General features: G+C 47.1%; 4 protein-coding genes and 1 non-coding gene across 22 annotated transcripts; 4 read left to right on the plus strand and 1 right to left on the minus strand.

The window, feature by feature from the left end:
• Positions 1 to 21,267: 21,267 nt before the first annotated feature.
• Positions 21,268 to 95,254, plus strand: NLRP1 (NLR family pyrin domain containing 1). Of its 11 annotated transcripts, XR_004430863.1 has the most exons (19): positions 21,275 to 21,501; positions 21,691 to 22,108; positions 22,932 to 23,108; positions 23,716 to 23,919; positions 30,706 to 32,410; positions 37,185 to 37,355; positions 50,990 to 51,160; positions 53,415 to 53,585; positions 56,086 to 56,175; positions 59,096 to 59,187; positions 59,684 to 59,775; positions 60,096 to 60,256; positions 62,960 to 63,183; positions 71,887 to 72,149; positions 72,616 to 72,747; positions 75,714 to 75,855; positions 76,435 to 76,744; positions 78,094 to 78,141; positions 78,541 to 78,602. XR_004430863.1 is itself a non-coding variant. In XM_033184891.1 (18 exons), the coding sequence occupies exons 2-17, from the start codon at positions 21,838 to 21,840 to the stop codon at positions 90,905 to 90,907; spliced, it is 4,182 nt and encodes a 1,393-aa protein (XP_033040782.1). In that variant the 5' UTR covers positions 21,275 to 21,501; positions 21,691 to 21,837; the 3' UTR covers positions 90,908 to 90,921; positions 94,755 to 95,254. The 11 variants fall into 11 exon arrangements, 8 of the variants coding, with proteins under 8 accessions (XP_033040785.1, XP_033040784.1, XP_033040787.1 ...); XR_004430862.1 differs by lacking the exons at positions 76,435 to 76,744; positions 78,094 to 78,141; positions 78,541 to 78,602 and adding exons at positions 90,792 to 92,011; positions 94,636 to 95,254; XM_033184891.1 differs by lacking the exons at positions 76,435 to 76,744; positions 78,094 to 78,141; positions 78,541 to 78,602 and adding exons at positions 90,792 to 90,921; positions 94,755 to 95,254.
• Positions 79,334 to 79,394, plus strand: LOC117068071. Its single transcript, XR_004430940.1, has one exon. It is a non-coding gene; the product is annotated as a U7 small nuclear RNA (small nuclear RNA).
• Positions 95,255 to 95,387: 133 nt separating the features above from the next.
• Positions 95,388 to 97,177, plus strand: LOC117067840. 2 transcript variants are annotated; one of them, XM_033184898.1, is made up of 2 exons: positions 95,388 to 96,586; positions 96,667 to 97,177. In XM_033184898.1, exon 1 carries the CDS (start codon positions 95,664 to 95,666, stop codon positions 96,021 to 96,023), a length of 360 nt encoding a protein of 119 aa, XP_033040789.1. In that variant the 5' UTR covers positions 95,388 to 95,663; the 3' UTR covers positions 96,024 to 96,586; positions 96,667 to 97,177. The 2 variants fall into 2 exon arrangements, with proteins under 2 accessions (XP_033040789.1, XP_033040788.1); XM_033184897.1 differs by having other exon boundaries at positions 95,620 to 96,586.
• A 6,394-nt stretch (positions 97,178 to 103,571) lies between these two features.
• Positions 103,572 to 108,280, minus strand: MIS12 (MIS12 kinetochore complex component). Of its 3 annotated transcripts, none has more exons than XM_033184907.1 (2): positions 108,130 to 108,280; positions 103,572 to 105,521 (listed from the first exon to the last, which is right to left on the minus strand). In XM_033184907.1, exon 2 carries the CDS (start codon positions 105,479 to 105,481, stop codon positions 104,864 to 104,866), a length of 618 nt encoding a protein of 205 aa, XP_033040798.1. In that variant the 5' UTR covers positions 105,482 to 105,521; positions 108,130 to 108,280; the 3' UTR covers positions 103,572 to 104,863. The 3 variants fall into 3 exon arrangements, with proteins under 3 accessions (XP_033040798.1, XP_033040796.1, XP_033040797.1); XM_033184905.1 differs by having other exon boundaries at positions 107,866 to 108,179; XM_033184906.1 differs by lacking the exon at positions 108,130 to 108,280 and adding an exon at positions 105,751 to 105,969.
• Positions 108,281 to 108,339: 59 nt separating this feature from the next.
• Positions 108,340 to 121,320, plus strand: DERL2 (derlin 2). Of its 5 annotated transcripts, none has more exons than XM_033184902.1 (7): positions 108,340 to 108,495; positions 109,347 to 109,412; positions 112,286 to 112,335; positions 113,913 to 114,006; positions 115,080 to 115,275; positions 115,518 to 115,608; positions 120,819 to 121,320. In XM_033184902.1, exons 1-7 carry the CDS (start codon positions 108,403 to 108,405, stop codon positions 120,922 to 120,924), a joined length of 696 nt encoding a protein of 231 aa, XP_033040793.1. In that variant the 5' UTR covers positions 108,340 to 108,402; the 3' UTR covers positions 120,925 to 121,320. The 5 variants fall into 5 exon arrangements, with proteins under 5 accessions (XP_033040793.1, XP_033040791.1, XP_033040795.1 ...); XM_033184900.1 differs by lacking the exon at positions 112,286 to 112,335 and adding an exon at positions 112,418 to 112,491; XM_033184903.1 differs by having other exon boundaries at positions 108,354 to 108,495; positions 109,350 to 109,412.
• Positions 121,321 to 121,896: the final 576 nt, after the last annotated feature.

Raw genomic sequence — 121,896 nt, forward strand, 5'->3', positions numbered from 1 at the left:
ATAGTATATCTCGACAAATAAAATTCTACACAACCATTTAAAAGGTACCATATGCACAGACTTGGAAAGAAGTCTATAACATATTGTAAAGTGAAAAAGGAAGTTACCACACAATCTGTAGAGTGTTAATACTCATTTTGGATTTTAAAGCCATGTTTAATAAAAATCACTAATGATTTATTAAATGCTTATTCTTTGCCAGTTATTTAAATGTTTTACCCTTACAGCAACCCCTTGAGATAAATACCGTTATCCCGTTTTGTAGACAAAGAAACTGAGGCACTGAGAAGTTAAGTAATTTTTCCAGAGTTGTGGCGTTAGCAAGTAGTGGAGCCCAGAATCGAACTGGCCCATCTGGCCCCTGACCCCCCCGCCAATTCCACATGTCAGAAGCAAAGAAAAAGGTCTCAAACTGGAATGGGAAGGACAGTCCTCCTCCGCCTCCTTTATCCACTTTTGTGTTGTTTGGATTTGTTACAATGAGTATGTAATTGAAAAATAAAAATTTTATAAAAGCACCCAAGCATGTGGAATCCTTGCCTGGGATAGAAGCCAAGAGCGGGCGGAGGGACCACAGACACTTTTCCAAGCCGGATTAAGCTCAAACCTGACGTCCGCAGATCCCCAATATACACCTTCCCCATCGGCAAGGAGAGGTGTGTGGGGAAAGGCACCAGTTTGGGCCTAAGACAGTCTGAGTGCAATTCCACCTTCACCACCTACCAGCTGGGTGGGCTTTCACGAATGTCTTAACCTCTCTGAGCCCCCACTTCTCAGCTGCAAAAGACTAATGCCACCATTACAGGCTTGCTGTGAGGATTAGAGAGAATGACTGACGCACAGCGGGTGATCAGGAAGAGGAACTTGTTGTGGCTACCTGGTCCCATCCTCTCTGCAGCCATGGCTCCTGGGAACTTAGCATCACGTGAATAAAGACAAAGTCCGCTGGCGGACGTCATCTGGGAAAATTTTCTTGTCACATAGCGTTCATAACAAACTCTCAAGTCCAAGCTCAATTCAGAGAAAGAGGATTTCACAATTATAAATTCAAAAGCCCAATAACTTCCCAAATCTCCCCCTAGCTTCAAGGCTCCTCCCATTCCAAGGAACAAAAGGGATGGAAAGAGGGATTTCTGTTCCCACTTGACCCAGTGATCTAGTCTCAGCCCTTGGTGTTCCAAATCTGGTGGGGCGTTTGGAAGAAATAATTTGCCTCGAGTTTCTCTGTCAGTGGGTCTGGGGACCACCTGGACAATCGGATGCAAAGCTACAACACGGAAAGAACAAAGCTTTTAGACTTGGGTCCTGGCTGTAGAAACCTGAACTTGAGGGTGCTCAGCACACGGGGGACAGAGAAGGGCTAGGAGGTGTTTTGACCCCTTTAAAGTTTCTATTTCAATTTTAAAATGACTTTAATATTCTAATATTCTCCCTCCCAATATTATGCAGCATTGCCTGTATTGATTGGATTATCCAGATAATTACTGGAGTCTCCACTCCCCCTACTCCCAGCCCCTAACTGGATACTGACCTCAGTGTGAAAGCATTCTCCCTCTGAAGGTCCTTGTGAAGTCTGTGTGATGCTGTGTAATCTCCAAGCAGCTTCGTTTATCGCTATGGTGCGTTCCTACAGATTCTTAGTTTAATGACACCCTTTCTGAAGCAGCAGCGATGGTGCCAAATGGCACTTGCATTTCCAGGAAAGCAGCCAAACTCATTACGTTAATAAAGGAATTTAGCTGTATAGAGATGCCTCCTTCACATACATTCCCGAAAAATCCTCACTCTCACAACTCAGCAGCAGCAGCAGCCATTAAATCTCTGCCTCCACCTGCAAAGCCCTGGCCCCACGGAGTCAAACCGCATCGGCCCTGCAGTCAGCTGCCGAAGACAGGGCACATCTCAGAGCCTGGCTAGCTGACTTCTCTGCCACTTCTGCTCCCAAAGCAGCTGCCCAAGGTCCCTCTCTCTGTGCCAGAGTGAGCCCCATTAGGGTCCACAGATCCTGGTCAGGGATGGGACAGGCTCCGTCTGTCTGCCCAGTGGTTATAGCTGGCCTGTCTGGAGTCACAGCATAGCCTGGGCCGGCAGGAAGCAGTCGTCACATGAATCATCACAACAGCCACCTGTGTGGTCTCCCTGCCTCGGTCTTACCGCTCTCTGATCACATTTCCCCGTTGCAGCCAGGGTAATCTTTCTGGACTATAAATCTCACTGTATCACTCCTCCACCATGTTGTTTCGGCAGCTCCACATGACTCGCAGGAGGCCAGTCCAAGCTCCTAGTAGCATCAGGCCTCCCAGGGTACCTCCACCACCACTTGCCTCTCCAGCCCCTCCTCACATCATCACCCATCCAGCTCCCAGAACACACCCAGCAATCCCTCACTCCAGGCCTTTGGGTACCACTCTCCAGATGCTGCGATGCCTTCACCAGCCCCTCTGCTTCCTCTTCCTGCATAACTACAGTTTGTCCTTTAAGACTCCATGCAGAAATCTCTTCCTCCTGGAAGCTTTACCTGACCTGCCAAGTTTGCTTAACTTAGGTGCTCCTCTTTTAAACCCCACGGCAACTGGTGTGCCCATACACCGAGCACGTACCACACTGAATTGTGGTCATCTCCTTTACTCTCAGTCTCCACAACGACAGTGTGAGCACCCAAAGAGCAGGCACTGTCTTTTTCACCTCTGCATTCCCACGTACCCGGTACACAGAATAAATGAGGCCACAGGGTCCTGTCTTGTGGAATTCCTGTCTTTCCTGCCCTCCTGTCTCCTCAATGACCTTTACAGAAGTGTCCACCCTTGGCTGGGCACAGCGGCTCGTGCCTGTAATCCCAGCACTTTGGGAGGTCAAGGCAGGCAGATCACAAGGTCAGGAGTTTGAGACCAGCCTGGCCAACATGGTGAAACCTCATCTCTACTAAAAATACAAAATTAGCCTGGCGTGGTGGCGCATGCCTGTAATCCCAGCTACTCAGGAGGCTGAGGCAGGAGAATGGCTTGAACCTGGGAGACGGAGGTTGCAGTGAGCCGAGATCACGCCACTGCACTCCAGCCTGGATGACAGAGTGAGCTCTATCTCAAAAAAAAAAAAAAAGAAAGAAAGGTGCACCCTTTTTCTAGTGCCCAGATCTCTCTGTCTTGCCCTCTCTTGTCTTTTCTCTTCTCCTCTGTCATATGTACTTGTCAAACTGAAGCTTTAAGTATTTTCGTCTCCTCGGGAAAGGTTCCACCTGATCCATCTGCTGTCGTGGAGTGACCAGTCCATCTCCTCTCCAGCCCTGGGTCCCTCACCTCGGTTCCTGTGCCTTTAACTCCACCAGGGGTTGGGGAGTCCCTTCACCCTTCTGTCATCCTGCAAAGGGATGTGAGAGCCACCAGGGGGATCAGCCTCTGGTCCACTTGGCCCCGGTTCTGGCTCCAACCAGGTCCCCTAAAACACATTATCACTGCTCCATAGTGGGGGGTGACTGCAAGACAGACTCATTTCCCTTAATCATCCTACACTGATCAATTGTTGAGTTCAGCCAAGCCTCTCAGGAAGGGTTTATATTTCCTATTGGCACCAGCTCTTGGCAAAATGAATTGCTGGAGTTTACTAGCATCTGAATGTGTTTCGAACACTCTTCTTCCAAGTGTCAAGGCACAGAAGGTAATTAGCATCCTGGAAGTAGTGGCTACATGTGAGTTGTGGTCTCGCACCAAGCCTCCTACCCCACTCCACCAGGATTCAGAATGCTGCTTCATGAGAACCAATGGAAGCATTGATTCAGCCAAGGATCCAGATCACCAAAATCCCCGAAAGGGAATCATACGGCAAATGGCTGCAGGAGGCAACACTGGTGCTTATAAGGGCCACCAATGGCTGGCTTGCAGGGACACTGTGGCCAAGACAAGAGACCCTTGTGAGTAGAACCCAGGGCAGAGGCTGGTCCAGGCACCCCAGGACTGAACCTTCAGCTGATTTATGAAAAGACTGTGATGATCAAGATCTAGTCAGGAAAACCAAAACCACTCTAGTTTTCCATCACAGGGAATTTCATAGGGAGGATGGGCCACAGTGAGGATAAAAAGACTAAGAAGCCACGCAGGGATGGTAAAGCCACCCAAATATGAGCAGCAGCAGGGGCTAGTTTCCCCTCCAGCAGCTGCAGGACACGGGGATGACGACATTACCAAAACCCAGGAGCCAGGGCCACCCAGCCCGAGCTAGAACCATAGCAGAGGTTGCCAGGAAAAGCTGAGACCGTGGTGTGAGGGGCTGTCCAGCTGGGACCTGAAGCAGCTGTCCAGATGCAGCCATGGCCAGAAAATGCCCTCCCCCACCCAAAGCAGAGAGAAAAGGAGAAATGGCCTGACCTCTCCCTTCCTCTCATACTCCAATCTCCTGCCAAACCTAGACAAACACCCATGGCAAGGATACCTGGGAAACACAGCTTGCAGGAGAAAGTCAGGGGATGGATCTAAAAGCCAGGGACAATGACCAACTGAGGGACCACTGGAAAAACGGACACCCATAGTTCACGTGCCCCTCTCTGTTCTCCTTAGCATTTTATAGCATTCGGTTTTGTCCTTTTTCAGCTTCCGTCCTTCTAGACTGAAGAGTTCGTCCCCACGAGGCCATCTTCTGTGTCCATCCTATAGGCTCAATTAATTTTACAATTCTCCAAATACTTATTATGCATCAAATCTGTGCCAGGCACTCTGCTGGGCAATGGGAGGAAAGGGATGCTGAAAGAAATAAGCTATCACTCTTGCTCTCAAAGCTTGAGATATCCTCGTGGTCCGGGGAACAGGGGTAACAGATAGTGCACAGCTCTCTGTAACAAGAAGTAAATAATTTATGTGTGGCCAATGAAGGAACTGTACCTGGGGACTTGGGAGAAAGCTTTCTGCAAGAGATGACATCTGAACTGGAGTAGAGGAGGATGAGTTTTATCAAGTCGGAGAAAGCCTCCCAGATAGAGGGAGCAGTCTCCCCAAAGGCACCCAGTGGGTGGCAGAATGTAATGGTTCTGCAGACGCCAAGAAGGCAAAGCAGACACGGAGACCATGTGGGGAGAAAGATACAGACAAGGCCTGAAGCTTGGACCAGGGCTAAAGGACCTGGAGCACCACACAGCAGTGGGGAGTCATGAAACGGGTTTTTCGAAGGGTGTGATACGATGAGATGCAAGTTCCAGAAAGGTCTCTCTGACTACCTACGTGGAGGATGTGTTGGAAGGGGTGGGATCAGAGGCAGGGATAAGAGTTTGAGAGGCAATTACAGAGTAATACATGGAAGAAATGACGATGAGCAGAGGGGATGGAGAGGAGGACCAGGGGCAGGAAATGAGCTGTCTTAGGGTCAGAGAACTGTGAGGGAGGATGAGGGAGTCAGGTGCCTGATACACAGCCTGGCCGTTGAGCTTTGCGGTCTCTGTGCATTTCCAAGGTGGTGCTGAGATCAGAGCTGAGCCCAGAGCCCTGAGGATGTGCCTGATGGTGCCAGACCTTGGGGACTCTTTTTGCTGCAGTTGTAGGTTGGGCACTGACATCAGAGTTCCCTGAATCATACCAGAGCAAAGTTTGAGTCATTTTCCCAAATCACTCCCTGTATCCACCTCTTGGTTCATCTGTTTTGATGGCTCTGAAATTTTATCTCTTTGCCAACTGATTTCTGAATTGGGGAGCAGAAACTTATGTTCCCCAGAGCCTGTTTGAGAGACTGAAATCTTGCTCTTAGATTCACTCCCCTAGTTTCTCTTTTTTTCCCCCAGTTCTTCCCTCCCTCTTCCCTTAGTCTTGTATTATATAATAGTCTGAGATACTAAGAAACAACATAGAAGAATCAAGAACTGGTATTTTTAGCCAATCCAGATGTGAGTAAACAAATACAAAGAAGAAATAAATGTAAATAGCAATCCTTCATCTCCTACTCCTCAGAAAATATCAACTGAGACATTTCATGGGGGTGAGTTTAGAGCCAGGTCCACATTTGCCATATCCTTGCACAGTCCTGCATGATGAGAAATTGTGCACCTTTTATTGAGAGCTGACTTTGTGCCTGGAATTGTGCAGGACACTGAGCACTCAGAGGTGGATAAGGCGCACTCCCTGCCCCATAAATTCACACCCTAAGCCCCTTCAGTCTGGCCCCAGCTCGTCCCTCCAGCAACCTCTCATGCCACTTCCCACCACACATCCTTCAACAGTAGTGACATGGAAGGGACTGGGGTTGAGAACTAAAAACTCCATAGACACAGATGAAGAATGAGGCATTTAACCCAAGTGGTTCTGTGCAGAGAAAACTATTCTTTTGGACCTAGGTCAGCAGGCTGTTTGGGGGCCACCATGGACACAGTAAGACTGTCAAGGAAGTACACAATTCAGTGAATACATACTACGAATAGGTTTTGTGTAGTGTTGCAGCAAAGCCCTGGGAGAAAGGCAAGAAAGTAAAAGACTAATCCATCACAGGAAGTCAGGGACTGGTAAGAACCCTGGACAGCTCCATGAAGGCCAGCTCTTGTCCTAACCTTCATTCATTCTTTTGTTCAACACGTAGTGAACTTCTGCTTTACATATAACTAATCCACTGCATTAGGTGGCGGTTGTATTGTGGTGTGCAAAATGGACGTAATCCCTGCCCTCAGAAAAGTTATAGTGTAGTAAATAGGCAAGAGCACATCAAGAATCAGTGGCCTCTCCCCTGCAGCCAGAGAGCTCCCTAGTCTAGGGGAAACTCTGCAGATGGGCTTTGGTCTGATTGTTCCAGTCCGCACCTCCTTGAAAAGGGGGACTTGGGGCTGGGCACGGTGGCTCACACCTGTAATCCTAGCAGTTTGGGAGGCCGAGGTGGGCCAATCAAGAAGTCAGGAGATTGGGACCAGCCTGGCTAACATGGTGAAACCCTGTCTCTACTAAAAATACAAAAAAATTAGCCGGGAATGGTGGTGGGCACCTGTAGTCCCAGCTACTCGGGAGCCTGAGGCAGGAGAATGGCGTGAACCCGGGAGGCAGAGCTTGCAGTGAGCTGAGATCGCGCCACTGCACTCCAGCCTGGGCAACAGAGCGAGACTCCATCTCAAAAAAAAAAAAATCAAGACCATCCTGGCCAACATGGTGAAACTCTGTTTCCACTAAAAATACAAAAATTAGCCAGGCATGGTGGCGGGCACCTGTAGTCCCAGCTACTCGGGAGGCTGAGGCAGGAGAATCGCTTGAACCCAGGAGGCAGAGGTTGCAGTGAGCCAAGATCACACCACTACACTACAGCCTGGCAACAGAGCAAGACTCTGTCTCAAAAAAAAATCAAAAAACAAAACAAAACAAAAAACACATCTGCCCAAGATCCATTGGACAGCAGAGCCTTGTCCTCCAGTCTAAGGGAAAATTATCACAGGGCTGGGCACAGTGGCTCACACCTGTAATCCCAACACTTTCGGGAAACTAAGGTGGGAGAATTGCTTGAGCCTAGGAGTTCAAGACCAGCCTAGGCAACATAATGAGATCCTGTCTCTACAAAAAAGTAAAAAAAAAACAAAAAACCAAATGCCAGGTGCGGTGGCTCGCATCTGTAGTCCTTGGAGGGCTGAGGTGAGAGGGTCACTTGAGCCTATGGGGTCAAGGCTGCAGTAAGCCATTATCACACCACTGCACTCCAGCCTGGATGACAGAGTAAGACCATGGCTCAAAAAAAAAGTGACCACGGTGGGAGCCTAGGAGATCCTTAAGAGTCAGGAGAGGCATCCCATTAGTGGATCTGCTCATTGCACCTCAATCAGCACTGGATTCACAGAAAGATTCCTCCTCTTGCTCCCAGAAGCAACCTTCCAGACTGCTTTTAAAGCATTCCCTCATGGTTGGGAGAAGCCCTGTTGAATTAGCTGTTTAATTATCGCCACCTACTGGTCTAAATTAAATTTTGTCACGAAAAGAGAGCCTGGAGTAATGGAGTTTAACGACCAATTGACATCATGGATTTGTAGTTTTCCAGGGAGGCTAAGCAGGGCTGTCACAAGGGGCCTCATTAATTCTCCACAGTAAGCCCCAGACGGTTGAAAATTTAGCTTGTTCTTAAAGGCTTCTAGAAGGGAATTCCATGCTAACCTCCCCTATCTCATTCCTACAACTTAACATCCCTCACTGGGCTGGCAGAAGTCCTACCCCAGAGTTAATCCCAGTTTCTCTTGCTGCACTTAAAGCCCCTTTGCTTTGATTGTCACCCATGGAGCTGGATGTACTCAGCGGCCATCATCTGACCTCTGTATTTTCTAACTCAGAAACCTCCATAGGGAGGGGTAGGTGACAGTCCACTTGAGGCAAATGGACACAGATATGTTCCAAGAGAGGCTCGGGCTTCCCCCATGTGAGGGCCAAAGCCAGTGCGGAGTAAGCTGAAAGCAGCCTCGGGAGTGAGAGGAGGACAAGCCTGTTGGAGAGGGATATGCCGGCCCGGGAGAGCACGCCGCTCAGCACATTAGTGCCATTGTGATGCATGGGAAGGAGGAGGCTTTGGAATCTTAGCGATCTGGTTCTCATCTGCAAAATAGGGACGATAATTTTAATCTTAAAAAATAGTTGTAAGGATTAAATGAGCTGGCTTTACAAAGGGCCTGGTATGAAACAGGCCCCACTCAATAGACGTGTCATCTGCTCATCTCCCCACTCCCAGGACTGTCATTAAGAAAACTCGATTCAGGCCAGGTGCGGTGGCTCATGCCTGTAAACCCAGCACTTGGGGAGGCCGAGGTGGGTGGATCACCTGAGGTCAAGAGTTCGAGACCAGCCTGGCCAATATAGTGAAACCCTGACTCTACTAAAAGTTTTTTAAAAAATTAAAAAATAACCTGGGTGTGGTGGCGCCTGCCTGTAATCCCAGCTACTTGGAAGGCTGAGGCACGAGAATCGCTTGAACCCAGGAGGGGTTCAAGATCGTGCCACTGCACTCCAGCCTGGGGGATAGGGTGAGACTCTGTCTCAAAAAAAGAAAGAAAGGAAGAAGGAAAGAAGAAGAGAAAGAAGAGAGAGAGAGGGAAGGAAGGAGGGAGGGAAGGGAAGGGAAGGGAGGAAAGGAAAGAAGGAGCTCAATTCAACCGTTTTGTGTACTCACAGCACATATTGTTCTGGAGTGATTCAGTGGACAAATTTAGATACATATACAGATACATGATAAAATTAAAAATTTATTACCTTAGTATATACAGCAAGCAAAATTAAAACAAGAGTAGGGAGAAAATAAGATGAAACTAGGAGTTAACATTGTAGACATATCATGTGCTTTAAGATTGAACTTTGCATGTACATTTTTAAGAGATGGGCCAAACCTGTGACTTGAAAACCTCCCAGAAGGCAAATCAAACATGCATGTGTCTAGTTGCTTGATGCCGTGGTCAAAAGACAAAATAATGAGCTCTCAAGAGAAGCACATTTCTTTTTCTTTCTTTTTTTTTTTTTTTTTTTTTTTTTTGAGACAGATTCTAACTCTGTCGCCCAGGCTGGAGTGCAGTGACGCGATCTCGGCTCACTGCAACCTCCACCTCCCGGGTTCACGCCATTCTCGTGCCTCAACCTCCCTAGTAGCTGGGACTACAGGCGCCCACCAGCACGCCTGGCTAATTTCTTTTTGTATTTTTAGTAGAGATGGGGTTTCATCATGTTAGCCAGGATGGTCTCGATCTCCTGACCTCGTGATCTGCCCGCCTCAGCCTCCCAAAGCACTGGGATTACAGGTGGGAAGCATATTTCTGAACCCAAATTTTTACATGTGTGATTTCTTCAACCCAGAAATTCCTTTTCTAGGACTCTGTGCCTTGGAGGTACTCACATGTGTGTGACAAGATACACGTGTGTACAACGTTGGTTATCACCGCGTGGCTGGTAACAGGAAAATGCAAATGAAAGCCAGCTAGATTTCCATCAAATTTGACTAATCTAATAAATTATACTAGATCCAAGCTATGAAAAACTCAACAATTACAAAAAAGAAGAAAGAACGACTTAGATCCATATGTACTAACATGAAGGGATCTGCAAAATATTTTTGAGGAAATTTTGAGGAAATAAAAGAGGAAAAAAATTCACTCCTAAAAAACTTAGGTCCTATATATTTGACACGTAGAAAAGTAACTGTGTTCATGTAAAACTGTGTTTTGTTTTCACGGAACTGAAACATTCATGTAACATTGGTTATTCCTGGGAAGTAGATATGATGGTGCAGAAAGTCAAAAGAACATTTTTACTTTCCCCCTATATATTTCTGTATTGTATTTTTATAATCCTAATAATATAAAGAACAAGTTGAAAATGTCATTTTAAAAGTTTCATGTAACTGGGCAGTAGTATTGCATCAATGTTTTGAACTTCCTCAATTTTATCATTGTACAGTGGCATATACGAAAACATCCTGATTCTTAGTGGATATTGCCAAAGTCCTTAGGAGTAAATGTTGTGGGCCAGGTGTAGTGGCTCACGCCTGTACTCCCAGCAGTTTGAGAGGCCGAGGCGGGCGCATCACCTGAGGTCAGGAGTTCGAGACCAGCCTGGCCAACATGGCAAAACCCTGTCTCTACTAAAAATACAAAAATTAGCCAGGCTTGGTGGCAGACACCTGTAATCCTGGCTACTAGGGAGGCTGAGGCAGGAGAATTGCTTGAACTCAGGAGGCAGAGGTTGCAGTGAGCTGACATCACGACATTGCTCTCCAGCCTGGGCAACAGAGCAAGACTCCATCTCAGAAAAAAAAAAAAAAAAAAAGTAAATGTTATATCTGCAACTTACTCCCAATAATCAGCAAACATAAAATATAAAACAATAGTAAATGTTAATAATTGGTGAATCTAGGTTAAGGTTATGGGAGTTCACTGTACAACTCTTGACATTTTCCTATAAGTTTGAAATGTTTTCAAAGTAAAAAGGTATCCAAAAAAGTTATGCATGACTTCCTCCTTTTAGCATAGAGACTTGGGTGTGCCTTGCCCGGTTTCTAAGAGGACCTTATTGGTGGGTATTTTAGTCCTATAAAGCAGGAACAAGTCATTGTTCTTTACTGAGATTTAAATGCAGTTAAGAAGGTCAAATGAGAAAACTCAGAGTGAGAGATGCGTTCTGTTGTAACTGATGTAAATTGACTGTGACCTTTGGCTAACGTGTGTTCTTGGAAGATGGTAATGCAGGTGTGTGCATTCCTGTCCAGGTTCACAGGACATTAAAGCAGACTATGATAGGGAGAACACCGAGTCCCAATATTTCCTTCACTTCACACTGGAGGAAAGACGAAAAGGAGGAGGAGGAGTAACAAGGAGAGGAGGAGGGCTGGATGAACTAGACTGTATTTTTTAACAAAAGATTTCACCTGTTAATGTTGAAAGCACCGTTTTATCTAAGCCTGAAACACACCAACTTGGGGGAAATGAATTGTCAAATTACTGAGACGATCCTGTTGGGTCCATAATACTGTTGGATACAGTGAGTTCCTTTTCAAAGGTTCAATTCCCTCATTCTTTGTCTTCTATTTTCAAAACCTAACTTTTCTGCCTCCTTGCCCCTAGTAACAGTAAAAAACCTTCCAGCCGTTCCCAATCTGTAACACACATCCATTACCAATCTGTACCTCACATGCATTCCCAATCTATAACTCACATCCATTCCCAATCTATAATTCACATTTACTCCCAATCTGTAACCACATCCATTCCCAATCTATAACCCACATGCCTTCCCAATCTGTAACGCACATCCATTCCCAATCTATAACTCACATTTACGCCCAATCTGTAACTCACATCTATTCCCAATCTATAACCCACATGCCTTCCCAATCTGTAACCCACATCCATTCCCAATCTGTAACTCACATCCATTCCAAATCTGTAACCCACATCCATTCCCAATCTGTAACAACTCACATTCATTCCCAGTCTGTAAAGACTCACATCCATTCCCAATCTGTAACTCACATCCATTCCCAATCTGTAACAACCCACATCCATTCCCAATCTGTAACAACGCACATCCATTCCCAATCTGTAACCCACATCCATTCCCAATCTGTAACCCACATCCAATCCCAATCTGTAACAACCCACATCCATTCCCAATCTGTAATCCACATCCATTCCCATTCTGTAACCCACATCCATTCCCAATCTATAACCCACATGCCTTCCCAATCTGTAACTCACATCCATTCCCAATCTATAACTCACATTTACTCCCAATCTGTAACCGACATCCATTCCCAATCTATAACCCACATGCCTTTCCAATCTGTAACTCACATCCATTCCCAATCTATAACTCACATTTACTCCCAATCTGTAACTCACATCTATTCCCAATCTATAACCCACATGCCTTCCCAATCTGTAACCCACATCCATTCCCAATCTGTAACTCACATCCATTCCCAATCTGTAACTCACATCCATTCCAAATCTGTAACCCACATCCATTCCCAATCTGTAACAACTCACATCCATTCCCAATCTGTAACCCACATCCATTCCCCATCTGTAAGAACTCAAATCCATTCCCAATCTGTAAAGACTCACATACATTCCAACGCTGTAACTCACATCCATTCCCAATCTGTAACAACTCACATCCATTCCAAATCTGTAACCCACATCCATTCCCAATCTGCAACAACTCACATCCATTCCCAATCTGTAACCCACATCCATTCCCAATCTATAACAACTCACATCCAATCGCAATCTGTAACAACCCACATCCATTCCCAATCTGTAATCCACATCCATTCCCATTCTGTAACCACATCCATTCCCAATCTGTAACAACTCAACTCCATTCCCACTCTGTAAAAACTAACATCCATTCCCAATCTGTAACTCACATCCATTCCGAATCTGTAACTAACATCGATTCCCAATCTGTAACCCACATCCATTCCCAATCTGTAACTCACATCCATTCCCAATCTGTAACTCACATCCATTCCCAATCTATAACAACTCACATCCATTCCCAATCTGTAACAACTCACATCGATTCCCAATCTGTAACAACTCACATCCATTCCCAATCTGTAACTCACATGCATTCCCAATTTATAACAACTCACGTCCATTCCCAGTCTGTAACAACTCACATCCATTCCCAATCTGTAACCCACATCCATTCCCAATCTGTAACTCACACCATTCCCAATCTGTAACAACTCACATCCATTCCCAGTCTGTAACAAGCCACATCCATTCCCATTCTGGAACTCACATCCATTCCCAATCTGTAACCCACATCCATTCTCAATCTGTAACAACTCACATCCATTCCCAATCTGTAACAACTCACATACATTCCCAAGCTGTAACAACTCACTTCCATTCCCAAGCTGTAACAACCCACAACCATTCCCAATCTGTAATCAACATCCATTCCCAATCTGTAACCCACACCCATTCCCAGTCTGTAACAACTCACATCCATTCCCAATCTGTAACTCACATCCATTCCCAGTGTGTAACCCACATCCATTCGCAATCTATAACAACTCACATCCATTCCCAATCTGTTATCCACATCCATTCCCAATCTGTAACTCACATCCATTCCCAATCTGTAACCCACATCCAATCCCAATCTGTAACAACTCACATCCATTCCCAATCTGTAACAACTCACGTCCATTCCCAATCTGTAATCCACATCCATTCCCATTCTGTAACCCACATCCATTCCCAATCTGTAACAACTCAAATCCATACCCACTCTGTAAAAACTCACATCCATTCCCAATCTGTAACTCACATCCATTGCCAGTCTGTAACTCGCCTCCATTCCCAATCTGTAACTCACATCGATTACCAATCTGTAACCCACATCCATTCCCAATCTGTAACTCACATCCATTCCCAATCTGTAACAACTCCGATCCATTCCCAATCTGTAACAACTCACATCCATTCCCAATCTGTAATTCACATCCATTCCCAATCTGTAACCCACATCCATTCCCAATTTGTAACAACTCACATCCATTCCCAGTCTGTAACTCACATCCATTCCCAATCTGTAACCCACATCGAATCCCAATCTGTAACAACCCACATCCATTCCCAATCTGTAACTCACATCCATTCCCAATCTGTAACTAACATACATTGCCAATCTGTAACCCACATCATTCCCATCGGTAACACCTGACATCCATTCCCAATCTGTAACAACCCACGTCCATTCCCAATCTGTAATCTACATCCATTCCCATTCTGTAACCCACATCCATTCCCAATCACACAACTCAAATCCATTCCCACTCTGTAAAAACTCACATCCCTTCCCAATCTGTAACCCACATCCATTCCCAGTCTGTAACCCACATTCATTCCCAATCTGTAACAAACCACATCCATTCCCAATCTGTAATCCCATTCCTTCTCAATCTGTAACTCACATCCATTCCCAGTCTGTAAAAACTCACATCCATTCCCAATCTGTATCTCATATCCATTCCCAATCTATAACCCACATCCATTCCCAGTCTGTAACAACTCAACTCCATTCCCAATCTGTAACAAACCACATCCATTCCCAATCTGTAATCCCATTCTTTCACAATCTGTAACTCACATCCATTCCCAATCTGTAACCCACATCCATTCCCAATCTGTAACAACTCACATCCATTCCCAATCTGTAACTCACATCCATTCCCAATCTGTAACTCACATCCATTCCCAATCTGTAACAACCCACATCCATTCCCAATCTTTAACTCACATCCATTCCCAGTCTGTAACCCATATGCATTACCAATCTGTACCAATCCACAACCATTCCCAATCTGTAACAACTCACATCCATTCCCAATCTGTAACCCACATCCATTCCCAATCTGTAACTCACATCCATTCCCAATCTGTAACAACTCACATCCATTCCCAATCTGTAACTCACATCCATTCCCAATCTGTAACTCACATCCATTCCCAATCTGTAACTCACATCCATTCCCAATATGTAACCCACATCCACTCCCAATATGTAACCCACATCCATTCCCAGTCTGTAACAACCCACATCCATTCCCAATCTGTAACTCACATCCATTCCCAGTCTGTAACTCACATACATTCCCAATCTGTAACAACCCACATCCATTCCCAATCTGTAACAACCCACATCCATTCCCAATCTGTAACCCACATCCATTCCCAATCTGTAACTCACATCCTTTACCAATCTGTAACCCACATCCATTCTCAATCTCTAACAACTCACATCCATTCCCAATCTGTAACTCACATCCATTCCCAATCTGTAACTCACATCCTTTACCGATCTGTAACCTACATCCATTCCCATTCTGTAACTCACATCCATTCCCAATCTGTAACAACCCACATCCATTCCCAGTCTGTAACAACTCACATCCATTCCCAATCTGTAACCCACATCCATTCCTAATCTGTAACTCACATCCATTCCCAATCTGTAACAACTCACATCCATTCCCCATCTGTAACCCACATCCATTCCCAATCTGTAACACGCACATCCATTCCCAATCTGTAACAACCCACATCCATTCCCATCTGTAATCCATCGCTTCCCAATCTGTAACCACATCCATTCCCAATCTATAACACATATCCATTCCCATTCTGTAACAACTCACATCCATTCCCAATCTGTAACAACTCATCCATTCCAATCTGTAACCCACATCCTTTCCCAATCTGTAACCCACATCCATTCCCAATCTATAACCCACATCCATTCCCAATCTGTAACAACCCACATCCATTCCCAGTCTGTAACAACTCACATCCATTCCCAATCTGTAACCCACATCCATTCCTAATCTGTAACTCACATCCATTCCCAATCTGTAACAACTCACATCCATTCCCCATCTGTAACCCACATCCATTCCCAATCTGTAACAACGCACATCCATTCCCAATCTGTAACAACCCACATCCATTCCCAATCTGTAATCCACATCTCTTCCCAATCTGTAACCCACATCCATTCCCAATCTATAACACATATCCATTCCCATTCTGTAACCCACATCCATTCCCAATCTGTAACAACTCACATCCATTCCCAATCTGTAACAACTCACATCCATTCCCAATCTGTAACCCACATCCTTTCCCAATCTGTAACAACCCACATCCATTCCCAATCTATAACCCACATCCATTCCCAATCTGTAACTCACATCCATTCCCAATCTGTAACAACTCACATCCATTCCCAATCTGTAACCGACATCCATTCCCAATCTGTAACAACTCACATCCATTCCCCATCTGTAACAACTCACATCCATTCCCAATCTGTAACTCACATCCATTCCCATCTGTAACCCACATCCATTCCCAATCTGTAACCACATCCATCCATTCCCATCTGTAACTCACATCCATTCCCAATCTGTAACTCTCCTCTCATCCCTTCCCAATCTGTAACTCACATCCATTCCCAATCTGTAACTCACATCCATTCTTAATCTGTAACAACCCACATCCATTCCCCATCTGTAACAACTCACATCCATTCCCAATCTGTAACTCACATCCATTCCCAATCTGTAACAACTCACATCTATTCCCAATGTGTAACCCACATCCATTCCCAATCTGTAACAACTCACATCCATTCCCAATCTGTATCTCACATCCATTCCCAATCTGTAACCCACATCCTTTCCCAATCTGTAACTCACATCCTTTCCCAATCTGTATCTCACATCCATTCCCAGTCTGTAACCCACATCCATCCCAATCTGTAACTCACATCCATTCCCAATCTGTAACTCACATCCATTCCCAATCTGTAACTCACATCCATTCCCAATCTGTAACTCACATCCATTCTTAATCTGTAACAACCCACATCCATTCCCAGTCTGTAACCCACATCCATTCCCAATCTGTAACTCACATCCGTTCCCAATATTTAACAAACCACATCTGTACTTTATTTGGCCAAAACTGCTCTTTCCACTGCTGTAGTCCCCACCCCTGCCCCATTGGAAGTAGCCAATCAGGATCAGCTTAGACTGTGCCGTCCAACTCCAGCCAATGGGGACCGGACACGGTATCAGGGACTGACTGTGTTAGGGATAAAAACCACTTCCCTCCTTTGTTCAGTGTGCTCTTGCAGTGGCCGGAAGGGCAAGTGGTACCATTCTCCAGAAGTAAATTTGCTTTGCTGAGAAATCCTTTATTTGAGTGCTCATTTTCTTTGTGACTCCAAGCTCTTATTTCCAGCAATACCAAGCACACATCTGAAGGGACTAGATATTTCTATGTCAGTCATCCTGGAAGGAGGATAATCCTGGGGCCTGTGCTAGGAGTGATGTGAATGTAGGACAACTTGTTCTCTTTCTAAGTATTAGAGCCAGACAGACCTGGCCTCCAAAGGGCAGAGGAGGCTGGAGAATCTTGAGGCTGGGCAATGACCTGCCCATGTATAATGGAAACCACCAGAGCTGCAGAGAGCTCCAGCTGGAAAAGGGACAGCAGGGATGATCCTGGACCAGAGGGCTCTGAGGACAGTGTAAGCCACAGCTATGGAGAGTGATGCCCTGATGTCTTTACCGTCCTTCATCCCTGATCCTTGGGGAAGGTCTTGCTCAAAATCGTATCCTCATATCATGGTCTCAGCTGTGCTGTGAATTGGGAAAACCCCATCCCACATTTCAGGAATGGGCCAGAAAAGAGCCATGCCCTAAAATGGCTGTGACAGAGAGGACACGTGGACCCAGCAACTTCAGGAGGATAGAAACGGGGTCTGAGACCAAGGGGACGACAGCAAGGTAGTCAAGACCAGTAGTCAGTCAGAGGGGAACCGAGGACTGCCTTCAGAACCCCAAGAGGTAATGTCTGGGACATGCTTAGAAATAGGTGGGAGGAGGGGAATTTCAAGGAGGCTGATTTCCAGAAGTTATCCAGATCTGGATTCAAGTCATGGTAATTTGGATGTAAAGAGAAAGCCTCACTGTACTCTGCTGGAGTATTGGCCATACAGATGTTCCTCATGAGTTAAGTTTTAATTGAAAATAGTATGACTTGAATAAAAGTGAGCCTTAATATGTTCCTAAAATGCCTCAAAGAAAGGAAACAAAGACCCAAAGCACCAGAAACAGAGATAACTTTAAAAATTCAGGCTCAGAGAGGGCCAGTGGGTCGTCTCCACCAAACCCATGAGGCTGCCCCAATGCACAGAAAGTACTTGAGTGCCATCTAGTGGCCAGAGTGAGTAGCTGTTTAGAAGGATAAAAAGGAAAGGGTTCAAAAGACATTCCATGTCTGTGGCATTGATTGTGCTGACATTGTGGGCCAGGCTGTGATTTAGGCATAGCAGATACAACAGCGAACAAAACAAGCCAAGTCCTGTCTCCAGGAACCTAACATTCTATCGGCAGGAGGGGGTGACAGAAGGTAAATAAGTGTTACATCAGGCAGTAATAAGTGTCGTGCAGAAAAATGAAGCAGGGAGTGGAGGAATACTACTTAGCAGGCGGTTGGACACCTCTCAATATCTGGGGAAACCATTCCAAGACAATGGAAAGACTAGTGCAAAGGCCCTAGAGTGAGAGTATTCTTGGCGTATTCAAGGAACAGGCAAGAGATTACGAGGACCCAGAGCAGAGTGAGGGAGGGGGATAGTGTAGGAGATAATGCCGGAGAGATGTCAGGGGCTAGATTATGCAGCCCCCGGGAGCCACTGGGAGGACTTTGGGGGATTTGGGAAGTTTTTGTTGTTTGGTTTTTTGTTTTGTTTTGTTTTGTTTGAGACGGAGTTTCACTCTTGTCGCCCAGACTGGAGTGCAGTGGCATGATCTTGGCTCACTGCAATCTCTGCCTCCTGGATTCAAGCGATTCTCCTGTCTCAGCTTCCTTAAGGATTACAGCGTGCACCACCACACCAGGATAATTTTTTTTTTTTTTTATTTTTTTGTATTATCAGAGATGGGATTTCACCATGTTGGCCAGGCTGGTCTTGAACTCCTGACCTCAGGTGATCTGCCCACTTCAGCCTCCCAAAGTGCTGGGATTACAGGCATGAGCCACTATGCCTGGCCGGATTTGGGAAGTTTTTTAATATTATTTTATAGGGACAGGGTCTTGCCATGTTTCCCAGACTGGTCTTGAACTGCTGGCCTCAAGTGATCTTCCCACCTCAGCCTTCCAAAGTGCTGGGATTACAGGCATGAGTCACCGCACCTTTGGTTGGACTTTGGTTTTACTCAGAGTGAGATGGGGAGTATGGGAAAGTTTTGAGCTGAGAAGCGACCTGACCTAATTTATGCTTTAAGTGGATAATTCTGGCTGCTAGACAGAGCGTAGACAGTAAAGGGGCAGCGTCAGCATGGGTGGGAAACATGTGGACGGCTAGCACAATGATCCCAGTAAGAGACGACTGAGGGCTGGACCAGCGGCCCCAGTGGGCATAGTGGGATGGGCCAGGTTTCTGATCTGTTTAACAGGTTGAGTGGATCTCCAGTGGCCAGTGATTTAATCAATTATGCCTATGAGGTGAAACCTCCAAGAAAACGCCACAGTTTTGTTTGTTTGGGGTTTGGAGAGCTTCCAGGTTAGTGAAGCAGGAAGGGGCAGGGAGAATGGGGTGCCCAGGGAGGCAAGGAAGCGCTGTGCCCCCTCCCCCACCCACACCTTGACCTTGGCATCTCTTCCATTTGGCTATTCCTGAGCTGTATCTTTCATCATGAACCGATAGTAGTAAAGTGCTTTTCTCAGTCCTGTGAGTCATTTCAGTAAATTATTGAACCTGCCAGAGGCTGTGGAAACCCTTGCATTTGTCACCAAGTCAGACAGAGATGCCAGTGGTCTGGGCACCCCATTTGCAACTGGCATCTGATATGAGGCCAGCCCTTCACCGAGCCCCTAAACCTGTGGGGTTTGATGCCGACTCCAGGCAGTTAGTGTCAGAATTGCACTGTAGGACACAAGTTGGTGTCAGAACTGGCTGGTGTTGAGGAGGAAAAAGAACCCACACAGCCCTCCCCCAGGCCATTCCTCCCACCATATGGAGTCTTAGGGTCCTTCACGGAGTGCTCAGAGCCTCCCGATCATCCCACTTTTAGCACAGCGCTTTTCCACTTCTGGTCAGTCTGATGTTAGAATGCCCTACAATGTGCTTATTAGCCATTTTTAAAAACTAACATTTATAAAATTTATTTAGGCCAGGCACGGAGGCTCACACCTGTAATCCCAACACTTTGGGAGGCCAAGGTGGGCGGATCACCTTGGATCAGGAGTTCGACACCAGCCTGGCTAACATGGTGAAACCCCATCTCTACTAAAAATAGAAAAAAATTAGCCGGGTGTGATGGTGCGCACCTGTAATCCCAGCTGCCCAGGAGGCTGAGGCAGGAGAATCGCTGGAACCCGGGAGGTGGACGGAGGTTGTGGTAAGCCGAGATCTTGCCACTGCACTCCAGCCTGGGCGATAGAAAGAGACTCTAAGACCTTTAGCTGAATTGAAGCCTCTTGGTAAACCTATGATGTCTCATTTAATAGATGGGCAAACTGAGGCTCCAAGAAATAAATCAGGCACATAAGGAGTCCTTGTCCAAGCAAGCCATGGGTTGAAGCCTGGGCTCTGCCAGTCCAAGTGAAACCAAAGCATCTCCAGAAATTCCTGGTGGTGTGTTACATCAGCAAATGAGTTGGGTAATGTCATTCCTCAACCTGGAGTCAGCGGTATCTTGCAGATTCCACCAGAGAGCAAGTCTGCACCTAGCTCCCCGAGGCCTGCTTGCAAGAATGAGGAAGGAGCGGTTCTGCTTTCAGGTGGAAGTGTTCACCAGTTAAGTGCTGGGCTGTCCACAAGGCAAACAGCCTCCTGGGCCTGGGACACATGCTTCAGTGCCCCTGGTAGCATGGCAGGACATGCAGTGCAACTCAACAAGCTCCCAAAACCGTGAGAGGCTGGGAAAAATGCTCCCTGGCCCAGTTCTAATGTTTCCCAATAAGGAGCTGCCCGGCCAGACACAGGGGGCCCCACCCATCCTGAGAGGCTGGTCCTGGATTGTAGACACAACTGCTTGGAGAATCTCTGCATCCTGGCTCCGCACACAGGCTCTAGGTGACGGGCTGGCGGAGTGCCCGTGTGGAGTATGGGCCTATACCTGCTGCAGCATCAGCTAGTCTGGGCCTGTGCCCCGGGTCTGCCTATAGATGTCATGTGGCCCATCTGAATATGTGACTCTGAGTCTAGTCTACCCAGGCCTGGTTTGTGCCTACCCCTTGGCCACGCCCCTTGTGAGTTTCCTCTGGGTGACATTTCCTTCCTACTTTTGTTGACGGGCTGTTCTTGCTGGTCGGTGCCCCAGGGCCAGGAGAGGTCTGAAGAGACCTGGGAGCCGGTAGCCCTGGGCTCCGCTCTGGGTTCTGAAAGCCCATTCCTTGCTCTGCGGCTCCTCCCACCCCACCTCTTCTCAGCCTTGCAGCTCAACGGTTGATCTCAGGAGTCCAGGACCCCAGAGAGGGAAGAATCTGAGGAACACAGAACAGTGAGCGTTGCCCACACCCCATCCCCCGTCACCACATCTCCCCTCCCCCTCCCCCTCCCTGCCTGGTCCTGGGCCCCATCCCAGCACCTCCCTGTCAGCTGACTTCTTCCAGGGTCTCGCAGGCCCCTCTGGGCTCCTCCCTCCCCTGGCTTTTCCTACCACTCCCCCTCTATCGGCATCTATCTGCAGGTGGCCTGGGATTTATAAAACTGGGTTCTGAATGCTGAATAGGAGACGGTAAGAGCCAAGGCAAAGGACAGCACTGTTCTCTGCCTGCCTGATACCCTCACCACCGGTGAACCATCCCCCAGACGCCCCCTTAACTCCGGGACAGAGATGGCTGGCGGAGCCTGGGGCCGCCTGGCCTGTTACTTGGAGCTCCTGAAGAAGGAGGAGCTGAAGGAGTTCCAGCTTCTGTTCGCCAGTAAAGCGCACTCCAGCGGCTCTTCGGGCGAGACACCCGCTCAGCTGCAGAAGACGAGTGGCATGGAGGTGGCATCATACCTGGTGGCTCAGTATGGGGAGCAGCGGGCCTGGGACCTAGCCCTCCGTACCTGGGAGCAGATGGGGCTGAGGTCACTGTGCACCCAAGCCCGGGAAGGGGCAGGTGAGTAGCCAAAGGACCCCTCTGCCCGCTGAACATCCCCTGGCCCCTACCCCTGCCCTGCCCTGCCCTCTTGGAACCGCCCCCACCACTGAGCCCTCCCTGCCAGGCCTTCCTCTGGGCAGTGACATGGAACTGCCCTGTCAAAGGCAGACCCAGGCCCCAGACTACACTTGAGCTGGGAGGCTTGCTGGGGGGCCCTTGCTGCACCTCAGAGCCCCACCCTCTTCTATTCAAGTGCATTCCCGGTACTTGCCTGGCATTGTAGTTAGGAGCACAGACTTGGGAGTCAGTCTCTATCCCCCGTCCTGGCACTATCACCCTGGGCCAATCACTTCACTGCTCTCTGCCTGTGTCTCTGCAAAATGGGAGAGTGAGAGCCCGCCCCCCTGGGCTATGTGAGGGTTAAAAGAGATCATCCAGGTGAAACATTTAGCACAGAGTCTGATATACAGTAAGTGCTCAATAAATAAGATCCCTGCTGTTGCTGCCGCTGCTGTTATTACTATTAGCTGCCCTAGGTGGCAGGTGCCGTCGGCCCAATGAAGCACAGCTGAGGCTCGGGAGTAGTAGTGATTTACGCAGGGAGGTAGTCAGGACCAAGACAGATATGCAGATTTCCTGATCCCAGACCAGGACTTTTTGCCCAGCAGTATCTGTAAGAGCATCATTCTTCAGACAAGCCTCTAGAGGAGGTTGTAGAGGGCTGCAGCGGGTTCGCTGGTATATCCTGACCTCTTGGTTGAGACAGGAGACCAGCTCAGTTCCCTGGCACCTGCCCCTGCCCCTCTAATGTGTCTCCAACCTCTTTATCTCTTTCCTGTAGACTACTCTCCCTCATTCCCCTACAGCCCGAGTGAACCCCACCTGGGGTCTCCCAACCAACCCACCTCCACCGCAGTGCTGAGGCCCTGGAACCATGAATTGCCAGCGGAGTGCACCCAGGGCTCAGAGAGAAGGGTTTTGAGACAGCTGCCTGACACATCTGGACACCGCTGGAGAGGTGAGGCTTGCTGAGTCCGGCCGACAGCCCTGGGTGGAGCTGCGAATCCGCTGGTGGGCCCCACCCAGATGATCATGTCTGTCCATGGGGACCTGACGTGGGGGACCGCAGAGGAAGGACAGGGGAGCCAGGGTGGGCTGTGAGAGGTAGGCCTGGAAGTGACCTTTCAGGGACCCCTCAGGGGAGAGATTGCACCCCTCCCCATTCGACAGATGGAGAAGCTGAGACCCATATGAGTCAGGCAATGAGTCTTACCCAGCTGGGTGTCATGGTGACATGGTCCTTGCCCGAGGAGAACTCGGCTCATAATATTGGTGGGCTGTGAAGATCCTGAGGGTCAGGGTGGTCCAGAAGTTCTGAGGAGGACTCTGTTTTCCAGACAGACCCCAAGAAGAGGCTAGGCTTAGTCCTCGGCCCAAGCCAGCTCCCTCACATGACTTCTCTCTTCACTACTAAGAGAATAAAATTGTCCCTCTACTTTGACATGGTTTTTAAAATAATATTATTAAGACTCATCTCTCAGGACTGTTGTGAGAGTTTAAAATATATGCACCTAAAAGAAAGTAAATGTTCAGTAAATGGTCATTTTTCTTTTAATTCCCCCCAGAAATCTCTTCCTCACTCCTCTACCAGGCTCTTCCAAGCTCCCCAGACTTTGAGTCTCCAAGCCAGGAGTCGCCCAATGCCCCCACATCCACAGCAGTGCTGGCGAGCTGGGGATCCCCACCTCAGCCCAGCCTAGCACCCAGAGAGCAGGAGGCTTCTGGGATCCAGTGGCCTCTGGATGAAACGTCAGGAAATTACTACACAGGTGAGACCTTACTGAGCTCCTGGCGGGGTGGTGAGGTGGGAGAGGCAAATGCATGGACAGAGTCCCCTGGGTTGGCAGGCTGAGCAGAGGTTAAACATCTGAAATTTCCCTCAGGAAATCCCACCCTTGGAGCCTCTCCACTGGTCCAAGGCACTGTTTCCAGGAGGCCCCTGGGCATCAAAATACAGATGTGTTAGCACATCAGGGGGACCACAGAGCAAGGATGGCGGAGGCTGGATGGGGTTACACATCACCTGGTTTACTGGACAGGGCACAGGCCTGGGGTCAGGAGAGATGGGTTCAATTTCCACTGAGCTCCTCATCCCACAAGTGGCCTACAGCTAGTCCCATGCCCATCAGTGCTCACTGGACACTCTCTGGCTTAGACCATGTCCAGGGCTTTACGTGTACATTGGCCTTAAATTTTACAACCACTCCATGAGATAAATATTGCTATTATCATACCATGGAGATGAGAAAACCAAGGATCAGAAAGATAGTCTCACAGTTAGTACTAGCAAAGATGGAATTCAGCCTTCACTCTCATCCAGCAATCCACACATTTAACTCTTACATACGGGGTGCCCTCATCTGGGCAATGAGGACAGTCATGCCAAAGCCACAGGTACAGAGGCTCCTGATGCCACAGGCTCCTTAACCACTAACTACACTGCCTCTCAATGCCAGGGGATGCCTCCTTTGAAGTCTGGGAGATGTTAAGTTAAAAGGATTTCTTCTGCACCCAGCTAGGAGTAAACTTGTAGACTTCGTGGTCCTATATGGCCTAGGCTCAAAGTATATCAGTTTACTTAATTATTCACACCATTTTTCCATTCAAAAAAAAGAAGAAGAAGAAGCCATGCAACAAACCTGCACATATACCGCCTGAGTCTAAAATAAAAAATAAATAAACCCCTATTTTTAAAATCTTGATAGGGTATATAAGGAAAGATCAACATTCAAGTTAAACTAAGGAAAACAGAATCTGCAACAAAGTCAAGAAAGGAAGATTCTAACACTTGACTCAAAGTTGCTTCTTTCTGTATCTGAGAATCACAAAGATAACTTTTTCTCAGAATGATTTTGTGGATTAGAAAACCCAAATAAACAGTAAAGATCATTAAAACTGAAAAACAGAAAAGAAGGAAGAAAGGAAGAATATAAAGACATCAGAGCCATCTATAGAAGCATAAAAATGCAGTAACTTTAAAAGTGAAAAAAAACAAGTATGAAAACCACAAAGACTAACTCATTGCTATAAATAAAGGTTCCATGGGTTGTGGACATTCTAGCAACACTGGCAAAAGGGGAAATGTAATGGGTTACACAATACCTGTTAATAGAAAAGACCAATGCAAGGGAAATACATTTTTCCCTGATTCGAAATTCCAAGGGAATTCTTCAAATAGGGAACTTTAAAAAAAAAAAACACTTGAAACACATGTGCAGGTTTGTTACATAGGTAAATTATGTGTCACAAGTGTTTGCTGTACAAATTATCTTGTCGCCCTGGTAATAAGCATGGTACCTTTTAGGTAGTTTTTGTTTTTGCTTTTTTGTTTTGTTTGTTTGTTTTGAGACGGAGTCTCGCTCTGTCGCCCAGGCTGGAGTGCAGTGGCACGATCACCACTCACTGCAAGCTCCGCCTCCCAAGTTCACGCCATTCTCCTGCCTCAGCCTCCCGAGTAGCTGGGACTACAGGCGCCCACCACCACGCCCAGTAATTTTTTGTCTTTTTAGTAGAGACAGGGTTTCACCGTGTTAGCCAGGATGGTCTCAATCTCCTGACCTCAGGATCTGCCCGCCTCAGCTTCCCAAAGTGTTGGGATTACAGGCGTGAGCCACCGCGCCCGGCTCAGCAGTTTTTTAATCCTTACCCTCCTCCCACTCTTCACCCTCAAAAGGTCACAGTATCTATTGTTCCTTTTTTGTGTCCATGTGTACTCCATGTTTAGCCCTAACTTATGAATGAGAACATGCAGTATTTGGTTTTCTGTTCCTGTGTTAGTTTGCTTATAATGCTCTCCAGCTCCATCCAACTTGCTGCAAAGGCATGATCTCATTCTTTTTTATGGCTGTGTAGTATTCCATATGCAAATGTACCACATTTTCTTTAACCAGTCTATGGTTGATTCCATACTGGTGCTATTGTGACTAGTGCTGCGATGAAAATACATGTGCATGCATCTTTATGGTAGAATGATTTACATTCCTTTGGGTGTATACCCAATAATGGGATTGCTAGATTGAATGATAGTTCAGAGTTCTTTGGGAAATCGCCAAGTTGCTTTCCACAGTGGCTGAACTAATTTACATTCTTACCAGCAGTGTATAAGCGTTCCTGTTTCTCTGCAATCTCACCAACATCTGTTATTTTTTGACTTCTTAGTTATAGCCATTCTGACTGGTATCAATAGTATCTCATTGTGGATTTGATTTGCATTTTTCTAATAATAAGTGATGTTGAGCATTTTTTCATATGCTGTTGGTTATGTGTATGTCTTCTTTTGAAGTATCTATCAGCGTCCTTTGTCCACTTTTTTTTTTTTTTAGACAGTCTCACACTGTCATCCAAGCTGGAGTGCAGTGGTGCGATATCTGCTCACTGCAACCTCCCCCCTCCCAGGCTCAAGGGATTCTCCTGCCTCAGCCTTCCAGGTAGCTGGGATTACAGGTGTGCACCATCATGCCCGGCTAATTTTTGTATTTTTTAGTAGAGATGGCCTGTTGGCCAGGCTGGTCTCGAATTCCTGACCTCAAGTGATCTGCCCGCCTCAGTCCCCAAAGTGCTGGGATTACAGGCATGAGCCACCACGCCCAGCCGTTTGTCCACTTTTTAATGGGATTGTTTTTGACTTGTTTATGTGTTTAAGTTCCTTATAGATTCTGGATATTCCAACTTTGTCAGATGGGTAGTTTGCAAATATTTTCTCCCATTCTGTGGGTTGTCTGTTGACTTTGTGGGTAGTTTCTTTTGCTGTGCAGAAGTTCTTTAGTTTAATTAGGTCCCATTTGTCAATTTTTGTTTTCATTGCAATTGCTTTTGGCATCTTCCTCATGAAATTTTTGCCAGGACCTATGTTCAGAATGGTATTTCCTAGGTTTTCTTCAGGGTTTTTAAAGTTCTAGGTTTTATATTTAAGCCTTTCATCCATCTTCCATTGATCTTTGTATATGGTATAAGGAAGGGGTCCAGTTTCAATCTTTTGCATATGGCTAGCCAGTTATCTCAGCATCATTTATTGAATAGAGAATCCTTTCCCCCTTGCTTGTTTTTGTCAACATTATCAAAGATCAGATGGTTGTAGGTATGCAGCTTTATTTTTGGGCATTTTATTCTATTCCATTGGTCTGTGTGTCTACTTTTATACCAGTAGCATGCTGTTTTGATTACTGTAGCCTTGTAGTATAGTTTAAAAATAGGTAATGTGATGCCTCCAGATTTGTTATTTTTTACTTAGAATTGCTTTGGCTATTTGGGCTCTCTTTTGGTTCCATATTAATTTTAGAATTCTTTTTCTAATTATGTGAAGAATGTCATTGGTTGTTTGATAGGAATAGCATTGAGTCTGTAAATTGCTTGGAGTAGTATGGCCATTTTAACAATATTGATTATTCCTGTTCATGAGCATGGAATGTTTTCCATTTGTGTGTGTGTGTCATCTCTGATTTCTTTCAGCAGTGTTTTGTAGTTCTTGCTATAGAGATCTTTCACAATCCTGGTTAGATGTATTCCTAGGTATTTTTTCATGGCTGTTGTGAATGGGATTGCATTCTTGATTTGGCACTCAGCTTGGATATTGTTGGTTTATGGAAATGCACCAACATTGCACAATGTTACATAATACTTATTACCCAATAGAAGAAATTGATGTTGCATCCTGAAACTTTGCTGAAGTTGTTTATCAGATCTAGCAGATGTGGGGCAGAGACTAGGAGGTTTTCTAGGTATAAAATCATAACATCTGCAAACAGAGATACTTTGACTTCCTCTCTTCCCATTTGGATGTCTTTTACTTCTTTCTCTTACCTGATTGCTCTGGATAGGACTTCTAGTACTATGTTGAATAGATGGTGAGAAATGAGCATCCTTGTCTTGTTCTGGTTCTCAAGGTGAATACTTCCAGCTTTTGCCCATTCAGTATGATGTTGGCTGTGGTTTTGTCATAAATGGCCCTTATTATTTTGAGGTATGCTCCTTCAATGTCTAGTTTGTTGAGAGTTTTAACGTTAAAGGATGTTGAATTTTATCAAATGCCTTGTCTGCATCTATTGAGATGATCGTGTGGGGGCTTTTTTACTTCTGTTTATGTGATGGATCACATTTACTGATTTACATATGTTGAATCAAACATGCATCCCAGAGATAAAACCTATCTGGTTGTGGTGAATTTCGCTTTTTGATGTGCTGCTGGATTCAGTTTGCTAGTATTTTGCTGAAGATTTTTGCACCTATGTTCAAAAGGTGTCCCCTCCTCCTCAATTTTTTTGGAATAATTTCAGTAGAAATTGTACCAGCTCTTCTTTATATGTCTGGTAGAATTCAGCTGTGAATCTCTCTGGTCCTGGCCTTTTCTGGTTGTTAGAATTTTTGTTACTGATTCCATCTTAGAACTCATTATTGCTCTGTTCAGAGTTTTAATTTCTTCCTAGTTCAGTCTTAGGAATTTATTTCTTGTAGGTTTTTCTAATTTCTGTGTATAGAGGTGTTCATAACAGTCTCTGAAGGTTTTCTATATTTCTGTGGGGTCGGTGGTAATGTCCTCTTCATCATTTCTTGTTGTGTTTATTTGGATCTTCTATCTTTTTTTTTTCTTTATTAGTCTAGCTAGTGGTCTATCGATCTTATTTATTCTTCCAAAGAATGAACTTTTGGTTTTGTTGATCTTTTGTATGGTTTTTTCTATCTCAATTTCATTCAGTTCAGCTCTGATTTTGGTTATTTCTTGTCTTCTGCTAGCTTTGGGACTGATTTGCTCTTGTTTTTCTAATTCTTCTATTTGTGATGTTAGGTTGCTAATTGGAGATTTTTCTAACTTTTTGATATGGGCATTTACTGCTATAAACTTTCCTCTTAACATCGTTTTATCTGTGTCCCAAAGATTTGGTATATTGTATCTTTGTTCTCACTGGTTTCAAAGAATTTTTTTATCTCTGCCTTAATTTCATTATTTACCCAAACACCACTCAGGAGCAGGTTGTTTAATTTCCATGAATTGTATGGTTTTGAGCTATCTTCTTTGTATTGATTTTTTTTAATTGTGCAGTGGTCCAAGGGTGTGGCTGATATGATTTGTGTTTTTTTTTAATTGCTGAGAACTTTTTATGGCAGATTGTGTGGTTGATTTTACAGTATATGCCATGCGCAAATGAGAAGAATATATATTCTGTTGTTTGAGGTGGAGAGTTCTGTAGATGTCTGTTAGGCCCATTTGGTTGTGTCAAATTTAGGTCCCAAATATCTTTGTTAGTATTCTGCCTTGATGATCTGTTCAATACTGTCAGTGAGTGTTGAAGTCTCCCATTAGTACTATATGGTTGTCTAAGTCTCTTCATCAGTCTCTACAAACTTGTCTTATGAATCTGGGTGCTCCTGTATTAGGTGCATATATATTCATAATAAGTTGGCTGGGTGTGATGGCTCACGCCTGTAATCCCAGCACTTTGGGAGGCGGAGACAGGCGGATCATGAGGTCAGGAGATCGAGACCATCCTGGCTAACACAGTGAAACCCCGACTCTACTAAAAACATAAAAAATTAGCCGGGCGAGGTGGCGGGCGCCTGTAGTCCCAGCTACTCGGGAGGCTGAGGCAGGAGAATGGCGTGAACCCGGGAGGCAGAGCTTGCAGCGAGCCAAGATCGCACCACTGCACTGGCCTGGGCGACAGAGCGAGACTCCGTCTCAAGAAAAGAAAAAAAAAAGTCTTCTTGGTGAATTGAACCCTTTATTATTATGTAATGCCTTTCTTTGTCTTTGTTGAATGTTGTTGATTTGAAGTTTGGTCTGAGATTAGAATGGCAATCCATGCTTTTGTTTGTTTTCCATTTGCTTGGTGGATTTTTCCCCATCCCTTTACTTGGAGCCTGTGAATGTCATCGCATCCGCAGGCTCCATGCTGCTGCGGATGTCTGGGAGATGGTGAGAACACGCCTGAGTGTTACCTGCACTGGGGGCAAGGGACCCCCATCTGTCATCGACTAAGGGCACCTCCTGGACTGGAGAACTATCCCCCAGTATTTCTGGCCTGCCTGGCTTACAGGCAGAGAAAGAGCCCTCAGACAGATGACCACAGCTGTTGCCGAGGGACACGGTTGGCAGGTACCGCAACAGCAGGTGCTCAGGGGATGCTGTCAGCCTCTGCTACACACTCTGGTATCTCCTCCACAACTCCATGACCTCCTATAACCCCCAGCTTACGGATGAGAAAGCTGAGGCTTACAGGGGCTGATGGCCAGCATCACGTGCTTCGTGAGGACAGAAAGTTGTGTCTGTTTTGTTCACTCTTTATCCCCAGCCCCTGTAGCGGCACCTGGCACATAGTAAGCCCTTGATAAATATTCAGTGAAGGAAAGTCATTCAGGGAGTGTGACTTGGCTGAGTCAAGACTTGAACTGGGATCTTCTACCCCAAAGCACATGTCCCTTCTGCCGCATGGCAAGAACATACCAGTGTCTGCAGCCAGCGCAGTGTGTGGCTTGGAGTAGGTGCCTCAAACAGTTGTTTAATTAATTATGCATTCTTCTATTCTCTACCTTTATGTTCCTTCTTTCCCTCCCTTACTTAGGAATCAGAGAAAGAGAGAGAGAGGAATCAGAGAAAGGCAGGACTCCATGGGAGGCAGCAGTAGGAACGCCCCCACAGGTGCACGCCAGCGTACAGCCCCACCGCCACCCATGGGAGCCTTCTGCGAGAGAGAGCCTCTGTTCCACATGGTCCTGGAAAAATGACGATTTGAACCAAAATTTCACACAGCTGCTACTTCTACAAAGACCTCACCCCAGAAGCCATAAGCCGCTGGTCAAGGGAAGCTGGCCTCATGATGTGGAGGAGGATCGAGGACGTTTAATTGAGATCAGAGACTTATTTGGCCCAGGCCTGGATACCCAAGAACCTCGCATAGTCATACTGCAGGGGGCTGCTGGAACTGGGAAGTCAACACTGGCCAGGCAGGTGAGGGCAGCCTGGGGGAGAGGCCAGCTGTATGGGGACCGCTTCCAGCACGTCTTCTACTTCAGCTGCAGAGAGCTGGCCCGGTGCAAGGTGGTGAGTCTCGCTGAACTCATCGGAAAAGACTGGACAGCCGCGCAGGCTCCCATTAGACAGATCCTGTCTAGGCCAGAGCGGCTGCTCTTCATCCTCGACGGTGTGGATGAGCCAAGATGGGTCTTGCAGGAGCCGAGTTCCGAGCTCTGTCTGCACTGGAGCCAGCCGCAGCCGGCGGATGCACTGCTGGGCAGTTTGCTGGGGAAAACCGTACTTCCCGAGGCATCCTTCCTGATCACGGCTCGGACCACAGCTCTGCAGAACCTCATTCCTTCTTTGGAGCAGGCACGCTGGGTAGAGGTCCTGGGGTTCTCTGAGTCCAGCAGGAGGGAATATTTCTACAAATATTTCACAGATGAAAGGCAAGCAGTTAGAGCCTTGGGGTTGATCCAATCAAACAAAGAGCTCTGGGCCCTGTGTCTCGTGCCCTGGGTGTCCTGGCTGGCCTGCACCTGCCTGATGGAGCAGATGAAGCGGAAGGAGGAACTCACACTGACCTCCAAGACCACCACGACCCTCTGTCTGCATTACCTTTCCCAGGCTCTCCAAGCTCAGCCGCTGGGGCCCCAGCTCGGGGACGTCTGCTCTCTGGCTGCTGAGGGCATCTGGCAAAAAAAGACCCTTTTCAGTCAAGATGACCTCAGGAAGCATGAGTTAGATGGGGCCATCGTCTCCACCCTCTTAAAGATGGGTATTCTTCAAGGGCACCCCATCCCTCTGAGCTACAGCTTCATTCACCTCTGTTTCCAGGAGTTCTTTGCAGCAATGTCCTATGCCCTGGAGGATAAGAAGGGGAGAGGTAAACATTCTAATTGCATCATAGATTTGGAAAAGTTGCTAGCAGCATATGGAACACATGGCCTGTTTGGGGCACCAACCACACGTTTCCTATTGGGCCTGTTAAGTGATGAGGGGGAGAGAGCGATGGAGAACATCTTTAACTGCCGGCTGTCTCAGGGGAGGAACCTGAAGCAGTGGGTCCCGTCCCTGCAGCCCCTGCTGCAGCCACACTCTCTGGAGTTCCTCCACTGTTTGTACGAGACTCAGAACAAAACGTTCCTGACACAAATGATGGCCGATTTCCAAGAAATGGGCATGTGTGTGGAAACAGACATGGAGCTCCTGGTGTGCACTTTCTGCATTACATTTTGCCACCACGTGAAGAAGCTTCAACTGATTGAGGGCAGGCAGCACAGACCAGCATGGAGCCCCACCGGGACAGTCCTGTGAGTACCCAAAATACCCATGTCTCCAGCTCTTCTGTCGGTCCATAAGCCCGAGTGACCTGAGCACCAGGGGCATGCTCACTGAGCCTGGCCAGGGGCGGGGGTGGCTAAAGGATCAGGGTCGCCAGTGACTTCTAACTACCCAATCTGACCACCATGCTCTGTCCACCTAGGCCCCTCTGCAGTGCCCGGCTGTGGGGCAAGCCTTGCTTGCTTCTGGAGAGGCCACTGGGCCCTGCCATGTCTGCCACCTCTCCTTCTACCCTTAGAATGACCGTCCACCTTCTCTCCTGGACGTGCTCCCACCTTCCTGCTGACCTTAGCTACCCCCACACTCCCCAAGGATCAGGCAGCCCCCCTACCCCTGCTCCTCTCTCTGGGCATTCATTCTCTCGGAGAAATTGCTCCTCCAGCTGCTTCAGGAACCCTCTCAATGACAACGACATTGGCCCTGAGATCTTCCCCAGCAGCTCGCAGAAAGAGTTTCCTATTTTTCCCTGCAAAACTGACTTCGTAATTATTTGTGACCGTGGTGCCACCATTGCCCCAGGCACTCAACCTGAAACCCACCCTCTGGTTGTATAAGAGCAGCCTCCTCTAACCATTCTCCAGCCCGGCAACCCTGAGAACTTCCCCATCCCGGTTCCCCGACCTCTGTCGCAGTATCAATTTGGTATGTGTCTATGTCCCGCTTTAGATTATTCATTCCGTAAGTATTTATTCAGCACTGATTCTATGCCAGGCCCTACAGATCACAGATTAAAAAGCACAATACCTGCCTTAAGGAGCTCAAAAAATAGGGGAGAAGACAAACATTCATTTAATGACAACAGAGTGTGATGCCTACAACAGTAGAGGTATGGACAAGGTACTGTGGTGGCCCAAGGAAGGGAGTGATCACACGAGTGGACAATAAAGATTCTCAGAGGAAGAAATGTTTGATGTGGGTCTTCATATTCAAATTTTTAAAACTTTTTCTCACAATAAAATTCATGTTCATTATAGGAAAAAAAAAAAAAAGATACATAGGCTGGGTGAAGTGCCTCCACCTGTAATTCCAGCACTTTGGGAGGCCGAAGCAGGTGGATCACTTGAGGCCAGGAGTTCGAGACCAGCCTGGCCAACATGGCAAAACCCTATCTCTACTAAAAAATACAAAAATTATCTGCCCATGGTGGCACATGCCTGTAATCCCAGCTATTAGGGAGGCTGAGGCATGAGAATCACTTGAATCTGGGAGACAGAGTTTCCAGTGAGCCGAGATCGCAATACTGAACTCCAGCCTGGGCAACAGAGCCAGACTCTGTCTCAAAAAAAAAAAAAAAAAGAAAGGATATGTAGATAAGCAAAAAGATGAAAAGTAGTAGCAACCAGAATTCCATCACTCTGAAATGAAATGACCATCATTAAAAATTGGCCGGGCATGGTGGCTCACACCTGTAATCCCAGCACTTTGGGAGGCTGAGGCAGGTGGATCACCTGAGATCAGGAGTTCGACACCAGCCTGGCCAACATGGTGAAACCCCGTTTCTACTAAAAATACAGAAATTAGCCGAGCGTGGTGTCAGGCACCTGTAATCCCAGCTGCTCGGGAGGCTGAGGCAGGAGAATCGCTTGACCATTCAGGGGCAGACGTTGCAGTGAGCTGAGATTGTGCCACTTCACTCCAGCCTGGGCAACAGAGCAAAACTCAGTCTCAAAAAAAAAAAAAAAGAAATAGTGGTCAATTGTAAGAACCCCAGTCTTTTTTCTATGCACATTTCTGTGGCGAAATCAAACCATATTGTACTTTTTATTTTATAGTTTTAGTTTCTTCATATATCAAGGCTGTCTTCTTGTGTGTGGGTGTGGTGGGTGTGGGTTTTTTTGTTTTTTGTTTTTTGTTTTTTTTTTTTTGGTTTGTTGTTGTCTGAGACAGAGTCTCGCTCTGTCACCGAGGCTGGAGTGCAGTGGTGCAATCACAGCTCACTGTAGCCTGGACCACCCAGGCTTAAGGGATCCTCTTACCTCAGCCTCCCTAGAAGCTGAGACTATAGGAGCATGCCAACATGCAATGATAATTTTTGTAAATTTTTTGTATAGAGATGGGGTTTCGCTATGTTAACCAAGCTGGTCTCAAACTCCTGGGCTCAAGCAGTCTGCTCACCTGGACATCCCAAAGTGCTGGGATCACAGGCATGAGCCACCATGCCCAGCCCTTCAATACGTGTGTGTGTGTGTAGAGAGAGAGAGATACAGAGAGAGAGACAGACACTCTTGCTCTGTCACTAGGCTGGAGTGCAGTGGCACGATCTGGGCTCACTGCAACCTCTGCCTCACAAGTTCAAGCAATTCTTGTGCCTCAGCCTCCAGAGTAGCTGGGATTACAGGCACGTGCCACCATACGCAGCTAATGTTTTTGTCTTTTTAGTAGAAACGGGGTTTCACCATGTTGGCCAGGCTGGTCTCGAACTCCTGACCTCAAATGATCCTCCTGCCTCGGCCTTCCAAAGTGCTGGGGTCACAGGCATGAGCCACCATGCCCAGCCCTTCATATATTTTTAAGTAGTCTGATACAACACCATTTTGAATGACCACATGCTATTCCATAGGGAAAGTGCCATGGCTGATTTGACTATTCTCCTGTTCTTGGCCATTTTAAGCTGTTTCTAGTTGTTCATAGTTCTAAATGTGAGGTAGGTGTTAAAGGACCTGGATACAGGTACTGCAAGTAGCAGTGGACAGATGGGAAACCTTCGAAGAGTTCCAAGCAGCTACAGACAGAGGCCAGATGGTGGCTGGCTGGGGGATGGGGACTGGGATGGATGGGCAAAGGGAACCAAGAACACCAGGCCAGAGAAGAGAGTTTGGGATGGGCGGGAGCAAGTGGAGCCTCTGACATGGGAAAGTCAGAGGCTTCAGCCGCAAGTGGGAGGAGGAATTTTCAAGGAACTGAATCGGCTAGTCTAGGCAGACGGAAGAATAAGGCATTTACTATAAACAAACAAGAAAGTTCAGGAAGAAAGGGTGGAGGTTGGCCAAGGGCTGTGGGAAGGAAGAGGAGAACCAACCAGAGACATTAAAGAAATGAAGATGGCAGGATGGGAGGTCCCAGGTATTTGGTGTGTGATTACGCATTGTGCATTTTCAAATATAAATTTTTAATGTTTTTCCAGTCACCTTGATGATTAAGGATGGCGAATGCTGACGGAAATAAAAAATTTATATGTATTTTTCAAGTTTCACAAAACTAAGTAAATGTAAAAGAAATTCAAATAAACTTTCATTTATGGCTTTTTCGTGTGTGTGTGTGTGTGTGCGCGTGTGTGTGTATGTGTCTGTGTGAGTGTGTGTCTGAGATGAGATCTTGCTGTGTCTCCCAGGAATAGTGCAGTGGCACGACCATACCTCACTGCAACCTCCGCCTCCCAGGTTCAAGCCATTCTCCTGCCTCAGCCTCCTGAGTAGCTGGGACTACAGGTGCACACCACCACGTCGGCTAATTTTTTTAATTTTCTGTAGAAACAGGATCTTACTATGTTGCCCAGACTGGTCTCAAACTCCTGGGCTCAATCGATCTTCCTGCCTCTACCTCCTAAAGTACTGGGATTACAGGCAAGAGCCACTGCATTCAGCTGGCTTTTTCTGTATGTTTGTAGTACTTGTACTTCCACAGTTATTACAACTTAAAACTGCTCTAGGACTTTTGGGATACTCTGTCGTAGCTTTTAATTCTCACATACCCCTCTGCAGCAGGTGCTATTGCTATCCTCTTGTAGCAGCTGAGGAGATGGAGTGAGGCACAGAGGAGCAGAGCCCACGTGCAGGCAGCTCCTTGCCTCTGCTTCTTTCCCCCACGTGGCTCTGCAGACTTACGGAGAAAGATGAATTAAGGTTGGGGACTTGTTGGGACAAATTAGATCAAAGAATTACTGGGATGTCGATGTGGGGATATCCGGCCAGAAAATAGGAAACTCAGCTGAAACCTGGAATAGAGCTTTGAGTAGTCGAAGCCTTGGAGGTAGATGAGGTCACCAAAGTAGCGTGTGAAAACACATCGATTAAATTAAATCGCATGAGTCAGAGTCCACTCTAACACTCTCAGACAAAGTCCATCATCCCCTCCCCTCAGGCTGCAAATATTCCCTCCTAGGGCACTCCCCACAGCCATCTCTCTCCTGCAGACTCTATGATCTTGTTATCCTGGGAAGGGGATCGGGTCCCCTGTGAGCCAACCTGGACAGTAGTGCATATGATCATACACAGTCTTCCATGACAACACTTTCCTCAGGCCATCTCTCCCAGGCTCTGCTCCTGCCTCCCGTCTTCTTTCCCGGGCACTGGGACTCCAGAATGTCTGTGCCAAAGGAGCACAGGTGTGTCTGCATCAAAGGGAGGAAGGCTGTCAAATTTTTTTAATGAAAATTTGTTTTGTTATCTGCAGTGCCCAGCACAGAAGCCAGGCCCTATGCTGAGCAGTGCAGATAAAAAATTAAAAAATAAAAGATCTGTCCCTGCCCTCAAGGAACTCCCAGACTGAGGCGGAAACAGACATACAAATGAACACTTGAGTGTGCTATGGTAAGGGCTGTAGAATGAGGAGCCACATGGAGGAGAGGGAGCTAGTCCTGGGTGACAGGTGCAGACAGGCAGGGAGCCTGGTCAGTCCTGGAGATGGCACTACCCGCTGTGGCCTGGTGCTCAGGAGGACAAAGCCCAATTGTGTTGTGCAGGGCTGGGCACCTCAAACCTCTGCCAGACACATCACATCTCTCCTGTCCTCTCTCTCCCTCAGGTTCAGGTGGGTCCCAGTCACAGATGCCTACTGGGAGATTCTCTTCTCCATCCTCAAGGTCACCAGAAACCTGAAGGAGCTGGACCTAAGTGGAAACTCGCTGAGCCACTCTGCAGTGAAGAGTCTTTGTAAGACCCTGAGACGCCCTCGCTGCCTCCTGGAGACCCTGCGGTAAGTCTGACCTGGGTTCTGTTCTGAAGCAGGGATGGGGAACAGATCCAAGGCAGAAGCTGAGTCTGGGCTGAGGGATTTGTCTTTGTATTTATCAAATATTTGTTGAGGCCCTCTCTGGCCAGGGTGACTTTAGTAAACACAGATAGGATTTTTGGCTCATAAAAAAAAAAAAAAAAATTCCTTCATAAAGTGAGGTTTGAGGGAGGTCTGAAGAATACAGAGGATTTAACTAAGCGAAGCAGGAAGGGAAAATTCCAGGAAAAGAGAATAGCATGTACAAAGGCTCTGTGTAGAAGGCAGGATGAGGCAGTCAAGGAATTGAAAGCAGGCCAGTGTGGCTGGAGGGCAGATAGCAAAGGAATGAGATAAGGCTACAGATACCAGTAGGAACCAGACTATGCAAGGTTTGTGCGCCATGTTGGATTTGGGGTCTTTTCCTGATGTTGTGGAATTTTAAGCAGAAGGTTGACAAGATCAGTACATTTTCAAAATAGAAACTGGCTGCAACATGAAAAATGGATTGGAAGAATGCAAAAGTAGAGGTTGGGAAACCAATTAGTAAGAAAATTGCAGTAGTCCCTGCAAAGATGGTGATAGCTTGGACTAAGTAAAATTATAGTATTTTTGTAACAAACAGTCATAGCTTGGACTATGGCATTGGCAATGGATATGGAACAAAGTGGCTAGATGTAAGAGAGCTGCAAAAGTAAAATCAGCTGGGCTCAGTGATGGATTGAATTTAGGGAAAAAAGGAAGAGGAAGATATCAAGGATGATTTTAGGTTTCTGACCAAAGCAGCTCATGGGATAGTGGCATCTTCATTAAATGGGGAATACTAAAAGAAAAGTGATTTGGGGGTGGAGCATCATGAGTGTGATCTCGTGCTTGCTGGTTTCAAGATTCTTTCAAGGTATCCAACTGGACTTGCCAAATAGGTATCAAATAAAGCTCTATCCAAAGATAAGATTGCCCCATAAAACAAATCTCAACAAATTTGCAAGGACTGAAATCATACAAAGTATATCCCCTGACCATGATAAAATGAAATTAGAAATCAACAATAGAAGGAAAGTTAAGGAGTTCATAAATACACTGAAATTAAAACCACACTCCTAAATAACCAAGGGCCAAAGAAGAAATCACAAAGGAAATTAGAAAATACTTCGAGAGGGATGAAAACAAAATCACAACATGCCAAAATGTACTGGATGCAGCTAATGCAGTGCTTAAAGGGAAATGTATAGTTATAAATGCCTCTATTTAAAAAAAAAAAAAAAAAAAAAAAAAGGAAAGATAGAGCCAGACATGATGGCCCATGCCTATAATCCCAAAGCTTTGGAAGGCCACGGCGGGACGATTACCTTAGGCCAGGAGTCTGAGACCAGCCTAGGCAACAGAGAGAGACCCTGTTTCTACAAAAACATAAAATAAAAAATTAGTTGAGAACGATGATGTGTGCCTGTTGTCATAACTACTTGGGAGGCTGAGACGCGAGGATCATTTGAGCCCAGGAATTCAGCACTGCAGTGAGCTGTGATGATGCCACTGCACTTCAAGCTGGGCAACAGAGACAGATCTTACCTCTACAAAAATTTTTTTAATTAATGAAAACAATGAAGATACCACTACACACGTATCAGAATGGCCAAAATCCCAAACACTGACAATACCAAATGCTGGCGAGGATGTGGAACAACAGGAACTCTCATTCGTTGCTGGTGGGAATGTAAAATGAGACAGCCCCTTGGAATACAGTCTAGCAGTTTTCTACAAAACAAATATACTTTTACCATAGGATCTGGCAATCACACTCCTTGATATTTACCAAAATGAGTTGAATACCTCTGTCCACACAAAAACCTGCACGTGAATGTTGATGGCAGCTTTGTTCATCATTGCTAAAACTTGGAAGCAAGCTGTCCTTCAGAAAGTGAATGGACTCACTCGCCATCAGAGAAATGCAAATCAAAACCACAATGAGATACCATCTCACACCAGTTAGAACGGCAATCATTAAAAAGTCAGGAAACAACAGGTGCTGGAGAGGATGTGGAGAACTAGGAACACTTTTACACTGTTGGTGGGATTGTAAACTAGTTCAACCATTATGGAAAACAGGATGGCGATTCCTCAAGGATCTAGAACTAGATGTACCATATGACCCAGCCATCCCATTACTGGGTATATACCCAAAGGATTATAAATCATGCTGCTATAAAGACACATGCACATGTATGTTTATTGCGGCACTATTCACAATAGCAAAGACTTGGAATCAACCCAAATGTCCATCTGTGACAGACTGGATTAAGAAAATGTGGCACATATACACCATGGAATACTATGCAGCCATAAAAAAGGATGAGTTTGCATCCTTTGTAGGGACATGGATGCAGCTGGAAACCATCATTCTTAGCAAACTATCACAAGAACAGAAAACCAAACACCGCATGTTCTCACTCATAGGTGGGAACTGAACAATGAGATCACTTGGACTCGGGAAGGGGAACATCACACACGGGGCCTATCATGGGGAGGGGGGAGGGGGGAGGGATTGCATTGGGAGTTATACCTGATATAAATGACGAATTGATGGGTGCTGACGAGTTGATGTGTGCAGCACACCAACATGGCACAAGTATACATATGTAACAAACCTGCACGTTATGCACATGTACCCTAGAACTTAAAGTATAATAATAATAATAATAATAATAAATAAATAAAATACTTTTTAAAAAATTGTGGTACAGACAGTGGACTATTATTCAGTGCTAAAAAGAAATAAGCTATCAAGCTACAAAAAGATATGGAGAAACTTTAAATGCATGTTACTAAAAGAAGCCAATCCGAAAAGGCTACATGCTGTATGATTCCAACTGTATGACATTCTGGAAGAGACAAAAACAAGGAGATAGTAAAAAGATTAGGGGTTTCCAGGGCTTGGGGGAAGGGAGGAATTAATAGAGCACAGAAGAGTTTTAGGGCAGTGAAACTATTCTATATACTATAATCGTGCATACGTATTACTTTACAGCAATCAAAATCCATAGAATGGGCACCACCAAAAGTGACCCCTAATGTAAACTATGCACTTCGGGTGATGATGTGTCCCTGTCAGTCTATCAATGGTAACAAATGTCACCGCAATGTACTAGTGTGGTACAGCATGTCAATAGTGGGAAAGACTGTATGAGGGATGCGGGGACAGGGAGTATATGGGAACTCTCTGTACTTTTTGCTCAGTTTTACTGTGAACCTAAAACTACTCTAAAAAATAAAATCTATTGAAGAAGGAAGAGAAGAAGAAGTGGAGAAATCTCAAATCAGTAACCTAAACTTACACTTTAAGAGTTTGTTTTCCTTGGGTCTTTCATGTTAGTAAAGAAATTTTTTAAAAAAGCAAATAAAACCAAAAGCAAGCAGGGGGAAAGAAATAATAAAGACTAGAGATAAATGAGACAGAGAATAGAAAACAATACAGAAAACCAATGAAACTAAACGTTAGTTCTTTAAAAATACCAACAAAATTTGACCCCTTTTAGCTAGACTAAAATTAAAAGTAAGAAGATTCAGATTACTAAAATCAGAAATAAAAGATGGAGTATCACAACTGAACTTACAGAAATAAAAGGTTTATAAGTGAAAATTATGAAATATTGTAAGCCGACAAATTAGATAACCCAGATGGAATGGGCCAACTTCCAGAAAGACACAAATACCTAAACTGACTTAAGAAGAAATACAAAATCTTAATAGACTTGTAACAAACACAGATATTGATTAGTAAGTTAAAAACTTTCTATGAAACAAAATCCAGGCCCAGATGGCTTTACTGGTGAATTCTACTAAATATTTAAGGAAGAATTAACACTTATCTTTTCAAACTCTTCCAAAAATAGCAGAAAAGAGAACACATGCCAATTTGTTCTATGAGACCAATATTACCCTGATACCAAAATTAGACTAAGATAACCAAAAGCATCACAAGAGAAAAAAAATCTACAAGCCAACATCGTTTATGGATATATATGCAAAATTACATAACAAAATACTGACAACATATAAAAAGGATTGTAGACCATGACCAAATGGGATTTATCCCAAGAATGCAAATTGAGTTTAACCTAGGAAAATTGATCAATGTAATGCAAGATGTTAATAGAACAAAGAACACAAACCAATGGTTATCTCAAAGACAAAAAAAAGCGTCTGACAAAATCCAACACCTTTTCATATTGAAAACACTCAACAAACTAGAAATAAAAGGGAACTTTATCAACCTGATAAAGTTGTTACCAGTGAAAAACCCACAGCTAACATTATACTTAATGGTGGATGATTGAGTGCTTTCCCCCTAAGATTAGGAATAAGACAAAGATGTCTGTTCTTGCCATTTCTATTCAACATTGTACTCAAGGTTCCATCCAGAGCAATTAAGCAAGAAAATGAAATTAACGGCTTCCAGATTGAAAAGAAAGTAAACTGGGCCGGGCGCGGTGGCTCAAGCCTGTAATCCCAGCACTTTGGGAGGCCAAGATGGGCGGATCACAAGGTCAGGAGATCGAGACCATCCTGGCTAACATGGTGAAACCCCATCTCTACTAAAAATACAAAAAACTAGCCAGGCGAGGTGGTGGCGCCTGTAGTCCCAGCTACTCAGGAGGCTGAGGCAGGAGAATGGCATGAACCCAGGAGGCGGAGCTTGCAGTGAGCTGAGATCTAGCCACTGCACTCCAGCCTGGGCGACAGAGCGAGACTCCGTCTCAAAAAAAAAAGAAAAGAAAAGAAAGTAAACTGTTATTTGCAGGTGACATGATGTTGTATGTAGAAAATCCTAAGGAATCTACAGATATTCAAATTAGGGCCAGGCGTGGTGTCTCATGCCCTGTAATCTCAGCACTTTGGGAGGCTGAGGTGGGTGGATCGCTTGAGTTCCGGAGTTCAAGATTAGCCTGGGTAACGTGGCAAAACCCTGTCTCTACCAAAACTACAAAAAATTAGCCGGGCGTGGTGGCACACTCCTATAGTCCCAGCTACTCAGGAGGCTGAGGTGTGGGAGAATTGCTTCAGCCTGGTAGGCAGAGGTAGCAGTGAGCTGAGATTGTGCCACTGCCCTCCAACCTGGGTGACAAAGGGAGACCCTGTTGAAAAAGAAAGAAAAAAAAAAAAAAAAAAAACTACGATTTCCGCAAGGTTTCAGGAAACAAGATCAATATACAAAAGTTCGTTGTACTGCTATACACTAGCAGTGAACAATCCACAAATTAAATTGAGAAAACAATAACTTTAACAAAAGAAAGCTTGTACACAGGGAACTACAAAAAATGGTTGAAAGAAATCGTGTAAGACCTAAACAAATAAAAAGATGTCCCGTGTTCATAGATGGAAGACTTGATACTTTTTTTTTTTTTTTTTTTTTTGAGACTGTCGCCCGGGCTGGAGTGCAGTGGCCGGATCTCAACTCACTGCAAGCTCCGCCTCCCGGGTTTATGCCATTCTCCTGCCTCAGCCTCCCGAGTAGCTGGGACTACAGGCGCCCGCCACCTCGCCCGGCTAGTTTTTTGTATTTTTTAGTAGAGACGGGGTTTCACCATGTTAGCCAGGATGGTCTCGATCTCCTGACCTCGTGATCCGCCCGTCTCGGCCTCCCAAAGTGCTGGGATTACAGGCTTGAGCCACCGCGCCCGGCCAGAAGACTTGATACTATTAAAATGACAGTACCCCCGAAACTGATGTACAGGTTCAACACAATCCCTGTCAGAATCCCAGCTGCCATTTTTGCAGAAATGGACAAGCGGATTCTAAAATTCACAGGCAAAAATAAGATTGCATGTCAAGCCTGGGGAACACCCCCACCCCAGTATTTAATGGCCAAAGAAGAGCCAACAAACAAGCCTGAGAAGGAGGGGCTACATAGATGAAACGGACACCAGGAAAGAGAGGTGTCGTGGAACCCAGCAGAGGAGAGGGTCTCAAGGAGGTCAGCAGGGGCTACTGATGCTGGGAGGTCATGTAAGATAAGTACTGAAATTTGTCCATAGGATTAGTGATAGGAAAGTCATGAATAACCTCAGCAGAAGTAGCTTACGTGGCATGAAGAGGCCAGAATGCAGACTGGAGTGGATTAAAGAGGGAGAAAGAGGTTAAAAAATGAGACTACAAATACACTTTTTTTCAAAGACTTTGATAGTGAAAAGGAGGAAAGCACTGAAGCAGAGGGGATGGTGGGCTGAGTAAATGTGTGTGTCTGTCCATCTGCTTACTTGCATTTAAGAAGGAAAAGATCTCAGTTTGAGAATCAGTGGAGGAGGAGTGATAAAAGACACAAGATGGATAAGGAATCATTGATGACTCTCTATCCTCAGAGGGAGGAGGGAAGAGAAAGATTGGCCTTGGAAGAGGGAGGAAATGTCTCCTCTACTGTAACAGGAGGGGAGATGAGGACAGGGAAGAAAGAGGTAGGAACATAGGATTCACTCTGAGAAGCTGAGAGGTTCCCATCTGATGGCTTCATTTTTGTCTGAGAAATAGGAATTGAGTTGTCTGCTAGGAGTGAGTGTGAGGGTTGAGGTGCTGGATGTTTGGAAAAGGCAAGATCTTCAAATGGCCATAATAGAGTGTGAGATTTCTGCCTGTCAGGCATTGCTGTGGCCCATGTGAGGGTCATGGTCATGATTCCAGATGGCAGCCACATACCCTGTTGCACAGGTGGGAGTTGGGGTGGAGAGTGGGAAGATAGCAGAAGTCAGGGTTAGCCAGAGGAATGTGATGGAAGGTCAGAGGGTAAGAAATTCAGGGATACTGCCAATGAAGGATCATGGAATCTAAGCTACATTCTAAGGAAATTGAAGAAAAGAAAGTGATAAGAGATTGAGAGAAGGGAGATTGCAAAAAAGGAAAGCAATCAAGAGATTGCTCATTGAAAAGGAGTTACAGTGGGAGAAGTTGAGCAGGCAGAGTAAGGAGGCAAGCCCAGCCTCGTGCTGTGACTTGCTGTATCCATGAGGCTGCTCTATCCACTCCTAAGACCTATCCAAGGAGAACCACCAGAGTCCAGTAACAATGCTTTTGAGTAGGACTAAGGAATCCTGGTTCTACCTCAAACTTCACACCCCAGTAGGAAGACACCAATCTTCAATGTACTCTTTTTACATTGGCATAGAATTTCACTATCTCAAACCCAAAGACCTCCATATCCATTAATTCCTTGGGCCTTCCAAAAAACACCCTGCAAAAATGGCAGAGCAGGGACAATTATTTCCATTTTCCATATATAAAGAATGGACTGGGGAAGGACATTCCCTGGAGCCAGACACACACAGGTTCCAATATTGCCTCTAACAGTTACAGATTGAAAACTATGGGTAGGTTTCTTTAGCAAGTTTCAGTTTACTCATTAATAACATGGATTTACTATGTCTATTGCACAAGGTGGCTACAAAGTCAAAGGAGATCATGTGTGCTATGTACTTAGGGTCTTTTATGCTATATACTTAGGACATGTATGCTGTGTACTTAGGATCATATATGCTATGTACTTAGGACATGTATGCTGTGTACTTAGGACATGTGTGCTATGTATGTAGGGTCACATATGCTATGTACTTAGGGTCATGTGTGCTATGTACTTAGGGTCACTATGCTATGTACTTACGGTCACGTGTGCTATGTACTTATGGTCACATATGCTATGTACTTAGGGTCACGTATGCTATGTACTTAGGACATGTATGCTGTGTACTTAGGATCATATATGCTATGTACTTAGGGTTACCTATGCTGTGTACTTAGGACATGTATGCTGTGTACTTAGGGTCACGTATGCTGTGTACTTAGGGTCACGTGTGCTGTGTACTTAGGGTCACGTGTGCTGTGTACTTAGGTCACGTGTGCTATGCACTTAGGGTCACGTGTGCTGTGTACTTAGGGTCACATATGCTATGTACTTAGGGTCACGTGTGCTGTGTACTTAGGGTCACATATGCTGTGTACTTACGGTCACGTGTGCTACGTACTTAGGGTCACGTGTGCTACGTACTTAGAGTCACGTGTGCTATGTACTTAGGGTCATGTATGCTATGTATTAGGACATGTATGCTATATACTTAGGATCACATATGCTATGTACTTAGGGTCACGTATGCTATGTACTTAGGGTCATGTATGCTATGTACTTAGGACATGTATGCTATATACTTACGATCACATATGCTATGTACTTAGTGCCTAAGTTGTCCTAAGAGGCTCAGAGAAATTAACAACTTTCCCAATTCACATAGTTAGCAGTGGGAGAGCTGGACACAACTCAGTGAGGGCATGACCAGCACCAACACCTGCCTCCTCTGTATCAGGTAAGCTGGGGCCTGATTAATTCTGGCTCACTGGGGGTAGCACCATAAAAAGAAAGAAAAGTGGCCTAAGATTACCAAATCTGGATCAGGCAAATGTGAATATTTCCCACAATAAAAACGTCTCTGCATGGAAGAACACACAGCCTTACACATGCTTGGATGCCAGACTACCCAAGACCCACAAGCAAAGTCCTAACAATTATTTCTATTTTTTTTATTTACCTGCATCTCCCCATTTCCTCCCCCACCTCGCCCCTGGTAACCACCATTTATTCTTTCTTTGTATGTATTTTACTTTTTTAATATTTCACCCACAAGTGAGACCATGTAGTGTTTTTCTTTCTATGTCTGGCTTATTTCACTTTTGGATTTATCTTGAAATACATTGAGTAAGCTGGTGTCAAGTATTCTGGGGTTTTTTCACTAATGGCATGTAAAATTGAGCACATTACACAGACAAAGGAGAAATTGGTGGGAGTGGGGTTGGAGAGCTCAAAAAAGGAATGCTGGAAAGAGCAAGGTCAGGGGAGAGACCAGACAGAGGGTGTGGAATCAAAGACACATGAAGGTGGACCCTTGGCCTCCTCTGGGACAGAAGAGAAAGGACTATGTGATGACACAGGCAGCTGAGGACGGAGAGGTGGAGGGACATTGAGGGTTTTGGTTTCCACAGCAGCAGCATCCTTTAAGCACCAACCTTTTGCTAGGGGCTTCCCTAAGAACGTGGCATACATGATCTCCTTGGATCTTTGCAGCCAGCTGGTACAATAGACGTGGCAGATCCATGATATTGATGAGTGAACTGAAACTTGATAAAGACGTCTGCCATGGTCTTCAACTTGTGACTGACAGAGGCAAGATTTGAACCCGTCTCTCTCTAGCTCCAAAGCCTGTGCCCTTCACCTGCCCACTGGGGTCACTACTGCCCAGGGTCAGATGGCCTCAGCCTCCTCACAGAGTTCCAATACCGACGGTCTTCACTGGGGCTTGGGAGTGGGTAGGACTGGAGGAGGGAAGTCCACACAGCGCAGCTTGTAATGGTAAGTTGTTCAAAAATGAATAAAGCCCCAAGAGAGATGCATTTGTTTATGCTGAGATGAGTCCTGGGGGCAGGAACATGCCCAGTGAAAATGAGCTTGTCAACAAGCAGGAAACCAGATAAGCCAGGTAGGTAAAACTGACCACCCAGGGAGAGAGTGAGCTGGCAGGAGACAGCCATCTGGGAAGAAGGCCCTCAGCTGTGAGATGCTAGCCATAGGCGGTGAGCACAGAGCCACATCTGCCAGCTGTGTCTGGACTTTCTTGAGCCACACTCTGCAGCTCAGGGTTGGGAGCAGAGAAGGAAGACAGCGATTGTCCAAGGAGACATTACCAAGGGCCTGGTGCACTCTGAAATGCCAAGTGCTCTACAATGCCACATACTGAGTCATGTCGTGTGTGTCTGTATGTGTGTCTGTGTGTCTGTTATATGTTTCTGTTGTGTGTGTGTGTGTCTGTTATGTGTGTCTGTTGTGTGTGTCTGTATATGTGTGTCTGTGTGTGTGTATGTGTGTGTTTGTGTGTCTGTGTGTCTGTATATGTGTCTGTGTGTCTGTGTGTGTGTGTCTGTGTCTGTGTGTGTGTGTCTGTGTGTATGTGTCTGTGTGTCTGTGTGTGTGTCTGTGTGTGTGCCTGTGTGTGCCTGTGTGTGTGTGCCTGTGTGCCTGTGTGTGCCTGTGTGCCTGTGTGTGTCTGTGTGTGTCTGTATCTGTGTCTGTGTGTGTGTGTCTGTGTGTAAGAGAGACAGGGGGAATTGGGGTTTCGCTCCGTCACCCAAGCCGGAGTGCAGTGGTGTGATCATGACTCAATGCAGCCTCAAACTCCTGGACACAAGCCATCCTCCTGCCTTTGCCTCCAAAAGTGCTGGGATTACAGGCAGGAGTCACCGCACCTTGCCAGGATGTGGTTTAATACAGCTGACCTTAGATTCCTGGTTGGATAGGAAGGTCCAGAAGGAAGTCAGAGAAAAACAAAGGGGAAAAGTAGGTCTTGTGAGAGCAAGGAGAGACAGGGATGTTTGGAGGCGATGTCCCAGAGTCTCCTGAAACTCAGCATATTCTTACCTAGACTCTCCTCCCTAACTGAAAACAAACTGCGCCTCCTCTCAGAACCAACTGCTTCATTTTCAGGACCCAGTACAAAATGCAAATGCAGTGTCCTAGCTCAAAAGTCAGGACGAAAGTGCTGTTAAAGGTACTAAGATACAGAGCTTTTTCTTTCTTCCATAGTTTCTCTCTCAACCTATCCCAGTGTCTTTTATTTGCTATTTAACGATGCATTCCCTTGGGCACTGGGACACTAGCAGTGTCTGTCCAGACCCTCAAAGATGCCTGGAGGCCTCTCCACAGCTAAGCATGTGCACATGGCCCACCAGATGCAGGCTGCCTCTCCCATAAGTCACCAGACCCAGGCAACATGCCCCAGAGTGGGTAAAATGTCAAGCCAGATGTCTGTCCTTCCCATGGGCCACCACCTCAGCCTAAAGCAGATGGGAGACCCTCCAGGGCGTTGCCAGGATGCATTAGCTGTCCAGATCAGTGGTGGGGGAGACTGGCCCCCACCAAATCACCAAATGTGCCATGATGCTGCCAGCCCACATCGAGAAAGGCTGCCACCTGCCCTACCCCAGGATGCCCCACCTCAACCTACCCATGCCTGATCCAGGCCCCCACCAGAGATAAAGGGTGGCAGTAATCACTGGGCTGAGGGGCAGGTTGAGTGGGGATCCCACAACACTCAAATGCAGTATGGCCAAGAACTGTCTCACCCCAAGCAAAGGAGGGAGGTGGCAGGAGGTGGCTGAGGCCCCATGGTCCCATCAGACTTCACCTACAAGACACAAATTTAAGGACAAAATTGGCCTTAAGAAATTTTGATGGCCACCACAGAGCATTAACTCCCTAATCTAGAAGGGTCCTCCTCACACCCCTGCCAGTTCCGGGTCCTTCTGAGCACGGGGCCCTGTGCAACTACCCTGGTCATACACCGATGAAACTGACATTGTTCTCACATCTACCTTCTCAGTAAGTGACAGCAGCTTCTACTCTGAATCCAACCTAGAGGCCTCCCTGAACTCCACTGAGTGCCACAGGGTCTACTCGAGGCATCTCCCGAGGTCACTGCTCTGACCCCATTGCTCATCCTCCCCGCAAGACCCCTTGCCTCCCGCCTTTCCCCACCCAGCCACCTCCACTCCCTCAGAGATCTTGCTTTTTTTTTTTTTTTTTGAGACGGAGTCCCGCTCTGTCACCCAGGCTGGAGTGCAGTGGCGCAATCTCAGCTTACTACAATCTCTGTCAGGGATGGTTCTAAAGCAATGTAGAGACCAGGTCACTGCTGTCCTCAAGAACTTCCAAGGGTTCATCACTGCCACAGGAAAATAGGTTTAAACATCTTATAATGACATCCGAGACCTACCACTGTCTTGATATTTTCCAGCTTTACCCTCAAACTTTCTCTCTACCTGGGTAGTCTTTATGCCAACATCACTATACGAACCGCCTGCTGTGATTTCACATCTGCCCTACCAGCCACACGTGCCCCTGCCTCCGCCCTCACCTCAGTGAACCCCTCATTTAAGGCTCACCTTTTCCTGCCTGCCTTGGCAATCACTCATTCGTCTGCCTTCAGCTGTACCTGACGTGCCCCTCTTTTGATGCTATTTTGTTCATTTATTTACTACATACTTACTAAGCACCTACTATATGCCAGACCCTGCTCTGGGCACTGGGATATGACTAGCAATGAAAATGGGGCTGGGCACAGTGGCTCATGCCTGTAATCCTAACACTTTGGGAGGCTGAGGTGGGTGGATCACCTGAGATCAGGAGTTCAAGACCAGTCTGGCCAACATGGCGAAACCCCGTCTCTACTAAAAATACAAAAATTAGCCAGGCATGGTGGCTGGCACCTGTAGTCCCAGCTACTCAGGAGGCTGAGGCAGGAGAATCCCTTGAACCCAGGGGAGGGAGGTTGCAGTGAGCCAAGATCATGCCAGTGCACTCCAGCCTGGGTGACAGAGCAAGACTGCATTTCACACGAAGGAAGGAAGGGAGGGAGGGAGGGAAAGAAAGAGGAAGAGCGAGGGAGGAAGGTAAGGAGGGAGGGAAGGAAGGAAGGAGAGAAAAAACAAAGAGAAAGGAAGGAAGGAAGGGAGAGAGAGAGGAAGGAAGGAAGGAAGGAGAGAGAAACAGGGAGAGAGAGAGGAAGGAAGGAAGGAAGGAGAGAGAAACAGGAAGAGAGGAAGGAAGGAAGTGGGCAAAATTCCTTCCTCAAGGAGCTCACATTCTAGTTGGGAGGGAGAACAAGAAGCCAAATAAGAAAGTAAAATATATTGTGAGTGACATGAGCTGTAGAGAAAAGTAAAGCAGAAAAGAGCAGGGAGTTTGGGGGCAGGTGTTCAATTTTAAGTGGAGAGATGAGGCAACATGTCAACAAAGCGACTTCCTTTTGAGCAAAGACCTGACGCAAGTGGAGGAGCAAACCATGAGATATCAGTGCCAGAAGATTGTTCCGGGCAGAAGCGCAGCAGAAGCAGCAGGTGCAGAGGCCTTAGGTGGAACTGTCCCTGGGGTGTGGAAGGAATAGAGAGAAAGGCAGTGAGGATGGAGCTAAAAGAGATTAGAGGCGAGGGCCGGGCGCGGTGGCTCACGCCTGTAATCCCAGCACTTTGGGAGGCTGAGGTGGATGAATCACAAGGTCAGGAGATCGAGACCATCCTGGCTAATACGGTGAAACCCCGTCTCTACTAAAAATACAAAACATTAGCCAGGTGTTGTGGCGGGTGCCTGTAGTCCCAGCTACTCAGGAGGCTGAGGCAGGAGAATGGCGTGAACCCGGGAGGCGGAGCTTGCAGTGAGCCGAGATCGCGCCACTGCACTCCAGCCTGGGCGACAGAGTGAGACTCTGTCTCAAAAAAAAAAAAAAAAAAAAACCGTGAGGACAGAGATTATGAGGATCCAAGTCCTCAGGGCCCTGTAGACCAGGAAAAGGACCTTGAATTGTACTCTGAGTAATGTGGGGAAATTGGAGGGTTTTAATCAAAAAGGATCAAAAAACTATGATGTGTTTCTATGTCTATCCCCAAGTACCCTGTGCATTTCTGGGGCCTGGGAGGGTTTTCTAAACCTCTACCTGGCCCACAGGCCTGGCGCATAGTAGTGATCAATGGGTGCTTATGGATGTTTGTTGAATCAACAGATAAGTAACCTCAAGACCGTGGGTGTGTGTCTTCCACAGGTTGGCCAGCTGTGGCCTCACAGCTGAGGACTGCAAGGACCTGGCCTCTGGGCTGAGAGTCAACCAGAACCTGACCGTGCTGGACCTGAGCTTCAATGTGCTCACGGATGCTGGAGCCAGATACCTTTGCCGGAGACTGAGTTGGCCGTTCTGCACGCTACAGCGACTGCAGTAATTGTTCTTGGTGGGCAGGGGGAGGTGGAGGGAACCACCTGCCACCATGAGGCAATTGGAGGGTAAGGGCAGAGAGAAGGTGAGACCTGCTTTGTGGGAGTGGGAGGAGCCTGCAGGATCTCAGCCAGGGAGTAGAGGCTCAGGAGGAAGCTCATCCACCCTTGGACAGAGGGGAGCGGGCCTCCAGGCTCCAAATACAGCAAGAGAAGCCAAGTTGAGTCAAGGGGCATGAATGCAAGGTGGGGACAGGGGGCAGAATTTGTGGCCATTTTCACAGACTGCCACAGAGGAGGATGATAATAGTGCCCACTGCATAGAGCTATGAGGATTGCAGCAGTGTTTTTCTATCCCTCTCCTGTTCCTACCAGCTGTGATCTGCCCAGTAACAGGTCCTCTTACTTGGCATGGGGTTCTGCCATGGAGAGCTGAAATCACTGGTGTCCACTGAATTCGATTTTCTATCTCATCCGAGGGAACAGAGCCATCCCCGCTACCATGTAGAAACAAGTCCGGGTGCAGTGGCTCACGCCTGTCATCCCAGCACTTTGGGAGGTCGAGGCAGGCGGATCACTTGAGGTCAGGAGTTTGAGACCAGCCTGGCCAACATGGTGAAACCTTCTCTCTACTAAAAATACAAAATGTAGCCAGGCGTGATGGTGGGAACCTGTAATCCCAGCTACTCAGGGAGGCTGAGGCAGGAGAATCACTTGAACACAGAAGGTGGGCATTGCAGTGAGCTGAAATCACATCATTACACTCCAGCCTGGGCGACAGAGCGAGACTTCTTCTCAAAAATGAAAAGAAAAAAGAAACGAGTGAATAGTTCCCTCTCCTGGTCCTGCTGGGCCTCCTCCATCCATGCACAAAGTTACACATCCCCCTCTGTACACCCACCCGCTCAGGGGGCTGCCTTCCGGGTCTTCTTTTGTTTCTGCCCAAACCCTGAAAGATCCTTGTTTACACCTTGCGAGATCCTTGTTCACACATCACACGTCCCTTCCTTCTTCCCAAGGCCAAACCTCTCCCTTTCCCAGGGCCACTGCCTGCTTCCCCACTCAGTAACCCTGATCAGAGTTGTTGGGAAGGGGAGCATGGGAAGGGGAGACAACGCAGATCCCATCCTAACATCAGGGGTCGGCGATCCCTGGTCAGCTGGGAACTCGGTGACACTTGTAAGATTGAATCCTCGCCACATCTACAGAAGACGAGATTGGGTCTTGGAGAGGTTCATTATTTTCCCAAGGCCACATAGCCAGGAAGTAGCTGCACCAGGATTTGAAGCCAGATCTGACATCAAAGCCTGGTTCTCCGTTTTCCCAGTCCCCTCTCTTAGCGAAGGCCCTGTAACGCTTTGTGACATTTACAAGCTTGGACTGCAGCTGGGTCTGAGCAGACCCAGCTGGGGCAGCCAACAGTTCTAGAAGCAGGGCTGAGACCCCAATAGCAGAGGATCCCCAGACAGGGGATCCCCCAGAGACAGCCTACATATATACAACATACAGGAGATACATAGCCCTTTTCTGGCATAAATGCTAGCACAGCACAAACTCTGCCCTGCACTTTGCTTTATCAGTTAAAATATATGCTGGAGACAGTCCCACATCAGTACATACAAAGTCACATCGTTCTTTTTAATCACAGCGTGGAATTTCACTACATGGACGTACCATCATTTTTATCCATCGCCTGTTATGAGCAGCCAGATTGTCTCCAGTGTTCGCTGTAAACAGTGCAGCAGTTACCATCCCCCCATGCGTCCTGAGACCCAGTATATTATCTGTAGCTTACATTTCAAAAAATAGAACTGCTGGGAAAAGGGCATGTTGCTAATTTTGCCCTCTAAAAAGGCCCTACTGGCCGGGTGTGGTGGCTCACACCTGTAATCCCAGCACTTCGGGAGGCCTGGGACACAGAGCGAGACCTCATCTCAAAAAAAAAGAAAAAGGAGAGAGAAAACAGACCCAGGTGTACAAGTGGGACGTTGAGTAAGTTACTCATCAGTGTGGACAGAGTGAGGGGACAGGATCAGGTGAACCACACAGGATTGAGAAAGGGTGGGTGCCGGCATCTTGAGGGGTTCCATGGCTGCAAAAGGAAAGTGAAAATCTCTCAGGTTAGTTTGTATCTTCTCTGCATATCACCCCAGACCCTCAAAAGGCCACAGATGCTAGGAAGGAAGATCAGACCCTAGTTACCCTGAAGAGCAAACCCTCAGGACAATGACCTGGGCTGCTGTGTATCTTTCCTGCAGGCTGGTCAGCTGTGGCCTCACGTCTGGTTGCTGCCAGGACCTGGCCTCTGTGCTCAGCACCAGCCCCCTCCTGATGGAGCTAGACCTGCAGCAGAACGACCTGGGCGACACTGGTGTGCAGTTGCTGTGTGAGGGGCTCAGGCATCCTGCCTGCCAACTCACACGCCTGGGGTAAGGTCCTGGAGGTCCCTTCTGGGCAGAGGGCAGGGAAGAGGGTTGGGGGGGTGTTGGACAGGGGAAGGAAAAAGGACTAATAAATGCATAGTCAACCCAAGTTTCTTACCAGCTCCACAACTTATACCGGGTGACTTAGACAAGTCACCAAATTCTCTGGAACTCTGTTTCTTCATCTGTGGAATGGGAGTATCATACCCACCTCATGGATTGCAATGAAATAAAATGTATATAAAAACAAGGACAGGCGGGGCGTGGTGGCTCACACCTGTAATCCCAGCACTTTGGGAGGCCAAGGTGGGTGAATCACTTGAGGTCAGGAGTTTGAGACCAGCCTGGCCAACATGGTGAAACCCCATCTCTACTAAAAATATAAAAATTAACTGGGCATGGTGGTGTGCGCCTGTAACCCCCAGCTACTCCGGGGACTGAGGCAGGAGAATCACTTGAACCCGGGAGGCGGAGGTTGCAGTGAGCTTAGATCACAGCACTGCACTCTAGTCTGGGCAACAGAGTGAGACTCAGTCTCAAAATTTAATTAATTAATTAATCAAATAAAAACAAGGTCAGTGCTGGGAAGAGAGTCAGGCATGATCAAATGATAACTGTTACTGAGGCTGCATGCTGTAAGGGACTCCCAGGTTCCCCTCACTCCAGGGCAGTGCTTCATTCATTCATTTACTCATTCATTCATTCACTGAGTGCCTCCCATGTGTAAGCACCAGGCCAGGCCCTGGGGTACAATAGTGAGCAAACAGACATGAGCCCTGCCCTCCTGAAGCTTCCACTCTAGTGGGGAGGAGATGGACATTGGTCACCTGTAAATGCACAAGTCTGTATTTATGAGCTCTGTGGAGTGCTAAGAAAGGAAAGTACAGGGTATTATGAGAATGTAATATTGAGGGAGGATGGGATTTGATCAAAATCCCATTCTCAGGGAAGGCCAGGGAGGACTTCCCTGAGAAAGCGACGTCAGGCTGAGGTCTGAAGGAGGAATAGGTAGCCAGGCCAAGTTGGGGAGAGTAGTCCAGGCCAAGGGATGATGTGGGGAAAGACCTGGAACAAAGAGGCGCTTGAACCTCGGAGAGCTGAAGGACCCTGAGCGGCCAGAGTGGAGTGAGCCCCCAGCCCTCATTTCCCATCCCGTAGGCCCCAGAGATTCTCGCCCTTCCCCGAGGAGCCACCCCCACACTATCTCTGGGCCACTTCCGCTCCCCTCCACCTCCTGAGAGCAAGCCCACCGGTGGCTTCTGTCTTGACACTTACCTATGGGTCCTGCCAGGGGCCCTGCCATGTGCTCAGGGAGCAGACAGGGGCTCCAAACCCCCACATCCAGAGCCTTCTCAGAGGGGGTCCGGGAAGCCTGGGCCTCGGGCCTTCCTCAGCCAGGCCTCCCAAACCTAAAGAAGTGGTCACGGCAGAATAACGGAAATAGTGTACATTCGGGTTCTCCTGTAGCTGACACGGGCCATTTACAACCATGGGAACTCCATCCGAGGACGCAGCACCTTTGCACCCCAGTCTGCTGCTCCCCACTGAGTATTTTTGGCTATCGCTACCTCCCTTATGCCGAAGAGCCTCTCTCCAGAGCTTGGCCAGGGCAGGCAGATGTGGCTTCAGGCCCCAGCTCAACACTTACCTGTCAAACCTGGGCTGCTTCCAAGGGGGTTTGCCCTCTAGAGTCCCGAGTAGGTGTCCACCTCCTTCCCTCCTGGAGCCGGGAGTTAGCTGAGAAGAATAACCTTCTACTTCAAGGGCTGCGCTCCTCCCCAGGGGCAGAACAGCTCTAACAGCAGTAGGGGAACGCATGCAGAGCCCTCGCAGGAGGGAGAGTCTTTTCACCTCCTCCTCCTCTGGGCCTCAGAACAGGCAGGGCAGGATTGATGCATCCTACGTGAGAGATAGAGGACAGAGACCCAGAGAAGACAATCAGCATCCCACATCTGGCAGAAACCCCAGACCACAAGGCCTGGGAGGACGGCGGAACCAGAACTCTCTCTTCCCAGCAAAACTTCCGACCACTGGGAAGAAAAGCCCAGGACCCAGGCCTGGGATTTTGAGGCCATGGGGAAATCCCTGGCAGCCGGCTACAGGGACAGCTTCTGCCAGTGACAGCCACCTCATCCAAGGCCACGTCTCCTTCCTGGGGAGGCCCACGTCCGATGACTGGCCAGTGTTGCAGTAGAAAGGCCCAGCCCCTCAACCCAACTCCTTTAAACAGCTCTAAAGGATCATCTCCCAGAGTCGGCTGAGGCCTCCATGGAGACTGCCTCGCAGCCCACGTCTCCCCGATTCCCTCCCTTCCCTTGCCCTGGCATTGACCCAAGAACGCACCACAGCGAATCTCCTCACGGTACCCTCCTCTGAGCCCGGCTCCCAGGGAACGCACCCTGTGGCCGCTCCTCCAGAAGGTGGCAGGTCCCGGGATTCTGGGACCTGGGGACCTGGGGACAACATGGGAGATCCCAGGAGGACCCGTCTCCCTTTGTGCTTTCAGGCTGGACCAGACGACTCTGAGTGATGAGATGAGGCAGGAGCTGAGGGCCCTGGAGCAGAAGAAACCTCAGCTGCTCATCTTCAGCACATGGTAAGGGGTGGCCCCAGAACTCCCTCTGGCTGATCCAGGCCCAGGGCTGAGCAGGAGACAGGGAAAGAGCCTTGGGGTGAGAGACCAACACAGCCAGGGAGAAACCGAGAAACTGCAGCAGCCAGAATGAGGTGCGCTTGTCAGTGCAAATAGAATCAAATCCCCCGCTGCTTAAACTCTTATGTTAGACAAACAAGGAGAGGAAAACATGAAAAAGTAAGTGGACTAAAAAATCAGCCAGGCGTGGTGGCGGGTGCCTGTGGTCCCAGCTACTCAGGAGGCTGAGGTATGAGAATCGCTTGAACCCGGGAGATGGAGGCTGCAGTGAGCCGAGATCGCGCCACTGCACTCCAGTCTGGGCGACAGAGCGAGACTGCATCTCAAAAAAAAAAAAAAAAAAGCCGGGCATGGTGGCTCACACCTGTAATCCTAGCACTTTGGGAGGCCAAGGCAGGCAGATCACGAGGTCAGGAAATCAAGACCAGCCTGACCAACATGGTGAAACCCTGTCTCTACTAAAAATACAAAAATTAGCCGGGCGTGGTGGCGGGCGCCTGTAATCCCAGCTGCTCAGGAGGCTGAGGCAGGAGAATCACTTGAACTCGGGAGGCAGAGGTTGCAGTGAGCCGAGATCACACCACTGCAGTCCAGCCTTGGCGACAGAGCGAGACAACATCTCAAAAAGAGAAAAAAAAGAACAAGAAAAAGTCAGTGGGTGGGTGAGCCAGCGAATCCCCTGGACCCAGCACAGCATGATACCAAATGGCCTCTAGTCCAGGAATCCTTCCTTGAAGAACAGAGAAGGTTTGGAACAATGAAAGCAATGACCACAAGAGGGAGACAAAGACAGAGAGAGAGCCTGTGCCCTGGGAGAAAGCCCACCCTCGCCATCACCATCACCCACCGCCCTCACCACCACCACACACACCCCTGACTTGGGGGGCAAGCCCCAGGACCAGGAAAGTCCATCTTCCCTTCCCCAAGGAATCTGCTGCAGCTCCCGCATTCTCCCAGGTGGGTGCATTTCTACCTGACCATGAAGGACATCTGTCCCCAGGTTCCTGGCTGCTGTGGCTCATCTGAAATGGAAGAAAAAGAGCTCCTAGGTTTAAGAGGAGTCATTCATTCATAGAACAAACATTCCCTGCAGACTCACTATGTGTCAGGTACTATTTTGGGATCTGAGGAGGACACAGCAGTGAACAAGACAGACACGGCCCAACCTCCAGGAACTTAGTCCAGCAGGGAGATAGGCATGGGTTATCCCACAAGTATCTGCGCAAATGCACCTGGGGTCAGTGCGTGTACCAGTGGGCCTATTTGACCTGGTCAAGAGGAGCTGGGCTGAGCTCTGAAAGACAGGACAGGTTGGCTGGGCCTAGGAAGGGATGGAGTCCCGGCAGAAGTAGAGGCTCTGAGAGAGAAAAGAGTGTAGCCCCCTGGAGGAATGGGAGGCCAGGCATCAGGAGCAGCTACTCAAAGTGTGGTCCATGGACCAGCAGCGTCGGCATTACTCTCACCAGGAGCTCGATAGAACTGCAAATTCTCAGGCCCCACCCCAGACCCGCTGAACCAGAATCTCCGGGGTGGGGCCCAGGAATCTGTGTGGTATTTGAGACAGAGTCTCACTCTATCACCCAGGCTGGAGTGCAATGGCATGATCTCGGCTCACTGCAACCTCTGCCTCCCAAGTTCAAGCCATTCTTCTGCCTCAGCCTCCAGAGTAGCTGGGACTAGAGGCGCCCGCCACCATACCCAGCTAATTTTTGTATTTTTAGTAGATACGGGGTTTCACCATGTTGGCCAGGCTGGTCTCAAGCTCCTGACCTTGTGATGTGCCCGCCTCAGCCTCCCAAAGTGCTGGGATTACAGGCGTGAGCCACCACGCCCGGCCGAATCTGTGTCTTAACAAGCCCTCCAGATGATCGTTAAGCACAAAGAGTTTGAGAACCAATGGACTAGAGGTCAGTGAGCAAGGAAAAAGTGGCCCAGGTGACATTAGAGGGTGACAGAGGCCCCAGCAAGCCCTTTTGGACCATGTTAAAAACTTTCTATTTTCCCCCTGAAGCAATGAAGAGACATTACAGGGCTGCAGCAGCCAAGTGATGGGGCAGGTTCCTATTTTAAGATTGGCTGCTATGTAGACAATGGGCGGCAGAGGGACCCCCGCAGAAGCAGGGAGACCTTTCAGAGTGATTTGTCCACCTCAGCCTCCCAAAGTCCTGGGATTACAGTCGTGAGCCACCGCGTTTCAGCCACTACTGTTTCCGAGGATGCTGCAGTGGTGCAGGCCACGGAGGCCAGGGCCTGGGACTCGGGTGGAGGTCATGGAGGTGGAGAGAAGAGAATAGAAAGAAGAGCTATTTGGGAGGTGTTGTCAAGGTGATCGGCTCTTAGGGTGGGCGTGGAGGGAGTTGGGATGACACCCCCCCGTCCAGCCTGGGTGCATGGGTGGATGGAGGCTGCTCACAGGCAGGGACCACAGAAGAACCACAGGATTTAGTTCAAATCCAGGTGGAGTTTTTGTGTTTGTTTTGTCTGAGACAGGTTCTGGATCTGTCACCCAGACTGGAGTGCAGTGGCACAGTCTCAGCTCACTGCAACCTCTGTCTCCTGAGCTCAAGTGATCTTCCCACTTCAGCCTTCCAAGGAGCTGGGATACAGGTGCATGCCACCATGCCCAGCTAATTTTTGTATTTTTGGCAGAGATGAGGTGGGGAGGTCTCACTATGTTACCTAGGCTGGTCTCGAACTCCTGAGCTCAAGCTATCCACCCATCCCGGCCTCCCCAAGTGCTAGGATTACAGGCGTGAGCCACTGCACCTGGCCCAAGGAGGAGTTGAATTTTTAGTGGGAATGTCATGCAGGCAGCCCTTGCTTCCTCCAAGATCTCAGGCAGAATGAACAATTCTTTGTCCAGGAAACCAACTGAGATGATCCCTAATGAGGGCCTGGGTACAGGAGAGACGAGTAATAGCACGTCCTCACTCAAGCGGCAGAGACTCGGATCAGGTAGTTTGAAGGGGCGAGGCTGTGGCATCATGACGGGTTGGGGGAGGTCAACTGTGGGAGGTCGTTCCCTCCATCCTTCTGCCCCTGATGTGGGACGGGGCAGGTTTCCTACCTAAGAAGGTGCTACCCTGACGAGAGAGCTCCCACTTCTAGGAACTGGCCGGATTTCTGTTTCCCCCTCTCCTACACCCACCAGTGGGTGCTGCCCCTCTCCAGAACGTCTATGGCATGTATCAAACCCTGAACCGGGGTCCAGTCTCCCATTCTTGACTGCCAAGGCCTGGGAATCACATCTCCATCTTGGCCCTGCCATCTTAAAAAAAAAAAAACAGGGTCTCACTCTGTTGCTCAGGCTGGAGTGCAGTGGCATGTTCACGGCTCACTGCAGCCTCAACCTCCTGACCTCAAACAACACTCCCACGTCAGCCTCCTGAGTAGAACTGGGACTGCAGACGCTCACCACAGTGCCTGGCTGATATTTTTCTTCTTTCTATAGAAACCGAGTCTTCCCACGTTGCTCAGGCTGATCTCAAACCCCTGGACTGGAGCAATCTTCCTGCCAAGGCCTCCCAAAGTGCTGGGATTACAGGCAAGAGCCACGGTGCCTGGCCCCTTTCATCTTTTGAACCATGTTCCTCTCTCAACCTGCCCCCCTAGGCATGCTGGGAAGAGTGGCACTTCTGTTCCAGTGGGGAAGGGGAGATGGGCGGAGGCTGGGCTGGAGGCACTGGAGTGGGGCTCCCCAGACAGCAGGCAGGCAGCCAGGGAGCAGGAGCAGAAGCAGCAGACACGCTCCCTGCCATGGTCCAGGCAGGCCGGCCTTGGGAAGGGCCCCTTACAGTGCGGCCATAGGGGCTGGGGGAGGCCAGGCGAGAGAATCTGGAGCTGACCGCTGCCTTGCTGTTTCCGAGGGAAGCTCCCCAGAGGTGGAACAGGTGGAACCCTTGTGCCTGCCTTCACCTGCCTCTCTAGGGGACCAGGATACGCCTTTGGGGACTGACGACGACTTCTGGGGCCCCATGGGGCCTGTGGCTACTGAGGTAGTTGACAAAGAAAGGAGCCTGTACCGGTGAGTGAGGGGGCTCTGCTGGTCCCAGGCTGGCTTCCCCCACCCCACTGCCCATCCTGCGTCCCCACAGTCAGTCAGTTCCCCCCAACCCACACTTGCCACTGGGTCCCCTCCTCTTACCCAGACAACAGGCAGAGACAGGGCTGAAACACCGGGTGTGTGCTTTTCATGATGGAAAAAGTTTTCTTATGAAACTTAAAATTTTCTAACATACACAAAAATAGAGAGTACAAGGAGCTTCCATGTACCCATCACCCAGCTTCAGCCACTGTTTTGCCAAATTCATTTCAGCTGTTCACTTTCCCCCTCTTTGTTATTGTTACAATATTTTAAATCCAAGATGTCAGGTGATTTTACCCTTAAATATTTTATTACACATCTCAAAAAACAAAAATAAAAACCCTTTCTTCCATAACATAACTACCATGCCAATATCACATCTCACAAAGCTGACAATAAATCTTTCATTTCATGTAATCCCCAATCCATATTCAAATTGCTCAATTGTCTAAAACGTGTTCTTAAAGTTGATGTTTTGGTTTGGTTTGGTTTGGTTTTGAGATGGAGTCTCGCTCTGTCGCCCAGGCTGGAGTGCAATGGCACAATCTTGGCTCACTACAACCTCCACCTCCCAGGTTCAAGCGATTCTCCAGCCTCAGCCTCTCTAGTAGCTGGGACTACAGTCACACACCACCACGTGTGAAAAATAAAAATTTTTGTATTTTTAGTAGAGACAGGGTTTCACCATATTGGACAGGTTGATCTCGAACTCCTGACCTCAGACAATCCACCCTCCTCAGCCTCCCAAAGTGCTGGGATTACAGGTGTGAGCCACTGCACCTGGCCAGTTGGTGTGTTCTTATCAGGATCCAAACAAGGTCCACTCATTGTATTTTGTTTGTTATATTTCTTAAATCTCACTAACTGTATGCTCCTGTTTTATTAACAGCTGCTAATGAGCTAAGGACTGTACTAGTAACTGGGAACCCTAAGATGAATATGGCAGCCCTGCCCTCCCAGGGCTTACAGTCGCACTAGTAGTAATTGTCTATAGTCATACTCATTATCTCTTATATAACATGTTACCACTTACCAAACACTGCCACAGACATCATCTCAACCAGGAGACAGCATCACTCCCAACTCACACCTACAGAAGCTGGGGCATCCCAGGACCCACTATTAACCCACATGAGGAGCCTTGGGAAAATCACTTCTGATCTCTATAAACGTGTTATTTTCAATTCTAAGGGTTTAGCATTAATATTAGCACATATGGCCAGGCACACTGGCTCATGCCTATAATCCCAACACTTTAAGAGACCGAGGCAGGAGGATCACGAGTCCAGGAGTTCAAGGCCAGCCTGGACAACATGGCAAAACCTTGTGTCTACAGAAATGACCAAAAAAATTAGCTGGGCATGGTAACTTGTGCCTGTAGTCCTAGCTACTCAGGGAGCTGAGGTGGGAGAGTCGCCTAAGCCAGGGATTTCCAGGCTGCAGTGAGCCAAGATCAGGCCACTGTGCTCCAGCCTGGGCAACAGAGTGAGACCATATTTCCAAAGAGAGAGAGAGAGATATATAGATAGATCGAGATAGACAGATAGAGATAGACAGATAGATAGATGAAGATAGAGATATAAATTAGATAGATAGATATAGAGATAGATAGAGATAGACAGAGATAGAGATAGATATAGATAGAGGTAGAGAGAGAGAGATATAGATAGAGATAGATATAGATAGGTAGAGATAGATGATAGAGATAGATATAGACAGATAGAAATAGATAGATTAGATAGATAGATAGATAATAGAGATAGAAAGAAATCTTAGCACATATATTGTTATTAATTATTGGTAAATAGGCCCTTTACATATACAAACACTTGTTATTTCATCATCACCATCATTGCCATCATCAACATAGTAGAAACAGTTCACTGCTCCCAGGCGTGTACTAAGCTGTGAGCATGCATTGAGTCACTTATTCTCACAACTAGGAGATGGGAGCTACAATTACTCCTACTGACAGATGAGGAAACCAAAAACAGGAAGGTTAAATGACTTGCTCAGGGACCCACAAGCAGAAGAGATAGAGACAGATAGATAGAGATAGATAGATAGATCTAGAGATAGATAGAGATAGATAGGTAGGTAGGTAGATAGCTAGATAGATAGATAGATAGAGATAGATAGATAGGTAGAGATAGATGATAGATAGAGATAGAGATGATATAGATAGATATAGACAGATAGAGATAGATAGATAGATAGATAGAAATCTTAGCACATATATTGTTATTAATTGTTGGTAAATAGGCCCTTTACATATATGAACACTTGTTATTTCATCATCACCATCATTGCCATCATCAACATAGTAGAAACAGTTCACTGCTCCCAGGCGTGTACTAAGCTGTGAGCATGCATTGAGTCACTTTTTCTCACAACTAGGAGGTGGGAGCTACAATTACTCTTACTGACAGATGACGAAACCAAAAACAGGAAGGTTAAATGACTTGCTCAGGGATCCACAGTCAAGAGCAGAAGAGCCAGGACTAAAATGCAAGTCCATCTGATTCTGAAGTCTGGGCTTGAAGCCCCTGTACCATATCCGCAATCCCCTGCATGGGGTCTGGCATCCAGCAGGTGCTCAGTGAGTTCGTGCAGTAAGTGTCTGCTTCTCCCTCTTCTTCCCAGAGTTCACTTCCCTGTAGCTGGCTCCTACCACTGGCCCAACACGGGTCTCTGCTTTGTGGTGAGAGAAGCGGTGACCACTGAGATTGAATTCTGTGTGTGGGACCAGTTCCTGGGTGAGATCAACCCACAGCACAGCTGGATGGTGGCAGGGCCTCTGTTGGACATCAAGGCTGAGCCCGGAGCCGTGGAAGCTGTGCACCTCCCTCACTTTGTGGCTCTCCAAGGTAAACAAGAGGGAAGGATAGGGAGGAAGGTGGTGGTAATTATGGGCCTGAAAGGGAGTATAGAATGATGATCTCCTGGGAGAGGGTGTTGTGGCTTCCTTTGAGGGGCCGAGGAGGGGCTATGGAGATGGGGAGCAAGATTTTCCTGCATTCCACTCTTCTCTGGACATATCTTTTTGAAACACATCTCCCAGCCTCATAATTATATCTGCCTAAACTTACTTGAAAGTCTGTATTAAGTGTTATTTATATAGACTTATATCACTGAAGGTCCCAGCAGGAAAGAGACAATATGCTCAGTTGAGATTTTTGAAGAAGCTTTTCAAAGACAGGACCATTTACAAAGTAGGCTAAAGTGAACGAACAAAGAATGTTGGGACACCAGGGACTAGTAACAATAGGAAGCCATCAGGCAGGGGGAAGAAACAGGGTCATCAGACTCCATCTGAGAGCTGGAGCCATGAAAGAGGTGCTTCCCTTTAGAAGATAGTCATTATAAAGTGTCCTGACCTCTGTCACCTCCCAAGACTTCCCACAGATAGAGTTCCAAGAAATATCAGCCAACAGTCAAAAATCTCACAAAGGGGAAACAAGGCACCAGAAGTAAGAGCCAGCGGAAACAACAGATACCAGAATCAGTCCCTTAAATCCTTCAGCTGCTGAAATTATCAGAAAAAGAACATAAAACAAGTGTGTATAATATGACCAAAATAATAACCTTAAAACTATCAGCAAAAAGCCATGAACCACTGAAAATGACAAATCAAAGCTGGAAACTAAATTGACTTAAAAAAATGAAAAAACAATCAAGTCACTTGTAGGATACCACAACAAGTCCTAATGTGTATCTAAATGGAATTCCAGAAAGATATGATAGAGCAAAGGGGAAAAAATGGAATATTCAGCAAGACAATTGCAAATAAATTTCTAGAAGTATTGAGATATATGAGACTTCTCAGAATGAGAAATCCCAAAAATGCAATGCAGGAAAGACAGACAGAAGGGAGAGAAAAAATCAAGATTAGTCTTATTATTGTGAAACTACAGAATAACAAAGTATGAGGGAAAGTCTTGATAGCAGCCAGAAAGAAAGGATGATAGGTGTGAGCCACTATGCCCAGCCAATGTCCATCAGTTTAGTGAGCAAGTTAGAAGACTCTGATGTGTCCCCAGGACAAATCATGACTCCAATAGAAGCTGCATTTAATTGCTGATAAAATGATTTGATAATTTATGTTACAGCTTACATCAGTTATAAACACTTTCATGATTTGTACAGTTTAGCTAGATAGTAAATGGGTTTTTAATGTTTTTTTCTTTTCTTAATTTCTTTATTTCCCAGGAATAGAGGTAAATGAGAATTTATGTTTAATTTCTGACCTATGTTAGTTGATACATTAATTTCTAGTATCATCCCACTAGTTCAATGTATTTTTAGTATCACCTCGAAATAAAGGTATTAACTTTACAGTATGCATATATTAAGGTAATCAAGGCATATATAAGAAAAATTATTTAGAAGCTAGTAGAAAGAGAAAAATGAAATGAGAAAAATGAAAAGCAAGGAACTGCTCAGTACCCAGGACCAGGAATGTCTTGTTTGCTGAGGACACCAAAGTTCAGTAAACAATTCAAGCTGCACACCAGGAGGAGAGCATGGGGCAGGAGAAATAGAGCCGTGGGGGCCTCAGGATCCCTGGGGCACCTGGTTTAACGTTAGGGTCATATGGGCTTTCCCTAGGGAAGGTCCCAGAGTAAAACAGAGTAGAGGGATGAGGTGCAAGACAGCTCTGGGGTTGTGGAGGTCCGTTTAGAAAGGAGGAGATTGAGGAGAGGAAACTGATGGCTGAAACAAGAAGCTGGGACAAGTTACTTGTTCCCACCTGGCCATCTACAGAGTAATGAACATAGCCACTGCCACAACCAGCCTGCCTCTTCCACAAGTGAGACTGTGGCCAGGGGTCCCCAGGTACTCTGTCAAGAAGAGAGGGGCCTGGCTAATAGAGTCAGTGGGCTCAGCTCTGTCGTAGCTCTGCCCATGACCAGCAGCAAAAGAACTTGGCTTGCCTCAACCTGGGATGCTCAGGGCTGCACCACCACTCCCTGCTCTAACCAGAGTATTCCAGGAGAAACTTCATGCAGCTAAGGTCTGGAGCCAGAATGTACCAGCAGGGCCGGAGGGGACAAAGTCTGCCCTTCAGCTCCTGCTTCCAGGCGCCCCCTCATTCCCCACTCTCAGAGGTGGATGAGCGGGCCCTCCCCATTGTGAGGACTCCCAAGCCATGCCCTGCTCAGTCTCCTACATCCATCAAGTGGGCCTGGGAAACGGGATTTGTCCAAAGAATTGGGTGACCCTCTGAGTGCACAAGCATCTAGCTGAAGCCTGCCAGGCTGACAGCCAAATCAGAATAGGAATGAATTCACTGTGCTTGTGGCACTGCCCTTTGTGGCACTGCCCTGTTGGCACTGTCCTTTGTGGCACTGGAACTTGGCCATTAAGAACTGTGAACAATAACTGAGCATCCTGTGCCAGGAACCATGCAAGGTAGTTCCATATATATAAGTGGCATCTCTGTTTTCATAATGAACCAGGAAATTAGGCACTACGGTTTTCTCTTGGTGTACCAGTGAGGAAACTGAAGCCGAGAGAGGTGAAGACCCTCTTCCAGATTTGGGATTCTATCCCAAGTCCTATTGATCCCAGACTAAGAGCTACACCCCTACCCCTCCCCAGTCCTGCCCAAGACCATGTCCCACCAGCCTTCCCTAGACCAAATTCTGAGCCTCACCTTGTGGCCAGATAGGACTTAACTCCCTTTGGACTCTGTACACCAAGCTTGTGCAACCTGCGGCCTGTGGGCCACACGCAGCCCAGGATGGCTGTCGATGCAGCCCAACATGAATTTGTAAACTTTCTGAAAACATGATCAGGCTTTCTTGCTCATGTTTTAAAGCTCACCAGCTATCACTAGTGTTAGTATATTTTATATGTGTGGCCCAAGACAATTCTTCTTTTTCCAATGTGACCCAGGGAAGCCAAAAGATTGGACGCCCCTGCCACAGAACAAGAGGCAAAACGCACAGAGGTTGCTTTTAGCTGGCCATGCCCAGCCAGGAAACCAATCCCTGGGACCGGGCAGGGCCCCTTCCAGAAATGCTTGCTGCCTGCTGTCTGGGCTGCAGCTGTTCATTGCCCTGGAAACGATGACCTCACTGCCTGATACAGGGTCTGATTTAGGACTTGAGCACTGGTGCTTCATCACTGTCGTCGCTGAACGGGTGACGAGTCATTAACTTTCCATGGTGACTTTTCTACCACTATAGCTAGAGCTTGGGGCTTTCAGCCTCTCGGCTTCATCACCGCAGGCATTCTCACCCTCCCGCAGGACCAGCTCCAGCAGTCGTAGGGCCCAGCACAAAACGAAAGCACGGGGCTCTTCGTTCAAAAATGATTAAGAATGTCAAGAACCACCACACATGAAACCAAGCGCCAGGCCCTGCTGAGCTTGGGGCTCTGTGTGACTGCACAGGCCAAACACCCATGAAGCTGGCCTTGTCCTTCGGGTCCTTCGTTCCCCCACCCACCCATCTCCTTCAGCACACACAGACCTCTGCTCTCCACACAACCCTCCCTCCAAGAGGAAGTAAGTTCCCTCATTTTTGTCACACTTGCTCCTCTCTGTGCTGCCCGTGGGAACAAGAACACTTCACACAGCCACCTGAATGGGGTCTCTCCCCATTCTCACCCCCTCCCCCTGCCCACCCACTCAGGAGTTCAACCAGATGAGATGGCTGAAAACCACAGTGATATCCCTCAGGCCTCAAAATTGTTGGCTTCCTGGAACCAACACTTACTGAATTGTGTAATGATACAGAGTCCCAAAACTCAGATTCAGCAAAATGGATATTCAAAACACCTTAGTGGCCAGGTGCAGTGGCTCACACCTGTAATCCCAACACTTTGGGAAGCAGAAGCAGGAGGATGACTTGAGCCCAGGAGTCTGAGACCAGCCTGGGCAACATAGTAAGACCCCATCTCTAAAAAAAAAAAAAAAAAAAAATTAAAGAATTAGCCAGGCATGGTGGTGTGCACCTGTAGTTCCAGCTACTCAGGAGGCTGGGGTGGGAGGAGCACTTGAGCCTGGAAGGTCAAGGCTACAGTGAGTCATGATCATGCACTGCACTCCAGCCTGGGTGACAGAGCAAGACTCTGTCTGAAAAAAAAAAAAAAAAAAAGAGACTGCATCTCAAAAAAAAAAAAGCCGGCATGGTGGCTCACACCTGTAATCCTAGCACTTTGGGAGGCCAAGGCGGGCAGATCACAAGGTCAAGAGATTGAGACCATCCTATCTAACACGGTGAAACCCCGTCTCTACTAAAAATACAAAAAGCCGGGCGAGGTGGCAGGCGCCTGTAGTCCCAGCTACTCAGGAGGCTGAGGCAGGAGAATGGTGTGAACCCAGGAGGCGGAGCTTGCAGTGAGCTGAGATCGCACCACTGCACTCCAGCCTGGGCGACAGAGCAAGACTCTGTCTCAAAAAAACAAAAGAAAAATTAGTAGCTTTTTCTTCCCAGACCCCAAGAGTTACCAAGAGAACTGGGTCAAGTTGTTTGAGGAAGAAACAGAAAGAACCACCACAGCCAGGTGGATAGATTTGGTCAAGCTGCATTTTATCTGTAATACGAGCACGCGGCCCTTATTATCCCAGGGCTTTATAGACACAAACCCAGTCAATCTGCACAGTGACACCGAGAAGGGGATGCTGTTATCAGCCCTACTTTACAGATGATGCACAGGAGGGCAAGTAATCTGCTCAGAGTCCCACAGTCAGTAAGAGCCCTTGCTGGGAGTCAAAGCCAGGCAGTCCGTATCATTTAGCTGCTCTGCTAGACAACCCTCGAGTGTCCCACCTTCATGTGATGTGGGTCCCACTGTCCCTGCTTGAGCAGGAGAGCCACCGTGCCCCTCACCTGAGCCTGGACGGTGCTGACCACACACTTAGCAGGGAGGGCATGGCTAGACATCAGGTTACAGGCCCAAGGGCAGCATCTAAAGGAGGGAGAGTCCCCAGGCTCCTGGACAGCAGGAGCAGCAATGTCCCAAGGCAAACACCGGGCATGCGGCTGGGAAAGGAGGAAGGAGCTGACGGGCTGCCATTGGCGGAGCACTTGTGATGCTTTGGTCCACTGTTCTATTTGCTGCCTGTATTCCCCATTGGGCCACAAGCTCTGGAAGTGCAGTCCCCATGTCTTTCCTGTTCACAGCCACATCCACAGGGCCTGGCACATTGTCCGTACTCAGTCAGCTTTTGTGTAATGAGCAGATGCAAAGCCCTGGACCCCAGACCCACAGAAACATGCCTCCCTCATGATAGCGTTTTCTAGATTGTTCTAGTGCAACCAGCCAAAGGCAGCTCCAGGTAGGTCTTTCTGCCAGTGAGACTTGCCCCAGTCAACACTCAACCTTCATCTCCTTCAGACCACAGTCTTCCCCATTGCTTCCCTTCTCTCTCCAATCTATCAGCACAAACATACTGTCAGGTTGGGATGAGGTGACTACCACAATCTATGACAAGAAGGGGGGTGACCAGCTCATCTTAACACTGACAGTCCTGCACCCCCAGGAGCCCTCTCAGTCCTGGGCAAGCATGGACAGTTGGTCACCCTAGCAAGAAGGTAAGTTGGAGACACCCAGCACCTTCTGGAATTCAGCGAAAATTCAAGTGGCACTGAGCATCTGTTAGTGCCACAGACTATGGTCAGAGTCCATGGCCGGTTGTGTGACCCTGGAAAAAGCAGTTTCCTCCCAGGATTTCAGTTCCCTCAGCTGACATGTGAGGACATTCCAGTGCTTTGGAGGTCAGGGTGAGACCATCCATTTAGTGCCAGTGATGGCAATGCAGACCAGCATCACCTCTTGGAGAAGCAACTGCGGGCTGAAGGAGGTCCTACCGCCTCACACGCTTTCCTCATCCCTTGGTACTGATTGATTTCAAGGCAATAACACAAGGGAAATAGCAGCTTTCTGCAGAATATGCGCATTGCAGTGCTATTTAGCATAGTGAAAAGTTGGAAGCAAACTCAACACTGAAATGAGAAACAGGCTGAATCACAGGGTGGTGCATCCACTAGCAGGGATCATAGGCTGTGGTAATTAAAAGGTCCAACGTCCTTGCAACAAGTTAAACTGCCACGGGGAACAAGAGACAAAATGTCATGGACTATGATAAAAATAGGAAAAGGTGTTGCTGCAGAGAAAGACTGGGATGCAGGTGTCCTATGCTAAGAATAGTTACACTGTGGCCGGGCGCAGTGGCTCACGCCTGTGATCCCAGCACTTTGGGAGGCCGAGGCAGGCGGATCACCTAAGGTCAGGAGTTCAAGACCAGCCTGGCCAACATGGTGAAACCCCGTCTCTACTAAAAAGCCAGGCGCAGTGGTGCATGCCTGTAGTCCCAGCTACTGGGGAGGCTGAGGCACGAGAATCACTTGAACCCGGGAGATGGAGGCTGTCGTGAGCCAAGATCACACTACCGCACTCCGGCCTGGGTGACAGAGCTAGACTCTGTCTCAAAAAAAAAAAAAAAAGAAAAAAAGAACAGTTGTATTGTTTGATTGGTAAGATTCATAGGTGAATTCTTCCTCATTTTTTTCAGATGATAGATAGCACTGTGACTTTCTTTTCATCCCCAAAATGCGGTTAAATGAGAAAACTTAAGGAACGGTCTTCATGGCCCCTTCTGGGATTGACATCTGACTAAGGGCCTTGTCCAGCTTGCTGGATGCCTTGTTGTCCAGAAACCACTTGCATTGCAGCAGTTACCAGGCAATGCAGGGATGGAGCTGGGACTCCTGATCCCTAGGCCAGTGTCTCTCCCATTACCAGTGTTCATCCCTCAAGCTCTCTGGTAACTTCGACGTCCTGGCGCTGGTCAGAGGCTACAATCAAAGATACCAATTCTGGTTGATTTAAGCGAAAAGGGATACACTGAAAGGTTATTGACTCAATCATAGACTTAGCAACAAATCTAAGCGGGGGAGAGGAAGTAGTGACCCAGTGACTCAGAAAAACCAAGGGCAGAGCCAAGGTCACATCAAGAAAATATGGAGACAGGCTGTAGACACAGCTACTGTAGGACCCTCCTGCCCAGGAGCCACTGGGCAATTTTTCTTTCTTTTTTCCTTTTTTTTTTTTTTTGAGACAGGGTCTCACTCTGTCACCCAGGCTAGAATGCGGCAGCACAATCTTAGCTGACTGCAACCTTGAACTCCTGGGTTCCAATGATCCACCCACCTCAGCCTCCTAAGTAGCTGGAATTATGAGGGTGCACCACCACACCTGCCTCCCACTGGACTCTTCACCCAACTGCTACTGCCAAAATTCTCTCTCTCTGCATCTGTGTTTCACCCCTCTGGACTCGAGGTCCCAGTTAGGGACAACCACTTAGTCAAGTATTGGTCACACACCTGTGTCCTTGCTGCCAGGGAGTAGCAGGTTCCTGAGTGGGGGGCTCGGCTTGCCTCCTGCCAAGACCCACGCAGTGGGGAGGAGGAGGCTCTTCCTAAAAAGAAGAGTTTGAATGGTGAGTGGCCAAACACCTTGGTCACTCCATTTTCCCAATGCCCCTTCCTCCTCCTCGTTCTCTACCTGCCCAGTCAAACCTGCCACCATCACTCAATGGTCTCTCATAGAGAATCCACACCAGCACGGGCAACTAAAGGTTCTATATCTTTCCCAGCTCCCGGGCCAGGGGCTGGGTTTGTGTATAAGTTTGGCTCAAGGGTGATCTTTGAGCTCCCACTTAGGAGTTCAGCAATCCTAAGTGCTCCCGCCTGGTGGCACAATTTCCCACAGCCTCTGAAGACCCCAGGCGTAGAAATGCCCTCTTCCCCATGCTGGATGTCTTAGCCTGTTCAGGCTGCTATAACAAAATACCATAAACGAGGTAGCTTATAAATAACAGAAATTTGTTTCTCACAGTTCTGGAGCCTGGTAAGTCCAAGGTCAAGGAGCCAGCAGATTTGGTGTGTTGGTGAGAGCCCTCTTCCTCATAGATGGAGCCTTCTAGCTGTGTCCTCACAGGGTGGAAGGGGCAAGGAAGCGCCCTTGAGTCTCTTATATAAGGGCACTAATCCCATTCATGAGAATTCCACCGCCATGACCTGATCACCTCCCAAAAAAGCTTCACCTCTTAATACCATCACCTTGGGGGTTAGAATTTCAGCATATGAATTGTAGGGGGACACACATATTCAAGACCATAGCACTGGGCTCCCCCAAGAAGGTACCTGAGCCTAAGCCCTGGGATCCTATGGTACCGGCAAATCCTGACTCAGTAACAACACTAAATCTGTGCCTCTTAGGCTGGACACGGTGGCTCACGCCTGTAACCCCAGCACTTTGGGAGGCCGAGGCAGGCGGATCACCTGAGGTCAGGAGTTCAAGACCAGCCTCGGCAACATAGTGAAACCCCCGTGTCTACTAAAAATACAAAAATTAGCCAGGTGTGGTGGCGCATGTCTCTAATCCCAGCTACTCGGGAGGCTGAGGCAGGAGAATCGCTTGAACCCAGGAGGCAGAGGTTGCAGTGACCTGAGATTGCTCCATTGCACTGCAGCCTAGGCGACAAGAGGGAAACTCTGTCTCAACAAAATAAATAAATAAAAAATAAACCTGTGCCTCTTGAATCCATTTTTTGACAGGGGGCCATGTGGACACGTCCCTGTTCCAAGTGGCCCACTTTAAAGAGGAGGGGATGCTCCTGGAGAAGCCAGCCAGGGTGGAGCTGCATCACATAGTTCTGGAAAACCCCAGCTTCTCCCCCTTGGGAGTCCTCCTGAAAGTGATCCATAGTACCCTGCGCTTCTTTCCCATCAACTCCCTGGTGTTGCTTTACCACCGCCTCCATCCTGAGGAAGTCACCTTCCACCTCTACCTGATCCCAAGTGACTGCTCCATTCGGAAGGTGACACTAAGAGCCAGAAAGCCTGGGCCATGGTGGGTTGACGGTAAACACAAAATGCAGCCAGAGAGCCCCCTAGAGGGCCTTCAACTGGGACTAAGGATGGGCCTCTTGTACAGGAGAACCTTGAAGTGGGTGAACAATTCGTCCCTTCTCAGTCATGGACTCGTCTCCCATCTTTGGACAGTTTCTTGCAGCCCCTGTCCAGGAATCAAAGGATTGGAGGCTCCCATGCCTAAAACTGTAGCCTTTCCCCATTCTGACTTCTCTAACAATAACCCTATTCCCATCCTGAAAATAACAAAGACCAAGTGAGGGCTGTCTGTGTAGCAGTGCATGCGGGGAGGGAGGCAGGGGTGATACAGTCCCACTCTGTCCACGCAAACACACAGATGCACCATCCCCCCTATTCAGACCACATTCCACGGGGCAGAAGCCTCCCTTAATCATTGTTCCCTATGTTCCGTAGGCCATAGATGATGAAGAAACGAAATTCCAGTTTGTGCGAATCCACAAGCCACCCCCGCTGACCCCACTTTATATGGGCTGTCGTTACACCGTGTCTGGGTCTGGTTCAGGGATGCTGGAGATACTCCCCAAGGTGAGCAGCTCAGTGTCAGCCTCTTTACTGCGAACAGAAGTCCTACCTGGGAATGCCTGTGGGGCAGGTCTCAGGGCTTTCCCAGGGACAGGATAAATCGAGGTGGAACAGAAAGTGAGTGCGATTTAGGGAAAGTGGGAATGCTTCCAAGACTGGGAGAAAGAAAGTTCAGGGAAGGGAGGATCACATGCAGGAGGAGAAGGATGATGGGGTTTGACTTGGGGACACTGGGAAGTGTTTGAGCTATAGGTCATCAATGTCCTCTAATCCAGACCACCAGGAACAAACCTGTAGTCGAACACACTGGGTTGATTACTCATTGCAGTGGCAGAACACATATTATGGGGAACCACGGGGTGTCTCAGTAAAGGGTGTTAGAAAGAATCTGCTGTATTATTTGGACCTTGGTTACATTTGAGGAAGATCTAAGGAAACAAAGATTTTCTTTAGTTTGGGCATTGGTTCAGGCCACACAGAGATTTGTGGAAGAACATTTCAGGCAGAAGGAATGTGTGCAGAGGCGTAGAGGTGGGAGCAAGCTTGACACCTCCAGATGACGAGAAAGAGGTCAGTATAGCAAGAGACGAGTCAGATGAGAGGCACAGTCTTCCAGGCCTCATCTGCCCTATTGGCCCTGGTGTGCAGTTTGCACTTTGTTCTAAGTGCAATGGCAAGCTCTTGAGGGTCATAAACATGCTAATACAAGACCTGATTTGCAGCCGGGTGCAGTGGCTCACACCTGTAATCCCAGCACCTTGGGTACCGAGGCGGGCGGATCACTTGAGGTCAGGAGTTCGAGACCAGCCTGGCCAACATGGTGAAACCCTGTCTCTATTAAAAATACAAAAATTAGCCAGGTGTGGTGGTGTATGCCTGTAATGCCAGCTATTCAGGGGGCTGAGGCAGGAGAATCACTTGAACCCAGGAAGCAGAGGTTGCAGTGAGCCAAGACTGCACCACTGCACTCCAGCCTAGGTGACAGAGCAAGACTGTCTCAAAAAAAAAACAAGACCTGATTTACTTTCATAAAGATGCCCCAGCTGCTGGGTGAGAATGAATGATAAGCAGGCAAGAGTGAAAGCAGACAGACAAGTCAAACGGCCGTTATGGGCCAGGTGCCGTAGCTCAGTGGCTCACACCTGTAATCTCAGCACTTTGGGAGGCTGAGATGGGTGGATCATGAAGTCAGGAGATCAAGGCCATCCTGGCTAACACAGCAAAACCCTATCTACTAAAAATACATAAAAGTAGCAGGGCATGGTAACAGGCGCCTATAATCCCAGCTACTTGGGAGGGTGAGGCAGGAGAATTGCTTGAACCCAGGAAGCAGAGGTTGCAGTGAGCCAACATCGCCCAGCTGCACTCCAACGTGGGCTACGAGAGCGAAACTCTGTCAAAAAAAAAAAAAGGGCCAGGCGTGGTGGCTCATGCCTGTAATCCCAGCACTATGGGAGGCTGAGGTGGGCAGATCACCTGAGATCAGGAGTTCCAGACCAGCCTAGCCAAGATGACAAAACCCAGTCTCCACTAAAAATATAAAAATTAGGCCGGGCGCGGTGGTTCAAGCCTGTAATCACAGCACTTTGGGAGGCCGAGACGGGCGGATCACGAGGTCAGGAGATCGAGACCATCCTGGCTAACATGGTGAAACCCCGTCTCTACTAAAAATACAAAAACTAGCCGGGTGAGGTGGCGGGCGCCTGTAGTCCCAGCTACTCGGGAGGCTGAGGCAGGAGAATGGCGTAATCCCGGGAGGCGGAGCTTGCAGTGAGCTGAGATCCGGCCACTGCACTCCAGTCCGGGCGACAGAGCGAGACTCCGCCTCAAAAAAAAAAAAAAAAAATTAGCCAGGTGTGGTGGTGGGCACATGTAAACCCTGCTACTTGGGAAGCTGAGGCAGGAGAATTGCTTGAATCCGGGAGGCGGAGGTTGCAGTGAGCTGAGATCGTGCCACTGCACTCCAGCCTGGTCGACAGTGCAAGACCCTGTCTCAAAAAAAAAAAAAAAAAATGCTGTTGTGGTTAGGTATAGTGACTCATGCCTATAATTCCAACACTTTGAGAGGCTATGGTGGGAGAATCGCTTGAGTCCAAGGGCTCAAGATCAGCCTGGGCCATGTAGGGAGACCTCATCTCTATGAAAAATGAAAAAATAAGATGGGTATGGTAGCGCACGCGTGTAGTCCCAGCTACTCAGGGGGCTGAGGCACTTGAGCCCAGGAGTTCAAGTCCAGCCTGGGCAACATGGAAAAACCCCATCTCTCTTAAAAAAAAAAAAAAAAGAAAAGAAAAAAAGAGAAAACAAAAAAGAAAAAGGCTGCTGCAATACTGCAAGGTACAGTTGAAGGTCACTTGACGAGGAAGGTAGCAAGGGAGATGGAGAAAAGTGTATGAATTCAGGGTTGATTTTGAAGGTAAAGCCAACAGGACCTGCTGGATTGCCTGTGTAGGGAAGGAGTTAAGCATGATTCCGAGTTTGAAGCCTGCATGCTCAGTGGATGGTCCTATCTTTTATTGAGTTTGGGGAAACTGGAAAGGGAACACGTTTGGAAGACAGTGGGGAATCAAGAGTTCTGTCTTAGCTGGGATTTAGGAAAGGGGATGGATATAAATTTTTGTCAATTGAAAGTGGGTGGAGTTTGGGATCCACTGGAAAGACAGGCTTTGGGCTGGAGAAATGAGGGTTTGAATTCAAGATGGGGGAGGTGAAGGAAGAAGGATCTGGCTTAGGATTATGAGCACTATGTTTAAGGACAAGCCCTGACTTACCCTTGAGGGGCTCAGTTGTGTCGTCATCCTTCTGTGGAAAATTGGGAAAAGATCAGTTTCTGAAGGTGGTAGCTGATTTCAGTACAGGGATCATCGGAGTGTCCCTATGGAGCCAAGCAGGGTCAAGAAGGTGTCAGGTGGGGAAAAACCTTCCATGCAAGATGAACAGGGTGGCAACTCAACTCTTTGCCTCTTCAGGAACTGGAGCTCTGCTATCGAAGCCCTGGAGAAGCCCAGCTGTTCTCGGAGTTCTACGTTGGCCACTTGGGATCAGGGATCAGGCTGCAAATGAAAGACAAGAAAGATGAGACTCTGGTGTGGGAGGCCTTGGTGAAACCAGGTAAAACCAGGACAAGTCCAGAGAACTCAGAGGTGGGAGGAGAAAGAAAATCAACGAAGTAGCTGGGCACGGTGGCTCACGCCTGTAATCCCAGAATTTTGGGAGGTTGAGGTGGGCAGATCACAAGGTCAGGAGTTCAAGAGCAGCCTGGCCAATATGGTGAAACCCTGTCTCTACCAAAAATACAAAAATTAGCTGGATGTGGTAGCATGTGCCTGTAGTCCCAGCTACTCAGGAGGCTGAGGCAGAACAATCGCTTGAACCCGGGAGGCGGAGGTTGCAGTGAGCCGAGATCGCACCACTGCACTCCAACCTGGACAAAAATGCGAGACTCCGTTCCAAAAAAAAAGAAGAAGAAAGTCAATGATAGAAAGTCTGTGTGTGTGTGGCGGGGGGTGGGGGTGGGGGAGGACGCGTGCATTATCACAATTTACTGATGAGAAGAAATAGCCCACAGGAGGTAGGAGGTAGGTGGCTTTCTCAAGTTACATAACAGTTGTTATGACCGTAATTTAAACCGGAGTCAATCTGACCCTCTAAAATTTATGCTCTTCCCCATGTACAACGGTGTCTTCACAGTGCCCTTGAATTAACAGATGTCGACATCCACAAAGCTTTTCGCTAAGTTTCTCACGATAGTTTGGATGTGAGGTGGAAGAATAAGACCTAGATAGTCATATGGTTGTATGGGTTAAGCCGATTTGGCAATTTCAGATACTCTCCCCTGTATCGCTCAGTGTTTTTGAGGTAGACAAGAGGAAATCAAATAATACATTTTCTGGGATAGAGAAAACGTATGGACTCTTAGTCTAGTACCAACACTCGAAGAACCCAAACCCTCCAAACAGTCCTTCGAAGACAACCATCCCTAGTCAGCTGTCAAAAAATGGTGAGTCTACCTCCTGACCTGCAACAAGCTGGCTTCACAGTGTAGTGGAAAGAGGATGGGCTGTACTGAGTCCTGGCTTGGGTGCAAACACAGATGGAGAACTAACCAGCCCCAGCTTCAGACCTGGATTCAAATCCCACTCCAGCACTTACTTGCTGAGTGACCTTGGGAAAATTGCTTAATTCATTTGAGTCCCTCGTCTGTAAAAAGAGGATCATAATGACTAATTTGTAGGAATGTTGAAAAGATTAAATAAAGCAATGTCTATACATTCCTCATGCAGTAATCCTTAACAAATCATAGCAATATTATCTTTTGCCTCATGTTAAGCCAATCTCTGCCTCTTATCAGTCTTAATTCTGTCCCTTGGAACTCATAGAAAAAGTGTATCTCCTTCCCCATGAGAAAGCTGTTTAGATTCTGGAAGACTGTGGTCGTAGCCTTCCTGATGACTCTTGTCATACAAGTTAGACATCTCAGCTCCTTCCATCGTTCCTCTGCTATTTTGGTTTGTAAATTCTTTGCCATCCAGTCACCTCCCTCAGCAGATGCTCCAGTGTGGGAATGAGTCAGAATTGACCCCTGGACTGTCCAGTCAGCAGAGAGGATGTGAAACACCCTCCTTTCTCCACTCACATGGATCCTGTGCTCCTGGTACCACAGCCTGAACTCCCTCCCCTGTGCCCACCTCCCTGAACTGTGAGATCACAGTTGGAGTCTGCTCAGACTCTCAGGCCTTGTACATATGAGCTGCTGTGAACTTCCCCTTTCTCTCCTTTGCAAAGCAATTTTTAAGTCCCTTCATTTTTGTTGTTGTCTGTCTTTTCTGTTAAAATTCATTTGTTATTCCCATGTCCTAAGATTGCTTGATCTTGATTCTAGATTCTGACATCCAATTCCAGAACATACACCTTTGGTTGGTGCCAGTGTAGAAGGCTAAACAAGAACAAGGAAGTAGATTTCTGCTCAGAACAAGGAGGTGCTAAATAGTTCAAGCTACCTAGCAAGGGGTTTGGTTAGTTCACCAGGGATACAGTTCAGGCCAACACGGGATTAAAACCAAGTCTGGGATGTTGTAGGAGAAATTGCTATTGCTCATTTGGATGCCTTCTCTCTATTACTGTATGATCACAGCTTCTGGGCCTCAGTTTCCCCATATGTGTAAGGAAGGAATTCACCTAGATAACCTCTAAGGACCTTTCCAGCTCTTACTCCAGATTCTACCAGAATTTGTCTGTGACTTTTTTCTAAACCAAAGAATCTCAGAAGTGAGTGGGAGCCTGGAGGTGTATTGTGTGTGTTAATAACAGCACTGTTTCAGATGCATCTTCATCTCTGTTTTCCTCCAGGAGATCTCGCATCTGCAACTACTCTGGTCCCTCCAGCCCCCTCCATAGGTCAGTAACAACTCTCAGAGACCACAGGAGGCAGTGGCAGTTCTGGGGTACTGTCTGGTTCTTGGGGGAAGGGAAGAGAGAAAGGAAGGGACTCATCATTGCAGACCTCACAAGGGGTCAGGCCCTGGAGAGCGGTGCATGGTTCCTCCCCATACCCTTTCGTCCTATCACAGAGACCCTAAAACTTCTTATCTGACAGCCTCCAATGCACCCAGCAGAAACCCCACTCCCGATCCCCACTCTGGCAGAATGCCAGGCTAGATGCTGGCATGAGGGAGAGCAGAAGTGCATTTCTGGAGGCAGAAGGAAGGGAGGGATGCAGAGAGGAGAGAGGAAAGGACTGAAGGTGGGGATTGGAGATGGAGGCTGTGGTTGGAGCCCTTCTTTGTTCGTTGCCAGCCTTACCTTCACCTCTGGATGCCCCAGGGTTGCTGCACTTTGTGGACCAGTATCGAGAGCAGCTGATAGCCCGAGTGACATCGGTGGAGGCTGTCTTGGACAAACTGCATGGACAGGTGCTGAGCCAGGAGCAGTATGAGAGGGTGCTGGCTGAGGACACCAGGCCCAGCCAGATGCGGAAGCTGTTCAGCTCGAGCCAGTCCTGGGACCGGAGGTGCAAAGATAGATTCTACCAAGCCCTGAAGGAGACCCATCCTCACCTCATTATGGAACTCTGGGAGAAGGGCAGCAAAAAGGGCCTCCTGCCACTCCGCAGCTGAAGTATGAACACCACCCCCTGAGTCCTGGCTTTGCCTGACCCTTCTTTGGGTCTCAGTTTCTTTCTCTGCAAACAAGTTGCCATCTGATTTGCCTTCCAGCACTAAAGTAATGGAACTCTGATGATGCCTTTGCTGGGCATTATGTGTCTATGCCAGGGATGCCACAGGGGGCCCCCGTCCAGGTGGCCTAACAGCATCTCAGGGAATGTCCATCTGGAGCTGGCAAGACCCCCGCCGACCTCATAGAGCCTCGTCTGGTGGCCACAGCAGCCAAGCCTAGAGCCCTCTGGATCCCATCCAGATGCAAGGAGGAATAGGAGGGACATGGAACCGTCTGCCTCTGACCGTGTCACAGGGTGAGCCCCAAAACTGGGGTTCAGCGTGGGAGGCCACGCGGATTCTTGGCTTTGTACAGGAAGATCTACAAGAGCAAGCCGACACAGTAAAGTAGAGGGAAGTTTATTCAGCAAATACAGTATTACAGCTCTTTGAGAATTTGCCTAGCAGGCTTTCCATTTTCACCAGAAAACCCGTATACATTAAAATGTTTTTACTTCTATTTTTAAATTTAAGAATTAAAAAATATATAAAAAAGAAAAAGTGAAAATACAGGAATAAAAAGTTGCATACTCCATTTAGTTTTCAGCTGTTATTCTGTCCAGCCAGCCCAGAAGCAGCCTCAGGGGAATTCCTGCAAAGGACTACTTCAAATGATACCAACATGGGCCTGGCTGGGATTCCAAAAAAAGCAGCGCTAAATTCAGAGCAATCCGTCCAAAGCACTTAATAGGGACACTGACACAGAGAGTGGGGTGCAGTGTATCTTTGAGACTAACAGCAAGAGAAAAGGGATTCTACCTACATATTCCTGCAGCAAGAGGGTCAGGTATGGAGTTTATGGGAGGGTTTAAGGAATCGCTCAGGGCTGCAACCAGTTTCCTTCAGTGTTTTTGACAGCAACTGAGATACCTTTTTCAGCGCCTCAGAATGTTCAAGGCCTCGGTTTGGGTTCCAGCCTGCTGGGAAAAACCTGCAGCTGGGTGGGTCACAGAGCAGTCAAGTCACTCTGTGATTTTCAGCCAGGTCACAGAAAGAAAGCATAGGTGAAGGGACGTGGGGGATCCGATCTATCTTCTGGACAGATTGACTTGCTTGTATCACATTGCAAACATGTTCAACAAATGTGGCTGACTGTGAGAATCTTCCTCTGGAGATGACACTGTTCCTGAACTTTTGTATCCCAGCTCTTGTAATGGAAGTGGAGTCTAGCAGGACACCCACACTTTGAGAAAAATGTTCTTTACCTAAGATCCAGGGGCTGTTCTCTGGTCTCAGGTAGGATAAGCCTATGGAGGAAGCATAAACAAGGCTGGGAACAGTGGCTCACGCCTGTAATCCCAACACTGTGGGAGGCCAAGGCAGGTGGATCACCTGAGATCAGGAGATTGAGACCATCCTGGCTAACATGGTGAAACCCCATCTCTACTAAAAATAAAAAAAAAAATTAGCCAGGCGTGGTAGTGGGCACCTGGAGTCCCAGCTACTCGGGAGGCTGAGGCAGGAGAATGGCATGAACCTGGGAGGTGGAGCTTGCAGTGAGCCGAGATCGTGCCACTGCACTCCAGCCTGGGCGACAGAGCAAGACTCCATCGGAAGGAAGGAAGGAAGGGAGGGAGGGAGGGAGGGAGGGAGGGAGGGAGGGAGGGAAAGAAGGAAGGGAGGGAGGAAGGAAAGGAAGGAAGGAAGGAAGGAACCTAGTTTACACCAAGACTCTGGCTTTCCACTTCCAAAAGCAAGGAAGCTATGCATAATGAACTTGCTGATTTGAACGAATTTCAGATCAGCTAGCTGCCTGGGTCAGCAGTTTTCTGCTAAATGTGGCAGGTGTGTACAACTTGCATCTGAATTTGATGTCCTCAACTCTCTTAAGAGAGAAAAAAAATGCCCTATTTGTTTTAGACCTTCTTTCTTCTCCAAATAGCCAAGGCCCCTCATAGGAGTCCCTCAGAAGCCTGGGGTGGGGGGGTTATCTTAGGACTAAACTATTTGCTTCTTTGGCCTTGCACTGCGCATCACATTGCACAGCATAGTGCAATTAATCCATTCTCAAGATAAAACACTGGATCTCTCTAGAGGAAGCTCTGGTCCTCTTCTCTGATCAGAAGGTTACAGGTGGAGTCTGGTAGCTCAGGGCCTTCCCAAGGGACCATCCCAGAAGTGTTAGCTCCCAGCTGGAGTGCAATAATTGTTATTGAGCAAGGGAGTCCCCACTTTCCACGCTCCCCAATCCGACTACCCACCTATCAAAGGAGCTACAGAGGGTGAGGTTACCCCCCAAGGACTCCAGAATAACTCCTCCTGAAAGGCTAGTCCCACCTCAAACATCTTGTTCCAGGCGGACCGAAAAAACACATTGCGTGATCCAGGAACATGTCAACTACAGAAAAAAAAAATCAAGCTTTTAAATAATTAAAGCTAGTTTATTCAGAAGTCTTGCTGAAGACTATAAACTGAGGCCTTAAAGCCCAGGAGTGGTTGTCAGTTGCTCCAAAGCAGTGTTTCAGCCCACTAATCATATGCAAGTGGTGGGGTTTAGTACCTGCAAAATCACATCAGAGTGACCAGGGTGTGGGTGTACAGTACATCAGCGATCACCAAAGTACATGTGGTTATCGACTGCGGAAGTGAGGCAGGAATTTTCTCTGTCATGTTGCCCGCCAACCTCCTACTCTCCAAAGCCTCCCACCCCCACCTTCCCACCTAGGCCTTGCTGGGCCAGGATACCTGCCACTGGTGGTATCCCACCCATTCAGCCTGCCCAGGCTGAGTCTGGCTTGCATACTGGCTCAGCCCACTGCTGGGCAGGCAGAGCCCACCCCAGCCCACCTGTATTACAGCTTGTACCTGAGTTTGGCGGTTCCAGAACTCTTGTCTTGCATCCAAGAAGAATATGCTGACAGTTGAAGGGTGAGAATGGATGGAGAAGAACTTTATTGACTGATGAAACAGCTCTTGGCGGAGAAGGGATGCAGGGTACGGTGGGGTGGTGTTTTCTTCTCTCAGTGTGGCTGGGTCCGGGGCTTTTTATGGACTCAGAATGGGGAGTGCCTGCTGATTGGTTTGTGAGTGTGCAAAAAAGGTTCAAGTGAAGACATCACTGAAAGGTGGGCAGGACAGTGTAGAAAACCAATTAGGAAAGGTGAAGGGTAAAACAGGTGAAGGGTGGGGATTAATCAGAGGAAAGATTCTCAATCTGGTCTGAGAATTTAACCTGCAGCTTCATTTTCAGGCTTTAAACTCTCTTCTGCTTGGAGGTGGGGTTTCACCAGGGACCCACCCCTATCTGCCTAGGCATTTGACTGCCTCATGTCACTATCAGAAGCATAATCACTAACCCTGCCAGATGTTATTTTTATTTATTGAGACAAGGTCTTACTCTGTCACCCAGGATGGAGTGCAATAGGAGAATCCCAGCTCACTGCAGCCTCAACCTCCTGGGCTCAGGTGATCTGCTTGCCTCAGACTCCTAAATGGCTGGTAATAGCAGCAGGAGGCAGTAAAATGCCTAGACAGATAGGGACGGGTCCCCAGTGAAACCCCACCTTTAAGCCAAAGACAGTTTAAAGCCTAGCAACAAGTCCCAGGTAAATCCCTGGACTGGATTGAGAACCTCCCCTCCTGTTTGGGATGCCTTCCTCTGACTGATCCTCACCCTTCACCTATTTTACATACACCTACCCTTCCTTAATTGGTTTTTTACACTATCATGCCCACCTTTGAGTGGTGGTTTCGTTTTAGCCTTTATTGCTTACTCACAAACCAATCAGAGTGCACTCCCCATTCTGAGCCCATAAAAGCCCTGGACCCAACCACATTAAGAAAGAGACCACCCAGCTTCAGGTGGGGGACCACCCTCACATTATCTTCAGCTGAGAGCTGTTTTGTCACTCAATAAAATTCTCTGCCGTCCTCACCCTTCGATTGTCACCATAACCACATTCTTCTTGGAGGTGGGACAATAACTATAACCCACCAAACAGCAGGGGCAAAAGGAGCTATAAGCTGTAGCCCTCCAGTCCTCCACCAACACCAGACGGCCATCCCATGCAACGGGAAGTGGCGGTGGGGATGGGCCAGCCTGGGAGGCATGGGCTGGAGTGGGATGATGGGAACAAACAAGCACAGACCCCACCATTCACAGAAATTTCCAGCTGGCAAAGCAGGGTTGAGAAAAATCTTGCATCACAGGGACTACAGGTACACGCCACCACACCCAGTTAGTTCTTGCATTTTTAGTAGAGATGGGCTTTCACCATGTTGCCCAGGCTGGTCTGAGCCGAGCTCAGCCTCCCAAAGTGCTAGGATCACAGGCATGAGCCACTGAACTTGGCCTAGATGTTATTTTATATGTAGAAAAAGAGAAGGTTGGGAGCATTTATCTTTCAAGGAATACAGGCAAGAGTCAGGCAAGAGTCTTGCCCCAACCACAAGGTTGGGGGCCCTGTGCTCTATCCTGTTTCATTATCAAAGCATCTTTCTGGAGAGCAGCAGATGTCACAGAGTCAGGGACTTTGTGAAATTATTCTGGCAAACAGAAATGAGCAAGCATGGCTTCTCATGTTTGCTACTTTGTCTCACAGACATCTGCCCAAATGACAAAACACTTGAGTGCACAAAATAGGATGCAGCAACAGCCCCCAAATAAAGTTAAGAAAAATATCCCCGTGCAAACTGCACCTTATGCTGGTGATGGCAGCTGTCAGTCATTGATTCTTCTTTTCCCTTGGGAAAACAGACAACAAAAGACAGAGAGGTACAGAAACAGAGACCTAAATGGACTAGAGAGTGTTTTCTCAAATCACCAGATGACAAAGTAGTGAACGCCCCCAAACCCAAACCAGGGAAGTCCAGTGCCTCACCTATTTTCATTCCCACCCACCCATCCAGCCCTCTTGACCCTCCTAGAGGCCTTGGTGAGCTGAAAGTTTGAGTTCAAGAACACATCAGAGGCTGGTCATAGTGGCTCATGCCTGTAATCCCAGCACTGTGGGAGGCCAAGGCGGGTGGATCACTTCAGGTCAGGAGTTCAAGACCAGCCTGGCCAACATGGCGAAACCCTGTCTCTACTAAAAATGCAAAACCCAGCCAAGTCTTGTGGCACAGGCCTGTAATCTCAGCTATTCAGGAGGCTGAGGCAGGAGAATCACTTGGGAAGTGGAGGCTGCAATAAGCGGAGATTGCACCATTGCACTCCAGTCTGGGCAACAGAGACTCAGTCTCAAAAAAAAAAAAAAAAAGAAAAGAAAAAAGGAAGGCATCAGATGGCCCTGTGGAGCAACTCACGCCTGTAATCCCAGCACTTTGGGAAGCTAAGGCGGAGGATCGCCTCAGCCCAGGAGTTCAAGACCAGCCTGGGCAACATACCAAGACCCTATCTTTATAAGACCTTAAATTTTTTTATTTACAAAATAAAAAAAAAAATTTAAACAGCATCAGGTGAAAAGGGAGAGGACAGCTAGGGGCTGGGTGGCCCACGCGTCGCAGGATAGGTCCAGGCCGCCTGGGCCTCCCACGCCCTCTCACAGCAGCTCCAGCCGCGACCTTATGCGGCCCCGCAGGGCACTTAGCCCCGGTGGCGCCACCTGTGAAGCTTTCTCGCCCGTGACGCAGGCGGCCAACTCGCGACCTTCGCGAACTAAGCCCGGGGTAGTCGGGGCAGACGCCTTGGCACGAGTGTGGGGGCGCAGGATGGGCTCAGCGGACCCGCGTGCGCGCAGCGTGCGGGGCACAAGGGGGCGCGCAGGGACGGAGAGACCCAGGGCACCGACGCGAGGAGGGGCTCCGCCACCCGCTAAGCCGCGCAAGCCCCGCGTGTCCCGCCGCCTTCTGCAGAGCTCCCCCTTCCTCATCCCAGCAGGTCCTCACGTTAGTTGCCGGAAGCCTAGGAAATGTATTCCTAAATCCGGAGCCGTCTCCATGGCAGCGAGCCCCGAAGTGGAGCGGGTCTTGGAGTAGGAGAAAGGCCAGACACAAACAAGTGCGTAGGGGTGGGGGAGACACAGATGACAGATGCATGTCCGCTTTGGATCCAGATTCTTTTTTTTTTTTTTTTTGAGACGGAGTCTCGCTCTGTCGCCCAGGCTGGAAGGCTGGAGTGCAGTGGCGCAATCTCGGCTCACAGCAACCTCCGCCTCCCAGGTTCAAGCGATTCTCCTGCCTCAGCCTCCCGAGTAGATAGGATTACAGGCACCCACCACCACTCCCGGCTAAATTTTTGTATTTTTAATAGAGACAGGGTTTCACCATGTTGGCCAGGCTGGTCTCGAACTCCTGGCCTCAAGTGATCCGCCCGCCTTGGCCTCCTAAGGTGCTGGGACTACAAGCGTGAGCCACCGGGCCCGGCCTGGATCCGGATTCTAATAGCAATAGCTAGAATTCAAGAGACAGGCAGTGAGCTGGGAATCAAATTATTGACTCTACCACCCATTAAATGTGTGATCGTGAAACAGGTTTTCAGATGTGTAAGAAGGGAATAGCAAAGCTGGCGTCAAACGGTTGTTTGATTAGGTGTGCTCATGAGTGGGAAGTTGTTCTGGGCGAGCTGGTACACAACACTAGGCAGGCAATAAATCTTAGCTTCTTTAGGCCTGAGGCTGTTGTAGCTGCCAGTGATAACAGAAGCCACAGAGTATCTGCTTTCAAGCGATTTATATTCTAGTGGCAAGGAGATACGAAATATGCACCCACGTCTATAATCCCAGCTCTTTGGGAGGCGAAGATCTGAAGATTGATTAAGACCAGGAGTTCAGGACCAGCCTGGGCAAGATAGCAAGACCCTGTCTCAAAAAAAAAAAAAAAAGATTTTTCACGCCTGTGATTCCAGCACTTTGGAAGGTCGAAGCGGATGGATCACCTGAGGTTAAGAGTTCAAGACCAGCCCGGCCAACATGGTGAATTCCATCTCTACAAAAATACAAAAATTAGCCGGGCATGATGGTGGGTGCCTGTAATCCCAGCTACTCGGGAGGCTGAGGCAGAAGAATCGCTTGTACACGAGAGGCAGAGGTTGCAGTGAGCCAAGATCGTGCCATTGCCCTCCAGCCTGGGCAACAGAGCGAGACTCCATCCAAAAAAAAAAAGTTTTTTTAATTAGCTGGGCGTTGTGGCACATGCCTGTATTCTCAGATACTCTGGAGGCTGAGGCAGGAGGATCCCTTGAGCCCCAGCTCCAGTGAGCCATACTCATGCCACTGCATTCCAGCCATGGTGACAGAGCAAGATCCTGTCTCTAAATAAAAATAATTGGGTGCTTGCTTATAATCCTAGCACTTTGGGAGACTGAGGCCAGTGAATTGCATGAGTCCAGGAGTTTGAGACCAGCCTGGGCAACATAGTGAGACCCTGTCTCTGTTTAAAAAAAGAAGAATAGAAGAAAGATATTTTTGAATAGAGACACATGGTGACTCCCTGAGAATGGACATGATGGTCGAACAACACATGGAGATGATGGGAATGAGAAGTGCAGGGCAGCGGGGATCATTCTCAACAATGGTGGAAAATTGGAGTCTTCCAGGATCATTGTGTTCAGACTAATCCATCCTACATGAGGTTTTCTTTCTCTTTAAAGTGGGCCACTTGGAACAGGGAGATGTCCACATGACCCCTGTCAAAGAAGGCATTCAAGAATCATGGATTTGGCTGGGCGAGGGGGCTCACGCCTGTAATCTCAACACTTTGGGAGGCTGAGGCGGATGGATCACCTAAAGTCAGGAGTTTGAGACCCGCCTGATCAACATGACAAAACCCTGTCTCTACTAAAAATACAAACAAAATTAGCTGGGCATGGTGGCTCATGCAGTGAGCCGAGATTGCACCACTGTTCTCCAGCGTAGGCAACAAGAGTGAGACTCCATCTCAAAAAAAAAAAAAAAAAAGAATCATGGAATGCTTCCACCAGGCACTCGGATGGATGGTGGGAGCCTTGGGCTGAGCTCAATGCCTTTCCTGAAGGAATCACTCTCCGGAGGAGTAGAATTTGCCAGGTGCTAGAACCTGATGGAGGCCATGAGCAATACTTGTCTCAATGGTGGGATGACTACAGATTTAAACTTTGAGCCATGCACACACGCTGGTCCAAGCCCCAGTCCTGGAGCAAGAAGGAAGCAGGGGAAGCAGGGGAAGGAAAATGGTCCTCTGGAACCTGTGATCACCTGTGTTGTGTCAGGCTGTATGATTGCGGGGACCCTGGTGACTGCTACTTGCAGGTTAGCCCCAGGCAGGTAGGAATGAGAAGGAGGAGAACAGGAGGAGAAGAGGAATGGCCAGACAGGAGCCTGACTGCTGGAGAGAACTTGAAGGGAAGGCTGGCAGTAGTATGGATGCTGTGCTATTGGTCAGGAGTCCTGCCGTGTTCTTGGTTTCCTAGCAACTGCTGTTAAGCAAGTAGTTGCTAGGCAATGTGGGGCCATCCCGGCGGTTAGGTAAGGACCTTTGTCTGCGTGGGCACCAATCAGACCATCACAGAGTATTGTTAATCCTGAAAATGGCCACTGGGTCCATTACTTAGATTTTTTTTCATCTGTTAATTGCCTTCGTTGCACAGAAACTAATATAACCATGGTGCATAAGTTCTGGTCAAATGAGAAAGAAGTCACCCCATGATCTCATTATTGCAAACAATACAAAAATTCTCTTTCCTTTTTCCATTCCAGTCTTTCTCTGCAGGAACACTTTTTCATCTTGTTGTCATCCTAGTACATGGGGTTTTAAATCTTGTTTTTTGTTTTTTGTTTTTTGTTTTTTGTTTTTACTTTGATTTAGATCATCGCAAGCATCCCTCAAGCTATTTAAGAGTTTTCAGGATAATCTTCCCCTGATGCCTGCATGACTCCTTGCAGTAGATATATCATTTAATTAACTGTTCTCCTCTTGTTCTGACATTGAGTTTGCTTCCAATTTTTTGCCACGATAAGCAGTACTGCACTACACGTCTTTCTAAAGAGAGCTTTTCTTTATCCTTTAGATCGCTGTCTTGAAGTCAGTACTAAAGGATAGGATGATTGTATCAAAGGATGTCAATAGTCTCATGACTTTCTATATTTTGCAATAGCTTCTCTCATGCTGGATGCAGTGGCTCAAGCCTGTAATTCTCACACTTTAAGAGGCCAAGAAGGAGGATCACTTGAGGCCAGGAGTTCAAGGCCACTCTAGGCAACATAGCAAGACTCTGTCTCTACAAAACAAATTTATTTTATTTTTTATTTTTCTTTTGAGACAGGGTCTTGCTCAGTCACCCAGGCTGGAGTGCAGTGGTGCAATCTCAGCTCACTGCAACCTCTGCCTCCTAGGTTCAAGTGATTCTCCTGCCTCAGCCATCTGAGTAGCTGGGATTACAGATGCACACTACCATACCCAGCTAATTTTATTTTATTTTTTTTCTGAGACCGAGTCTCACTCTGTCCCCCAGGCTGGAGTGCAATGGCACAATGTCAGCTCATCACAACCTCTGCCTCCATAGTTCAAGCAATTCTCCTGCCTCAGCCTCCTGAGTAGCTAGGATTACAGGCGTGCGCCACCATGCCCAGCTAATTTTTGGATTTTTAGTAGAGATGGGGTGTCAATCTTTTCAGCCAGGCTGGTCTCGAACTCTTGACCTTGTGATCTGCTCACCTCAGCCTCCCAAAGTGCTGAGATTACAGACGTGAGCCACTGTGCCTGCCCGCTGGCTAATTTTTTTCTTTTTCTTTTTTTTTTTTTGAGACAGAGTCTCACTTTGTCGCCCAGGCTGGAGTGCAGTGCAATCTCAATTCACTGCGACTTCTGCCCCCCAGGTTCAAGCAATTCTCCTGCCTCAGCTCCTGAGTAGCTAGGATTACAGGCGTGCGCCACCATGCCCAGCTAATTTTTGGATTTTTAGTAGAGATGGGGTGTCAATCTTTTCAGCAGGCTGGTCTCGAACTCTTGACTTGTGATCTGCTCACCTCAGCCTCCCAAAGTGCTGAGATTACAGACGTGAGCCACTGTGCCTGCCCGCTGGCTAATTTTTTTCTTTTTCTTTTTTTTTTTTTGAGACAGAGTCTCACTTTGTCGCCCAGGCTGGAGTGCAGTGCAATCTCAATTCACTGCGACTTCTGCCCCCCAGGTTCAAGCAATTCTCCTGCCTCAGCCTCCTGAGTTTCCAGTAGCTGGGACTACAGGCACGTGCCACCATGCCTGGCTAATTTTTTGTATCTTTAATACAGATGGGGTTTCACCATGTTAGCCAGGATGATCTCGATCTCCTGACCTTGTGATCCACTGACCTCAGCCTCCCAATGGGATTATAGGCGTGAGCCACCACGCCCAGCCAATTTTTGTATTTTTAGTAGAGACGGGGTTTCACCATGTTTCCCAGGCTCGTCTGGAACTCCTAGACTCAAGCAGTCTGCCCGCCTCGGCCTCCCAAAGTGTTGGGGTTACAAGCGTGAGCCACCACGCCTGGCTGAGTTTTGTGATTCTTTAATGGCTGGTTTTTGTTTTGATTTTAGAAGGCCTTAATTTGAAGACCTTTAATTTAATTTAATTATTTAATTTAATTTAATTTATTTGAAGGCAGTTTGAGGGAGAACAAAAATGTCCTCATGGTTATTTTTCCTTACTTTAGTTGAGTATATCTATAATATAATTTATGATTATAACCATTTTTAAGTGTAAGCACATTCACCTTGATGTGCAACAATCACCACTGTCCATCTCCAGAACTTTTTCATCTTCCTTACTTGAAACTCTGTACCCATTAAATAATAATTCCCCATTCCTGCCTCCTTTCAGCCCCTGGGAACCACTATTCTACTTTCTGTCTCTTTAAATTTGACTGCTCTAGAAACCTTATATAAGTAGAATCATACAATCATTGTCTTTTTGTGCTTGCTGCTTTCACTTACCACAAAGTGTTCAAGGTTCATCCATGGTATTGCATGTGTCAGAATTTCCTTTTTATTTATTTATTTATTTATTTATTTATTTATTTTGAGATGGAGTTTCACTCTTGTTGCCCAGTCTGGAGTGCAGTGATGCAGTCTCAGCTCACTGCAAACTCCATCACCTGGGTTCAAGCCATTCTCCTGCCTCAGCCTCCCAAGTAGCTGGGATTATAGGTGTCCACTATCATGCCCAGCTAATTTTTTTTTTGTATTTTTAGTAGAGACAGGGTTTCACCATGTTGGCCAGGCTGGTCTCAAACTCCTGACCTCAGGTGATCTCTCGCCTCGGCTTTCCAAAGTGCTGGGATTACAGGCATGAGCCACTGCACCTGACCAGAATTTCCTTCCTTTTAAGGTAGGAAAACATCCCATTGTGTGTCTATGCCACATTTTGTTTATCTATTCATCTGTTGATGGACACGTGTGTTGCGTCCACGTTTTGGCTATTGTGAATAATGCTGCCATGAACGTAGGGGTACAGATGTCTCTTTGAAACCTTGTTTTCAACTCTTTTGGGTATACACCCAGCAGGGGAACTGCTGGATTATCCTCGCAGTTCTTAACCATGTAGTGTGGGTCAGCTTCTGGGTGGATAGAGGAATGGGAGGAGGAGAAGAATGATGTTGCTGAATTGGCTGTTGACAATTTTTTTTTTTTTTTTTGAGACAGAGTTTTGTTCTTTTTGCCCAGACTGGAGTGCAATGGTGCAATCTTGGCTCACTGCAACCTCCACCTCTTAAATTCCAGCAATTCTCCTGCCTTAGCCTCCCAGGTAACTGGGATTACAGGCAGCCACTCCCATGCCCCGGCTAATTTTGTATTTTTAGTCGAGACGGAGTTTCACCATGTTGGTCGGGCTGGTCTCGAACTCCTGACCTCAGGCAATCCACCCGCATCAGCCTCCCAAAGTGCTGGGATTACAGGTGTGAGCCACCACGCCTGACCCTGTTTGATGATTCTTGTTCTATAGGGACGGCACAAAGAGAAGAGGACAGAGCACAAGTAACCAAATCTATTCTCTCTGAGGAAGATCATATGCAGAGAGCAGAGGTCTGTGTGTGTGAAAGAAAACGGGGAAGAGGATGAAAATGTCCAGAGTGGTGAGTTCCGCTGGGCCCTGGATTGAAGCTGAGATGCTGGAAGCGCTAAGTTCTCTCTAGTGGGAGAAAAAACACCATGGAAAGGTAAACATTTGATGCAGAACCACAGCACTGAGCAGGAAGAAGACATCAGTGCCCAGCTAGGCTAAACTAGACCTGCGGTAGGCTGTGAGTAGGGCCAGCTTCCTGGAGGTGCAACCTGTGCAATGGCAGTAGGCCCCCATGCTTGGGGTTTAATGCGTGGCAGTCACTGCCTTGAAATTCTTAATAATTGTATCTTTGAATTTGTGCTTTGTAAGTGAAGTCTGATGGGACCTGGAGCGTGCATAGGGGCAGGAAGGGAGGATAGGGAGACTTGGAGCCACAGCTCATGTGGAATCCCGCCTGCCAGGTGCCACCTCACAGCCCCCAGACAGGTTCTTGGCTTCCCGCTGTCTGCCCCATGGAGCCCCAGGCTTTACTCAGCCTCCCCTTCTCTGCCTTGCTCAGCAACCACTGCTACCCCGATCCCCAGCAGGGGACTGGGTGGAGCACAGGGATGGTCAGCACTGGATGTGAGCTCCCAGAGCCTCTCAGGGTGGGGCAGGCAGCTGACCCTGCATTGGGCTAGAAGTACCACAGCAGCATCAGCAGGTGACTAGGCCTATCCAGGCACATCCTGGTGTAGAGGTTGCAATACACTTGGAAGTTTCCCGTCAACTGTGGGTTTGGGTAGTGGACCTGTGGAAAGGGGAGATTCCTGGCTTGACTCCCCTTCTCCCAGCCAGGGCATGCACAGAAATTAGAAATGGGCAGGAGAGAAATTCGGCAGCCAGTTTCAAAGCAACCATGGTTTCCAGGATAACAAACAGCTCTAGCCCAGGCAGCAGAGATTCCTGCAAGGTCCTTCTCTCCCACCCACCCATGGACACATACATCCCACCACCACACCTTGTTTCCTCAGCTGGGCATGAACACTTCGAGCTAAAAGTGGCCTTTGTGAATTTTGCCTCTTGCTCTGTGCACACATTCTAAAGGGAACAAGTCTTTTGCTGCAAGGTGAGGCCCAGGATGTGACCTGGGAAAGGCTAACAGGACAGAGTCTTTGATGGTGAGCAAGCCTGGGGTGGGTAGCTGAGGGGGTGGGGATTGGGAGGTATACCTCTTACCCTTGGGTCAGAGAGACATGGGTTAGAACCCCAGCAGTCAGTATTTTATTCTATTTCATTTTATTTTATTTTATTCTATTCTAGTATAGTCTGTATTTTTTTTGAGACAGAGTCTCAGTCTATCACCCAGGTTGGTGTGCAGTGGTGCGATCTCAGCTCACTGCAACCTGCGCCTCCCAAGTTCAAGCGATTCTCGTGCCTCAGCCTCCCGAGTAGCTGGGATTATAGCATGCGCCACCACGCCTGGCTAATTTTTGTATTTTTAGTAGAAGGTGGTTTTGCCATGTTGACCGCACTGGTCTCGAACTCCTGACCTCGGGTGATCCACCCACCTCAGCCTCCCAAAGAGTTGGGATTACAAACATGAGCCACCACACCCAGTCCCCAGCAGTCAGCATTAGCAGCAGATTTTAGATTCCTTCACTTCTCAGCCTCAGTTTCCTCATTGGAACATTGGAGAAAATACTGGTGCCCAGTTTAGGGGGTCATGAAACTTAAGTGAGACCATCTCCGCAGAAATGTTGAGCACAGTTCCTAGCATACAGTCAGTGCTCAGTGATTGCTGCTGCTGCTGTTATGATCCATGTGTGTCCTAGGATTCCTCACAGAGGGGGTCACCAACACGGTCAACTGGCCGTTGTCCAGATCCAGGCTTTGGCCTCAAATCCCTGATTCCTATTGACTCAGACAGTGTATCTTTCTTCCAGAGGTAGAATGAATCCCTAAATGGATGAAGAAAACCTATCAAAGTATATCCCAGGAGCAAAGATCCTCCTAGAAGAGGCCTCTCTCACCTCTGGGAGGGGTATGTCCTCTGGGCAGGTCCCAGAAACAGGAGCTAAAGGCAACCTTTGTCCATTCGGGGTCTTTTGGCAGATGCTGGCTCCAGGCCCTGGACTCATAAGATTTTTCCTGGAACACTCAGGTGCCGAGCAGAGAGTGAAGTTGTAGCTTGGGACCCTCTGGTAACTGTCCTGTCAGGGATGTCTAGGGGTCCTAAAGTCCCTGGCCTGGGACAAAGTTAGCGCTTGTTGCTGGGCACAGGCATAGCTTGCACCAGGGTGAGGCCATGGAGTAAGTCAAGCTCTCTCAATACCTGACAGATAGAGCCCCCAGGGGTCACCTGGGCTGGGACCAGCACTGTTTTGCAGTATATTCATTTCTGTACAGGTATACCAGCTAAAAAATAACAAGGTATCCAAGACACCTGGGCCTCTGCTGTCTGAGCTCCGGATTTAGCCTCACGTCTTCTCAATATGCAAAAGGCCCTGCAGTTCCTAAAGCATTTTTAACACCTGCACTCCTCACTTACACCCAGCTCCGCCCCAGTAAGCCTTTGCATGGTTCTGCCCCAGACCCTCTTGGTTACTGAGACTTCCCCACTACCTACTCCCACTTAAACCTCATAGGTCGGTTTGGGTGACTTTCTCAATGCCACAGCCTTACATAAAGCTCTTCCATCCCACTCTACACACCCTTCCATTCCACCCTGAAAACCCTCCCATTGCACCCTACACACCCTTTCATTCTAGCCTCACACCCTTCCATTTATCCATCACACAATTCCATTTCACCCTTCCTACCCTTCCATTCCATTGTTCACACCATTTCATTACAACCTTCATATTCTTCCACTCCACCTTACACACCTTGTATTCCATCCTTGACACTCTTCCAGTCCACTACGTGTCCTTCTGTTTCTCTCTTCACATCTTCCATTCCACCCTAAGCATCCTCCCATTTCACCCTTCACACCCTTCAATTCCACCCTTCACACCCCTCCATGACATCCTTCAAGCTCTTCCATTCCACCCTAAACATCCTCCCATTCCACTTTTCAAACTCTGGTCCTTCCATGTCCTTCCATTCTGCCTTTTGCAACCTTCCATTCCATTCTTCACATTCTTTCACTCCACCTAAACCATCCTTCCATTCCACCCTCCATACCTTTCCATTTCACCCTTCATATACTTCCATCGAGCTGGGCACAGTGGCTCATGCCAGTAATCCTAGCACTTTGGGAGGCCGAGGCAGGTGGATCACTTGAGGCCAGGAAGTTCGAGACCAGCCTGGCCAATGTGGTAAAACCCTGTCTCTACTACAAACACTAAAAATTAGCCAGGCGTGATGGTGTGCGCATGTAATCCCAGCTACTCAGAGGCTGAGGCAGGAGAATTGCTTGAACCCGGGAGGCGGAGGTTGCAGTGAGCCGAGATCGCTCAACTGTACTCCAGCCTGGACAACAGAGCAAGACTCCATCTCAAAAAAAAAAAAGGAACTGCACATTTTACATTCCCAGGATCATGGATGAGGGTTCCATCTTCTCCTCATCCAGCCAACTGGAAGCCCTTTTAGGTGAGGGGGTTAAGCTGTGAGAACCAGAGTTTGCTGCTGCCGTTATTTACTGCATCATTCATTCAGCAAAAATCTGAGTACCTACCACTACCTAGTAGGCTCTGGCCATGCAAGAAGTCGCTGGCAATGCTGTAAGATAGAGAGGGACAGCACCCTGGTTACAGTGTTTCAGCACCCTGACCTTGGTTCACCCCCAGCCTTTCACTTGCAGGAGGCAGGGAGTTCTCTGATGCAGTCTGGATATGCTGCAACTAACAAAGCCGGCCAGCGGACCCCTCCAATCTACTGGGACTCAAATAAATCCAAGTGATTGTTCTCCCTCCATTCCAGGAGGGAACACCAGCCGGCCTTGGAACCTCAGGTGCAACAGAGACGCCAGGAGATGCTAGTGCGCAGCAGCCTGTGGCAGTACCAGTGAAGCCAGAGAGGGCTTGGTGGATGACAAGGAGGCCTGAGTAGACCCCAGGTGGGTCTGAGAAATGGGCTTAGGTGAGGCGGGTCTTTGAAGGATTTGTTCTTAATCATATGTGAGATGCTCAAAAGGCTGGAGTCCTGCTTTTGTGGGTGAAGAGCAAGAAGAGAAAACAGGTTGTACAGATACAGATGTAGATGGAGAGACAAAAAAGGAAGAAGGCAGAGAAATGCACCAATTCTTTAGCTGTATTATCTCTGGACCTTGGGATTGTGGGAGGCTTTATTTTACACTGATTTTGCCTATACTGTGTTCTCAATTTCTAGTTTTCTACAAAGATGATGTGTTAGCTTTTTCACGTATTAAGATTAAAATTTAAAACAGACCACACAATAAATATTTCTTTTAAAAGGAGAAATATGCCCTGGGGAAGCGCCCCACGCAGCTGAGAACCTGGCTGGTTGCATTTCGGCTTCTTAGGTGCCAAGCCTGCTCGAGCCCTGGGGTCCCAGCCAGCGGCTCGCGCTTCCTCCCCCTTGCGCCGCCAGTCTGGTTGCCATGGAGACAAACCTTGCTGCGCAAAGACTGCCGAGCCGCCGGCCGGGGAGCTGGAACCCGGCGAGCCAGCCTCTGCAACAGGCTGGGGGTGGAAGGAGGAGCCAGGCGAAGCGGCGCCTCCGCTGAGAGGCCCGGCGGACCCTGCAGAGGCCCCCTGCCCCTCTGGCTCCGCCCCCACCCGGGGCTGTAGAAATACAGCCGCAGCCCAGACCGCCGCCCACTGCGCTCCGACCCAGACCCAGCTGACCCACCTACCCGCGATCCTGCCCATGGCTGACGGACTCTTTCAGCGCAGACCCTGGGGTCCCGAGCAGATTCGCCCGGACCCCGAGTCCGAAGGCCTGTTTGACAAGCCTCCCCCGGAAGACCCTCCCGCTGCCCGCGCGCCCAGGTCCGCGTCGGCCGCGGGCAAGAAGGCTGGTCGGCGCGCGGGCGGGAGGGCGCAGGGGGGCCGCGCCGGGCAGCCCCCGAAGGCCGCATCGCGCCCCCAGCCCAAGGAGGAGGCGCCTCCACTGGTCGAGGGCTGCTATCTCGACCATTTTCCACACCTCTCCATCTTCATCTACGCAGCCATCGCCTTCTCTATCACCTCCTGCATCTTTACCTATATCCATTTACAGCTTGCCTGAGTGGCCAGCGCGGGACGGGGTGGGCGCAGGACCGAGCGGGGAGGGAAGGGGAAAACAGGGCTCGGCATTTTGTGTTTTGGAACACACCCCCTTCATGTAGCTTTCGATGCTTGTTTCTTTCCTTCTTTGTTGTCACTATCTTTGTCTATCAGTAGGAAAGTACAAAGTAGCTGCCGGCAATGAAACAAGGGTGCCGTTTGCACCTGCAAGTTAGGGGTGGGGGCGTTTAGAATTCTGGGGTGTGATTGAACCCCGTTTATAATTAGGAAAATGTCGCTGGACCCCTACCACTCTGTGACGCAGGGGCACGCGCAGGGAGCCCATCATTTTGTGTTTGGGGAGCTCAGAGTGCGCCCAACCTTGGATTCTTTAAGGGATGAGCCAGATCCAGACCCGCGGCCTTCTAGAGAGGATCCCGCAGGGAGGGTCGGCGCCCTGGCCCGGGCTGGGCCGGAGCCCTGTGATGCTGCATCGCCCCCAGGAGGAGCCAGCTGTGCCCCGGAGTTGGCGCGGCCGAGAGAGGACAAGACTGCGCAGCAGGCGTAGCTGGAGGGCGGGACTCGGTAAGTGGCGTTCGTCGGGGTTTCGTGCTGCGCCCCCAGGGGCTCTGGCTGACCACGACTGTGCGTTTTTCCTGCCTTAGACTTTGTTGTCGCTGCGTGGAGGAGCCGGAGGAGCTGTCTTACCAGAAGACCACGCCCTGGAAGTGTCCGGGACTCGCGGGACCTGTGGCTGCAAACCCCACTGGGACGTAGGCCCAGAGCTGGCGCACTCCTCAGGATGAGACTCTGGAGCCCTAGCCGGGGTCCACGGGAGGGCTGTCCTTGGGGACTCTAGGATGGCTTCGTTCTGGCCCAGAGCCTTTCTGGAACTGTGGCACCCAAGACAAAAGGGGCTGAGGGATTTGTCATTGACAAGAGTTAGTGCGGGAAAACCACGTGACTCCTAGGGGTTTTTCATCTTAGACTCAAAAGGCTTAATACCAGAAACCACCTTGGCAAGATATTTACCCACCGGCCGTCTCTGTTTACTCATGAATGTTAAATGTCAAAACGCAGCGCTCTAACCCTGCGTAGTCTTTACTTGCAAATGTCTGGAATCTGTAATTGTGATACCTCTGATGGAATAAATTATCTCTTTTTCAGTCTCCTCTATATTCAGTTCTCCATTAATTTCCAACTCTGCAGTGGACCCTGCCCAACTTCCTAGTCTGCTCCACAGCATTCCCTACTGTCCCTCCAAAACAGACTTCACCCCATGACCCAGTATTCCAAAATATAGCCTCTCCCGCCACTGAATAGCTACCAGGCTCTTCGATGGCATCTTTCTCCACATCCGGTCCTCACAACACGCTGGTATCCGAGTCTACCATCCTTTTATGGCAGATCAGCCACTGTCCCATTGTGGCATTACCTACTGCCCCTCAGTATTTAGTCTCCACTTGCTTCCTTTACGAAGACCAAGTACAGTCCCCCAGCTAAGCTCTGGAATTTGCCCTGTGGGTCTTTACAAACTCCCTGTTTTCCAACATGAGGGCCTTGCCATTTCTCAGTTCTGACTTCCCATAATCCCATATCACTCTGTGCCTTGATATCTTGTCCCCGGACACTTATTTCAGCACCACAAGTATGACATCCACTGTTCCCCAATGTCAGCCTGTGCTTTACAATCACAGTTTACTACAACAATTTCCCCACAGCAATCGGTGGCACTATTTCCCAGAATTACGTCTCCAGGCCGGGCGCCGTGGATCACAAGGTCAAGAGATTGAAACCATCCTAGCTAACATGGTGAAACCCCGTCTCTACTAAAAACACACACACACAAAAAAAATTAGCCGGGCATGGTGACCGGCGCCTGTAGTCCCAGCTACTCGGGAGGCTGAGGCAGAAGAATGGTGTGAACCCGGGAGGCGGAGCTTGCAGTGAGCGGAGATCGCACCACAGTACTCCAGCCTGGGCAACTGAGCAAGACTCCGTCTCAAAATATATATATATATATATATATATATATATTATATATATATATATATGTCTCCAAAGGACCACAATATTTATCCCTCACTGATTTCCAGCTTTCAATCTTGAATATTCGATCTTCTGGTATCTCTTAGTATTAAGTACTCACGGACTCCCAACATATAGCCTAGCGCTCTCCAAACATTTGATCTCAATGTCTCCCTTTCACACATCCCCTGTTATCTCTCATACAGTCCCTCAGCGACTACTCAGGATATGATCCCCCAGCTTCCTTTCCTCAGCCAATCTCCTAACAGTAGACTCGTCCCTCTCTTCCCAAAACCAAAGTTCCCTGTTCCTCAACATTCGATCACTGTTCCACAATATCATGGCCCTTTTTGTGCCAACAAATCTGGGCCTCCATTTTTTTTTTTTTTGAGACGGAGTCTCTCTCTGTGGTGCAGTGGCCAGCTCACTGCAACCTCCACCTCCCAGGTTCAAGCGATTCTCGTGCTTCAGCCTCCCAACTAGCTGGGACTACAGGTGCGTGCCACCATGCCCAGCTAATTTTTTTTTTTTTTTTGAGACTGAGACTCACTCTGTGCCCCAGGCTGGAATGCAGTGGCCTGATCTTGGCTCACTGCAACCTCTGCCTACTGGGTTCAAACAATTCTCCTGCCTCGGCCTCCCGAGTAGCTGGCATTACAGGTATATGCCGCCACGCCCGGCTAACTTTTTTTGTATTTTTAGTAGAGACGGGATTTCACCATGTTGGCCAGGCTGGTCTTGAACTCCTGACCTCAAGTGATCCACCCACCTCAGCCTCCTAAAGTGCTGGGAATACAGGTGTGAGTCACTGTGCCCAGTCTGGGCCTCCATTTTCTACCCCAAATTCCAACACCTGGTTCCTATGACTATACTGTTATTAGATCCTATTGCCTCTACAATCTTAATATTGGCTTCAATATTCTGCTAAATATCCAGCCCCATTTGATCCCCTTAGTTCAGTATTCATTGCATTGTTCCCCACATACTTGATTATTGTCTCAATATTGTACTCCAATCTTCCTTGACATTCACCCCATCCCCGCTGTCTCCAATATTAAACTCACTCCAACCCCCAAATTCATTTTCTTTCCATACCCCCATATTCTCTCCTATCAGCCCATCTGTCTTCCCCATGTTTCTCCCGATTTCACTCTCCTTCAAATTCCTGGTTCCATAGAGTTCCAGTGCCTGGCCTGTATTTTCTAATCAATATTAAATTTCCATTACTCTCACATCATCTATATAATGAGATACTACTTAACACTCACTAAGTATTAAGTGTACACTTAATTTGTACACTTCAATGTGTACACACAATAAGTGTGTACTTTTAGTGTCATCATGCATCTAAGCTGGCCAATTTTCCTCTTATATAGTTTGAATTATAGTTTAGGTATCCCAGGAATATGTGATCACGTGTCTCTCTACTGCCCACCTAATTTCACTGTTACTGCTTACCTGTATTGAGCTTGCAACTGCCCTCCAATTTCTGGGCGTCCAGTAAGAGTTTCCTTTGTCCAAAATATCAAGTCTTTCCCTGTCTGCTTAGTATACACAGACAGCCTTTTAGACCATAAAAACAAATGGGCCCCCAAGCCAGGTGCAGTGGTGCACACCTGTAGTCCCAGTTACTTGAGAGGCGGATGCAGGAGGATCCCTTGAGGCCAGACATTTGAAACCAGCTAGGCAACATGGCAGAGACCCCATCTCCAAATAAAACAAAACGAAAAACCAAACAAGGACCCATTTTTGGTGTCCTTGTGCCATGCTGCTCAAGAATCAAATGCTAGGCCGGGCGCGGTGGCTCAAGCCTGTAATCCCAGCACTTTGGGAGGCCGAGACGGGCGGATCACGAGGTCAGGAGATCGAGACCATCCTGGCTAACACAGTGAAACCCCGTCTCTACTAAAAATACAAAAACTAGCTGAGCGAGGTGGCGGACGCCTGTAGTCCCAGCTACTCGGGAGGCTGAGGCAGGAGAATGGCGTAAACCCGGGAGGCGGAACTTGCAGTGAGCTGAGATCTGGCCACTGCACTCCAGTCCGGGCAACAGAGCGAGACTCCACCTCAAAAAAAAAAAAAAAGGGCCGGGCGCGGTGGCTCAAGCCTGTAATCCCAGCACTTTGGGAGGCCGAGACGGGCGGATCACGAGGTCAGGAGATCGAGACCATCCTGGCTAACACGGTGAAACCCCGTCTCTACTAAAAAATACAAAAAACTAGCCGGGCGAGGTGGCGGGCGCCTGTAGTCCCAGCTACTCGGGAGGCTGAGGCAGGAGAATGGCGTAAACCCGGGAGGCGGAGCTTGCAGTGAGCTGAGATCCGGCCACTGCACTCCAGCCCGGGAAACAGAGCGAGACTCCGTCTCAAAAAAAAAAAAAAAAAAAAAAAGAATCAAATGCTAGAGTCTTATTAGCCTGGCTGGGGTCACATGCCCATCTTTGGCTAAAAGGCAGAAGAGTCATCTTAATAGGCAATCCCATGAAAATAGCATGCAATAGGAAAGGAATTGTTCCCAGAGGAAAACCGAAGGGTCACGCATGCTAGGCAGGTAAAAATATCAGATATCCAGTAAACTGACTTTCGGTGAGTCACAAAGGATGAAGGCAACGCCAACTGTTTTGGGTAATTTGGGTTGTCAGTCGTAGGTAAATATATGGAGACGGTGAAGTAAGCAGTGGTTTCTGAATATCATGGAACAGTAGTAAGTTTAAGTTGTTGAGAAACAGTTGAAATTTAGGTTATTTGAAACAGTAGAAACGGATACTGGGAAAATGGATTAATTTGTTTTGTTTTGTTGTTGTTTTTTTCTTTTGAGACAGAGTCTTGCTCTGTTGCCCAGGCTGGAGTGCAATGGTGCAATCTTGGCTCACCACAACCTCCGCCTCCGCCTCCCAGGTTCAAGCGATTCTCCTGCCTCAGCCTCCGGAGTAGCTGGGATTACAGGCATGCGCCACCATGCCTGGCTAATTTTGTATTTTTTTTAGTAGAGATGGGGTTTCTCCATGTTGCTCAGGCTGGTCTCAAACTCCCAACCTCAGGTGATCTGCCTTCTTCAGCCTCCTAAAGTGCTGGGATTACAGGCATGAGCCACTGTGGCTGGCCAAATTAATTTTTTAACTATGTCATTGCTTGTTAGGGTCCAAGCACTGGAGATAATTATCAGGAAAACAGAGACAACCCTTGCCTTCATGGAGCTCACTTTGTTAATGATGGAACTTACCAGGTGGCAGGCTTAGGATTTTATATAGCATGAGATCATTGAATGCTCACAACCCTATGAGGTAGGTTCTATTATTCTTCCCATTTGGCAGATGAGGAAACAGGCATAGGTGAAATGATTTGCCCAAGGTCACAGCAATGGAGCAAGATTTTGAACCCAGGCATTGTTTCTAGGGTGTGTATTCTTATTTTTACCAGCTATATTAAGACATAATTCATATAACTCACAACAAATTCATTTAAAGTGTGCAATTCAATGAACCGGGAATGAAGACACAAGGCAAATGGCAGTGAGAATAGCCTTTTATTAGGGCTTGCGGGCTAGGTTCCTCGGTCCAAAGGCGTGGGCCGAGGAAGTCGCGCTGAGGGAGGAGGGTAGGGGCTTTTTGTAGCCTGAGAGGTAGGGAAGCTGGTTGTGCAAACAGGGCCTGGGGAGTCTTGAAACTACTAGGGCAGGAGTTGAGTAAGGGTCATGAGGAAGGGGTCTTTGGAAACTGTCAACCGAAACTGCTGTTTACGAACTTGTGGAATGCAGGTGAGCTGCAGGTCATGGAGGAGTGTGATTGCCCAGCCAGAACTCTGACGCATGTAAGTCTGCGGGTGTGTACAAGGGTGTGTACAAGGGTGAAGGGAGTCTTTAACAAACGACCTGCTACACCGGGTAGCGCCGCCATGTTGGGTCTAGATTCCTGCCTAACACCAAGTAGCTGGGATTACAGGAGCGCGCCACCACACCTGGCTAATTTTTGTATTTTAGTAGGGATAGGGTTTCACCATGTTGCCCAGACTAGTCTTGAATTCCTGAGCTCAGGCAATCTGCCTGCCTCAGCCTCCCAAAGTGCTGGTATTACAGGCATGAGCCACTGCACCATGCTTTTTTTTGTTTTGTTTTGTTTTTTGCATTCACATCCATTATGCAGTGGTGAATAGGCATGACAGTAGAGAATAAATAAAACCAGGGACGGTTTGGTATTACAGAACAACGGGATCTAGTATTGGGGTGGAGGGAAGAGTTAGAAATTGGGTGATTGATGCTGGATGGAAGATGGGACAATTTTTATCCTTTATTCTATTGTGGTTCTATTTATTCTGTTCTATTGATGCATTTTCACATGTTAAAACAACACTGCAATCCAGGGAAGCAGAGAATGGGTAACCAGCTGTATATAGTTCTGATTCATTTGTAAATTTCTGAAGGGAGAATTTACTTATTGGAGGACGATAGGGACAACTATATTATTTCTGCAGAGACACTACCATGACAAACAGCAACAGTAATGTCCAGCAGTTATTAAGCATGTACTCAACACGAAATGGATCCCTGAGTTCAAACACGGGATTTCACCCTTCTATCCAGGTCATGACCATACGTCACTGTATTAAGATGAACCATATTACTGCATGTAATAATGACAAGGCCTCAGCAGTTGTTTCCTTAATAGACAGCTTATATCCTCATGAACATCTCAATATTCTGATTTCACTAACATGGCTACTAATAGGTATATTGTTTCCTGTGACTGCTGTAACAAACTGATGACTTAAAACAACAGAAATACATTCTCTCACAGTTCCGGAAGCCAGAAATGCAATCCACCTGTTGGCTCTAAGGGAGAATCTCTTCTTTGCCTCTTCCAGCTTGTGGGGGCTGCATTACTCCAAACATTTTTTTTTTTTTTTTTTGAGATGGAGTCCTGTTCTGTCACCAGGCTGGAGTGCAGTGGTGATATCTCCGCTCACTGCAACCTCCGCCTCCCGGGTTCAAGCGATTCTCCTGCCTCAGGCTCCCGAGTAGCTGGGATTACACGCATGCGCTACCACACCTGGCTAATTTTTTATATTTTTGGTAGAGACAGGGTTTCACCATGCTGGCCAGGCTGGTCTTGAACTCCCGACCTCAAGTGATCTGCCCAGCTAGGCCTCCCAAAGTGCTGGGATTACAGGTGTGAGCCACTGCGCCTGGCCCCAACCTGCCTTTGAGGTGGTAATTCCTCCTCCTTTTGTTTGAAATCTCCCTCTGCCTTTCTCTTATAAGGACACTTTTCACTGGATTTAGGGTCCATCCAAATAATGCAGGATGATCTCCTTATCTCCATATCCTTAATTATACCTGCAAAGACCCCTTTTCTGAATAAGGCAATATTCACAGGTTCCAGGAATTAGGACATGGACCTATCTTTTCAGGGATCACTGTTCAACCCACTACAGATTTTGAATAAGCTACAAATGTGAAAAGGACAGTGTTTTCAAATGAGTAAAAAGTCATACTGGAAAGAAATATACTATGGCATTATAGATAGCAAAAAATAAAAACCAACCAGTTTAAAACACATATATTTAATGTACAGAATTGGAAAAAAGAATTCTTGATAATAAACATATTTCATGTAAACACAAGCTTTCAGTATCTATGAATATTTCATTGCAAATACACCCTAAGGTACTTCTTCTCTACATAAAGGAGAAACTCCAAGTTCTGCTCTTTAGGAAGACATGGAGAGCAAGCAACACCTTAGGAGTGGCCATTGCTATTTCTCCCCTTTCCTTGGGTGACCTAACATTTTACAGGGACTAATGACATAAAGAAACATTAGATTCCATTGAGTTTAAACACAAATTTCCCACTGAGGGAATTACATATTTGATGCTTGTAAGTATGAATAAATAATTAAATATTAGGTATAAAGCAGATTCCGAAACCAACTGAAGTATGAAAATAAATTGGCATAGATACCTAACAGTCAGTAAAATTAAATTTCACTACTGAGTATGCTACATGCTTCCTTCTCTGTTCCAGTGGGTTCTCTTTTTTTGTGTAAGGTCTTCTCTGGCCGGACTCTTAAGACAGTCAATTGCTTAACATCACCAGGATTTTTGTCAGATTTATTTTGGAAATAAACCAATTTCTTTTTTATTAAATTTGTGCTACATGCTTCTTTCCACTACATATTGACTCCCTGATGTAAGAAAATTTACAGGGTGAGAGCAAGTACTTTATGTTGGCTGTCCCGCAGTATAATGACTGGTTAATAAAAAAGCCACTTAGCCTGGGCAATATAGTGAGGCCTCGTTTCTGCAAAAAAATTAGCAAAGCATGGTGACATGCACCTGTGGTCCTAGCTACTTGGGAGGCTGAGGCAGGAGCATCACTTGAGCCCGGGACACAGAGGTTGCAGTGAGCCAAGACTGTGCCACTGAACTCTACTATAACCTGGGTGATAGAAGGGGACCTTGCCTCAAAAATAATAATACTAAAGGAGCCACCCGTTTAATCCTTTTCTCATCTAGTCTCATCCAAAGAGTAAGTCAAAATCATCGAGGTCACAAAGGACTTATGACCAAGGTATAACTCTGCAAATATCTTTAACTGGCCATGGCTTCTTCGTTTGATCCCTTCCCACTTATTAGAAGACTCTAAGGAACAGATGCTGCAGCCTAGTTCAAAGTAGCACACACATACCTCAGGAAAGTGGACCAAAAAAGAAGACACAGAATACAAGAAAGAGTTGACAAAGCAAATCTAATAAAAAGTATGGTTGGCTTGAACAGTCATTGGTATACATTCCTTATGATTCTACTTTTTGACAGGCTCCTCCTTTTGACTGCTGAGCAATTAAGATATTTTCAGTCGTTTTGATTCCTTTTCCACACTGTCTCTAATGTTCTGTAGTTTTCTGGAGTTCTGAACCAGGGACACTAAACTCTCCCTAAAATCACTAGTCCCATGATCTCTGCCAACATTTTGAAGCTCATCAAAGAAAGTCAACGTCTGTTTGAGTTTGGCCTGAACAATTTTTTGCTCTTCTAATTCTGCAAGAAGGGCCTGCTTAGTACATAATTCAGTCTTATACTTCTCCTGTAACTGTTCAATTTCTTTCTGGAGATGCTGAAAATCTTCCTCACTATAAGGTGTCTCCTTACATTTATCTTCAGGAAGCAAGATGTTTGAGGGAATCCGTAAAATCAGCTGCAAAAACAGTTGCTCCATTTTGCTAAAAAGGTTATCAAAATGTCCTTTCATGAAGCAAAGAAACTTCTCTGTGCATTTGCGAATCTGCACTGGGCTAATGTCACAGTCTGGGATGCCATCCAGCTTCTTCAGAATAACCTGTTCAACGGCCTGCATCACTTCAAATAGGTAGTCTTGAAATGCAATATAGATCCGAAGCATGCACGTTTGTGGCGTGAAGCCAAAGAACTGGGCCTCATAGGTCATTGGATCCACAGACATCTTGACTTATTTTGCTATGTTATTTTCAGGTGTGAAAAACCTGCAAATGTAAAAAGGAAATAATTCATTGGGAAAAAAAAATCTTCTGCACGATAACAAATCACATTACAGATAGCAAACAAAGCAGCAAATAAATAAAAAATAAGGAGTTTGTGTTCCTTTATACCTGATATCACTTCCACAACAGGATATAAACTCTTGCCTCTCTGAGGCTCCTTCTATCAGCCTATACCCTCCCTTTTCCCCTCCTCATTGTTCACTTCCTTTACCTGTGACTTTGGCACAGATCACAGTCTTCAGAATTACCATCCTAGACAACTTTGAAGTCTAGACAGATGACTTAACCAATGCCCTAGAGACTCAGTTTCCTGAGCTTCAATGACCTACAGCTCCACCTTTTAGCCACCTGGCTCTTGATATTTGTAACCACTCTTCCAAATTGCTTCTACTTTTTGACTACTGCTTCCTATAAAATTCTTCCAATTCTTTTTTTTTTTTTTTTTTTGAGACGGAGTCTCGCTCTGTCGCCCAGGCTGGAGTGCAGTGGCCGGATCTCAGCTCACTGCAAGCTCCGCCTCCCGGGTTCACGCCATTCTCCTGCCTCAGCCTCCAGAGTAGCTGGGACTACAGGCACCAGCCACCTCGCCCGGCTAGTTTTTTGTATTTTTTAGTAGAGACGGGGTTTCACCGTGTTCACCAGGATGGTCTCGATCCCAATTCTTATATACTCATATTATACCCTAATCTTCAAGATTTACAGCCCCTCCACCCTCTTTCTGTTCTCAGCCTCTCCCACTTCTCTTCTTTCCTTATTCATTTTGGGCCTCATGATCTATCATTTTGATCACTCCATTGCTGATGTCCTCAATTTGCTTGATCTCCAGCCAAGCCATCTGAAAAAACCCCAATTAGAAGATGTGTAAGTCCCTTGTCAGCTTTATAACCCTGACATGTTTTTTCAAGGGTCTGCAAGTAATTCCTCTCAAATATAAACATCTAGGAAAATAAACCCCTATCTCCTTGCCATTGTGGGAATTCAACTTAGCCATCTTTTTCTGAGATGAAATGATATGCTTGTCATAGAAATAAGAGTTTTATTATTCAGATAAAGGCAATTAGCTAAAACAAACTGCTACTTCAATTATCAGGTGAATTTAGGATGCACTTTATGAAATAATTTGCAATAAGCAGTACAGTCAAATCTTCTTATGGGAAGATGCAGCTAATCTTAAGAATTTATGTTTGTAGGCCGAGCACGATAGCTTATGCCTGTAATCTCACCACTTTAGGAGGCCAAGATGGACGGATCACCTGAGGTCAGGAGTTCGAGACCAGCCTGGCCAACATGGCAAAACCCTATCTCTACTAAAAATACAAAAATTAGCCAGGCGTGGTGGTGGGCACTTGTGATCCCAGCTACTCGGGAAGCTGAGGCAGGAGAATCACTGGAACCTGACGCGGAGGTTGCAGTCAGTCAAGATCGTGCCCCTGCACCCCAGCCTGGGCAACAGAGACTCCGTCTCAAAAAAATAAAATAAAATAAAAATTTACGTTTGTAATAGCTAAATATAGAGTCGTTATAACTGTTTGGCCGTATATGTAAGGTAGGATTGCTTTCTGTTTTTCTTTTTTTTGTGTGAGATATGTTCTGGCTCTTGTCACCCAGGCCGGAGTGCAGTGGCACGATCACGGATCACTGCAGCCTCAACCTCCCAGGTCCAAGCAATCCTCCCACCTCAGCCTCCCAAGTAGCCAGGACCACAGGTGCAGGCCACCATGCCTGGCTAATTTTTTTGCTGTTGCTATTTTTGTTTTTGTTTTTTGAGACAAAGTCTCACTCTCTCGCCCAGGCTGGAGTGCAGTGGTATGATCTCGGCTCACTACAACCTCGGCCTCCTAAGTTCAAGTGATCCTCTTAGCTCAGCCTCCCAAGTCGCTGGGATTACAGATGTGCGCCATCTCTAACAACAACAAAAAATACACTTCCTTGATTAACTCCTTCCTTTGAGTTCCCATCAGGACCTCTCTTCGGGCACTGACTGATAAACTTCTACCGCCTCATCTTCTCTGCTAGACTTAGAGTTCCTGAAGGCAGAATAAATGCGGCTTGATCAGTATTTGCCGATTCAACGCAGAGGTGCCCAGTGAGTTGAGCTAAGACCCGACGATCGCGCTGGACAGGACCCAGAAGCCAGAGCGTCGGACCTTCCGGCCGGCTCCCGGCTTCCTTCGGGCCCCGAGCCCGCGCTGCATGCTGGGACCTTCAGGTCGGAGCCCGCTGTAAGGCCGACCCACAGGCCGCCGCGCTCCCTCGCGATGCCGCCTATGCCAGTCTCGCCCGTACCCGCTTCTCCTCAGAGAAAATGCTGCCCCGCAGTACTTACCGGAGCGACCATGAGGGTCACGAATTCGAGCACACACAGGCTTCCCGCCACCTCCTTTAAACCGCCGCTGGCTTGCCAGGGACAGACGGCGCGGTTGGCTCCCCAAAATTCCGACTGATACGCGCCTCGGCGAGCGAAAGTAAACGCGGGATACTCTCGCGTTCCTGATTGGCTGGTTGGGGACACCTCAATTATGGCAGAAAGGGGCCGGGCGGGAAAGTTAGCTGTGGCCGGCGGGGATTGGCAGAAGGAACCTGTACTTACTCGCTTTTCCCGGACGTTGGCTGGTGGAGAAGCCAGGATGGGGAGATGGGGCGCTGGGGGAGGGGGGGCGCGGTGGCGACGCAACTCGTGATTGGCGGATGTGCCTTCCTTAAGTCTCTACGGATTGGCGGCTGGCCGATTGCTTGGCGTTGATTGGGCAGCAGCGCGAACGCCAAAGCGGGCGCGGGGGAGGCCTTTGGGCCCGCCCAGCCGCCGGGGCCTGCTGGCGGAAGGGGAAGTGGGGCGGGGGGGTGGCAGGCGACGGTGGGGAAGATGGCGTACCAGAGCCTGCGGCTGGAGTACCTGCAGATCCCACCGGTCAGCCGCGCCTACACCACGGCCTGCGTCCTCACCACCGCCGCCGTGGTGAGCAGCTGCAGTGCCACCTTCTCATTATCTGGGCTGGATATGACTGGGTCTTCAGGAAACTGGGGTTTGGGTTTCGGGGAGGCCCAGAGGGGCTGGTCCCGGGGATGGGTGGAGACCTACAGGGATTATGTGGGGTTCGAGTTGGCGCCGAGAATGCTTATCCAGTGACCTGAGAAGGGAGTGCTGCTTCGTGGGGGGTCAGGTCAGTTTCTAAGAGATGAGGGCCGGACCTATACCGGGTTAGGGTTGCGGGAGCCTCCCACCCGAGAAATGTGTCCGAGAGCTCTGCCAATGGCCAGGTAGTACCGTGGTGACTAGTGAGAGGAAGGTCCGTTTTATGAAGAAACAGGAATGAGGAAAGCAAGGTGGAAACTGTCCAGAGGGGAATGGCTTATAATAAAGAGGGTCTCTGGGTAACAAGGGGCTAGCTGGAGGTACCCAGCCCTAACGGTGGCAGGGTCTCAAGTCTCCGTTATTTCAAGTGAGTTTTGTTGTTTCACACAGCTGTTTCAGGTGGTGCCCATGTGGTGGGTAGATTCATAGCAGCTGTTTTTATTTGTCTTGTGTCTAAAATATCACCACCTGTCTGCCTCATTTCTTCATGTCAGCCTCAACTATTGCAACATAAAACAAACTTTTTTGTGTTAGGTATTGAGGATACAAAGAATTCTACCAATTCTAGAGAATTCTTTACCAACCTCTTCCTCTGGCCTAAGAAGAAAGGCTTAAAGGAAATCAGTCTAATTGACCGAGAGTTGGAAATTGCTAGACCTACTAATCCTTTGTTGTAAATGATGAAATTTTGTTTCTTGGTTGATTTGCTTTAAGAAGCTCTTTTTCTATTTCAGCAGTTGGAATTGATCACACCTTTTCAGTTGTACTTCAATCCTGAATTAATCTTTAAACACTTTCAAGTAAGTGGTTCATCACAATAGTGATTAATGCTTCAGTTTCTTCTTTTTCTTACTGTTTAGTAGCAAATCCCGTTGTACACTATCCTAAAAAAGAACCCAGTGGGGGACCTTTGATTATAAGTTGTCTTGTCAGGATGTAAAGCAGTGATTCTGCAGCCTGGTTGGACTTGAGAATCCCTTAGGGAACTCTTAAGAGATTCCCAAGCTCCTCAACAAGTACCAAATCAGAATTTGCAAGGGTAGGAATCAAAATCTGTGTTTTATTTTTAAAGTTCCCTGCATCGTTTTGATGTGTCCAGTTCCTGTATTCAGAAATCACTGGTTTAGACTTAATGTTGTAGTATGAGAGGAGAGTGACCAGCTAGCTGCTTAGGGGTTGTCTTGCAGGGATGGCCTTATTTTGTCCATTCACCACCTAGGCATGCCCCCCACCTTGGTGTTATCATGATGGTCCAGAAACTCAATTCTGTTAGTGCTTTTAAATTGTGATCTGTCTTCCAGAGATCAGATCATACTAACAAAATTCCAAACATCTAAAGCTACATGGTGGTTTATTAGATTACAGTGGGAGATGGTCCTTTCCGGTGATTAAAATGTCAAAAGAGGCTGGACGCAGTGGCTCACGCCTGTAATCCCAGCACTTTGGGAGGCTGAGGCAGGCAGATCACCTGAGGTCAGGAGTTCGAGACCAGCCTGGCCAACATGGTAAAGCCCTGTCTCTACTAAAAATACAAAAATTAGCCAGGCGTGATGACACATGCCTGTAATCCTAGCTACTGGGGAGGCTGAGGCAGGAGAATCACTTGAACCCGGGAGGCGGAGGTTGCAATGAGCCGAGATTATGCCAGCCTCTGAGACAAGAGCGAAACTCTGTCTCAAAATGCTGAGAGAGACAAGGATTTGTCTGTTCCAAGATGGTCTTACAGACCATAGTTGGAGTAGGGGAGAGACCCAAAAGCCAATAATTGTGCCTCAACACATGCTGTTCCCTCTGTCTCAAATGTGTTTATTCACTTTATACCCACTGAACTCTAGCTTGCCTTTCAAAACGCAGCTTTTGTGTAACCTTTATGTACTCATCCTCCTTTGTTTTAGAGCATCTCTCACCTTTACTTTGCAGTTATGTGTATGCTTGTCTCACTAGGATGAGGACTCTAAAATCTGGATAATTAATATGTAGAACTGAATTGTTTCAACTTTAATAGTTACCAATTCTCAAGAATTTAGTGATTGTAAAGTAGTCCTGTCATCTCGTCACTGTGTCCCACAATACTCACATGGAGCTGTAGTTCCATCCAAGTAAGTCTTGCTTCCTACTTGGCTTGCTTGGTTTTACTCTGCCTGGGGTTAAACTCTTGATGACATTTGGAGTGAGGAGTTTGAGATTTGCCGTCAGAGTCTCCATCTACTCCTGCGGGTCCTTGGTCAGGACATTGAAAAGTTCAACTTTCAGCTGAATAACTAGTGTTCAGCTAGTAGTTCAACTTTTAGCTGAATAACTAGTATCAGCTAGTTATTCAACTTTTAGTCTTTTAGTTTCCTATCTGTGAATTAGCTTGCTTGTCTCACAGGATCACAACAGATAGTAGACATTTTAAAATGTTAAGCACTCTACCATTGTGAGTGGTTACTGTGGGTGTGGAGAGGTTGGGTAGGGAAGGATGTATCAGGGTTTCCAACAAGAAAATGAGTGTTTGGCAGGGAGCAGTGGCTCACGCCTGTAATCCCAGCACTTTGGGAGGCTGAGGTGGGTGGATCATTTGAGGTCAGGAGTTTGAGACCAGCCTGGCCAACATGATGAAACCTTGTCTCTACTAAAAATAAAAATATTAGCCTGGCGTGGTGGTGCACACCTGTAATCTCAGCTACTTGGGAGGCTAAGGCAGGAGAATTGCTTGAACCTGGGAGGCAGTGAGCTGCGATTGTGCCACTGTACTCCAGCCTGGGCAACAACGAGACTCTGTCTCAAAAAAAAAAAAGAAAAAGAAAATGAGTGTTCTTGTATCTCCCAAGTAGACTGTAATTATTAGAGCATTAGTTCTTTCAGGGAGTTGGCCATTTGTTCAGATTAGAACTTGGGTATTTGCCTTAGAATTTTCCTTTCTGGCCAGGTGCAGTGGCTCAGGCCTCTAATCCTAGCACTTTGAGAGGCTGAGGTGGATGATCCCTTGAGGCCAGGAGTTTGAGTCAGCCTGGGTAACATAGTGAGAACCTGTCTCTATTTTTTTTTTTTAAGTTTTAATTAAAAAAAAAAAAAAAGGCCGGGCGCGGTGGCTCAAGCCTGTAATCCCAGCACTTTGGGAGGCTGAGACGGGTGGATCACGAGGTCAGGAGATTGAGACCAACCTATCTAACACGGCGAAACCCCGTCTCTACTAAAAAATACAAAAAACTAGCCGGGCGAGGTGGCGGGCGCCTGTAGTCCCAGCTACTTGGGAGGCTGAGGCAGGAGAATGGCGGGAACCCGGGAGGCGGAGCTTGCAGTGAGCTGAGATCCGGCCACTGCACTCCAGCCTGGGCGGCAGAGCGAGACTCCGTCTCAAAAAAAAAAAAAAAAGAATTTTCCTTTCTTTTTGATGTTTCTGACTGCCTAATGTAAACATTTCTCAGCAATTTATATTAGACCCTGAAGTTTTTCTCTGGTATGTCAGTTCTGTTTATTATATGATGATACTACACATGAAAGCCCTGTTTTCTGTTTGGCAAATTAACCTAGCCTTCCTGCCAAACTTTCTCAATAAGATGATCACAATTTAAAATTTTCTGTCCTATTATTATAAATGTCACAGTCCCAATGATGTCTTTCAGACTTTGAACTAAAAGCAGCAAAACAAAATCTAACATCAGATTATATGCCCCTGTTTTTGTTTCAGAACAGAATATCGCTCTGTCCAAGGCTTCTCAACCATCGCAGTCATAGGATGTATCTTTTGTATTAATATGGAACTGTTTCCTGGTAATTTATTTTACTTAATACATCTTTCTCTTGATTTTTTTTTTAACAGATATGGAGATTAATCACCAATTTCTTATTTTTTGGGCCAGTCGGATTCAATTTTTTATTTAACATGATTTTTCTGTATCCTTTATTAAATGGGGTCAGCATCAAAACTTTGTTTTCTTAGGAAGTAAAAAATTAAGTTGAAACTTTTAATCCTGTTATTTGTTTTTGGTACCATCTTAGCTGTAATTTCTGGGTCGGTGGTACATAAAGTAGTTGGTTAGGTAGTAATGTTTTGAAAATGTTTGTAGGTCACTGTTTGTTCAAATGGGAGGTTTTAACCATAAAAAGATAGCACCTCTGCTTTTTTGTTACTTACAAATCTGATCAAGGGAGGGGAGAATTGATTTGAGGCATACCTCCACAGTAACACCAACAGGTACAAAGCGGTAAAACAACCTGAATACAATGATAATTTAGCAGAATTTGGGCATACGTTTTGGAGTGGGTTCATGAGGAGTGGGAACTTGAGATCTCCTTGGGTCGTGGTTGCTGGAACTACTGGCTGAAAGACAGTGGTTGTGTCTGCTGGGCTTGTCAAGTTCCGGTTTGTTGAAAGGAAAACCCCAGCTCTGATCCAATGGCAGTTGGGGCCACGGAGCAGGGCATTCCTCCTCCACCCCTGCCCTCTGTATTAAGAGGGAGTTACAGTTCAGCTCATCTGCAGCTACATTCCTTCCCGAGGATGGCAGGAATCCATTTTAAGTCCTGTGTAGTGTATCTTTCTGAGAAGTTTCCAGTAAAGTTTTTTCTCATCATGATTCATGTTTATTGACAGTTGCTCAACCTGCCAGGCCTGGAAAAGTAGTTTAGCACACAAGGCTTCTTGCTGCGGATTTCTTCCAAGTTAGGACGTGGAGAAGCAAAGATGGTGCAGATTAAGGTGTGCCTGAGCACAGGAAAGACAATACAAATTTTTAAAGGTTTAGTAGGGGACTGGAGGGCCGGGTGTGGTGGCTCACACCTGTAATCCCAGCACCTGGGGAGGCCAAGGTGGGTGGATCACGAGGTCAGGAGTTTGAGACCAGTCTGGTCAACATGGTGAAACCTGCTCTCTACTAAAAGTACAAAAATTAGCCTGGTGTGATGGTGCACAACTGTAATCCCAGCTACTCAGGAGGCCGAGGCAGGAGAATCGCTTGAATCTGGCAGGCAGAGCTTGCAGTGAGCCGAGATTGTGCCATTGCACTCCAGCCTGGATGACAGAGCGAGACTCCGTCTCAAAAGAAAAAAAAAAAAGGATAGGGGACTGAAAGCATGTGTGTGTGTCATCTGTGTTAGTTCCCAGCCAGGGGCAGTTTGTAAAAAATGATGCTGGTCTTGACCTTTTCTAAAACGCTTGGTAAAAGAGTAATCACATTACCACTCAAACATTTCATACAAATGAAGACTTGACTTCTTACAAATAATATGGAATCCAAGTGTACTTACAAGATAACATTAAGTTTTTACTTTGTTCATATTCGTGTGCTGAGTATTTTCTTAACTTGGAACTTAAGATATCGTTACTGTCGAATGCTAGAAGAAGGCTCTTTCCGAGGTCGGACAGCAGACTTTGTATTTATGTTCCTTTTTGGTGGATTCTTAATGACCGTATCCTTCAACAAATAGAAAACCTACGGGAAAATGTTGAAGAACACCCTGGCTCTTCCTAAAACTTGTCATCTGTCTCCCACAATTCTCTAGATACTCGGAACAAACAGATAAAAGTAGATCTCTAGATCTTAGCTTCAGGGCACTATCATTTATTTTACAGCACATTTTCTGTGACAAGTTTCCAAGCCTAGCAGTCGGACAGGAAGAGCAAGTCACAGGAACTTTTAACCCAGGTGGGTTCCTGTTAAGCATCTCAGTTATATCATTGCTGCTTGGCGTACTTCACTTTTAAACTAAGTTGGTAAGACATTTACTTGGTGGTTTTCTTTTTTTTTTTTTTTTTTTTTTTTTTTTTGAGACGGAGTCTCGCTCTGTCGCCCAGGCTGGAGTGCAGTGGCCGGATCTCAGCTCACTGCAAGCTCCGCCTCCCGGGTTTCCGCCATTCTCCTGCCTCAGCCTCCCGAGTAGCTGGGACTACAGGCGCCACCACCTCGCCTGGCTAGTTTTTGTATTTTTTTGTAGAGACGGGGTTTCACCGTGTTAGCCAGGATGGTCTCGAACTCCTGACCTCGTGATCCGCCCGTCTCGGCCTCCCAAAGTGCTGGGATTACAGGCTTGAGCCACCGTGCCCGGCCAACTTGGTGGTTTTCAAAACCAATAAATTATTTTTCAGGAAAAGAATTTTCGTCTATACAATAGACTTAGATAGGGTATGGTCCGACAAGATGGTTTTGTTCCAGCTAGCTTTATTCACCTCTGTAAAGGTGTTAATCGTGAGCAAGCTTTAATTATTGAATGAAGAATTAACACATTTTCCAAAGAGGCAAGAACTTACCGAAAGCAGAATTATTTGTTTGAAGTAGCTGTAAATCTCAATAATTTAGCCTAAGCAGATTTTTGCCTGGTTGCTCTGGGTAATTATTTTCTGGGTTTGTTTCCTTCTGTTCTAAAGATGTAACAACTTGACTTTTCCAATTCAAACTTCTGTTAGAACACAATGTTTAGTTCTCCTGCTCAGTCTTCCCTCTTAAACTTTTCATGTTGATATTTTCCTTAATGCCATCTGCTAGCTTTTTGGTCTGTTTGTGAGCTTAGTTTTCTTGGGCCAGGCCTTTACAATAATGCTCGTCTACGTGTGGAGCCGAAGGAACCCCTATGTCCGCATGAACTTCTTCGGCCTTCTCAACTTCCAGGCCCCCTTTCTGCCCTGGGTGCTCATGGGCTTTTCCTTGTTGTTGGGGAACTCAATCATTGTGGACCTTTTGGGTAAGGCTCTTCTCACTATTTTTTAAATCATTTTACCTGTAAAAGTATTTTACCACTATTTTTCATGTTTATTCTGTTTGACCTTCATGTATTACCTATTGTAAAATACTACAATATTAGTTCATTAATTTTTAATAATTATGTTGACATTCATCCTAAATATAGTCAATTTATGTTGGTAGGTCTACCTGCAATCTAAATTTTAATTCTCTCCCTCATCCTTTATTTCTGCTTGACTCTAGGTATTGCAGTTGGACACATTTATTTTTTCTTGGAAGATGTATTTCCCAATCAGCCTGGTGGAATAAGAATTCTGAAAACACCATCTATTTTGTGAGTATTTTAACACCAGGTTACATCCTGTTACAGGCAAACCAGGACGGGGGCATGATCTGTGTTTTCTTTGGCTCCCCTAGCTCCTAGTACACATAGTTCAGGTCAGTAACTATTTGCAGATTGAGCAGTCTGGCTGCAGTTGAAGAGCACTTGGATTGAGTAGGAGCAGACAGTGCCAGGGTTGTGGCAAGAGCAAGGTTAACAGGCTGAGGATATCTTGGGAGTAACCTGGTAATTGTTGTTCCAGATGACCACTAGAACTTCCTATTCCAGGAGGAGCCTGCTGGTTTTATGAAAGCCACTGAAGTAAGGTAGCAAAATGGGCAAAACTGATGAAAGTTTCTGATGGTGGACTTTGTGGCATGCCAAGCAGGTGGTTGAGATAAGAAGTGAAGCAGAGTGCAGATAGCTTTGGACTGGAAACCAGGTGTAGCTGTCCCACTGACCAGCCATAGAGCAAGTCCCTTCTTTTTTGCAATTCAGTTTCCTGAGGTAGAACTTTGATTTCTTTCTTTCTTTTTTTTTTTTTTTTTTTAAACATGAGGTCTTGCTCTGTCACCTAGGCTGGAGTGCAGTAGAACTTTGATTTATGAGACCTCTTTCTACTCTGGAATTTGGTATTCTCAGGAGATGCTATATTAAAAAGGGCTCAGTTGAGAAGTAAAATGTGAGTTTTTGTTATAAAATGTTTGCTGTAGACTAGTTAAGCAAAAAGAAGAAAGTGAAATTGTCCACACTTGGGTATAGCAGTGGCTACCATTGTTAACTTTTCAGTGTATATTCTTCAGTCTTTACTAGTAGTCTGTGTACTTTTTAAAAAACCCTGAGCCAGTCAAGGCCATAGTGCACTATGACTGCGCCTGTGAATAGCCACTGCTCTTCTTGGGCCAGGCCTTTAACATAGCCACTGCATTCCAGCCTGGACAACATAACACATTCCTGTAATCCCAGCACTTTGAGAGGCGAAGGCAGATGGATCACTTGAGCTCAGGAGTTTGAGACCAGCCTGGGCAACATGGCAAAACCCCGTCTCTACAAAAGCTGCAAATGGTGGTACATGCTTGTAATCCCAGCTACTTGAGAGGTTGAGGTGGAAGGATTGCTTAAGCCCAGAGGGGTTGAGGCTGCAGTGAGCCAAGATCGCACCACAGTACTTTGGGCTGAGGGACAGAGTGGCATCCTGTCTCAAAAAACAGTTTTTGTAACCTTGTAAACTTAATATGTCAGAATTGTTTTTTCCATCCTAAAGTGTTACGAAATTATAACAGGTGATATTCCATGGTATGGATATGGATTTTGATGGACATGGACATTAGTGCTTGGTTTTCTCTTCTATAATTGGAGTGGTGAATATCCTTGTAGCTAAATCTCTGCACACATCCATGATTATTTTCAAAAGATAATTCCTAGAAGTGGAATTGCTATTTTGTTGCCAAACGCCTTCCAGAATGGATGTTCAAGTTTACATTTCAACTAGCATTTATAACTGTTCCATTTCTGCACATCCTCATTAAACAAGGGAGGTGTTTTATTTACCCTTTCCTAGTTGAATAGTTATAGGATGATGTTTCATTATTTAGGATTTTTAAAAAATGTTTTGAAACAATTTCAGTCCTCTAGGAAATTACATATGCAGTACAGGGTCTCACTCCATTGCCCAGGCTGGAGTGCAGTGGTATGATCATAGCACACTGTTAACTCAAACCCCTGGGCTCAAGTGATCTTCCCACCTCAGCCTCCTGAGTAACTGGGACTACAGATGCACACTACCAACCTCTGCTTATTTGCTTTCTTAAATATTTTTTTTTGTGGAGACAAGGTCTTTCTATGTCTCCCAGACTAGTCTCAAACTCCAGTCCTCAGGCGATCCTCTTGTCTCTTGGCCTACCAAAGCACTGAGATTACAGGTGTGAACCACTACAGCCCACTTTTTATTTAATTTTTTTATTTTTTGCAATTGTTTTCTGGCACAACAAGATATACCAGGCTTATCCTGTGCTCTCCTTGATCCAGTCCTAGAATCAGCTGTTTCTTCAAGGAGCCCTGGTTCCTTTAAAGTGGAGAATGGTATTTAGAAGCCAAGATCTGGGTGCTAGATGTGCTCATTGCTATTGGAGTGTTGCTATTCCCAGATCCTCTCAGTGAACAGAGCAGTGGAATTATATGTATGTATCATAATGTATACAAATGTATATTTTTAGATATATGTATTTTTTAAAACATGGGTTTATACTATACTCCCATTTCTGGTACTACTCATGGTTCATTCTAGCTTTTTTCCTATTTGTTTCCTCCAGTATTTTATTATGAAAATTTCCAAACTTATAGGAAATCAGAAAAAAATTGGAGTGAGCTTCATGTAGCCACCACATAGATTCTGTAATTAATAGTTCCCTATTCTTTTTTCACACCTTTCCCTACGTCTAGCTTTCCAATCCAAAATGTATGTGCCATTATATGTATACTTAATTCCTTGTATACTTGAGTATGCATATCAGTAACTAGAGTTCAGTATTTATGTGCAACAAAATACACAAATCTTGAGTATGTCAACTGAGTTTCTATAAATGCACACTTCTGTATATCTATCAAGACAGAATATTACCATCAATCAGAACGTTCCCTGATATCCTTCCTTGTCAATCATTGCACCTGTCCCCCAAGAAGCAATTGCTATTCTGATTTTGTTCCTTTGTAGATTAGTTTTTCATGTTGTGCAGCTTCATGAGTAGAATCGTACAGTATGCATGTACTCTTTGGTAAGAGACTTCTTTCATTCAACATAATGTTTTTGAGACTCATCTGTGTTCCTGTATTTATTGGTAATTTGTTCCTTTTTATTGCTGAGTATTATTTGGTTGTATGAATGTACCACTGCTTTCCATCTGCCCTTTCCATCTGTCCTAACCTGATTCTTATTATGATTAATGTTTTACCTACCTAATTATCCCTCATATGTAACCAGTCTTTTGTGATAGTCTCCACCTCCCTCATATGGATGCCTTGCTCATCTCACTCACCCTCAGATTCCCCAGACCAGGCTGCCCTCTTACGGGGATGCCTCCCCACCCTACTCAGGCTAACATCTCGTCGGGCCACCTCCATGTGTGCATGGTCTGATGGGGGCTCTTGACTCCCTATACCAGGCTGTGCCCTCACCCCCATCCTGCTAATGTTTGGGCAGTAGAAAGGGGTCTCAGTTTTGTTTTTGTTGTCGTTGCTACGGATTCTCACTCTCTTGCCCACTTGAGTTCAGTGGCTCAGTCTTGGCTCACTGCAACCTTCACCTCCCAGGTTCAAGCGATTTTCCTGCGTCAGCCTCCTGAGTAGCTGGGATTACAGGCATGCACTACGACACCCGGCTAATTTTGTATTTTTAGTAGAGATGTGGTTTCGCCATGTTGGTCAGGTTGGTCTTGAACTCCTGACCTCAGGTGATCGGCCCTCCTCGGCCTCCCAAAGTGCTGGGATTACAGGCATGAGCCACCACGACTGGCTGGGATCTCAGTTTCTAATATACTTTCCTTTGATTATTGTGAGAGCAAACATTCCCATGTTTATTAACCACATGGATTTCCTTTTTGAATTGCCTATTCAGCCCTTTGCCCATTTTTTCTGTTGGTTTGTTTTTATTGTTAATTCGTAAGAATTTTAAAAACTCGTTTTGAAGTATACTTTTTCTGACTCCAGTATAAATTAAAAGTTTTCAAATACATTTCTAATTTTATCAGCTGTGGGGGATTACAAGTAGAAATATAAGTGCAAATTGAGGATGCTGCTTTAATGGTTCCTTGTTTACTGAGGTTTTGAATTACTACATCATAGTACTTAGAGAGTCTTTTGGACATTTACTATCCCCTCCTATGTTCTGCAGTAATTTTTCTTGGGATACCTTGTGAATTTTTTAAAACTTTTCTAGTAAAATAATACCTAACATAAAATTCACCATCTTAATTCATTTTGAATGTTCAGTGGCATTAAGTACATTCATACTATTTTGCTGCCATCACCACCATCCATAGAACTCTCTTCATCCTGCAGAACTGCAACTCTGTACTCATTAAACAACTCGCCACCCCAGCCACCACCATTCTATTTTGCTTCTCTGAATTTGACTACTCTATGTACCTCATAAGTGGAATCATACAATATTTGTCCTTTTTTGTCTGGCTTGTTTCATATTTCATTTAGTGTAAAGTTCTCAAGGTTCATCCATGTTGTACCATGTGTCTGAATTTCCCTCCTTTTTTTTGAGACAGTCTTGCTCCGTTGCCCGGGCTGGAGTGCAATGGAGCAATCTCAGCTCACTGTAACCTGTTCCTCCAGGTTCAAGCCATTCTCCTGCCTCAGCCTCCTGAGTAGTAGCTGGGATTACAGGCATGCGCCACCGCGCCAGGCTAATTTTTGTATTTTGGGTGGAGACGGGGTTTCACCATGTTGGCCAGGTACAGTAGCTCATGCCTATAATCCCAGCATTTTGAGATGCCGAGGTGGGCGGATCACCTGAGTTCAGGAGTTCAAGACCAGTCTGGCCAACATGATGAAACCCCGTCCCTCCTAAAAATACAAAAATTAGTTGGGCATGGTGGCGGGTGTCTGTAATCCCAGCTACTCGGGAGACTGAGGCAGGAGAATGGCTTGAACCCAGGAGGTGGAGGTTGCAGTGAGCCGAGATCGCACCACGGCACTCCAGCCTGGGCAACAGAGCAAGACCCCCATCTCAAAAAAAAAAAAATTATATTATATGTATGTACCATATTTTGTTCATTCACCTGTTGATGGACACTTGGGTGATACCTTGGTTATGGGGAGACATTAATGATAAATATGTGAAAGTCAGGTTACAAAACAGATGTAGTGTGATCTAACTTTTGTAAAAGTACATAATGTAAAAGTTCCCAAAGAATAACTAAAACATTGACAGTAGTTACCTCTGGGAATTTAGGATATTTTGCTCATCTCTGTTTCCTCCTTCTCTATAATTGTTATGATTTGGATTGTTTTTCTAGTAAAAAATCAGTGAAAGATAAAAGCTAATGTAAATGTTAATAATTATAGTTGCTCTTACAATATGTTGACTGTTTAATTGGCAGGCAGGTGTAGTGCTTACCTGTGGGTGGAAACCCTGTGGGACCTGAACTGACCTTGTAGTACTTTGGACCTGAGATGACTCTGGGACCAAATTATATCTGTTGCCTGTCTTTTAGGAAAGCTATTTTTGATACACCAGATGAGGATCCAAATTACAATCCACTACCTGAAGAACGACCAGGAGGCTTCGCCTGGGGTGAGGGCCAGCGCCTCGGAGGTTAAAGCAGCAGTGCCAATAATGAGACCCAGCTGGGAAGGACTCAGTGCTACCCACTGGGATTCTTTTATCCTTTGTTGCAAAAGTGTGGACACTTTTGACAGCTTGGCAGATTTTAACTCCAGAAGCACTTTATGAAATGGTACACTGACTAATCCAGAAGACATTTCCGACAGTTTGCCAGTGGTTCCTCACTACACTGGTACTGAAAGTGTAATTTCTCGGAGCCAAAAAACTGGAGAAACAAATATCCTGCCACCTCTCCCAAGTACATGAGTACTTGATTTTTATGGTATAAGGCAGGCCTTTTCTTCCTCTTGATAGATGAGGCCATGGTGTAAATGGAAGTTTCAGAGAGGACAAAATAAAACTGAATTCCATTTTTCTCTCACTGTATTAAAGCTTTTGTGTGTGATCTTTTAAATTCTGATAATGTATTGTAGCTCTCCTGCGTAGATCTGAGCTCAGAACAGTTTACACAGCTGTTCTTCTGTGTCTTCACAACTTTTAACTGGATTTCATTTCAGGATTGGAACTACGTGGCTGCCATGCTGTGGTTGTGTACATCTTACTAATTCAGAATGCAAGAGTCACCAGGAAGATGATTTATTTCTGTCATCTGGATAGGTTGTTTCCATCTGGGTTTTGCAAAACTTTGTCAGACAACGTGGAAAAAAAGCAGGGAGGATGCTTCTTGTAGCAGTAGGAATTCAGCTATAGGAAAGTCAGCTGTAAGCTCATGTGGTATCTTATTTGCTTTACTTACATCTCTCCATTAAGAAGTATCCAGGGAAAGATTGCTAAGGGCCACACTTTTGGAAAACTAGGAAGATTTTCATTGGACTTTTTTTTTTCTTTTCTTTTTAAAAAAGTTTTAATTAAAAAAAAATTTTTTTAATAGAGATGGGGTCTCACTGTGTTGCCCAGGCTGGTCTTGAACTCCTGGACTCAAGCAATCCTCCCACCTCAGCCTCCCA

This window comes from Trachypithecus francoisi, unplaced genomic scaffold, assembly GCF_009764315.1.
Source record: "Trachypithecus francoisi isolate TF-2019V2 unplaced genomic scaffold, Tfra_2.0 Lachesis_group20, whole genome shotgun sequence".
Taxonomy (NCBI): Eukaryota; Metazoa; Chordata; class Mammalia; order Primates; family Cercopithecidae; genus Trachypithecus; species Trachypithecus francoisi.

Excerpts from the sequence above, each read along its gene's own strand:
- NLRP1 (XM_033184889.1), top strand. The coding sequence starts at position 21,838 with ATGGCTGGCGGAGCCTGGGGCCGCCTGGCCTGTTACTTGGAGCTCCTG. Across the intron at positions 23,109-23,715 it reads ATCTGGACACCGCTGGAGAG|AAATCTCTTCCTCACTCCTC; the intron begins GTGAGGCTTGCT and ends AATTCCCCCCAG. Across the intron at positions 75,856-78,093 it reads GGAGGCCTTGGTGAAACCAG|GAGATCTCGCATCTGCAACT; the intron begins GTAAAACCAGGA and ends GTTTTCCTCCAG.
- LOC117067840 (XM_033184897.1), top strand. The coding sequence starts at position 96,400 with ATGAGCCAGATCCAGACCCGCGGCCTTCTAGAGAGGATCCCGCAGGGA. Across the intron at positions 96,587-96,666 it reads TAGCTGGAGGGCGGGACTCG|ACTTTGTTGTCGCTGCGTGG; the intron begins GTAAGTGGCGTT and ends TTCCTGCCTTAG.
- MIS12 (XM_033184907.1), bottom strand. The coding sequence starts at position 105,481 with ATGTCTGTGGATCCAATGACCTATGAGGCCCAGTTCTTTGGCTTCACG.
- DERL2 (XM_033184900.1), top strand. The coding sequence starts at position 108,403 with ATGGCGTACCAGAGCCTGCGGCTGGAGTACCTGCAGATCCCACCGGTC. Across the intron at positions 112,492-113,912 it reads TTATTTAACATGATTTTTCT|ATATCGTTACTGTCGAATGC; the intron begins GTATCCTTTATT and ends TTGGAACTTAAG. Across the intron at positions 115,276-115,517 it reads AATCATTGTGGACCTTTTGG|GTATTGCAGTTGGACACATT; the intron begins GTAAGGCTCTTC and ends GCTTGACTCTAG.